The sequence below is a fragment of the Arvicola amphibius genome, chromosome 11, assembly GCF_903992535.2.
Source record: "Arvicola amphibius chromosome 11, mArvAmp1.2, whole genome shotgun sequence".
NCBI lineage: Eukaryota > Metazoa > Chordata > Mammalia > Rodentia > Cricetidae > Arvicola > Arvicola amphibius.
The window spans coordinates 87,169,608-87,313,786 of NC_052057.2; the positions used below are offsets into that span (position 1 = coordinate 87,169,608).

Here is a 144,179-nt window from a genome sequence, read left to right on the forward strand (position 1 = left end):
AAAAAGTAGAGGAAGGGAAAACCATAGTCAGGATACATTGTGAAAAAGAGAAAGAGAGAGGGAGGGAGGGAGGAAGGGAAGGAGAGAGAGAGAGAGAGAGAGAGAGAGAGAGAGAGAAAGAGAGAGAGAGACCTGTTTCAATAAAAGGAAAAATAAACCAAAAGGAACAAAAAAGAAGACTGAAGGAATCCTAACAAATAAATAATGTCATGTGAGAACAGGAAGAGGTCCTCAAAGCTCTGGTAAGAATTTCCGAGGCCAGAATGATGCTGGAGGAGTAGGAGACAGAAGAGGTAATAACCAGGGAAAGTCTGTCATGTGTCTCTTAGCATCACCTAGTCACGGTCCTATTTTATCCTCCGCCTGGTGTAAGCAGAGAGGCAGCAAGATCACACAAGACCCCAGTTGAAAACGACCATGAAGCTGAGGCTGACCTTCTCATGCCCATTCTTCCTGAAGTCTTGAGTTTGAATTTCTGAAGGAGATTTTTCTTTTTACATGGATAATGAGAAGAACAGATAACAGTTGAAGAAAGATTATTTCAAAGTTCATCAGCTAGGATAAATCAGTAGCTTGAAGCTAGTCAGAAGAAAAGAAACAAATGAAAAGCAGGACCACCCTTGGCTCTAGAGATGATGCCAGAAGGGTTAACTAGAAAAAAGCACCGCAGAATCCACTGGGATGTGGATGACGTGTATATTATGAGAGAATCTGGTATGGATACTAAATATTTGAACATATATTATGTGTAAAAATACTGGATTTTTGATAATGATATGAATTCTGCAGAATTAAGGAAAAGGTACCAATTTAGGCAAAAAAATTACACAATAAATTCATAAAAAACTAAAATGTAAGGGCAGGCACCAACCAGAGGCTGAGGCAGAACTGCATTAGCCAAGAAACTTGGAGCTAGTTCTGAGAGGCTTTTTGAAACCTCAACTTTAAATACAAATTAAGATGCTGCTGTGGGTAAATAAAGGATAGAAGAAATGGGAAGGGATGCGATAAATAGGCTCAGAGAAATGGTAATGAAAGAGTCTAGATGGACAAGGTCTGGATGTTCAAAGTGAAGAAAACTAAGTCTAATTATATTTGAAAAATTTCAAAATAAGATATTGGGGAGGAGCATTAATTTCTTAATTCTAAGTTTTGAAATCTAAAATGACCAGAATATGCTGTATCAATAGAACAATTTATACTGCATTTGAAACCAAACCGAGAACCGGAATTATGCCACAAAGTCAGCATAACTCACTACAGCAGACCCTCATACACCATACAGTTTGTTATAGTGGTTCTCTCACCTCCAGGGTCCCAGACACTCTGTAGGTTACAGTCAGCATGGAAGCGGACACAGCTAGCCACCGAATAACTATCGCACACACATCGCATTCCAAACAGCGCGTGTTCTTAGGTGTTCTTAGTCTCTCCATTCTCTCTTATATTGTTGGCCTGAGCCTCTTCTGTCCACATTCAAGTTTGGGATTCAGTATAGCAGGGAGGACCAATAGGGAGACAGCGCCTTTCTGTTCTAGCTCTGGGAAGCTCTGGTTGTAAGGGACGTGTTTCTGTTTTGGTTTCCGTTATCTCATCAGATCCCTGCAGTCACTTTCCAACTTTGGTGCTTGAAGCACAACCTACTACATAAATAGATGATGACTGATGTACCAGCCTAACCCCAGGATAGGCATCAAAAGAAGACTAGAAAGGGTCTCACTTAGGAGGCCCGAGACTGCTTCTGAAAACTCTGAAGTCAAGCCAAATATTTGTTCAACAAATATATTTGTCACTACAATGTCTTAGACATTAGGCCAGACACCAATAATTTGGTGATGAAAAATCAAATATAGTCCCTGACCTCATGGAGCTTACGATGGTGATAAAGGTGGTCAATGCACACTAAAAACCAAGCACAGACATACATAACTATTATAAACACCTTGGGAAACACAGTTCTTGAACAGAACATTAAGGAGTCCTGCTTTGGATGGGATGGATAGGAAAAACCACCCTAAAGAAGCACCATTTGAGCTGTGGCCATGCTAAGGAAAGAGGGTGAGGAGCGGGAGAAAAGCAGTCTGTACAGAAGACGTGAACACTTCCGAGTGGTACTAAAGGAATGGAAGCAGGCTGCTGCAACTAGGACAATCAGGGATGAAAGCCCCCAAGAGAGATTGTAGACAAGTAGGCATGAGTCAGATCTGATGCAACCCTGGTTGGGTCCTTAGACTTTTACATGTTAAGTACAATGAAATATCATTGAAGGGTTTTAAGTAGTAAAATTTAGCCTTCTGAGTGCCACCTGACACAGAATTTGGGTATCAAGCCTCCCACAAAATACATATACAAGAATATTAGCTCTGAGTTCTGGCTTTTTTTTTCTGTGTGACTCACGCTCTGTTGCACATGGTTGCAGGAACTCCTTATGTAGGCACTGGATGAACAGTCTATCTCCAAAGAAAAGAGTTGCCCTCTCTATGGCTGTAGAGTTAGCCAATGCTTACACTCTTCTAGCTGAGCTTTCACATAAGTATCTAAGTGCGGGTTCAAGAACATCGGGCACTGGGGCTCCACAGTGAGGAAAAGTCTAACTTTCTCACTTGTGAGTCAAGGGCCAGAAGTCCACTTCTGTGGAGAGTCTTGAGGAGAGGAGAGAGCTCTGGGTAGTACAACGTCTGTAAGACCATTAGGAGGCCTTGGCTTCCATTTGAAAGAGCAAATTGTGAAGGGGCTGTATCACTGATTTTACACGACGCTGGCAGGATATGGACAGAAGCAGCTTGGAGGGGAGAGGGATTTTGGTCCATGGTTTCAGAGGGTCTCAGGCCATCACAGTGTAAAAGGCACAGCAGAGCTCATGACAAGAGCTGGGGAGGACTCTCACACCATGGAGGACCAAAACCCAGAGAGTTCATGACAAGAGTGTGCTGGGGAGGACTCTCACACCATGGAGGACCAAAACACTAAGAGCAGTACCAGGAGGCAAACCAAAACCTTGAATGACCTCCCCTTGTGACAAACTTTCAGCAGTTAGGCCCCACCTCCTAAAGGCTCCATTGGCTCCCACAATAGTGCCACCAGCTGAGAGGAACAAGTGTTCGAAGAGTGGGTCTAGGGATGAGGGTGGAGATCTTAGAGTCATAACATAACAGGAAAGCATTGGTGGAGAAGCTAGAACTTAACGTTTCAAATGAAAGCTGGAAGCTCATTGGTTAAGATCAGTTGCCACTTTTGCAGAGAACTAGGGCTCAGTTCCCAACCCTCCTCTCCACGTGGTGGCTCACAACCATCTGTAACACTAGTTCTAGGTGGGCCAATCCCCTCTTCTAACGTCCATGAGCACTGGTCACCAAATGTGGTGCACATACATAGAGACAAACAAAACACTCGGACACATAAAATAAATAAATCCAAAATAATCTAAAACTCAGTTCAAATAAGTAGGAGTTAGAAGTGGCTCCCTGGCACCAATGGGCCCATGAGCTCAGGTTTTGGTGCTAGGATTCTGTCTCTGTCCATGTAAATTCCCTTTATGTGCTTCGTTCTGCAGCAAGCTTTCCCAAGCAGTCACAAAGATAATTATCAGGAGCCCAGACACACATTTTTCCTAGTGACCCTAGAAGGAACAAAATGCCTTTCCCCATAGTTCCAGCCAAAGCCCACTGCCCCTGGTAGGCTTGCCTTTGTTCACACTGGGTACTGGTCTTGATGGGCTTGCCTTGGTTCACACCGGGAACTGGCCTTGATGAGCTTGCCTTGGTTCACACCGGGAACTGGCCTTGATGAGCTTGCCTTGGTTCACACCGGGTACTGGCCTTGATGGACTTCCTTGGTTCACACCAGGGCATTCTTTTTTTTTTTATTTTCACAGACTCTTTTTACACAAGAAGTTTTTTATGTGAGCCCAGTTATACAAGTAAATAAAATAGCAATCCAGGTTAAAATTTTTACTGATAATAAACCATAAAGAAATTTATTTTAAAACAATTCTTTGATATACACAAAATTTTGTCATTTATTAAAAATGAGTTTTTATTTTTACACAAAGAATTAAATTTTGTCTGAATATCTGACATCTCTGAGTCATCACTCCCACTCCCAAAGGATTTTTTTTCAAAGAATACACTATTTAAACCCAACATTTCGCCGGGCGGTGGTGGCGCACGCCTTTAATCCCAGCACTCGGGAGGCAGAGGCAGGCGGATCTCTGTGAGTTCGAGACCAGCCTGGTCTACAAGAGCTAGTTCCAGGACAGGCTCCAAAGCCACAGAGAAACCCTGTCTCGAAAAACCAAAAAAAAAAAAAAAAAAAAAAAAAAAAAAAAAAAAAAAAAATAAACCCAACATTTCAACATTTATCACAAATGCTTGGTCAATGTGGAGAACACTACTCTGCAGAAACACATCGTACGCATAGCAGAAGTATCTTAAGGGCCATTTCAACAGCTGTTGGAAATTTTGTTCTAATCTCTTCCAAGACTCTGTTCTAATTCCTGTCTTTAGGTTCCTACCTTGACTTGCCAGCATAATAGATTTATAAGTTGTAAATAGAGATAAATCTTTTCCTCTTCAAGTTATATTCTGGTTATGACGTTTTATCACAGCAGTAGAAACCTAATCAAGACAGCTGGAAATATGTGGCAAGAACATATTTTTCTTATTTTTGCAAGAGTATCATATAAATATATCTGGGTACAGCAAAGTCAGTTCAAATTTAAATGTGCACAAAGCAGAGAGTTTAAGACTAAGCAACTATTAGTCTTTGTCACTGTTGGGTGTCTAAAGGCTACTATAGTGCTTGGCACCTTACGGCCACTTGGTAAGTTTTGCTCAAATAAGAATGGTACACATACATCACTTTACCCAGTTATCATTGAGTCAGTTTGCTGCGTAAGTCACACTGCAGGCGCTTCTGCAGCTCTGGTTGGCCTTCAGCTCTCAATCCTGCTTCAGCTCCCCGATTGCCAGGAATAGACATGTGTACCACCACACCCAATATTTCAACTATCTAAACTGATAGTTTGGGGGATGTCTGGTGATTTCAAAGTAAAATCAACCCAACAAACACAAAATTCCCAAGAATGTAAACTGTGTGCATATGACTTTGATATACCGAACACCTATTTACAAACAATCTGAAATCTAATATATTTATTCATGCAGTAAGGTATACAAGTTTCCAGACCTGAAAGAGAAACAACATTCCTACCCACCACCCACATTTAGTAGACCTGTGCTGATACAACCAAACCTCCACCTGGATTATTTGTATAATACGAAATTCCTAGATGTTTTTCCTAGAAACAATCACTGAGACAAGGAATGCAGAAACATAAAGATAGCAAGTTCAGAGAGAATTGTTAAGTCAACTACTCTAGGAGACATGAAGACACTATCAAATTATTCTTGTAAAGGGAGTGAAGATCTTGGAAATTCTTTAGAACTTCTATTCCATGGGTCACTGGGTTAAGGGCCCATCACCTGGGGAACACGAATGTCCATGCCCTGCATATGTTATGTGGACAAAGTGGATTTGGGTAACACAAAGGCAGCACCCCAACAAATATGTAGTTGCTGGTTGTCTTAGTTAGGGTCTCTACTGCTGTGGTGAAACACTATGACCAAGACAACTTAGTGAGGAAAGGGTTTGCTTCAGTTCACACTTTCAGATGACAGTCCGTCACTGATGGGAGTCAGAACACGAACTCCAACAGGGCAGGATCGTGGAGGCAGGAGATGATGCAGAGGACAAGGAGGAGTGCTGCTTAGTGGCTTGCTCCCCATGGCTGTCTAAGCCTGCTTTGTTATAGAAGCCAGGACCACCAGCCCAGAGATGGCATCACTCACAATGGGCAGGACCCTCCCCATCAATGACTAACAAAGAAAATGCTCTACAGACTGACTCACAGCCCAATCTTATGAAGGCATCTTTTCAGTTGAGGTTCCCTCCTCTCAGATGACTATAGTTTGTGTCATGTTGGTAGAAATCTAGCCAGCACATTGGTCTACAAAGTCAAACCAGCATGTAGAAATAAGAAGAGAATCTGTGAAGATAATAGTTAAACACTTGGTTGTCTCCTAGAACAGACAAGTAATGATAATTATCATGTCATTATGTCAAGGAAAGATGCCTCACAGTAAAATGAGAAAACCTGAGAACAAAACACAACTGTTCATTTATTTTTGCCCCAGGATAAACAGCTTGTACTTAAGGAGACTACTGTACGGTAGCTACTACTATGTGCACACACTGAATGATGCTTGTCAGAAGAATGAATTCATGACTATGGACTGAGCTATCCAAAAACAGACACACCACATCAGCCACGGCAGCCTCCTGGAGCTCTGCACAAGAATTTTATTTCTTAAAGTTCATTTTGGGGAACTAGCTTTGATGCAGAACTTTTCTCTGGAAGAGACAGTCACAAACTGCATTTTTAGCCATAAAGAACTAAGAATAAAAATAATAGCTTAACCTTAAGAGTTTTCTTTAATGTGAAGACATATAGCCAATTAAAATGTAAAGTAGAAAAAATCTTAAAGATATAGAGCAGAGCCATCATTCCCTTGTCTGCTGAATCCTTCACATTCTTAGAATGAATGGCATCTCAAGGCTAAGGTGTCCATGCTGATTCCACATCCTATTATATCCCTGCAGCTAAATTGTGCTGCTTTCAGAAATCTTTCTTAGGCCAGTCAATATGTTTCAGTGAAGGAAAATTCTCAATTCTGATAGTATCTATTTCTCTACAAATTAAGTTGGAGACCTAGGATATAATATATTCTTTGTTTTCCAAAAAGGATCAATCCCTGGCTTATTAAAGTTGATAATGAGTCCTTTAGAAAAAGGCAGAAATCAATTCCATGCAGCAGATTTAGTTAAGCAACCTCATTAAGACCAAAGACAACTCTATTTTTGTTAGTTTAATAAAGATCATATGTCAATTAAAATATGCTACTGTTTTCTTTTAATGAAGATGGCTTATATCGATTGATAAACTTTTGAATTTTGAATGTACTAGATGTAGAACTTATTGAGATTGATCAAGCACTGCTTAATTTTATCTCAAAATTAAATTTTCCTTTAGGCTGTAAACATCACCTAATTTTGATTAAGATAATAACATACTAACCTTAAGCAGCTGCCATTTATCAAGAACCCAGAAAGGTGAATTCATATAGTCAAGAAGTGGAAAGATTCAAAATTCTAACATAAAATGAATGATAGCACTTAAATACTCTATCCTCCCCAAGTTACCTATGCCTACAGTTAATATTACATTTGATCTGCTCATTACTCCTAAACATTTCTGAGATTCAACTCTTTCACATATTTCAGGATGCTTCAATTTCAACTTTGACTCTTTCTCTCCCAAACCAAAGCTTTCCTCACTTGAATCAACAAGTTCTGAGAATACTTGGTTGAATAGATAGTAAATGATCAGATGAGAAAACATACCAGAGTAACTCAAAGCATAGTTGTCCCCTAGAATAAGTCAATATTAAAGTCTCCTGTTTTTCCTAGGGAAGAATCATACTCAGCATTCTTCAAACTAAAAATGACAACCCACCAATCAATCATTTATCTTGTTTTTGGGTTTTTGTTTTTTGTTTTTTTGTTTTTTATTTTTTTATTTTTTTTTTTGGTTTTTCGAGACAGGGTTTCTCTGTGGCTTTAGAGCCTGTCCTGGAACTAGCTCTTGTAGACCAGGCTGGTCTCAAACTCACAGAGATCCGCCTGCCTCTGCCTCCCGAGTGCTAGGATTAAAGGCGTGCGCCACCATCGCCCGGTTTCAATCATTTATCTTAAGGGAACCCAATATACCCTGCCCCACGCCAAATGCTACCTGATCGCTCGGTTGAAGACTAGAACTGTAGATCTAACTCTCCTTCTTTTTTAGAAAAGTAGGTTTGGAGACAGGAGAACCATCTAGAGAGGAGAAAACAAGATCCATTCCTATGCATATCAAGGTAGTTGATGTCTTTCAGTGATCTGATCAACTCGATTCAATACTTCTCTAGGACAGTGAGTTCACCTAACCTGTGCCAGCATCTTGGTGTGTACAGCTTATGTCAAGCCATCTTTTGTTCATCAGCCCAATTCTATAACTCTCCCCAGATTACTGGGGATTCCTTCCTCCAGCTCCTCTCTCAAGACTAGCAAACAACAGGGGCTAGGATGATAGTTCAGTGAGTAGAGCTGACCACCAAGCCTAACGATCTAAATTTGATGCTCAGCCCCATAGGATGGATGGAAAGAATCAACTTGCAAGTTGTCCTTTGGCTACTATTCCTGCACTGAGTGCATGTGCACACACACACACACACACACACACACACACACACACACAAATAAATAATTTAAAAATTTCAAGAAGCCGGGCGGTGGTGGCACACGCCTTTAATCCCACCACTAGGGAGGCAGAGGCAGGTGGATCTCTGTGAGTTCGAGACCAGCCTGGTCTACAAGAGCTAGTTCCAGGACAGGCTCCAAAGCTACAGAGAAACCCTGTCTCGAAAAACCAAAATAAATAAATAAATAAATAAATAAATAAATAAATAAATAAAGTAAAAAAATAAAAATAAAAATTTCAAGAAAAAACCCAGTAAATTGTATTGACTCTTTACTTCATATGGTCAGTAGTAGGATGGGCAAGAAAGAATTAAAAGCAATCATTTTTTGAACGAATAAATAAAACTAAATTACTAAAATTACAAAACAAAAGACTGCAGCCAAGATAGGCTATCCAGATTACAGTCTTATGGAGCCTACTGGAAACAAATCTTAAACTTAATAAAAAAGAAACATATTACAAATTAAAACAAAGTTGCTAACGCCAGCTTTCTTCTTTAAGGGAAAAGAAAACTGAGCCTAAGATCAAAATGTAATCAGCAAAGTTTTGTTCTTCAAAATGATAGTCAAATTACTTAATAAACGTTATGGCTACAGCTACTGCTAGGTGATCTCAAGGGTGAGCTCTAATTGGACTGTAAAATCCAAACAAAGCTGCCTGAGACTTACTGGATGAGAATCTGTAAGTATACTAACTCAATGATAGGGTGTGACCAGCGTTTCTGTTGAATAGTGTCTCCTGTTTCTTTTTCTATACAGCACAGCATGTTAAGATTTTTGAAGGCCATATAAACTTCTGAAGGAATGTACTAATTTCACATACCACTTTTTTTACATTAAAGGCTATAGAGATAGATATTTAATACTCATGACGATGTCTATAGCTCCCACTCAGTCCTATAATTACTACAAAGAAAACATTTTAATAGTGATGGGATAAGCACAGCTTCTGTAGCGTGATATTTACAGTTACCATGGTTACTCTGGTTACATATATGAAACGTTTTTCTGATTTTCATTTATACGTTCAAATTAAAACTGCGTGGTTTTAATCATCCACACTGAGATTGTCTTCTGCACTTTAGGTTAGCAATCCTGTTGAGGAATAGATGCCATAATTCCATTGCCTGAATTTCCTCTTCCACTTCTAATTCTTTCTTAAGCATCCGGATACTAGTATTTCTTCCCCAAACCCATCAAGTGTGAGAGAAGAGAATATTGAGGATCGAAATAAGATACTGTTTAGGGCTGGCTCTCCCATTAGATTATTTCCCTTAACTACTTGGATGCCTCTGGGCATAATTAAAAGACTCTGCTACTTTCTCTTTATTGTGTGAAATGTGTTACATAATTGAGTTGATTAACAGGCCACAGTTCTCTCTCAGAGCACTTTGAGCTCCCAGAGATTACTTTCAAATGGGAATCTCTTCCTCAGTGGAGCCTCTCAGCACAGACAGCAGCTCTGTGGGGTTCTGGGGAAGCAGAGGATGGTGGGAAATGGACCACTTATGAGCAAAAATGCAAAGTGGATCTCTCTGCCTTGCAGGTCTCAGGCCTTCCAATCCCATACCCTGACTGTGTTTTTGGCTAGGGTGGGGAGTGTTGTTTGTTGAAATAATGAAGAGTAGGTGGCATCATTAAAGTAGAAAGTTTCAATTTGTGAATCCCTGGGGCTGTGTGAGATGAAACACCCTTACTTATCCCTGAAAATGAAGCCAAATTGCTTCCAGAATTTCCTCTGAGAAAGATCATCTAAAGCAGCTATTGACATTTTAGCCCGGGAAATAAGACATTTAATTAATGTGTTTTAAACAGAGAGTACTATTTCCATGAGGATTGTTCCTTTTAAAGCGTGTTTTCACCTGTGTGGCATTCTACCTGTAAAAAAGATGGTGTTGAGCTACAGGATGACGCTTCAGCTAATCTGGGAAGCTTAGAAACTAAACCAGTTAGTTAAAAATACCACTAAGGTCAGAGTTAATAGTGTTATTAATCTTAGACAGCAACCTATGGAAAAAACCTAAATAGTATTAGTGTTTGGAGAGAAGACCTGGTTTAACTTCGGAAACTCTAGGAAGAGAGAGTCTCTTAAACTGACTACTAACATAGCAGAGCTACCTGCTAGGAAAGAAAGCATTTTTAAAACTCTCAAACGTTTTAAAAGCAAACTTTCATTACAAACTGGTACGCTAGCTACTTATCAATTTCATCTACTTATTAAGTCTTCTCCAATGATGTTATAAAAAATTGGTTAACTCAGCCTCTGTATGTAAAATAAATTAACATGGTATTGATAAGGAACTATGCTCATTCACTTTCTATAAAGTGTCTACTGAACCTGAGGTAGTGCTCTAAATCCTGCTCAACAGGTGTTCTAGTGTTTCCTTTTGTTGTTGTGATAAAACACTTTGATCAAAAGCAATTTAGGGGAGGAAAGAGTTTAAATGGCCTATACTTCCAGGTCACAATGCACCACTGAGGAATACATTGTGGGAAGGGAAGTCAGGGCGAGAATCCAGAGATAAGAACCAAAGACAGGTGCTTTTTCTGGTAAGCTCTGCTCTCTGGCTCATACTTAGCTAGCTCTCTTGTGCAGTTCAGGAACACCTGCCCAGGAAGTGGCACTACTCACAGTGGGCTGGGCTCTCCTACATTAATCAAGACAATCCCTCACAGACCAATTTATAAAGGCAATTGCTCAATGCAGAAATTTTTTAGGGGAGTCTAGGCTGTGTCAATTAGACAGTTAATGCTAACTAGAACAATAAGGTTAAGAAGATTGGGACAGAAAACAAACCAGGAACAAAATTAAAAATGTTAGATTGCTAACTATGTAGAAATAAACAGTAATGGATAGAAAGTGAACGGTTGGGAGCTGAAGAAAATATGACATCATTATCTCTGAAGTAGTAATTGGGCTGATACCCAAATGATAAGACAGACATTCCTGGTAATTTAGGAAATCGGAAACCCAAGTTATGAATACCTGACCTATAGCCAGTCAGCACATGGTAACTGAAATAAAACACAAACAAACAACAACAACAACAAAAAGAGATTTAACATTTGTGGGGACCAGAGCAAGAGTACAAGAAGAGGCCGACATACTAAATGTCTGAAAATTATACTTTCCAAATCAAAGATAACATACTAGTTAAAGAAACATGTTCTATCCTCCTACCTTAATAAAATCCTCTTCCCCAGAATATGGTAGTCTAAGCAAAGCTATCCTCTAATCCCTGTGCCCTTCCTCGGGCTTCAAACTACACCACAAGGGACTTGACACATCCCAGATGTGGGAACCCCAAACTGTTCATCCAAACTCACACATACACATTCTTCTCCAGCCACTTATCAGCCTAAGCCAGACTCCACTGTCAAGTGTAAGCCGGTCAGCAGTTAAGCTACCCCATGATAACAGATTCTCCGGATCACCAGGACTTAGTGTCTGTGACCGACAACGGTTCCCACCATTATCACACCCCAAGGAAAGAAAATATGAAACTAATAATTATTGCAGGATTAATTAATTTTATGTATCAGCCACTCTTCTAATTTTTCATAATCCATTGAGGTTAATATTACATAGGCATATTAAGGTTGAAAGTTTAATTTATTCAAGATATGTGGTAGAACTGGGATAAGAGATACTAGAACCTGTGCTTTAAGCTAAAAGACATGCATCCTAAGAGCAACTAATTAGCACTTTTCTTCAAAACATAGGAAAACTAAAAATATTCCAGAGAAAGTAAAATTACTAACAAACCAAAATAGCTTTTCCCTCAACAATTCCTTAACATTAGACTTAAGCACATGATGTTCATTTCAGTAATGTTTATAACTAGAAAAGACAGCAGATAATTGGATAACGATCCATGAATACCCTGCCTTCTTAGTTTCCACATTTCTCAGTTCCAAAGACCCACTGTTGTGGAATATTAGCTTAAGATGTGTTACATTCGTTTATGCTGTGGAACATTTAATGATGCAAAGATGTGTTGCATTCTTTTATGTTGCATTTGTTTAACTCTGTAAAACTATTTTATTTTGCCTGTCTAAAACACTTGGTTGGTCTAAAAAAGAGCTGAACGGCCAATAGCTAGGCAGGAGAGGGATAGTCTCCATTAGTAAATTAGGATTTAGCATCCTCTGGAGTTCATCCTTGGGCACTAAATCTAACTCCAGTGTTCCTGCTGGTTTTGGATCAAATCAACTAAAATTAAACACCTAGCTTAAACTAAAAATTTTGCTGGTCACACAACATGGATAATATTATCCATAGGGTACTCCAATCTAACTTGTGAGACTCAAACTTGAATTGCAAAGCTACTGATGAGTATTTTATGAAACATATAGTAGCATTAAGGCAGGAAAAGGTTAAACTATGGGGACATAAAGCAAAGGAGCCCCTCACTCAGAAATTGAAGCTTGCCACCGGGCTAAAGAAAATCAAGAACTCCAGTAGAACTAACACTTGCTATAAAGATTGTCAACATAAAGGCAACATTCCATTATATAAAGATATTTTATGAGTTAGCAGTGAACCTTGCTTAGGTTCAAGCCTCTATACCCTTCAAGGAAGGCCTTCGTCCTTTCATAGATATTTTCTGGGAATCTCACAAAACAAAGAGTGTTAACTTCGTTTCCAGTGAAGCCACCCTAACTCAAGCAACCCTGGAATCTGAAATTTTGCCTGCATCAATGGTAATCTTGTTAGGTCCTCTTCACAAACACCTTGTGAGCTTACTTAAACTCCTTACAGGCCTTCAAAGGTCATCAAAATCCTGTTCATAAACATTGTAAGGACAGCGAAGTATGAATCTTCCAGCTTTGCTTCACACTGGCTTCTCTTAGAATTTTTTTTTCCTTGTTGTGTCTAAGGGTCCAGCTTTGCACGAGGGGGAAGTCACTCAAACTCTTGGGGCTGTTGTGGGCCACAGTCTCAGTAGCTGAACAAAGTTAAACAATTTTAATTGCCTTACGACTTGTGTGAAATTTTGTCTGTCTGACACCACAATGTTAACTTCAATCAGTGAGCACTCCTACTCCACGGTGTTACTCAGGATGCTCGCACTAACTGCTTTTTCTTCGAATCCCTCACAGGCTTAGGAGTTAGAGCAAAGGAACAGGCACAGTGCCGCAAAAGCCCACAGCGCGGAAACATTTTGGCCAAGCTTGAAAGTTTCTTCAACAGCTGACGAGCGAAACTGAAAATCAAGAGGCGCCCAAAGAACACGACGCGAACGCCACCCTGCCTGTCTGCAGACCGCTCAGAACAGAGGCGGGGAAGGCACGACGCAGCTCCAAAAAATAAGCCAAAAGCTACAGAGTTTATCTTTCCCGCTGCTTCCTGCGGGACCAACCGGACGGGATTCTGCCTCGCTCCGCGCCAGTTCCGTGCGCGCACTTTCATTGCGTCACCGCGCCAGGTATCGCGGTACCACCCCGCCGCCGAGGCCCTTGCACAAAAGTCTCGCGAAACTTGTCCCACGGGCCCACGGCTCCACGCTCGCCCTCGCCCACTCCGCCCCGAAGCCCGCGCTGCTCTCTCGGTCCAAGTCACAAAACTCCCCCCGTCCGCTTCCTCCAGCGTCGCCTCCTTCCACCCAGTTCCGAGTCCAAACCGGAACTGGAAGTCTGGTGGGCGGGGCCCGCCGACGGAAAGCGCTGAGGAGCCGGAGCCGGGACTCGGCTGTGGCCCCGGTCGGTCCCGCGCCACGGAGCGCCCGGCGGCGGGGCGGCGCGGCTCGGGGCTGAAGGGCGGCGGGCGGGCCGGTGGGCGGGCGCGGCCCCCCGGGCGCCGCGGGGCATCATGTCGACAGCCTCCGCCGCCTCGTCCTCCTCCTCGTCTTCTGCCAGTGAGATGATCGAAGCGCCATCGCAGGTCCTCAACTTCGAAGAGATCGACTACAAGGAGATCGAGGTGGAAGAGGTGAGCGAGGCCGGGCCCTGCAGCCCCCGCGCCGCTGTGCGGGGTCGGGGAACGGGAGGCGGCGGCTTCGGGATGGGCTTCACGTTTGTCTTTGGATCTGTGACTCTAGACCTGCTTACATACGTGGTTCGATTATCCGTAAATAGGTCGCGCGAAGTTTGGCGGCTGCAGAGTTTCGGTTCCCTGGTCGTGGTGTTAAAGGCCAAGATTGCGTGTGTGTGACTTCTGGTGTGGTGTGTGAGACCAAAGGATGCTCGGGACAGGCTGGTAAAGAGACCGTCTCCCGGCGCTTTCCGCGCTCCGGGATTCTTCTCTCTCGGATACCATAGAGTAGTTGTGTCCCTTGTTGTGGTAATGTAGATGAATTCCATTCTTCAGTGACATGAGGCTGTTATGAAGAGACGTTTGAAATGAGCTACGAAAGTGGCACATTCTGAAGAGGCAAGTAATGATTATGGTGACTGCCAGACTCTAACACTACACCAGAAGTCGCTGTTGAAAAACCGAATAAGTGGAATCTTCAGTTGGAATTTCAGAACAGACGTTTCCGAGTGTCTTCAGCACCTCACCTATTTTCAGTTCCACAGTGGTGTCAGTTTTAAGAATCTTCATATTTAGAAAAGAAAAACTGTGTGTGTGTATTTAAAATGCAGCTTAGAACTCTTTAAAACTTTGGTTAGAAATACCTTTGTGCATTTCCTATGACTTTTTCCTATTTGTAAGCACTTTGTGTTTTCTACAACATACTGTGTGATTTATGAGAATCCAGACTGAGTTGCCTTTAAGTTTGTTTTTTTTTAACCAGTGTAGTAAGGAGTTAAAAGTTTCAAGCTAATTAACACTCAACAAACACATTTTTACCTTAGATGATTGCTAAGTCCTTTCTCTTTAGCACGAAGAGTAACTTTAGAGATCCCGTGTTCATTGAGACTATGGCAATCTTACAAGTGTGGTAGGAAGGGCAAGGTTTAAGACAAGAAGGTTCAGTGTGTAGGAGAGGCCACTGTGTGACTTGGTTTCCCTCTGCTCCCTGAATGTTGGTTTCCTTTGCTGTAAGATGGGAGTAATCGCTATTCTATCAGCGTGACAAACCCAGCTAAGCAGTGGGAGCAGAAAACCCAGCATAGTATCTGACATATTGTTAGGAAATAAGGTTCCTGAGAAGGGTGACCTGCTTTAAGGTCACGTGCTAAAAGAAGGCCTGTTTGGGAAGAGGAAAACATTCTGTATGTGGGCTTTTCCCCCCTTGTGAAGCTAAGTTAAATTCCTTTTTTCAGAAGCGGGTAGTTGATCCAGCTTTCATGGATAACATTCTTTTTTAAGACTAAAAACTTCAGTGAGTCATTATGCAAGAATTGCAGTTTTTAAATAAGCATTTACATGTACCCAGGCGAATTGCTGTGCTTGTAGACTACAAATTGTTATGTAATAATAACTCGTACTTCGTGGTCCACCACTTGTTTCCACACACTTACTGGGCGTGCTTCTTTATTGCACGGTACTCCTTAAAGCTCTCATATTCTTGCTTCATTGAGGCCTGCAAGTTGCTGAGGGAGACAGTAATCAGTTTGATGTTCTCAACCCAAAGCTGGTATAGTTTTGAAATTTGTTTCATTTTAGTGCCTAGTTTATTTTCATATTCTTGATTTAATTCAGGCCTTTCTGATGTCAAAAGCATTACATAATTTCGATTATAGTCCTCATTTGAGCATATTGTATAGTCAGTGGTGCACCTTGGGCACTCGGTAGCTGTTTTTCAATTTACATTCCACCTCTAGTTTAAATCATAAATAGAAAAAGAGAAAGATGACCCAATGCAGAAACAATCTTACATTGCTTTCAGTGTTTTATATGGACAACTATATCACCTTTTAAATTAAGAAAATAGTGGCTTGGGGTGTAACTCAGAATTCTTGCCCACCATGCTTGAGGTTCTGGCTTCAGTCCCAGCACACAAACAGCAAGATAAGAGATCCACATAATTAATATCTCAATAATAGTACAATGGAGTCAGCATTACACAAATATAATTAGAAGCTGTGGTTTAAGAAAACAATCTAGCTATAGACCAGATGTGGACTCATTTAGTAGATACGCATTTCTGAGACAACAGATGCTTTTCATCATTGCATTCTTAGTAATATGGCTCTTTCAAAATTTAACTGCTGCCAAATTATATCAGTTCTGTGCCTCCAAAATCTACGTGGGTACTTAATTTTTTTAAAAAAAGTCAGTTTTTAACCTTGTACTTGAGCAAAAAGAATTAACTGTAGACTGCATTGAGGGTGGGATGGTTAAAAAATGTGGCTTGGTGAAAAATATATTGAGTATATAGAAAATTAGGTGCTGTATTGATTATGCCAGACTATATTTAGGCAGGTCATTCATTTTGGAATCCTGTAATTTGTCTCTTAAATACTGACAGATTGGATGAGATCATTAGATGTCTATTCCAACTGTAAAATAAAATACATGTGTTCTCTTGTTCTCTACAGTACATTTAGAAGTTCTTTTTTTAGTATTTTTATGGTTTATTTAACTATTTTATGTGCTTTGGTGTGAATGTGTCGGATCCCCTGCAACTGGATCTTCAGAGAGTTGTGAGCTGCCATGTGGGTGCTAGGAATTGAACCCGGGTCCTCTGGAAGAGCAGTCAGTGCTCTTAACCACTGAGCCATATCTCTAGCCCCCATTTAGAAGTTCTTAGACAGTCATAATCGTCCTAAGAAATGGAGTTGGGTAGACAGACCTCATTTCATAGATACTGACTCATGGTTATAAGTTTGGTTTGCCAAAAGCTGCATCTCTAAGTCAGTGGCAGAGCTAGGAATTTGAAGTTTCTCAGTCGTGAGTCCTTTGTTCTTTCCTCTAGATTTAGAATGTCACTGCAGTACTCCATAGTGGAACTCTATTCTAGGAATGAAGATACAAAATACTGATTTCCTTCATAGGAGTTGGTCCTCTGCAGCCAACATTTTCTTCTCTGTGCAGTGTGCTGAGGCTCAATGGAAGAATCCTAGAGTTAGTTACATTTCCGGAATCATGTCAGAGTTGGAGATGTGATATAGCTCAAGCATATAAGCTATAACTTGACAGTTGGCAAATCACAGCATCTCCAGTAAGTGGAGACAGAATTGAAACTAGGTGCAATATAAATTCACATTCGTTGGTTCAAAATATCACTAGTGAATAATTGTCTTTGCACTTATTCCTCTGCCTTTGAGCTCTTCCTCCAAAGCATCACATGACTGGTTTCTTCTCACCATTCAAGTCCCACCTCAAATGTTTCTTCCCTAGAGAAGCTTTTGCCAAGCAGCTTGGGACTTTGTTATTTTTGTTCTCCTTTGTGACACTTACCTGTAATTGAATGACATTTCTAATCCTAGCACATAGTACCTAAAGGTTCTCTAAGTATTTGTTGAACCAGTAAATGAAATTATCACAGCAAATTATGAGAATTAAATGCACATCTGATTTTCTTATATTTAGTAAACCAAGGGTTAATTTACATAATTTGCCTAAGGTAGCACTTATACAGGCAATGAGATCTGACTCTTCCCAGTCTTGATGCCCTTCTTCCCCATTATAAGTAGCAAATATTTAGCAGGGGTATAAGACCCTATGAAGAGCCAAGTGCTGTGAGTGAGTCAGTCATTGGTGAACTTCACTTAAGTAGACTGACTGTATTTATAGGGTTACTCTGTCAAGGTTTCCCAGAGTGGTGAGTACAGTTAAGGATATTGGACATGTAAATCACTCTTTATGTGTGTCCTTAAGTTTTATTGGAGAGACACAGAAAAGGTTTTGCTTTTAAAGCTAAAATATACTGGGATAAGTCTGTGTATCAAGAACTTTAGCAGTGGCTATAAACTATTAGGCAACTGATTCAGGAGGAGAGCCTAAAATTATAGGGCTTGAATAAACTGAGTCTTTGGTTGTTAGTGGGTGGTTATGGAAATCCAAAGATAATCAGTACGTTCTTGTGTGTGAAACTGGTGGCCACTGGGTGCAATAGAAATCCGGAATGGCTAAAATAATAATGTTGGGTGCTGACATTATTTACGTGTCATACACATGTAGCTGAACAAATAATCCGAGCATATCATTTAAAGGAAAGGCTCATTAAGTGGGTCAGGTGTGGTATTCGCAGCTTTTACATTGCTGTGATAAAATATCACGACCAAAAACAACTTGAAGAGGGGTTGATTCTGGCTTACAGTTCTAGAGAGTTAGATGTGACAGGGGAGACATTCTGTGGCAGGCTTTAAAAGACTGGAAGAGCAGAACAAGCAAAGCTCCACTTTTCTGTTATCAAGCCCGTCTTGTCAGCAGCTCTGCTCCGTGACAGTTTATTAATAGATAGTGAGGCTCCGAAGAGTTGGAGACGCCACGTCCTAACTAATGAACTTAGGATCTACACTTGTTCTGTCTTGTTCCCGATTTCTTGTCAGAACGATAGCACCATAGTGGGGGCTCCATTCACTCAGTGCATAGGACAGAGCCAGGCCAAACTAAATAAAATGGAGACAATGAACATGAGTCATCTCACGTTAAGAGCAGAAGAGTGTACAACCCTTTCCATTAGTTTAGTTTAGGCATCTAGTGGTTGGTTTTTAATCTTATTTGGATGAAGGAAAGGCGTAATGTCTAATACTTGAGGAATTGGACTGTCTGTGTGCATGTTCACATCTTTGTAGGTGCACCTGTATACACGTTTGTAGGATCCAGAAGACAGACAACACAGGTCTTCCTCCAGTGCCAACAACCCTCCTTTAAGACATGATCTCCTGCTGTCCTGAAACTTACTGAGTGACTAGCCTGGCTGGCCAGTGAACCCCGGGGACCTGCCCATTTTTGCCTCCCCAGTGCTGGAATTATGCATTTCACTATACCAGATGTATTAAATTTAGATTCTAGGTCTGATCTTGGGCCCTTATACTTGTGGAGTAAATGCTTTACCAACTGAGCTATTTCCCCAGCCAAAGAAATTAATATTTTAATTGTTTTTTTTTATTTTCTTTAGTAGTAATTACATGGTGATATTGTATATATCATCTCTCATTGACTTACTAAGAATTAAATTTGAACTTGCTTTTTGAAGCTAAATTAATAGTTTGAAAACCAAAAGAGCTAAACCACAGGGGGGAAAAATGCATACAAGAGAATCTAAAACATTTTAATTTAGAAAGAAATGCTTTTAAAATCAATGTCTTTATATTTTTCTATTCTGGTTTTACAAAGAAGAGATTATGAAATATACCTGAAATTTATTTGCAGGCTCATCATTTTTAATAAACATGTATGGTGGCATAGGTATTTGCAGCTTTGACATGTTCTCTTTTCTATATTGTTAAGAAAATTGTTTTTTGTAGAAAATGTGTTCATGCCGGGCGGTGGTGGCGCACGCCTTTAATCCCAGCACTCGGGAGGCAGAGGCAGGTGGATCTCTGTGAGTTCGAGACCAGCCTGGTCTACAAGAGCTAGTTCCAGGACAGGCTCCAAAGCCACAGAGAAACCCTGTCTCGAAAAACAAAACAAAACAAAACAAAACAAAAAAAAAAAAGTGTTCATGATAGTATAGAAATTAAAATTGATTTTAATTTTAATTAAATTGCTATGTTATTCAGTTATGAATACAGCCTGCATAGGTTCCCCTTATTTGTGAACTTGAACTAGAAGTGAGGTAGCACATAAAGTATGACTTACTGTTGTCTGTCTCCCTCAGTTTATCACGGTATCTCAAGGGTTACCTGTGTTCCACTCTGTGAGTTGCTAGCTGCAATTTGTAACATTGACTTGCCCTTCTAACAGTGGAAATAATGTTCTTTTATGTTTGGGGTTTGCTTTTTCATAGTCTAGGCAGGCAAGTTTCTCGCATAAAGATCTGACATTTTATATTCTCGATTAATACAAAAATAAAATTTGCTACCAATAAACTTATTTTTTAATTCTTCCAGTTGTAAAAATTTCCTCCAACAGCAAAGTGGGTTTTTTTGTTTCATTTTTATTTATGTATTTATTTATTTATTTTTGCATTATCGGTCTGAGAGAGACAGAGTGGACTTCCTTTTATCATTTTACATTTACTTTTATGTGTAGAATTCTTCCTGCATATATGTCTGTGTACCAGATAGGTGCCTGGTGCCCACGGCAGTGAGAAGGGGGCATCAGTTCCCCTAAGACTGGAGTTATAGACGGTTGTGAGCCTCCATGTGGGTTCTGGAAATGAAGCCTAAGCCCTTCTGTTAGCCATCTCTCCATCCCTGGAAGTACACTGTCTTAACTAAGGAGTCCTGTAATGGGAATAGTCTACATGTTGTTTTGATCATTTCCTGGTGATAAGACAAAACTTGTTCTGCTTTGGTATGTTGTAGGATGTGTGGCCCATTATAGAACATGTGAAGATAGTGTGTTAATTCAATGAAAGAGTCAGTGACTTTAACTTGTAGTTTTTTACTAACATCTGATTAAGATGCAAGTTGTAATAAACTCTTTCCAAATAAAACTCTAGAATGTGAGGATTGGATTAGAGTAGATAACACAGTCTTTAAATCATCTTAAGGTCAACGGAAGTGTGATATGCTGGAAGTAAGGGACAGATAATGGAGTCAGTATTTAAATATTTTTTTTGTCCACAAGTGCACACATGCACACCACAGAACACATGTAGAGATTAAAAAAAAACAACTTTCAGGAGTTCATTCTTGCCTTTCATTTTGTTTGAGACTGTCTTTTTTTCTTCTACTGCTGTGCTGCATAGTTCTAGACAATTCTTTTCCTTCTGCTTCCCATCTCCCTCTAGGAGTGCTGGGATTGCATTATTATTTATGCCAATGCATCTAGCTTTTTGTGTGGCTTCCAAGCTTGAACTTGAGTTGGCCAAAAAGATGTCTCATTGGGTAAAAGCACTAGCCATGCAAGCCTCAAGTTGATACTTGACACGCTAGATCTTTGTAGTCCCTGTAGTACTGTCTTAGTTACTTTTCTAAACTTAGAAGAATGTATTGGAGACATTGCTTACAGTTTCAAAGTGTGAGTCCATGACCATTATGGCAGGAAACAGTGGCAAGCAAACAGGCAGGCATGGTACTGGAGAAGAAGCTGAGGGATTACATCTTTATGGACAAGTTGAAGAGAAACTTTTGAAACCTCAACCCCACCCCACCCCACTCCAAATGACACACTTTCTCCAACAAGGCCACACCCTCTCTAAAGAGTTCCACCAACTAGGGACCAAGTCTTCAAATTTATGAGCCTATGGAAGCCATTCTCATGCAAACCACCACATTCCAACCTCTGGTCCCCACAGACTTGTAGGCATATCATAATGCAAAATGCATTTAATCCAACTTCAAAAGTCCCAATGGTCTTTCACAGTCTCAACACTTAAACCATTTTAAAGCCCAACCCAATGTCACCTCTGATAGTCCAGGCAATCTCTTAACTATAAACCCCTGTTCAAAAGCAGATTACCTATTTCCAACATACAGTGGCATGGAATATAACCATTGCAAAAGAGAGGAAAAGGGACATAGTGAGGAAATTCTGGAACAAAACATGACTAAAACCCAGCAGGGCAAACTTTGTGTTTGATGTCAAAGGGCTTCTTAGGTGGCTCTTCCAACCTCCTACTCTTTCTTGGACTGTCTCCGCTCCGTTTCCATTTTTCTCCTCAGCAGCCATCACACAGCTCTGGCATCTCTGACATCCTAGGGTCTCCATCACAATAGAGGCTACACTTTTCACAGCTTTGTGCAGAAGCCTCTCTAGGCCTCCATGCAGGGACTCCCCTGCCACACACCTGTTGTTAGTGGCTTTCCAGAGGATGATTCTACAACCTCTTGACAGCTGTCAGGTTTTGCTCCAGACTTGGGCTAGAACCTGGCCCCCTCCAGATTTGCATACACTTTGATTTGTTGATGTTTTTCTTTGTTGATTATCATTTTCTTAGCTTTAGAAGATGTCTTAGGCATTTAATTTTTGGTAGTCACAGAATTAGCTGAGTAGGGCCTTACCTACTCAGTAGGACACCACTCTATTTCATTCCTAATCAGACCTCTCCTTATCTCTTTCATTACAAACCACGCCTCCAACATTGTATTTCCTGGTACTCTTTTTTTTTTTCTAGTCAAACTATGCATTTTGTATTTCTTTTTGCCCGGCTTGCTCTTTTTCATTGTGAATCTGATTAAGAGAGGTCACTAGTAACTACACAGCTGAGTCAATACTAGACAGTCTTCAATTTAACCTCAAGCAGATTCTTAGAATAAAGGCTAGCCAGCCGCATGCTTTGCCAGAATATCACAAGAATGGCCGTTTATAAAAGAATGAGTTTATTGGATGATGGCTTAGTTTTAGAGGGTGAGTCCATCGTGGCAGGAAACTTGACAGCAGGCAAGTGTAGCTCTGGAGCAGTAGCTCAACACCTATAGCTTAGCCACAAGTTTGAGGCAGAGACAGAGACTGAGACTGAGACTGGGCCTGGCTGGGGCTTTGGAAACCTCAAAGCCTACCCCTGTGATGACACAACTCCTCCAACAAGGCCACACCTCCTAATCCTTCCAGACAGTTCCACCAACTAAGGACTAAGGACCAAGCATTCAAATATAGGAACTTAAAGGTCTAGGCTGTTCTCATTTAAACCACCGCAAGTGTCTACACTTGTGAAGGCAGTTGACAGTATATTCTGAGCTTGGGCAAACACCTGGGTGGGAAGATGATTTGGGGATATAGTCATGAGATTAGAGCACAAATGGAGGGGACAGTGTAGGCAGCAAAGACAAAGCCTGAGAAGTAGTAGGATCTAAGAGTGGACGCGGGAAAGAGCTGGGGAGGAGACTAGGATGGCATTGTTCTCAATTGGTTTCTAATGATTAACATTTCGGTTTCTAATTTTTGGTTATTATAGACAAACAAATGCCTTTCATACCTGGCAGATTGTTTGAATTTATTCCAGAAGTTAAAATGCTGTGTCAAAATGATCACGCTTGTTTACATGTTCCTTGGTCCATATTACTGTCATCTGGACAGATCATCTAAGGTGATTTATTCATGCCTGGCAGAGTAGTGCCCCTGACTGCTGGGACCTCAGTTGGACTCTCAGCAAATGCCCAGCCATTCTCCATGTGGCCTTTCTGTATCTAGTGGGCATTTATCTCATGATGTTGGGTTCTAAGAGGAAGGAAATGGAAGCTGCTAAAGCTTCTTGAGCCCTGGTTCTAAAGATTCCTGAGCATCCATTATACTGCTGATAAAAGCCATTCTTGCCAGACTTAACTCAAGGGAAGAAGCTGTGAACTTTTCAGTAGGGAACTGGTGACATACAAGGACAGTGAAGACTGAAGCAGCCATCTAGGGAGACTCCTCCCCTTTATGTGCAAACTTCTGTTATCCCAATCACTTTGTTTATGAAAGGGTGGAGTCCTTTTAAAAATCGCTTCTCCGCAGTTAACCTGTTGAATATGACACTTCAAAAAAACATATGATTGCTAGTTGTGGCATGTTTTCTACTTCTGACAGGCTTCTTCCAGTTTGATGTTGTCAATTTAGCTAAACGACATTCAGTTCTCCCATTTCTGCTGTAAAAAAAAAAAAACAAAAACAAAAAATAGCATCTGTTTTTCTGATATACTAGGTACTCAAGAAATGTTCTGGAAGTAAAATGCAGTTTGCAGTTTTACCACTAAAGAAAGACCTTTCTTCCTGCTTGCTGACTCGGTCTTCCCTTGACTGCTATCCTTCCTCAGAAATTCAGCTGCAGGTTGCATTGTTTGTGATCAGCTGTCATTCCGTTTCAGGTCTCAGCACTCCCTCAGTAGCCTCTTCCTTGTGGTCAGACTTTAATTTCACTTATCCTGCTCCTTTTGCAAGACTTTCTGAGTCATTTCCATGTTCAACTGGGACCAGAGAAACCTGGGGAAGGGCCTGTATATGTCATCCTTGCCCCTGTTGTTCTGCCTTTGTAGCTGCCCATGGTTATGGAGCACGTTCCATGAGGCTGTCTGCCCCAGTAATCTAAGGGAGGAGTGTGGATGGAGAAGGTTTGCACTGCTTCTTCCCGTTGAATCTCCAAATCTCTAAGCCTGTCGTGGAAAGGGGGGTTGGTGAGGTCTGTAGAATCTATTGTTAGTGCTTGCCTTTGGCATTCTTAAGTGCTAGAAAAAAAATCTAAGTGCTATTATTATGTAGCCTTGGATTTCTTTCCCACCTTGCTTTTCATCTCACAAAAAGTCAGTTCTTACATAGTTTCTTCTTTTTAATCCTGATGTCTAATTTTTACTCCTAATAATGCCATATGAGAAAATGAAATAAAATGATTTTTTAAGTGCTGGCTCCACACTTGTAAACCGACTCCTGTGAAATCACGAAGTTACTTCTACCAGCTGTTTCAGTTACCGCACACAACTCTGACACGTTACCTTTCTCTATTATTTAGGAACTGTTACTTAACTGTGCATGAGAGGTAATTTATGACTCAAATGAGGATGGAGATTTCTTGAGGCCATGGGTTCTCATATGAATGTGACTGTTTCAGATTGCTTTGTAAAATTGATTTCTCAAAGCTTAAGAGAGTTTGTTATGTATCCATTTGCTCACACTTGGTTCCCATGGTTTTAAGTTGACAGCACAGTCATTTTATCACTAGGTGGCACTTGTGGATCACAGTCATACATACTCAACACAATTATGACAAGTATATAATCCACAAATACAGGTAACATTTGGGATCTGACATCCTTTAGAATACTAAATACTAGTCTGTTTGGTTCATCTGTGGGTATATGGTTGGAATGTATTAAATTGCTTTATAATCATTCATTCATGGCTAATGTCAATAGGTAGGCTGATCTGTGTGTATCATCTTAGTTTATTATGATCGTGAAGTTGAAACCTTGTAGGACCTGTTTGCTGCTAATTTTCTATGAGAAATATGAGTACTTCAGTCCCTTACACTAATACACACCCAACTCTGAGCACTTGATGTTTATGGAAGTGCCTGATTCTATGACCTCTATAGATAACTTAACTTAGGAATTCCGTAGATAATCACTAAGGAAAATAGAAGCATCTCCACTTTACTGCCAAGAAAAAATGTATCTTGCAGTCAGGTACCTAGCCGTAAGAGTGAGTGCATGGGCAGACACATTCACACTCGAGCTAATTCCCCAGTCTTGTTAAAGTAACTGGATTGTGAGTATAAATCACCAGTGTTGTTTTCTTTTCTTGTTGAGGCTTGGAGAACAAGACAGTGGGTTCTCAGTGCCCAGGACAAGGGAATGAAAAAAAGTCCAAATGAGTCTGGCTTACTTGGGACTTTGCCTAGAGGCTGCCTGGTTACCTTTAAGCTGAGTATAGCTCATACATGCTGTAGGTTTCAGATCCTACCTCTGAATACTTTCTTACTGTGTGCTATGGGTAAATTGTAATCCTGTGACTGCTTACCTTAAAATGGAACAGGATTCGATGTGCTAATGCATGAAAAATACACCAAACTGCACCTATCTTATGAACATTGAGTATGAGAAATATTCACATTGCTTTATATAACTTAGGGAATAGAATTGGAGCCGTGGCTAGATTGTCCATGCGCCCCAGGTTACAGCTTTGGCCCTAGTGTAGTTCCCCTTATTTCCTCTGTGAAGTGATCCCATGTAAATTTTTAAAAACAACCATTTGATCATTCTAGCTTCAGTCAGCTTTCTTGTTGAGGAGTTTTACATAAATTTGTCTAAAATGAAGTGCTCACCAAGGGACCATGTAACTGATTTCTGGTGTTGGAACCACTGTCATTCTATTGGGCTGGGATGCCTGTCATTCATTAACTGTGCTTTACTGTTTGTTTCCAGTGTAGACTTGAGAGAGTAAGTTTGCTTGTTTAAAGCTACATGTTTTATGTGTAACACGAGGAAAACATTAGCACCTCCTCTTGAGTCTATGTTAAGAGGGATGTGGACAAAGCAGTCTCCCAGTGCCCACTAGTAGAAACTATATAAACATGTATTATGAGTGGAGATGGAGTTTTGCCTAAGACAAGGACTTTGCCCCACACTTAGATACATAGAAGGGAGATTGGTGATGATGGTGCTTAACTGGCACCCTTCATAGTAACAGTCTAAACGTTTTGATCAGACAGATATCAAACTAATTTTTAGTTTTGTTTTCTTTTGTTTTTAAAAATACTTGAAAAAAATCCAAGTACAGCTTGACAGCAATGTGCTCACATAATAGCCATTAGTTTTAGCAATAATAATGGCATATGGTTGATCTTTATTTCAGAACATTTTTAAAAGTAATGTTATTTACCTGTCATAAAATTCACCCGTGTGAAGTATGATTTAATGATTTTTGCAAATTTACCCAGTTGTCAGCCCTCACAGTTAACTTTCAAACATGTCATCACCTTGGCAGGATGCCCAATACCCATTTACATTAATTCCAGTTTTCATCCTTATCCCCAGGCAGCCACTGCTCCTCACTCTCTCTAGATTTTCTCATAGGTATTTTATAAATGAACCTTGAAATATGTAGTATCAAGGGTCAAGGGTTTTTTTTACTTAGCATAATATTTTTGAAGTTCATCCATGTTGTTGCATATAACCATATTTGTTTTTTTCCTTCCTAACAATATTTCGTGTACAGATAATAACACATTGTGTGGGCACTTCATAGTGATGCTTTTATCTATATATCTTTAGTCTTTCTCCCTCTGTTCCCTACCCATATTTGGTATTTGAAAGCTGCCTTAATTTCTTAAAATGTCATATGTCCTTTGTTATCTTTCCTTTTGTGAGCCACTTCTCTACTCACTCATCTTGCCTTTAATTTTCTACCATGATTACAGAACTCCTTTACGTCTTCTTGTATTTTTTGGTTTTGCTTGAGAATGAAGAGGTTTATTTCTGAGATTAAAACAGCATTTCATCCTCAGTTTTATGAAAATCCAGATAGTGATGGTTTCTAAACCTTTGATGAGGCTAAAAAATTGCCTGTCTCATACTGAACTGGGCCTGCTTCTGATTTTGGGGCTTTTGTTTGTTTGTTTACTAAGGTGGTCGGAAGAGGAGCCTTTGGAGTAGTTTGCAAAGCTAAGTGGAGAGCAAAAGATGTTGCTATTAAACAGATAGAAAGTGAATCTGAGAGGAAGGCTTTCATTGTGGAGGTAAGCTGCGATGTCCTTTCTGTCCAGTCATTCTGCACCAGAGATACTCTCGTCTTAAGGTGATAAAAGACATTGTGTCTCAGTCTTCATGGTTCTGTGTACGTGAACCTCAGCAATTTGATTGAACTGAAGGTAGTACCATATATGGATGGAATATGTTTTCCATCCACGCACTCCAAATCTGTTTCAAGGTATTGTATTTTAATTTTGAAATGGTATTCTTTCCCATTACCTAAAATGAAGACTCTTAGAATGTTGTAGGAATAACACACCTTTCTAGTGAGAGACTACTGCCACTTCAGGAGTAATAGAGGAAAAGGTCTTTACTGACACCCGAAGAGGAGCTGGCGTCAAATGGAAGGCTTTGACTATCTTATACACACAGTAGGTTTTCACGTTTCACACATGCTATCACCCTTAAAGGTCCAGCCCCAGGTTATATTTTGAACTATTTAAACAAAGACAGGGGACTGCAAGTCTGGCCACTTATGTAGATGGCAGATTTATACAGAACCAGAATTATTTTAAGTACACTAGTGTTTTTCTTTTCAAATAGTTGTTGTCAGGGTCTTCTTGCCCATCTGGCAGAATTATGTTTTCTCAAGAAGAGATCTGATGGCTTTATGGCAGCCCACGACTAACATTGGTTGTTACCCTGAGCTGCCCCCTGAACTGCCTGTTTGAGGCATGTTTTTTGTGGATGAGCCTAACGGCTGGTGAATCCTGGTCAACAAACGTTTACATCCAGCATTGTAAATTTTATCTCCAGCAGGCTGGTTAACATACTATTTATCTTCGGGGTATTTTGGAGGCAGTGATCCTTTAGCTAAATTCTACTTTGTGTGATTCCTGTCTCCTAAGCAAGTCTGTTGGTAAACCCTTTATGCGTTTCTTCTGCATAACAGACTTTTGTGAAGTAAATATATTGTTCTCTTGTTTTCATTGCTTCTTTATGATTTGGCTCTAGTCTGCTGGGTCAGTTGTTACTAGTCTCTAGCTTGTCAGCTTCCAAAATTGTATCCTGTTATCTCATTTCAGGATAAATTCATCATCCTTCTGAGTTTATGCCTTTTTATTGTTTAACAACAATATTATTGTTTAACCTACTTTATAACATTCAGAGAAAACAGGAATAAATGCTTGAATAATGTGCTTTATGAAGTTCAATGTTGAGTTTTGCCGAGATGGAATCTATTTATGTGCATAAATGCATAATAGTTTCTATTATGACAAAAATTCATGACTATCAGCTGTAAAGAAAACTGTCCAGTGTCATATGATAGGAAGGTTAAGAGACTTAGTGAGCCTTGCCTGAGCTAGTAGCATGTGACTTAGCTCCAGCAAAGAGGACAAGGGAGGGAGGAAAAGCAAGACGCTGTTTTGTGAGAAAGGTACATTGTAGAGATTTGCATTGTGGGACGGGGAAATTACTTCAGCCTCAGTGTAATTACTGGCTCAGGGAAGATTAAAACCAGAAGTTGGAATGTCAGTCTTTCCCAGAAAGGCCCCTCCCTCATTTGTGCTAGAGTTTGACTTGGGCTTTACTCTGAATTGAAACTAGAGCCTAAGGCATGCTAGCAAATATTGTACAGCTGAGTGATAACACCCCTTCCCCAACTGTCTGCAGTAACTCTAAGAGAGAAAAAGGAATTGGGGGCCGCTATTCAGAAAGAGTGTGTATTTCGTGTTAGATAAACTGAAGTTCCAATCCTGACTGTGGAATCTTTAACAGCTGTTTTATTCTCTCTGGAACTTAACTTCGAGGTGTCAGACTTAAAATGGAAGTAATAGTACCTAGCTTTCAGAGTCAAGAAATCCAGGAGCACATACAGAGTAGGTAAATCCGTCACCTGTATCTCTAATGAAAGTAACACAGCTTCTGGTGTGGGTAATGTGGTCAGTGCCATATCAGGGATAATGCTCTGACCTTTGGCAGCTAGTTTCCTCTCTGTTTATCCTGACTTGTTCTTCACTCCCATTATAGCGCTTTGTGCATGCTTTAATGATTTCTCTCTTAATATATTTGACAATGTCTGTGTTCCCACTTGAACTGTAGGACAGGGATTCCAGGCAGGCACTGGGGATTTCCATAGTGCTTGCACCTGCTAAACAGGAGTTACTGTAAACAGATGTTCTGTATGACAATAAGATTTGAACAGCATGGTAAAATAAGTACTCACAAATTAACACTTTTTAAGAACCTGTAATTTGTTACAGCTCCGGCAGTTGTCAAGAGTGAACCATCCTAATATTGTAAAGTTGTATGGAGCCTGCTTGAATCCAGTAAGTGTCTCTCCTGTTATTATCTGTAATCCTACAGGAAACAATGTGGCAAGTATGGACAGTTTATATACTATATGGAGCTGTTCCCTTCTGCTCTATCTTAGCTTTATTTCTGAAAATGTCACACTTCCTGCATTTCATTTGCTTCTAGTCTTCTAACACAGCAGTATTTTGACAGAGTTGTGTCAGGTACCTGTTAGTCTTGGGGACACCATTTTATAAAGCTCCTTCATCTTGAGTAAATAACAACAGTCCTCAAAACTAATTTAGTTTCCAGAACTAAAGTACTTTGTTTCTAAATTCTTTCCTTCCCCTACTATGGACCCCAGTAATTGCTGGCCAAGAGAGATCACCTGACATTCCTCATGTTACCACTCATCTATGTCCTTAGCTAACCTGACCGTGGCCAGTGAGGGACCACAGAAGGAAACTTTTCAGTCCCCCCCCCCTTTCCTTTTTTCTGCCCTGTGACTCCCACAGCCTGTAAGCAAGCCCTGGGCTCTTCCCATACTAGATCCCATGTGAATAAAAGCCTCTTCCGTCACGGACTAGTGTGTACCTCTCTCTGTTCTCCTCTACGAACTGCATTGTCAGTAACTCACCTTATTATTAGACACTATGCCCTAGAACATGTCTTTATTGGCACTGGAGAAGGTCCTCGAAAGGTCTTGTGATTCTATTTTGGTCCCCAAAGTCCTGTGATCCACTTTGACATGTTCTCTACTCTTAACAGGCACCTAGAAGACAAGTTCTTAGATCACATGTATCTGTTCCTTCTGTTGGTGTAATTCTCATAGTAGTGGCCAGAGGAATCATTTTCAGAGTAGTGAGACAGTTGAACAAAGTTATGTGCAGGGAGGGCCCAACGTTGTCACTCCAGGTAATTCTGGCATGTGTCCTTTAGGTGTGTCTTGTGATGGAGTATGCTGAAGGAGGCTCTTTGTACAATGGTGAGTAGCAGCCACACCTGCTTTTAGCTAGTAGATTGAAACAACTGGAGAGCTTTTAATAAAAACTAATTTACCTATTTCTCACAATTTGCCATCAGAGTTCACAGAGTTAATTTTGTTGTTTGGGCTAAGTACTTAGGGCCAGAAAGATACTATAACATTTATATACATTTTTTCGAGTTAACAATATTTTTGTTATGTCCAAAGCCTAAAGTAACAGTTGCTTTTTTAAAGATTTTAAAATATGTTCAGACATTTTTTCTATCCTTTTAGTTTTGAGCCTTCATTTTAGAACTCTAACTATACATCATTTCACCGTGATTTGTTTTGTGTTCTTTTCAAAACATAAAATGATGGAAACTCACTTCAAAGAACATTTTAAATTGTTACTTTCTATTATTATAATGTCTTAGTTACTTTCCTATTATAACCATGACCAAGGCAACTTATTAAAGAAAGTGTTTAACTGGGCTTGAGTTCCAAAGGGTGTGGCATTGTGACAGCAAGCATGTTTTCTGGGGCAACTGAGAACTCCCATCTTTATCTGAAAGCAGGAGGCAGAGAGCACACTGGGCATGGCTGAGTCTTGAGATCTCAAAGCCTGCCTCCATCGGCATGCTTCCTCCTCCTAATCCTTCCCAAACAGTTCCATGATATAGAGGCCAAAGTTCTGTGCTGGCTCTTCTCATTCAAACCCACACAGTTGCCATGAAAGAGAACTTTTGTGCTGGTATTACCTTTGTGGAACAGAGCTCTCGTCCTAAAAGTACCAATCTCATATATTCATGAGCTGTCCCTGTAAGCTTTCTAAAATTGACAGCATTTGCTTTTAAGTTACCATTATTTTACACAAACATTTAGTTCCGTTCACTAAGTGTGTTCTTCATTGTTAATTTGTGTAGGTACTATTATCTAATTTTATTTGAGAGAGCTGTTAGTTTTTAGCTACAATGCACAGTGCAGTTGTGAGCGTCTGGCACAGCCGTCCTATTTCACTGTTCCTCTAGTCCTCATAATGATAGGACTGCTCATCATGTATGCGATTGTGTGACAGATACTCAATTTTAAAAAGTATAGTAGTGCTTATTAATTTTATTCGAGCAACTATATGGGAGTTAACCACTAAAATGTCTTAAATATGCTGTTGTTCTTTTTATCTAGAAAAGGCTTAGAAGCAGGACTAAAATATTGTAAGAGAATATTCACTTGTGTGTTCTGATGATACTTATGGTGCTTGCATTTATATTGTTTCATGTTATGTGCAATAAAGTTCCTTTTAGTTTGTTGTGCCTTTCTCTTGCAGTGCTGCATGGTGCCGAACCATTGCCTTATTACACTGCTGCCCATGCCATGAGTTGGTGTTTACAGTGTTCCCAAGGAGTGGCTTATCTGCACAGCATGCAGCCCAAAGCTCTAATTCACCGGGACCTCAAGCCTCCAAAGTAAGTTTTAATGGTGTGACACTGGCTTCTCCCTGTAGTGTGAATTCTAATTGCTCTAATTTCCCAGAGATATTAGGGGGCAAAAGCTGAAAGATTGGAGTAGCCAGCTACTAGTTCTTACCTCCACAAAATCCTCAGACCTAATGGGATTTCCTGTCTCTACAAGTCCTTAGACTGAGTTCCTGTCTCTTCCGGCCTTATATTTCTCTCTCCGCCCAGCCATATCCCTTCCCATCTCCACCTCCCTAGTGCTAGGATTAAAGGTGTGAGCCACCACCGCCTGGCTGTTTCTCTTTTAGACTGGATCCATTTCATGTAGCTCAGGCTAGCCTTGAACTCAACAGGGATCCATCTGCCTCTGTCTCCCAATTTCTGGGATTAAAGGTGTGTGCCACTACTGTCTGACCTCTGTGGCTAACTAGTGACTAGCTCCGCACTCTGATCATCAGGCAAGCTTTATTTGTTGGATCACAAACAAAATATTACATCTCCCTTCTTGCCACCCCCAATTCAAGGTAATTGTCATTCTTGACTTTTCCTTTTTATTTACATGATTGTTTTTTACTTAAAGTTTATCATCTAGCTGTTTATCTAAACTTATACGTTAGAATGCTGTCTGTGGGGGATGTTTTTATTAACTCCAATTTTACATTATAATAATTAAAATCTGTTAGCCTGGAAGTCCCATTTTGTACTTGCAGTATATAAAATAGCTCCTGCATAGTTTTCTGAGAGGAGAGACAAGTCTGACTTACTGTTCTGCTGCATTCCTAACAGGAGCAGGGTCTGCGCATGGTAGACACTGCAGGACTGTGCAGTGATGTTCTTGTTCTTAGAGAGGGAGCGGAAGCATTTCTGAATCTGGGTAGAGACACAGATAGCCCAGATTTCTCCATAGTGAGTGAGACTCCTGACACTTAAAGAGCCTTTAAAAGATAGAATGAGAATCTAAACAAGCATAGTAAGACAGAAATTTTGTTAATTACATACGTACAAAAGTTGAAATATAACAAAATTGTTTGGTAGTATAGCATTGTGAATAATGACTTATCTGCTTATTATAATCACATCGAATACAAGAGAATTTCTTAGATCTCTAGTTAAAGTAGAATATTGCATATAAGAAGTTAATAAGGTGTATAATTAGAAGTTTTCATTTGCTTTCTGTTGAATAGTTACTACAGTGTGATTATGCACATTTTATGACATATCTCTTTCTTTTTTAATTTCATTTTACATTCCAACCACAGTTTTCCTTCCCACTTCTCCTCCTGACCCCCCTTGCCTCCCCCAGCCTACCCCCCCCACTCCTCCCAAAGGGTAAGGCCTCCCATGGAGAATCAACAAAGCCTGGCACCTTAAGTTGAGGCAGGACTAAGTTCTTACACCCTGCATCAAGGCTGAGTGAATGGGCTCCAAAAACCAGCGCATGCACCAGAAATAGATCCTGGTCCCACTGTCAAGGGCCCCTCAGATTGACCAAGCTACACATCTCTATTTCTGTTTGTTATCAAAAGTAAAATTTTTAGGTAAAAGGATACTCTCTGGTAGTTGTATTTGAATTTTGAGTCATAGCACTTTAGACAGCTGAAGTTCTGAAACATACAAGATTCATTCCCCATGCCCACCCATACACATTCTAAATTCAGAAATGGTTTTGAGATTAAACATTGAGAAATATCTTCAAAATAAACACATAAAATAAGAACCATTGGCCCATAATCATAACTCAGTGATAGAACATTTATCTGGCATACACAGCTCCATGGTTCAACTTCTTATACTGCAAAAGCAAATAAACTATTGGTTTCCTTCTGTATTGATCTATTTTACTTTATCTCCAGTTAGATTATTTGTTTTATTGTGTGCTGCTGTTCTTTCAGGATAAATGTTTGTGATTAAACTTCCACTCCAGGACACCTAAGTGCCTCACTATAGAAAGGTTTTCAACCTGTGTCTAACTTAGCCAAAGGGACACTTGGTCAGGAAATGTCACGGAACTAAAGATAAGACATCAAAATTTGAATATGATGGTCTCCCTGAATTCTCTACATTAATTTTTTCTGATATTCCTCTAAACTCTACACTGTTAGGCCATTACAGTGTCCAAGTAACATTTTATAGAAGTTTACTGATAGCGTTCGTCTAACTTAGCTTTTTTCTAGTTCTATGTTTATCTCTTCTTTACTCTAAAATCAAATACTGACTTTGTGATTTTTGAATTTTTTTACAATAGCTTGCTGCTGGTTGCAGGAGGGACAGTTCTGAAAATCTGCGATTTTGGTACAGCTTGTGATATCCAGACACACATGACCAATAATAAAGGGAGCGCTGCTTGGATGGCTCCTGAAGTATTTGAAGGTACAGCCACAGAGCAAGATACAGCCGACTATCTGCCTTGATTCCTGTAAATCCAGGATGCATTTTAACATATATATAGTGTACTTCTGAATAGTACATAAGAGGGTCTTAAGAGAATAGAGCCTTAGATCCCAGATTTTATGGAAGAATTTAAATTGGCGTTTTCTGTGCAGATTGACACGTGTACAACCAGTCCTCACTGTTCACAGGTTGCATAATGGGGAAGTTGTCTATGTGCCAATCTTTAGTGAGATGCTTTCACAGCTGTCCAGACATAAGATCCTCATAACAACAGAACACATTTTGAGTCATGCCCAGCACTCTCCAAGGTTGTTTACCTGATAAGGTAAATAAGGGACCCCTTTGCAGTTTATTCAGATCCATGTTCTCCCTTTTGTTGGTGGTCATGGTGGTTTTACTGTTTACACTATCCCCAGGAGTAGAGCTGCCTAAGCACAAGAAGGCTTTGAATATGTGAGGTACATACAAACACATATTAGGGGTGTTCTCTCGGACATGCTCTAGAGTGACAGAGTCTGACACTAGTTACCTGTGGAGGGTTAGGTGAATACACACATAAGACAAGGTCTTATATTGGTTAACTGACAAAATTGTCGTGAACAAAGACACATAGTCCTATAGAGAGCAGTGTTCAATTATTATGGAGACTTCTTAATAGACTGTATATGCCCCAAATAAGGAGAATCAGCTGTGCCTTTGCACTGATTTGCTGTCAGTTAACAATGGAGAGTGCTGAGGTTTAAACGGGCATGCCTTAAAAAGACTGCAAGTGACTGGGTGCTGATGTGGTACCGCGATCTACTGGTAGAGGGTAAGCCAGCATTTGCTTTCCTTCACATCTCCATAGCTCCCTCGGAAGTCCTAAGGTTAGTTCACATATGTAAGTTTCTGTACGAAAACATCAAGTCCTCTTTTAAATGAGAAACATTGAGCTAAAGAAATGGGCTTCTGTCAATCTCGGTTTGCATGAATGCTGCAGTACTCAAAACACATTCAAGAATCAGACTCTGCTTATGCACTTTGCCTTTTGTTTGCTTGTTTGTTTTTCATTCTTTGTGTCTGCCTGGCTGTCCAGTTACTCGCTCTGTAGACCAGGCTGGCCTCACTCAGAGATCTGCCTGCCTCTGTTCAGCGCCAGGATTAAAGGTGTGGCACCACCACCACCAGATAGAACTTTGCCTTTTTTCTTTTTCTCTGTTTTTCTTTCTCCCCCTGCATCAAGCAGAGGGGTTTGTGATGCAGAGTGAGCATCATTCCTCTTTTGAGGGCAACAAAGCCCAGACTATTAGGTTATATAAATTTCTAAATTTCTGAAAGGTGTCATCAGGCAGCAGCTGTAGCCTAAATTATATTGCTATCTGATGGCAGTTCTGTGCTATTGTGTGCTTCTTTGCATACAGATCTAACATTATAATAATTGGGGTATGGAATTTTTGGGGTATATGTATTATGTTGGTGTATCCGCCATCTTTGTAGTACAGTTTTGTTCATAATCTGCTTAGTTTTCATTTGTCATTCATAATTTTAATCACTTAAATTTTCTTTGTGATTTTTAAATCAAGAATTTTGGCTATATATATTACAGAGGAAGCCACTAAATCAAAACAGTGCTTTACTCTGATAGCAAAGAATGCTGTTTGTCACAGAGCAGGAAAAGTATTAAGGCAACAAATTACAGGAGCTGGGGATATAGTTCAGTCATAGAACATATGCTTTGTATGAAAAAAAAAAAAAAAAAAAAAACCTGGCTTCTGTCTCCAAATGAGCATTCTTAAAAGAAACTGAGGGGTTAGAGCAGTGACTCCGTAGGAAGGAGTACCTGCTATTCTTGCAGAGAACCCAGGTTCAATCCCTAGCACCCATTGAAGGCTCATGAAGGTCTGTAACTCCAGATGCAGGGTGCTTGGTGACTTCTGACCTCCATGGTCACATGCCACACATACTACATAGACATACATACAAGCAAAACATCATTTATGCACATAAAATAAAAATAAGCCTTTTTCTGAAAAAGAAGTTAAAAACTTACAGAAAGAAATATAAAGGTGTTTCAAACTATGTCTGTAAAGGAGATCAGTCTACACAGAGAAGAAAGCCAGTGCATCCTGTTGAAAAAGTAGAAAATACTGACTTTCTTGTGTGAATTTTGAGTATATTGTCTATACTTAATTCATTAGACTGTAGTTTGAAAATATTTAAGAAAGTAATTGCTCAACTCTGAGTGTGACAATCTCTTGTCTTTAGAATTTATGAGACTAGTGGTTTCTGTGATTCCTAAGGAAGAGGTCTCAAGATCCGCTTGCCTTTTCTCATAGGTAGCAATTACAGTGAAAAGTGTGATGTCTTCAGCTGGGGCATTATCCTCTGGGAAGTGATAACACGCCGGAAACCCTTTGATGAGATCGGGGGCCCAGCTTTCCGAATCATGTGGGCTGTTCATAATGGTTTGTCAAAAGAATTTTTCTTTTAATATGTTTTGTATATTTCATATCTAGAAAACTATTCTTCCCCAGTGACCGTGTATATCTAACATTAAAATAGAGTTATTTGTTAGCAGACCACCTTCCTTTAGCACTCTCCATTTCTTTGTCTCTGGTTCTGGTGGGGAGAATGGAAACTTGAGCATAGGGCTGAAGCTGCCAACTGCACTGATTAGGGAAGGACCGTTAGAACTTAGCCAGTACTTTTAGTCTCTCTCGGGGATAGAAAAGCATTTTGAAAATGTAGATAAATGAAATATCTCATATTGTTAAGACAGTTGGGAAGCTAGATCCCTTTTCTCCTGGGAAAGCAAGTCTCTCATCAAGGAGAAAGAGCAAATAGCAAATCTGCTGGTAATAAATGTTACTTAAGCTCAGAAGGGCATGGCATTCAGTGCTGCACACATGTTTTAGTTGTATATTCTCAACCATACTTACATGTACTAACACCACAAGCAGTACGTGATGGTGCTAGGAGCCACAGGCAGGTCCTTCTGATTCAAGTGCTCCCACTTTTCATCAGTGACTTAATGGGCACAGTGTTATGTCTCACTGGCCTCCAGTGATGCTTGTCTACAGATGTGGTAGACATCTTCCTCACTAATAGGTCCTTCACACTGGCTTTGATAAAGAAACTCTTATGAAGGAACTACAGCATCACTGGTCCCTCCTCTGCCCTAATCACCCCAGTGAGTGCTTGTTTGTATCCTAGCTCACAGGTGAGCAAAGAACAGACACCTGTCTGGCTCTTTAGAGCACGTGTAGACTGGCCAAGCAAAACCTTCCGAGTAATCTTAGCTGTTTGTCAGTTTCCTTTCCCACTTTGTTATGTCCTGTAGTGTCGTAGAAAATGCAGGAGTCTGTCTGTTTTCAGCAAATGATGGTCAATGAGGGACACAGTAAAAGAACTAACTTGTTGATTGATTAACCTACAAAGACCGTACTGTATCTGAAGTCACTCTTGAGTGGGAGAAGCTTAGTAATACCATTGCAGGCTTAGTAAATTCATCCTGTAAACAGTACAGCAGAGGAAAGTTGGTAGGCATAGCATTGCATAGGAAGCAGCATGGTGAAGGGATGTCAGGGTGTCTAATACTGCTTGACAGAAGGAAGTTAAGTTACGCCATAGTTGAGGAAGTCATTGAGTTGAAAATGAAAACTATGGTTGAGGGAAGTGTGACACCATAGTTGAGGAAAAACAGTGAGTGTGGTACCATGGTTGAGGAAGTCACTGAGTGGTTGATCGCTTTCTATAAATGGAAGAATTTTTTTCAAATACATTTGAAGTTTTGTAGTCTAAAAATTCATCTTGTCTCAAGTCAGCTACTTGTTTTTCTTAATGCACTTGGCCTTGGTTGTTTGTTGAAAGAATGCTTTACAGTTTGGTTTAGGTTTTGAGACAGTCTTACCCTGCAGCCCTGGCTGAACTAGAATCCATGATTTCTGCCATCCTCTGCCTCACAAGTGCTGATTAAAGGTGTAGTTTTCCTTAGTTATGATAAAAGATAAATTAGTTATGAAACTTTAGACTCACAAAGATAAAATAGATGATAGAATATTTTCTTTAATTTTACCAGATACAAATAGACTAAATACTGTAGCTATAATTCTTGCTTGATACCTGTTTTGTTATATGTAATTTTACTATGTTAAAATTAAAACCTTTTTTATTTAGATAGATAGGGGAGATGATGTAGGATTTCCCCTATATATGCTATGAATATGTTTTATTACCATTGGTTAATAAAGAAGCTGCTTTGGCCTACAGCAGGGCAGATTATAGGTAGGTGGGGAAACTAAAGTGACTGCAGGGAGAAAGAAGGTGGAGTCGGGCAGACATCATGTAGCTGCCCAAGAAGCAAGATGTGAGGCAACAAACCACAAGCCTCAGGTAAAATATAAAATAATAGAAATGGGTTAATTTAAGATGTAAGAGATAGCTAGGATTACATCTAAGCCATTGGCCAAACAGTGTTGTAATTAATATAGTTTCTATGTGATTATTTGGGTCTGGGCAGTTAGGAAACAAAAGCCAGTCTCCGCTTACATCCAGGTGAAGTATTCTTAGTTCTCACTGTAATTACCACCATGTGTTACAATTTTTAATGAAACTTTTGATATAGTTTGCCCTTTGTGAAAATATGTATAGATACAATAAATGGTAAACTAAAAGACAAAAAATGTTAATTCAGATATTGTTGGAAATAAACTATAAAAATCTTGCACTGCTCTTTGGGTAGGTAATTCTTTTATTCCTCTAATTTTTAATTATAGGTACTCGACCACCATTGATCAAAAATTTACCTAAGCCCATTGAGAGTCTGATGACCCGCTGTTGGTCTAAGGACCCCTCTCAGCGCCCTTCAATGGAGGAGATTGTGAAAATAATGACTCACTTGATGCGGGTATAATCCTTCTTTTGAGGGGCTTTGGGTTTGGGGGACTATAACATAACTATAACTAAAACCGAGTTTTAAAGGGCTTTTAAAATGAAGGAATGGAAATTGTTTCTGCACTATACTTTCCTTTGTTTTTAAAGTTAGAATAGGCGTTTGTTACTTGTACTATCAGAAGAAAAACATTGCTTTAGGAACATGTCACTTTCTCTGTAATGACAAGTTGGGTAGGTGAGGTTTCTGGGATTGCTGTCCTGTACTAATGTTTATAGATAAATGTTTTGTTCCTGGGTACTGGAGTGTATGAGAGGTGCATAGGGCATCTAAAGCTTTTCAGTGCCTACATGTATAATATCAGTTAACATGCTGAACTAAACTAACTTCATCAGCTTTCCATCAAAATGCAGTCATTTATATAGTGTGCTGGAGATCTATTTTAAGAGGTATATATTTGAGTAATTTTAATATTTCCTATTTTGGCTTTTGACTGCATGTTTTCAGATGCCAATAAAAACTAAACTTTTTTTCTATGCCTGATGGAATCTTTTAATTTAAAAGAATCCATTTTAAAAGATAATCAAATTCCCTACTCTACAAATCTTGATACTTTAGGGTTATTTCAAATGTTTTGGGGCGTTTTTTTCTTTTATTGGAAATAGATTATTTTCAATAAAATAATTAAGAAGTAACTGTGACTAAAGTTTGTACACCTAAACTTTAAGATGTATAAGTCAAATTATAACTGGTCACCTATGTTTTGTCTAATTTGAAAAAAATCTCCCCTTAAATTTTACTTGCATTGTTCAGTAAATAATTTCAGTATTATGCCCGCAGTTCATAAGAGGGCTTCCGTAAAGTATGTTCTTAATGCTTAAATACTGGCTCTAAAGGTGATTGACTACTGCGCACTGCCCGTAGTCAGACTAACAGTCCTTGCAACAATTTTTAATATATGTCCCTGTTCCAAGTCACATATACTTCTGAGCAGTTAGCCCTGTATTCTGTGTACTCCTCCAGAGAGCTTCCCGTCCTGTCTTCTGTGCTTATGTCAGAACACGGCATTGTCCACAGCTCACTTTCCAGAAGGAGCACTGCCACGTGTTTGTTTGGTCCGAAACAGAAGTCATTCCATGTCGGGACACGCTGGAGGGAAGGCAGAGCTGTGGCCCTCTGGTGCACCTTAGACTAAGGCAGTGATGCACATGTGCTCTTGAGATCATGTAACGGGGTTCACCTGTACTAAAGGCATTTTAAATTGTGACTTGCTTTTACTATAGTACTTCCCAGGAGCGGACGAGCCTCTACAGTATCCTTGCCAGTACTCTGATGAAGGGCAGAGCAACTCAGCCACCAGCACAGGTAAACAAACACACAGCGTCAGCAGCCTCAGCATTTCCCCTCTGTCCTGTGAAGTTTGTCATGAGAAAAGGGGTGAAATCCATGTTTGCGTTTGACGTCTTCATTTCTCTGGATTCACTGCAGGTCGTTGCTGGTGCCTCGCTCTTCATGAAGGCCCTGAGGTTAATGAGCTACTGAAGACCTTCCATGTCTAGAGTTACTTCTTAGTTAGGGCTGAAGGATTGAATATTATGTTGCTGTGAATGCTAGTCTTACATTGATTCTTAGTTTCATCTTTTTTGGGAAAAAGTCTCACTTTGAATCCAGGCTAGCCCAGAACTCACTGTATGATTCAGGCTAACTTCAAATTCATGATCCTACCTCAAAAACCTCAATTCTCAGACGAGATGCATGCCACCATACCCAACCATTTCTCTGTGAATACTGCTAGGTCAAACAGTGCTGAAGATTATTGTGAACATTGGAATTCTTTACCAACTCTGTTCTGCTTTTTGTTTCTAAAGAGACTTATGCAAGAAATTGCTTCAGTTAGGAGTTTGGTTTTCTGAAATATACAGTAGAAGTACCAAGTGGTAGTTTGAGATTATCAAAAATAGTAGAACTACTACTCTAACTTAGAGAATTTGCACTTTGCAAAATATGTCGCATTTTGTTATTTAATTTCGCGTAGAGATATACTTGTACATGTCAATATGTATGTACCCAACACTTTAAAATTTCACTTTTTGCCAACAAATATTTTTATTATTCTTTTTCCTCCCACTTTGAGATGGCTTGTTTTGAAGTTTTTGTTAGCTAGTCATTACTAAAAACCTTTGAGTTGCCTTGAAATTCTACAGGGAACTTTTCCTGTCTTGTCCCTCTTTGTCATCTTCCGACTTTCAGCTGTTGTGATGATACCCCTTTCACCGACCCTCAGTTCCCAGAGGCTCTTTTTTTCCTCATCCCTCCACTTGATTCTGGTCAATGATGATCCATCAAGAGTCATACTCAGTGGTGGATTTCCTCTCTCCCACTTGCTGAGTTAAGATACAGACCTAATTGGCTCCCGGCTTCCTCCTTATCCAAATGTGGCTGAGGATGGCACACACTGACTGTCCTCAGATGAGTGCTTAGTGCCACTATGCATCTCCTCTCCTAGATAACTTGTCTTAGATGTCAGCCTCTCCTAAAATTTAACTCTTTCCAGTCCATGCTGTAGGCTGACCTTGTTTTCTGTTTAAGAATGTTGGAGTCATCAGAAGACAGGTCCTTCAAGTTCTCTGTGTCTTTGTGGCTACTTGGATCAGTGCCTACCTTCTCTGTTCTCTGTTTTTTACAACTGACTGCCCATGTTTCTAGTCTAAGGCAAGACTCTCTGTCTGCACGTTATACCCTCTACCTTTCCCAGCAGATAGATAACTTTCTCCTCTCAGGACCTTTCACCTTTCTACTGAGACCATTTCAAGAGCTATAGTATGCATTCAGATGAACTGACTTCTAGCATCAACTTCACTTAGATTGCTCTTACACTACTACTGCAGAATTATTCTTGTGGAGGTCACCAGTTATCTCTGTATAACTATGGCAAATGAGTGGAATTTTATATTCACAGTTGATGCTAATGAATGTTTTGCATTCATCACTCTCTCCTTACACTCTCTAAAGTTGTTGTGCAGGACCCAATACTAATCTGAATTTCACATTACATTTCTGGTCATTTAGAGTTTTTTTGTGGTTATTGTTTTGGTATTATTTTGTTTTGCAAAACAAGTGGAATCCAAGACTTTGTGAATGCTAAATAAATACTATTGTCTCTGAGACCATCCCTAGCTTATTCTTGACTTTCTTTGCTTGTGTTCCTCATTTCGTCAGCTTTAAGTGCTAGAGTACCAAGGGCTCAGCCATTGGCTTATTCACTTAGCCATTCATCTCCATCTCCTTAGTTACCTCTTCCAATACCAAGACTTTGACAACCCCTCCACCCCCAGCAGATCATGCCTCCATTTTTATTTGTAAAAGCAGCACAGGGCACTGACCATCTGTAAATAGGGTGTAGGTGTGTTACACCAGTCCCTTGTCTTATAGTAGCTGATAGAAGCCTTTTCTGTGACACCTCTGGGAGCCTGAGCTGGAATTGGAGCCTCAGGCTTGGTTTAAACCTTAAAACTTTTCTGGCGACAACCCTTAGCCGTGTAGCTTCAAATCTGCTTCCCAAGCTTGGGTGAGTGATGAAAGCTGGAAGGCTGAGCTTGTGGTTGGGGCTGTGGCTCCTTGGGCTTCACGCGATCCTTAGTGTCCTCTGCAGGTGCATTCCTCTTTGCATAGTTTCTTCAGGCCTTTCTTGTTGTGCTTCTTGGCAAAGCGCATGTTCCTCAGGAACCTGGAGTCAGCCTCTTAAGACATTAGTATCTTTGTTACTGGGTTTCTTGATGCTGTCCTGTGCCATTTTGGGGATTTCTTTTTTGTTGTGCAACTCTTGGACTTGGCCATGTCTGCACGGTAACCTGTTGCTCCAGAAGAGAAAGAGCATTTGTTTTCATCTTATACCTGAGCTCCACACTCATACATCCAGAACAAGAGTCCTAGTAGGGACTCCAACAGTGCTCTCCAAACTGACTTCTAGATATGTCCTTCAAACTCACTCATCCTCTGGTCTGCTCATCTCAGCTTAACCCCTCAATTCTACTTCAGGGTTAAACCCTTACGTTAGTCTCATCTGTTTAGAAAACTGACTGGTTCTTTATTGTGCTGTCTGTAACCTTCATGTAAAATGGGCTTGTTTAGGGTGTCTTAATTGGTGTGGAAGCCTTGCTGTTTTTATTTACGTCTTCTCAGGTATTGAATGAGACAGTCATATCATTCTCAACCTGAAGTTGTAAACGTTTCTGCTTTCCTAGGCTCATTCATGGACATCGCTTCTACAAATACCAGTAATAAAAGTGACACGAATCTGGAGCAAGTTCCTGCCACAAATGATACTATTAAACGCCTAGAGTCAAAACTGCTAAAAAATCAGGCAAAGCAACAGGTTTGTTATTAAAGTAAAATTGCATGGTTTCTTACTAGTAGTTATAACATTACATTAAATAGGTCGCTAGTTCGTCACATATGTAACAATCTTAAACTTTCCTTCCTGTACCAGACCAATGAGCTTATGGTGAGAGACATGAAATTTTGCTGCCATTTGTTAAATAAGTTGTTTGCCTTTCTGCTGGTTGTTGCTATTGCCAACACCTGCCCCTTCCTCCGTGTGATCCACCCTAACTAAGGGTCCTATGCAGTGTGAAATACATTTTGTTCTATGGACCAGTTAAGGAATTCTCATAAGACTATCATTTCATCCTGTTTGGGTTGCTTGTATTGTGGCCATTGTTGGTTAGATTACTCTGAGTGGCATGTCTCTGAGCTTGCTCTCCTTTTTTTAGCTCCCTCCCAGTATAAAATTCCGTCTTTCAGAACAGTACCATAGTTATAAAATCTACTTATCACCTTCCTTTTTGCCTCCCTGGATCTCTACATAAAAAGAACTGCAGTAATTGAGACTGGCCTATAATTTTAACAGAGTGAATGTGGACGGCTGAGCTTGGGAGCCTCTCGCGGGAGCAGTGTGGAGAGCTTGCCCCCGGCCTCTGAGGGCAAGAGGATGAGTGCAGACATGTCTGAGACCGAGGCCAGGACCGTGGCGACCGCAGGTAGAGAAAATGACTGTGCTTTTACATGATGCCCACAATTGTTTCCAGTGCAGCTACCAGGGCATTTCTGTCTTCTATGTACTTCTGTGAACAGATGGCAGGGTTACAGTATGCTTTCTAAACTTCCAGCGTAAATTTGTATATTTGGCTCAAATTTTAAATAAGAGAAAACTGACTTAAAAATTATTTGGATTATAAAATACATCTTTCTAATTACAGATTTTATCAAACACAATTGTCTCCTCAAACATAAACTAGCTGTAAGAAATTGAAATTCTACCAATACCAGAACAGTGCAGTGACAGAGTAATTTACCATTGTTTGTGTGCTAAGTCCAAGAAGAAAAAAAAAAAATCATTGCAGAAAGTTGTGCTCCAGGGCTATGTTGTCGTCCTGCCGATGGCCAGAATAGCCGAGCTAGTAGTAGTTTGTTTATTTGACGGCAGAATGAGATAGTAGTAGTTTCATCAGACATTGATTTTGCTAGTGTTTAAATTTCATTTTATAAGCTCTTAAAACATTGCAGTAGACAGAGTGGTCGGAATGAAGAGGAATGGTGTTTGGTCACCTGATCAACTGGCACGTTTTTTCCTTTTTTTTAAAAATGAAAGCAGATTTCATTTTAGTGTTGCCAATTTGTTGGGTCTTACTTTGTTATTTCTGATTCTTCCAAGGTTAGAAAAGAATGGATTATAAAAATGAGCATTGTATTGGAGAATGTGGAAATGTAAACAAACAACAAAGCTTACAAATTCTCCTCAGAGGATATTTTGGTCATCTGCATATCATTTAATTATAGATACAGACTTTTTATTTTTTTAAACTTAGTTGTTTTCTAAGTAAAATATTCTGATTGTGTGTATTGTTTTGTTGAAAGTGGCATCCAGATGAACTATACTGTATTTGTCTAAACTAATCACAGTTCCTGAGTTTATCAACCTCACTAAAGCCTTTAGCTAGGAAAGAATCTGGAAATAACAGTGTCTAAACACATAAGCTGTGATCACACATAGACAAGTCTAGATATGCCTGTGGTCACTAGGCAGCTGGTTTTCTGTGTCCCTGTGTGTCACACTCTCTATTTAACTTCTGTCCTCAAGGTTACCTTGTGCTTTAAAATGGCTGATACAGTTCACCCCGTCACTTCCACAGTTGAGGGAGCAGGAAAGAAGTGGTAACCGAAGAAAGCTTCGAAGACCTTTTCTACAACTTGTACATACACGCCATTAGCCAGAGTGACACGGTCAAGTGGCCTGTACTTATCTCTAGTAGAAGGGATCTGCATCCATATCTGACATTGCTGCTCTAGTACAGTTAGAGTCCGTTGTTAAGGAAAAGGAAAGACCAGAGACTAGCAGGGAACTAGCTGTCTCTGCCCCTGGTAAATCCTCAGAAAGTGTCAAGCTGAGTAGAGGTCAGTGGCCTTCTACTGGCCTCCATGACACACAGTTGTCTCTGGACAGAGTCACACCCCCAACACTTTGGGGGACCATTTCACTTCACAAGTGTCATTCAGAATAGACACATCATACTGATTTCTGACCTAAAAGGGAAAGTCATGTTATGATAATAGTTGATTATTTTGTTGAGTCTAATTTTTCTAATCAGTTACAGGTTTGTAATTACATATTATAGGAATGACTTTTTTCTAGTTCAAGGATAATCATATACAAATAAATTACTTTGTCCTCTCTATCTAAATGTAGGACAATGCATCCTTTGAATTTTTTAATGAATTGTCTTACTTTAAAGATTCATACTCCAGCTTTTAACAGCCTTCATGTTTAACAACTAAATACCCTAAACTTTGAAAGCTATAATTAGTGTTCAGTTTATTAGAAATAATATAGAAATACTTATGGAAACATACATTTTTATGCTTTGATTTGATAAATATTGTTTAATCATGGGATTTTAATTTATAGCACATTCCAAGAAGCACCTAACTTAAAGAGCTATCTGATCCTGTTTGTGTCATCAGCACAAATCTGGCAGCTTACCTTACTAACTCCACTCTTCCTCCTCCCATCTGTCCATTCCCTACCCTCACCTCATATCACTGATTTTACTTAGGTAGGATATTTCTAAGAACACATTGGAATTTAGCTTCTCCGTGTCCTGCAGTTTTGTCTGTCTTTGTTGTTGAGTGCTTTTTTTTTTTTTTTTTTTTTTTTTTTTTTTTTTTTTTTTTTTTGGTCCTGCTAATTAAAACCAGTGTGTAAAACGTCTTAGACTGTTTGGTTTTTGCTCTTTAACAGCACCTTCCTAAGCATGGATGAAAAGTTAGATAGTTCTGCATGCCATTCTGCATGAGATGTAATTAACATGACTATTTCAGAACTCTTCTGTTTTGCAGTCATTTCCTGTGTTACTGTTTGTGGTTGTTTGCATGTATACTGTACATGTGTGTTTTTTCAGCCTATTCCAAGCCTAAACGGGGCCACCGTAAAACCGCTTCATTTGGCAACATTCTGGATGTCCCTGAGATCGTCATATCAGGTATCATAGACCACCTGTGTTGGTGCAACAGCTGTGGAACTGGATTAATGATCCTGGTACTTTTAAATGCTTCTTGCTCCAATTTTCATATGATCTGAACATAGATAGCTCGCATACAGTACCCAGGGAGACAGGTAGAAAACTTTATATTGCACACTGAAACCAACCTGCAATCGTAAGTTCACATCTCCAGTGATAGAAATCAAGTGAAAAGAAATTAACACTCTTCACATAATGGAAAACACCATCCCTCCTCATGTTTACATGGTCTTCTGTCGAAAGTGAGAGAGTAAGCTGTGCCTAGGTCTGTTTTGCACCTAGCAGAAAAAGGATACAACTGCTTGAAACGTGTGCTGTCCTTGTCTTCTTCCTTCCCTGCCCAGCCTGTGTCTGGGGAGCAGTGGGCCTGCAGCTGGAAGAAGAGGGCTGCTGCACTACACTGTCGTAACCTGGAGGGCAGAGTGGAAACCAGGCAAGACCAGCCTGCCATTTGTAGGGTGCCTTGTAGAAACAAAACTGCCAGGACAGCTGCTTAGTCTGCTGCTAGTGTGTTAATACCAAATGTGTTTCACACCTGACTCACACATGATGCTTCAGTGCGTCAGTTGGTAAATGCTTTTATACCTTATGTGGTCCTTTCATAGATGAATAAAAGCCACCATTTTTTAATAAAATCTTAAATGGCATAATAACCTTCAATATATTTCGTACAATGATTATTTGGGCCAATGAGGTGACTTAGCAGGTAAAGGCGCTTCTTGATCAGCTTAATGACCTAATTCCTAGGACCCATGTGGTGGGAAAACGAACAGGCTCCCAAAAGTTGTTCTTTGTTCTCCACATACACACAGGGGGACAAGATAAATAAAAATAATGATTTTTTTTTAGAAAAATGCCATTTATCCCTATTTTAAAAAAAAATAAGTTTTCCTTCCTCTCTTGACTCTATTATAGAGATGGTATTTTTCACATGTGTGATTGGATGGATTCTTTGGCATTCTTTACTTTTGCCTATGAAAGCACTTACTTAGCACTGTGTTTAAACTGTAGTTGAATACCTAATTTTTTCTAGCTAAACTTAAAACTAAGAGATAAGGACTAAGGACTATATATTTGTAGTAACTGTCTCCATAGTACTTACCACGCTGAACATACTGTTTAATAAATAGGTATATTAAATGAGTACATCATTGAGTATCTCTAATAGCTAGAAACTAGGACACAAGAAATATAAATTATAGTTTTGTGGGCCATTTTATCTAAATAAAGGTAATTTGTACTAATTTTCTTTAATATTCAAAGTGAAGTTTTTAAATTGTTACCACTGTTAAGTCATTTCTTACGTAGTAATTTTTATTTATTGATGGCTTCTTTTTATATTAACTATTTGTGATTATTTAATTTTCCTACTTATAGATAAAATATACTACCTAAAAATGGCAACATTTATATTTACATAGATCTGTATTAACCTTAAATACATTACAGCATCAGAAAATTTACACAAGTAGCAATTAAATCTTAAGTCTATAAGTCTAAAGGGCAGACAAAATAATGGGGAAGTGTTGAAGGGAGCTGGCCCCTTGCTCTGTCCTGCCCGGCTAGCTTACACCTGAAATAATCACAGAAATTGTATTAATTAAATTACTGCCTGGCCCATTATTTCTAGCCTCTTATTGGCTAACTCTCCCATATTAGTTTAACCCATTTCTAATAATCTGTATATCACCACGAGGTTGTGGCTTACCAGGAAAGATTCTAACCAGCGTCTGTCTCAGGCAGGAGAATCATGGAGTCTGTCTATCTGTCCTTCTTCCCAGCATCCAGTTCTGTCTACTCTGCCTTCTTAAGTCTGTCCTATTAAAAGGCCAAGGCAGTCTCTTTATTCAACCAATGAAAGCAACACATAAACAGAAGAACCTCCTACACCAAGGAAGAAATAAGAAACATAGTAATAGCCTAGTGGGGTGAGAGCTAGTACTGTGTAATGGCCAGAGGTCCGGTGCTCTTAACCTGTATAGCTCTATACAGCCTGCCTGAAAGAGCTAGTCTGAAAAGTTAGCAGTGCTGAAGCCGGGAAGTCCTGGAAAGATGCTGTTTTATTTTTTTATTTTATTAAAATGTATTTATTTATGCATATGAGTGCTCTGTTTGAATGTATGGCCTCATGACAGACAGAAAAGAGCATCAGATCCCATTATAGGTGGTTGTGAGCCATGATACAGTAGCTGGGAATTGAACTTAGGTCCTCTGGGAGAGTAACCAGTGCTCTTAACCACTGAGCCATCTCTTCAGCCCTGACAAGATGCTTTTTTAAAGCTAGATAGAGGTCATCTTAAATTGAAAGTGTACCCGTATCCTAGATACAGGATTAAAATATGCTTCTGAGTGGTTCTTCCCAGAGCCCACAGGCTACACTCAGCTCTTCTGACTCAGTTCACATTGTGTTTTTTACTCTTCCATTGAAGTCACATAATGTAGAACATGCCACCCTTCCTTATTGCTTTTGTAGTGGAGAGCACTTCACTTAGGGAGACTAGGACTTTGGGTCCTTTTGAAATAAGCACACCGTAATTCTGCTGTTACTTTCTAGGGTAGCAGTGCTTTTTCAGTGAAAGTATTAGTAATAAATAGTTTTAAATGTTCTTGTTAGGTCTTCCTTTTCAGATATCTAAACACTAATCAATTTTCCCTTCTTTAATAAAAAAATATAGGCTCTAGAACTGCAACTGATAGTCATAAAAGCCAAACACTAATGTATCTCTAACTTATATTTTTAAATTAAACTCAGTAATAAAGCCAACCCTTTGGGAATATCTCATTTTCTGTTAGTATTTTAATTAGAAGATGGCATTTATTTTCCCAAATTTCCTAACACTAACAGAATTTCTTTTCCACCAAGTGGATTTCTGACAAATGCTTTGGTCTAGATACTTGTTTTTATGTCTAAACTCCCATTTACCAGCACTGGAACTCAGTTCTAAATATTTTTTGCATAACTGTTTCACTTATCACAAATAAACAGTCCCAGTAATCCTTTGCTTTGGGTGAGTGCTGTGCACTGAGTCCAGTGTACTGGTTGACGTGAGCTCCCTCTCCCGGCAGCAGCACTCCATCAAGCTCATGCAGACTTGACATGAACATACTTTTCTTTCTTTGGCATTTCTCTTTGTACATATTGAAAATTTGTTCCTGTTCACCCCATCCCATCATCTTCCTCCTGCTCATGCTCTTCGGACGAATCCCCTTCCTGCTTTGATTTGTCACACATGCTTCCATCATGGTGGAAGTAGGAAAGTGCCTGGCACTGGCCCAGGCAAAGAGAGAAATCCTGATTTCCCTCACTAATCTTTGCTTTTCAAAAGCATTATATTTTATTTGCATCATTCATGTAAGAAAGAAAGCTACTTGGCTACCATCGTTTCCAGTCCTTAGGTCATACAGGAATTGGCTTTTAATATAATACTAAGGGACTCATTGACTCTGAGATTGTACAAGTTTCATACTTCATCTCATTACTGGGGCTGGTAGGCTGGCAGACTTTGGCATAGTAATGCTTCCTTCAGTTCCCACCGTCCCCCCCCCGCCCCCTGCAAGGGATGCTGTAGCTGAGGCTTGTTCTTATACCAAGCAGGACATCATTAAGAGCTGCTCATCAGTTGAGTACAGGTGACATTGTACTGCTTACACATCAGTGCCAGGTGCTGTCAGCTCTCCCGAGGTAGGTCGGTACAGATGAGAAGGTTCTCGCCCATGGTTAGGACATTCATACAATAACTGCTCAATACATTTGCTTGTTACATTATGCACTGATAAATGGCTCTGAGAAGAAGAGATGGGCTTTTCTTAAGTGCCTTCCCTTGACATTTGAGTTTTGAAAGCATGATCCTTTCTCCTTCTTCTCCCCCGCCCCCTTTGGTTTGGTATGGTATGGTATGGTATGGTATGGTTGTTTGGTTTGGGTTGGGTTTGGTTTGGTTTGGTTTGGTTTGATACAGTTCCTCTGTGTAACTCTGGCTGCTGTGGAACTTGCTCAATAGACCAGGCTGGCCTCAAACTCAGAGATTAGCCTGCCTCTGTCTTTGGATTGCTGGGAAGTGTGCATCACCACTGTCCAGCTTTCAGTAACCTGTAATAGATTCTTTTGTTTCAAGAAGCAGAAATGGGTGAGGTATTATTGGATTGCTTTAAGTTTTCTGATTATTTTCCTTCTATTTTAGTAAAGAAGTTAAGATAGATCTTGAACTTTACTTTGCCCTCAAGTTTTTAGTTTTTTCTTCAAGGTCTAATAATTTATTTGTTACTCTTAAAGACGTACTTTTTGACTGCACTCACACTTAGAAGCTCTCAGCAGGGACAGCCTGTGTCTCTTGGCAATCTGTTTCTGGTGTTTTCTGCTGTTTTCTTTACCTTCCTTCATTCTCTGAGCCAAAAGTTTAGCATATTCTGCAACCTCCTCCTTGTGGTTTTTAGCACACTGTTTCTTCAGAGCAGTGCACCAAGGCAAATAGAGTAACAAGTAATAAGTAGCAAAGTTGAAAACACTCAGATTGGCATCCACAAGGCGTCCATGAGCAGACTCTCCAGTCCTCCTTGCTCTATAATAAGAACACAACTTGCTCAACAGCGGGCATACTCTGACACTTTGCTTTGTCAGGGAGAATTTTGTGATTCCCACCACTAATTCAGACCACATAGCCCTTCCACTCTTCACCCAGAGCATCAGCACCCACTTCTGTGGCCATGCACGTCTCCTAGAAAGTAAGAAGCTTGCATTCATTGTCCACTTCAGTGAGTTTCTGAGGGCCAGTACTTACAAAGGAGATCTTTGCTTCATCTTGACATGGCTGCTACCCCAAGTTTTGATCTGATTCTTTCCTCCCTTTTCCTCATCTCATGTTCATATGGGATTATATTTGCAAAACTATCCTGGCAGTGGGAGGTCATCTCTTTCAGCTGGTGTTAACTTTCACGTTTCTTCAAAAGCAACATCTGTTGAAGATGAATAGGTAAAATGCCTTTTTGTCCCTTCAAACCCTCCTATATATCCCCTCCTTTCAAATGCTGGTGTCGGTGGTGGTAGTGTTATGTTAGGTGTTTGTTCCTGAATTTATAAATACAACTTACTCAGTCTGTAGATACTTGTGGTATTGGGTAGTCAGTTGGTCTGCTCTTCCCTGGGGAAGCCTGTTTCTCCAGCCTGGACATTCCTTAGTTGCCTGTAGTTTTTGTCTAGGGTTGAGACCTTATGAGCTTTCCCTTTGTGATGTCACTGTTGCTATCCTAGGTCATGTTTAGGCTGTCATGCTGGTGAGACTTCATGCGTTTAAGCTTCCTGCATTTCTAGGAGAGCGTCTCACAGCAGATTCCCTTCTTCCCTATCCTCTGAGCCTTAGGGTGGAAGTTGTGTTGTAGATGTATCATTTAGGACTGGACTCTACAGTTATGCATTTGATCAGTTGTGGTTTTCTGTAGCGGGCTTCATCCATTGCATAGAGACATTTCCTTGATAAGAGGTAATAACCACACCTATCTGTGGGCATAAGGACAAATATTTAGAATATAGAGGTGCTGTGATTTAGCAAAGTGGTGGTTGTAGGGTTTTCTCCAAGATCCATGACTTTACTACCTCTGGGTAGTAGCCAAGGTTTCCAGTACCAAGCATGGTGTTCCTCTTGTTGAGCAGGTCTTACATCCAAGTAGAAATCTGTTTTGAGCATATTTGTCAAATATTATATAGTAGTCATCTGTACTCATGTTTGGGTCTCCTGTTCTGTTCTGACTGTGTGTCTGTCTACTTTTGTGCCAGTACCATACTGTTTTTATTACTTTGGCTCTGTGATGTATCTTGAAGTCTGGAATGGTTTGTGCTTTCATTGGTCTTTTGTTGTTCTTTATTTGTCCTTGGTCTATTGTGGTTCTTTATTTGTAATTCTAAAATCAATAGTCAGGGAAGAACACTTGTGCCCTAAAGTCATTTTGTGAGTGACTGGAGCACTCAGGGACACCAGGTATGATTATAATGTTTCAAAGTCGACGGGAAAAAAAATCACAGACACACATACCCACCCACACATCCCTGTGAACAAGCGGCATAATTGAAACAATCTGCTGCATTTTCTCTCACACTAGTATAAAAATGTTATAGTTTATACCAGCTTGATTGCTACTATAAAATGAAACAAATACTCAAAATGTGACTTACAAAGTCACCTTATAAATACTGATATTACCGTCATTATATGTACATATCTTGAGAAAACAAGCTAAACTGAAAATGTAATAGAGTATTAGTCTTAATTATGATGCTTGATTCCACTTTAAGGCACTTAAATAGCCTCTGGATATGCATTAAATCCACTCTAGATATTCATTACCTTAAAACACTACCATAGAGGGCATGAACAATGCGGTTTTACTGTATCTTTGTGATTTCTAAGTCTGTGATAATATGGCCTGGTATGAAGACAGACAGAATGCCTTCACCAAAAATGATATTTCATCTTAGATATTTCTTTACATAATAATATTTTTGAGCCATTAAATGATGTATGTAAAATATTTTGTACAATTTTCTGAAGACCCTGAGTTATCTGTGTTACTGTTTATATAGTACATTCTTGAAGCTAGAAACAAGCCTTAAGTCTCCATGTTTTAGATCTCTTAGCCATATTTTGGTCTATTAACTGTCAAAAATAAATAAATACTCATTTTCACTTTTATAAGACATTAGCTGTGCTGTATATTTTTATAGCAAGAGTATAATGCAAAGATAGGTGGAATAGGAGGACATTAACTGAGTTTCTCGCCCTCCTTCATCTTGGGTATTGACAAACCTACTGGCCAATAGGAGGGCTTTGTAGAGCATCACACCTTGGAGGCAGAGGCAGTCTTGAGAGATGTTCATTGTTTTGCTTTCTTCACTGGCATAAGAATAACGTTTTTCTCATGCTGTGTTTGAGCCAAGAACTAGTAGATACTAATATTTGTAAATATTCTTCAACTAGAATTATATAAATTATTACATATTTCCCAAATGAAATGACAATACAGCAGGAGGATTTGAGCTTTTCTACAGTTGAAAAGTCCCTGCCTATCACAGGTGTTCTCATTAACAATTGTAAGCCTTTAATTAGGGACTATGTTAAGACATTCCTGTTCACTTCCTATAGAATTTGATATTTGTGACTAGTTAAATAGAAAAGTTATTTAACTTTACAGTAAATATTCAGTGACCACCAAATTTTTTATTACCAGGATCACATTTTATAATCTGAAAATTAACATTTAGGTACATTGGCACCTGTCTTTAGTCCCAGCAGTCAGGAGACAGATGCCTGTGAATCTCTCAGAGTTCAAAGCCAGCCAGGGGGCTCTATAGTGAAACTCTGTCTAAAAGAAATAAAATTTAATTAAAAAGAAAAGAAAACAGGGGTGGACCTCAAATTCTAATCTAATAAAACTAATTCCAAAGCAATACTCATCTGTCATTAATAATTGCTTTGAAAAACCTATCTGGTGTCCTTCTAAAAAAAGAGTCATAATTTGTTGAAATTAGTAAGAGATTGTGGCAATGTAAATGAGCACTTTTTAAGTTATACTATCAGTTTACTACTAAGCAGTAATTCAAAACTTACATATATAATTCTATACAATGTTTTCGATCCTATTTTATGCATGAGAACAATTTTTATTTAGAACTCAGATTTTCCAATAATTTGGGCAAAAGAAGTCTCCAGGATAATAGTTTGCTTTTAAGTGAAGAGTCTGCATGTGCTTTGAAAGTTTCCGGCATCGGGAGTGAATGCTGTGGACTGGTCTAGACCATATGAAAACGCACAGGGGTAGATTGTGTGAGAACTCGGGCAGTAGTCTCTGGACCTATTCTGAAATGACTTAACCACTTGCTTAGGAACTCAACCGTAACTAAAAGAGCTGCTTTTTGTGAGGAGTTAGTTTGTGTCTATGATACACTTAAGAAGTGAGCTGTGACTTTCCTTATGGGGCCGGATGTTCTTGCCTTTCCGTATGGGGCCTGGGGAGGGTGTGTAGCATGAGCTGGCAGTGAGATCTTAGACAAACCACTCTTAAAACTTTCATTTTTCTCTTACAAATCATAAACGTTCCGGAATTTTTTTTTTTTTCTTTTTTAAGACAAGGTCTACAGAGTCCTGGCTGTCCTGAAAACTCCCTACGTGGACTAGGCTGGCCTTGAACTCACAGAGATCCACCTGCGTCTGCCTCCTGAGTACTGGGATTAAAGGTGTGCACCACCACCGCCTGGCAGAAGGTCAGGACTTTTTACGCTGACAATTTCGGGGCGGTATGTGTAGGCTGCTGGTTACTACTCACATCATGCTGCCCTCGGGCTTTCTTCCCCTTTGTTTGCTAGAGCGTGTGTAATGCAGGTGTGCACATATCAGATAACTTTAAAACATGGAGAATGAGGGCCAGTGAGATGGCTCAGCAGGTGAGGGAACTCCGTTCCAGAACTAACAGTGTGAGTGTGATCCCTGGAACTAACAAGCAGGAGAGACCTGCTTCTCACAAATTGTCTTCCGACCTCTACACCCATGCTGTAGCAAGAGTACACACACACACACACACACACACACAAAGTAAGACATATTTTATGTGTAAAATGAGTACATTTCTAGATGAGTATTCAGTGAAAAAAATTGAGAATTCAAATTTTCTAAGAAGACATCCAGTGATTTTCATTTGAAGTCCTAGGAGCTTGAGTTATTTCACATTCATATTTCTAAATTATGGCTTTTAAACATAATATTGGAGCAACAAGTATTTGCTGATTGCAATCCTCTTTTGCTTTGAGCTGTTTGCCAGGTGGTTTCTGACATGGTTGTGCTCATTAAAATGAATTGCCTAATACTGCTTGCTTCCACTCATGCTATAGCATGAAACTCATTTTATGGCATTTGTTAACTGTCAGCTCTTCTTTACCCTGTTTCCTAAAAATTTTTCTCCCCCTTTCTTTCTGTCCCTCGGCTAAACTTGAACTCATACTTGGTGAAATTGCGGTGGCGATGTCATGGTTTGCAGACACATACGCTGGTGGTTCCTCAGATTCATAAATGTTGCTGACCTGAAAAAAAGAGTTCCAGATACTTTTATAGTCTGTCTCAACTGTGCTAATTTTAGGATGAGAGTGTTGAATGAAATGGGCCTAAAATCGCTCACTAGTCAGAGTAGTGCCCTTTTTTGTTTTGGGGAAACAGAAACAAAGTATTTATGAATGTGTCTGATTCAATAAGTAGAGTTTGTTGTTTTACTTTGTAACCGAAAGTTGAGACATTTCAGAATAAGCTGAAACTTGATGTAAGTTTGAATTCAGAGTATACAAAGAATTTTAAAACATTCTAAAATAGGAAGCATTATGAACTATATCTTCAAGAGTGACTATACATTTGAGTTTTATATTCACTACTTGTATTATTTCATTAAACATTCTTAATTCTATTCAAAGTCCATTTGGTTTATACATATAGCAATAATGAGATCACAGGGGTTAAGATGCTAAAGGATACTGATTGGTTTTAGATACAATTTTTTATGTCCAAGATCATGGAGAGTGAAAAATACAAATGATTTATCTGCTCAACAGAAGAGAACTGTTGGAGCGTGAGTCTTAGTGCTGCCTGCTAGTTGGAGAATTATATGGTAGAGTTTTCGGGGTCAGAGGCATTGTGAATATTGTACCAGCTGTTTCTTGTAGTATTTCAGTGTTTCCTTTTTAACAGCTGATCTCTCGTGTTAAAAGATACTGAATAAACAATCCTACTCCCAAGTAAAGGTGCTGAATGAAGTTGTTGTTTAAGTCAATCTGTTCTGCTAAAGACTTGTTTGTGGAATTCTTTTTTTTAATCGAGTTAAAAATATAATATAGACATCTCTAAAGTAGAATGTTCATGGTTTCATGGTTCATGATAGCCCATCTCCACAAGCTGTATATATTTATTTGAGCATAGAATGAACATTGTTCATCTCCCAGAGGAAACTGAGCTGTTACTAACTAATGATGAATTACTGCATTCTGACAAAGACTAATGGGATTAAATGTGACTCGGGTCAATAATTTAAGCCTAAGCATCCTCTTTGGCACTGCTGCCAGCTAAAGCCAGACAAGTCTTACAACCTGCTAGCTGCCTTACTGTGAAAACTGTAACGTAAGGCCCTTGAAATAGATGCCGTCATCAGCCCCAGCCCCCAGGCATTCATCTGTTTAAACACATGACAGAAGATGGTGGAAGACAGTCAGCTGCTGTTTGTGCAGTAGGAATGCCATTGCATTAGGGTATACTCTGCTGTGGGCCAGTACTTTTAGAGTTAATACACTACAGTTCTCTCTCTGTCTCTCTCTTTCTCAGTTTTTGGGTTGCTTTGTTTTTACAATGAAATTACTCATTCTTTTTCCTTTAAACGTGTTCCGTAGAGCCCTGGAGCAGCAGATTGCACTTCCTCTGCAGCAGTTACACCCTGATCCCTTGCGTGGGTAAACTGCAGTTTTACTTTGTTGTTGTTCTTGTTTTGTTTTAAGGCAACGGGCAACCAAGACGTAGATCCATCCAAGACTTGACTGTCACTGGGACAGAACCTGGTCAGGTAAGACTTAACATTCAAATTATCTGTCTGTAGAAAACTATGGTAGATAGAGTTCAAGAATGAACCATAATGTTCTCTATAAAAGTAGTTGACCTGAAAACGTAATTAGGAAGTTTATTGCCATGAACTTCAGTCCATAAGAAAGATGAAAAAGCACGAATGTTCCTAATTCAATTTGAACTGTATGAGAAGGCGTGTTGTTGAGCAGTGTTCCATGTGTTTCTGGTATGTTTGCAGAAAGCGCTCTTTTCTGGAACTGAATAATGTACCTTTATCATTGTCCTCTTTTTCTAATAAGAGGAGTAAATACCTGCCTAATATTGCTACTCCTGGGGCTACCTGGAGAATTTTAACATCTTTTAATTTGATGTATCCACTGGTATCATATTTTTCTTAAATATCCTTTGAATATAAATACTAAACAGATGGCTAAACTCAAGGAAGCTTCTGTTCTAATCGTTACAGATTTTATTGCTTTTTTTTTTCAATGCTCTTCTGAACTCCCCTATCTCTTTATTATAACTTCATTGTAAGTAGCCCAGATAATGCTATAATTTAAGCCATATTGACTCTACTATAGAGTTCTAATTAATCAGGTATAAAGTTAGCTAAGTAATTCAGGTTTTTTCTGTTTTTCTGTTATTCAAACAATTACACTTTACATGCATTTTTATCATGTTTTCTAAAATGAATGAGTACTAAGTATGAGGTATTTTGTTTTCATGTGAATATAGTATTCATATGAAGTAATAAAATTATTGCATAATGGTTCATGTATACATGGAAAGTATCAGAAATGGAGATTAATACTTTTATTATTTCAGTTTTACAAGAATTAATACTTTTTGTGTTTCTATTAAAAGTTAGAGTGTTTTCTAGCTCTCTGTTTAACTTAAAAATATCTTGATAGTCCAGGCATTGTGTTACACACCTTTAATCCCAGTACCTGAGAGGCAGAGGAAGATGAATGTCTATGCATTGAAGCTACCATGGTCTATATAGTGAGTTCCAGGACAGTCAATACTACAAAGAGCAACCCTGTCTCAAAATTAAAAGAAAAAAAATCTTAAAATCTAGAAATACATATGCATTATTATTTATTTAGAGTCATTATTAATTTAAACCTTTTCTTGCTCATTCAGTAGTGATTTTTTTCCCAGTGTATTGGTTCTTATGATACCCCAGAACTTTTGATTTCCCTCACTGATATTTAAAGGCTTTAGTCAGCCTGATTAACATCTGGTGTTTGCTTTGAGTCCATAGTCTTGATGAGCACAAGCGTTTTAGTTGTGTTGACTATTACCATCAATATTCCAGTTATTTGAACCCAGAGTCGCTGAACTTTCCCAATACCAAGTCTTGCTAATCTCTCCCCTGCTCATACTTAGCTTAGACCTGTCAAGTAGTAAAACCTAGGGACTGGGGCAGACTGTGGCCAAGGGACACTCCAGAAGATACGGGAGAAGAGAGCATTTGATTTGTCAGTATTACTGCTCTAAAATAGTTTGTATAACCAGTGTTTCAAATTCATCCTCTTTATAAATTACCAAAGTATTATAACCTTACAGTGCCTTGTATTCATTTTTCAACAAGAGTGGTGGAGAATAATCATACTGTACTATGAATGCATTTCACCAGGAAAGTGTCTACATGACCATTGGGTTGAAACCGTGTAATTACTCATGAAAACAGCATTCATTATGTGGGAGGGAGCATGCCCACAGCTTGAAGTTCCATAATTTGACAGTGTGCTTCTTTTCAAATCCATTGAAGTGATTGGCAGATGGTGCGGGTGGGGGGTGGGGGGTGCTTCTGCTTTTATTTTTATTTTGAGGTTTGTTTCTGAACATTGAAATTGGTAAAGAGCCTGGTTTAGTACAGGCCCATGTAGTACGATTGTCATGAAAGGAAGAGTTTGCTGGTGAAGCTTAGCATTGCATCTCACAGGAAAAAGTGAACCACTCAGTTGTGTGTACTTGGGCTTGTGACTTGAAAAATTATCTCACTGAAATTACTTTTCACCTATAAATTAAAATGTAGGACTTGGTGGGGGTGCTTCCATTCCTACTTGCAATGTACATGGTTTACAGTTAACTTGGGAAGCTTAGGAAGCACTCAAAAGGTACCTGGCCTTCTAGTGTCTTTGGGAAAGAAAAAAGCAACCCTTTACTAGCTGTATCAAAAAAAAAAAAAATGTTGTTCTCAGATCCTGGGAAAATAAGACAAAGCAAATCCACTTCAATGTATGAGGGTCACTGCCACCCTAAACACAAAAAAGCATTGTCCTTCCATACAAATGAGAATGGCTACAGCTGCTTTACCAAGTGCAGCTCTCTCCTGTCTGTCTGCCTCTCTGTAGAACTGGCAGCAGCCAAATGAGAGAGAACCTCTCTTGTCCTCTCCCAAATCAACCAACCACAAAGTCTCAGTTCTATGAATTTCTTTCTAGAGCATTCTTAAAGAGATATTCTCTGGTGTCCCATAGAGAACCTTCATCACCACAATAATATAAACTCAACTTTCTTCTGCCAGTGTGTTCCTGGCAGTGATTGGCTGGAGACTGATGGTACCAATAATGCCCAGTCTTGGTGGAGCCTTTTCTGCCCCCAGACTTGCAGACAAGGTCTAATATATCCCTGACTGGCTTCAAACCATGGGGCAAAGGATGGCTTTGACCTCCTGATCCTCCTGCCTCTACCTCCCAAGTGCTTAGCTTATGGATGTCAACTACTACCTCCTGTCTATGTGGTATTGGGAATCAAACCCAGGACCTTCTGTGTACTAGGCAAACACTACCGACTGAGCTACCTCTCCGGCCCCCTCAAGGACTTTTTAAAGCAGACTATACTTACCTGATGAATTTTCTTACAGTTGGAGAGCCACTGCTGATAATAGCCGCCATTTGTTATGCACTGACTTTAATACCAGGCAGACCCTTAAGAGACTCTACCTATATCTTAGCCCTAGATAGTGGATACTTTTTTTGCAAGTCGGTCACCTGAGAATTAGAGAAAACAAACCTCTATCTTCCTTCACATTTTCAGCACCCTGTTAAGAAATAATTTGTGCTGCGGTAATCCTGGTGAATGCTAAGTGTTGTGGCTTGTCATTATCTGTAACTTCATTATTTAAGTAGTTTTTCCATAATGATGAGCTTTAACTACCATATCATTGAACAAGAATAACCCATAATAAATACCACAACAGTACATCTAGACAGGTAACTAGACACATTTACTTTTTAAACATTTAGATGAACCTTCCTGTTTTACTAAAATTATGTACTGTAAATTAGATCTACATATTCTTTTGGGGGCGCAATCCAGTATACACCTACCATTCCACAATAATGCAGTTGCCATTATCTCGAGAATTAGACACAATATGAACCCAGCATGCTCCTTAGTTGTCCTGAGCTTCAGCAGTCTTGTGCCACTAGACACTGTCACACCATTGCCTGGGCTTCCTATGGAATGTACGAGTGCAGACACAGTGGACGCTGGTCTGTGTCACAGGCCTTCCTCCATGCAGAGCTCTTGGTAGTACTGTTTTGTCCTCCTCTTAGTATTCTTGCTATCCAGCTATGAAATGAAAATTAGCACTGGGAAATCAATTGAATCTTGCATTCTATTCTTTCTGTGTCAAGGGAAAAGGGGTCGGGGCAGTGGATAAAAGCTTCTGATGTCCTTGTGAGTTCAAGGCTACTGTGTACTATGTGGAGATGCTGTCTCACTAAACAAAAGGCTGTAAATGGCGCAAGCTGCTGACTGAAATTGTATGCATTTGGATTTGAGAGCATATCAGTGATTGTTCTGAGTCCCTGGGACTGCCCTAGAGGGAGGAAGTGCCTATCTAGTGCACACTGACACATCTGTGCTTTAGAGTCATGACACATGCAGCACTGGGCCTCTGTTTGTGATTCTATGACTGCGGGGTTCTAAAAGGTATGAGGACTTTCTGATGAGTCTGATAGCATCAAACATGGAAGTGCTTGACTTAATGGAATTATGTTCTTGTCTACCTGATGCGACCTAAAAGCTTAAGATTTGTTTTTATCTATAGAATGCCATTTCATAAATAGATAAGATTCTGGTCACAGGAAGGCAGCTATGGTCCATGTCTCATGCTGGCAGTTCACCCGTGGAGTGCACATTTGGCTTACATTCTTTTGCTGCCCCACGTTGCCATATGGCGTTTCTGTCCATTGTTGCCCTGCATCTCTGACTTCAGTTCATGTGAGAAGAGGGTAAACTGGGCTTGTCTCAGGAAGAAGCAACCTGAGTGAGCTGCAGTAGGTGGAGAGCAATCGGGGCCATCAGATTGGACCAGCAAGCTTTAAAGAGCAGATTCTGAAATACAGTGTTTTCCATGATTATGAGCTGTAATGTAGGTTAGCCACAGAATAATTTTGTATTGTCAAATGATACCTAATATTCTTATTTATGCCTTGTATGTTTTTCAGATACTCTAAAAAGTTCAATTAATGTTTTTTGAGGACTTGAGATTTTCTATACTATTTTTTTCTTCTGTCCTTGAAGTTAAGTTGTTGAGGTATCTTTGGTAATAACATAAAGCAAAGTTTATGTAGAACTGACTATAAATATAACCAAAATTCTAATTCTAATATTAGCTCCTAATCAATTAGATGCCTTATAGACATGGTTTTGAACTAGGAAGGGTTTGTTAGTGCTGTGCACTGCTGTGTGGTCTCATCCTGTGTTTCCTACCTGTTCACAGGCCCCACTTGATGAGCATTGTTCTTTTGTCAAGACCCTTAATGTACCCTCATTTGACTGTTGTGTACTGGAACCTATTTAAAGCTGTGGTACTAATGGCATAGCAGAAGCTCAAACTCTGAGTGGACAGAGACACAGGTCCAACACTGCCACCCTCAGCTTCTGAAGAATTAATTTCTCTAGGCTTTAGGGGACATCAGCTTGGGGGCAAACTGGGATTTGTAGTTTTGATGCTGGAAACATTGTAGGACTAGCAAATGTAATAGTGTTGGAGATTTTAAGATGTCTTTAATTTAGTCTTAAGCATAGGGTTAAGAGAATGAGAAGCTCTCAGAAGAAAGATAGCCTGAGTACATCTCAAATTCCAGAGTAAGACATTGTCTGGTGTGGACATTGGTTTCTCCAGGGAGAGGCACAATTGTCTTGGCATTAACCCTGTATACCTTTTGATTACTCTTAAGTCACATCAGGTTGCTAAGAATCCTCTGTTTTTCCTTTTCTCTTTGGATAAGATTATAGGGTAGATATAGAGGTGCCACAGATGAGATTAGAATCTTTGTTTGGTTTCGGTTTTTACCTTTTTTTAAATATTTATTTATTATGTATACATATTCTGTCTGCGTGTATACCTGCAGGCCAGAAGAGGGCACCAGACCTCATTACAGATGGTTGTGAGCCACCATGTGGTTGCTGGGAATTGAACTCAGGACCTTTGGAAGAGCAGGCAATGCTCTTAACCGCTGAGCCATCTCTCCAGCCCCTCGGTTTTTACTTTTTGTTGGTTGGTTAGTTGGTTGGTTGGTTGGTTTTTTTGAGACAGGGTTTCTCTGTAGTTCTGGAACCTATCCTGGAACTCACTCTGTAGACCAGGCTAGGAAATAAGAATCTTAAAACATGAACCCCAAGCCCCTGGTGTGTAGATTGATTACTTGTCTTTTTACTGGGGTTTCAGGTGAACTTCCTAGGAAATTGCAAATTTGTGGCAGGGTAGAGAGAAGGGCCTTACATTGCTAGTTGTGTCTGAATGTTTGTTTCTCTGCTGGTGAGAGGCTATGGCTGGATTTCAGGATAAGGGATTATTCTCCGTTCTTAGGTCCCCAAGATTTTCTCTGCTTTAGAACACTTTACATTATTGCTTCTTCTTAATTTGTTTGTTTAGACCAAAAATATATTCTCTAATATTAATATAGATACTTTATTTTGAGTGCTTCTTGTCTGGTTTGTCTTTTCTATATAACTTAGTATTTTTCTGATTTTTCACATTTTTTATTTTCATTAGTTTTTGAGGGGAAGAATGAATGTACTGAGAATGCAGGTGCCTGAAGAGGCAAGAGGTGTGGGATGTCCTGAGCTGGAGCTCTAGGCACGAGTGAGCCCTCTGGTGTAGGTGCTGGGTACTCAGAAGAGCAGTAAGTTCTCTTGACCACTGAGTCAGCCTTCCAGGAAATTAGATTTGTCTCTTAAGAATCACATTTCATTCATCCTGACAATTTGATTGGGGCTTTATTTTTTTCCTCACTTAGGCGTGTGTCTGTATATGTGTGCATACAAATGCATGCTACATGTATGGGTCCCCAAAAAGACCGCAGTAGGACATCAGATCACCTGGGGTGGAGTTTGTGGCCTCTGTAGGGCCTCTGATCCCAACTCTGAAAGTAGTCCTCTAGAAGAAGGCACATTTAACTTCAGTCTTTCCAGCCCTGTGTTTAGGGTGTGTTTTGTTGATATTCTGAGCTTTACTGTTGTAGTTTGTATTTGTTATTTTTTACTGGTAAGTTTGGTCCATTCTACTTGAGACTCCTGTCTTGTCTTCTTGCTGTGTTTGAACTTGAATGGGTGCATTCCTCGTTTCTTCTCACATCTGTCCTTCTGGGTGAAGACAGATATTACTAGTTGTACTGAGTACCTTTGAGATCCTAACATGCATACCCAGCCTGCTGAATACACCTGCTCTTTCTGAACAGCACAGACGTTTTAACAGCAAGGCTCTTGCTTATCTGGGTTTTATTATTTTGTAGATTATTTTGCTATATTGTTTGGTACTTCAGTAAATTAATTACTTTTTCCTTCACCTAAGTTTTCAATTATATGCACTAGCAAGCACCCTTTTCTATCAGAATTTCCTTCAAATTAATTGCACCCTGGCCCTTTTGTCAAGGAAAAACTTTTTGTTAAGTAGAGTTCCTACTTAGAAATTCCTGTCATGAGAGTCTGGATGGTAGATTCAGTTTTTATCATCTGCAGGTGCTGTTCTGATCACATTCTTCATTTACTCTGAGCTGTTAGTTTTCTGCCAGCACTCTATAGCTAGAAATCCGCTTCTGTGGCTTCCTTTGTGGCTGTAGCTCATATTTTGTGAATGTGTTTTGAATATTTCTTCTGAAATGCATGAAACCAGTTGTGTTTCCAATTGGGAGTTTTCAGATTTTGAAGTACTTGGATATATCTGATGGGACTTCTTGGTAATGAGGCCCGGGTCTGAATTTGTCATCCCTTTGTCTTCCCTGTACAATATGCATAGAGAGCCTGCAGATCTTTTCATATAATGGTTTCAGTGTAGCTGTGTTTGGATGGTAGCCTGTCACGTGAGCTGTTGGTTAGGTGCAGTTTTTCTACTGTGGCATCTTGTGAGCACTCAGTTACAGGTTTCAAAGCATTTCTAATTTCAGGTCTGTGGAGTTAGGGAAGCTGCTAGTGAGGAAATAGCTGCCCTCTGCCTCTGGAGGCCACTTCTATTTTCCGTTTGTGTGTCCTCTGGAATTTGACTGTATGTGACATTGTTGAACTTGGTGTATGGGTTTGTCTCCTTCTCGTAGCTGCTTGAGTCCTTCCTCCATTGATTCTGGACATGGTTTCTTGATGGACAGTGGGCACTCCTCTTCCCTTCATGTGGAGTCACTGAAGAAGGGATTTTCATGATCCTCCTGCCTCTGCCTTCAAGTGCTGATCACAGGTGTCCACCACCATGCTAGGCGCTTTTGTCAGGGGATTTTTTATTTTTTGCTAGTTTTCTCTTTCCCAGAGAACAAAGCATTCCCTGGGCGTCAGCTTCAAGCAGGGCTTTCTCCAGGCCCTCTTGTCCTACAAGGACTTCTAGTTCCTTACTAGGCCTCATCACTAGTTGCTCTCAACACAGCAGACAATCCGGGGCTCTAGGTTGCAGTCCTCACAGTGGCAGCCTGAGCACTCCCCAGTTCCGTGTTGCTCTGCGGGCTTCATTTCTCTATTTATCTCATCTAAGCTTATAAGTTTTGAAGAGATGTCTTGTACGAATTCAACATACACTGATTTGAAAATTTGAAATGTATTAATTATATACTTAGAATTCTGTTTTCAAGAATCTCAGGGCCTCTACTAGTTAAAATGGAAATCTTTTGCATTTTACTAGAAATAAAAATGTGTCTTGTCAATTCTTAAAAAAAAAAAAAATGACACTTCCCCCATCTCCATTCCTTCCTGCAGGTGAGCAGTAGGTCATCCAGCCCTAGTGTCAGAATGATCACTACCTCAGGACCAACCTCAGAGAAGCCAGCTCGCAGTCATCCATGGACCCCTGATGATTCCACAGGTGACCAGTTTAGCTTCTCATTGAGTGGACTTAGAGGCACTATTCTTTACTAAGACAAGCATGATGTAATTATTTAGATTTTCATGTTTATAAAAACTATTTGGTAGCAATATTTAAAATGCCCTTTGCAGTATTGTGCAGAGGCTGACTGTCTTACCCTGTGTATATTTTTCTCCCAAATGCAAAACATATATGTTGAAAATTGATTTTTCCAGTTGGAAACATCGTGTGTTCTTGTACTTCACTCTATGATTTTTATATCATGACCTTTCCTACTGGATCTTTTCAGTAATTAAAATCCCGAGAATGGTAAAAATAACCATCGTCATTTTCATCTTCGTGTCTACTTTTTAGTATATATTATTTGGTATTTTATATAGGAATACAATGTATTATCCACCTCTTACTCAGCTCCTCCCAAACTCTATCTCAGTTTTTGTGTTTAATTTCCATTGTGTATATTCCTTGTACATGGTCTGTGTTGTATGAGGGCATTTTCACTTAAGTATATGAACATACTTCTGTAGTCCATCCCGTCTTTTTCACCCATCCTCCTTCCTGCTAGTTGTCTTTGTTCCCCTGGACAGTTTCTCGTCGACTTCCATGTCATATACAGACACAAAGGAGAAAACAGGAAATGCTTTTCTAAGACTAGTTTAATTTGTTTCCAGTTGCCCTCCTTTTCCTACAAAGGACATATTGAAAACTCTATTGTGTATACATACCACATTTTCTTTCTCCTACACGGAGTGTAAGTATTGCCAGAATGTATTGAACTGAAGTCCTTTGGGTAAATTCCCAGGACTGTATGTATATCTGCGTCATGTGGTAGATCTGCTTTTAGTGCTTTGAGGAACCTCTGTGTTGATTTTATGGCGGCTGGACAAGTTTACATTTCGTCCAGCAGTGTATATAAGGATACCATTCTGCCAGATGAGATTGCACTTAAGTTCTAATTTGCTTTTTTCCTCCAGTGGCTAGCGAGATTGAACCATTTTCAGTGCCCCCCCCCATGGGAATATCTTTTATTCTTTGATAGTTCCATTCATGTACACAATGTATCTTGAACATACTCACCCCCAGTATCATCCTACTTCCCAACGTGTTCCCCTTCCACCTTCGTGTCTTCTTTTTGATGACCCAAAGAATCCAATTAATGCTTCCCAAATACCTATAGGTTTGGGTCATCCACCAAGCATGGGCAACCTACCAACAGCCACACCCCTCCAAGAAAAAAATGCTTGTGACTCTCCTTCCCCCAGCAGCCAGCAGTTGCTTAGCTAAGGGTGGGGCGTCATGAGCCTTCTCCCCATCCTGCTGGTTCGTTGGCTGGCTTGATCCTATGTAGGTAGCCACAGCTGCTTTGGGTTCATGAGTGTAATATCCATGTCCTGCCCACCAGACAGAATTTCTCAGCACTCCTTCAAGTCCTCTGGTTCTTAGATTCTTTACTCCTCTTCTGGGATGTTCCCTGAGCCTTGGGGCCAGTTGATACAGCTGTCCCACTGAGGACTGAGCACTCACGGTCACTGACTCTAGTACTTGAACCAGTAATGCATCTCTGGCCGAGGTTGAAAGCAACATTAATCTGTAGGTGTAAACATAAATATTTGGAAGGCTGGTTGACAGCATGTTAATTTAGCAAGATAATGTTAGGGTCCCCTCTAGGACCTATGACCTAATCAGCCCTGGGCTTTGACCAGGCCATTTTCTCATGTGTTTATTAGCCATTTGTGTTACATCTTTTGAGAAGCCTCTACTTATTAGCTTATGTACTGATTTCATTGGTTGGTTGCTTGGTTTCTTAGTGTTTTTTTTTTCTTTTGTATATTCTAAATATTAATCTATCTGTCATACATGCAACCATCAAAGAAAGATTTTTCTTACACTCTATAGACTATGTTCACTTAACTGGTTGGTTGTTGGTTGTTTTGTGGGAGGGGCAAGATCTCACAGTTTGTCATCCTCAAAACTTGCTACATAGACCTGGCTGGCTTCAAACTCACAGAGATTCGCCTCCTCTGCCTCACAAGGGCTGGGATTAAAGGCCACTTCACCCCGATTAGCTTTTTCTTTTATTTTTCTGTGAAGAAGCCTTGTAATTTTTTGAGATCCTTTTTGTCAATACCTCTTGTTGGTGTTGTTTCCTAAATGTCAGCCTCTGGGGGGCTTTTGGGGGGGTTCTTTTATAATTTATTTAACTATTTTGTGTGTAGGGGTATGAAAGTGTCAAAATCCCTGGAAATGGAGTTTTAGGCCGTTGCAAGCTGCCATGTGGGTGCTGAGAATTGAATCTAGATCCTCTGGAAGAACAGCTAGTGCTTTTCACTGCTGAACCATCTCTCCAGCCCTGTTTTTTTTTTTTTTTTAAATTTAGTTTCTTTATTGATTATTTGGAAGTTTCACATTGTGCATCCCAATTCTGCTCACCTCCCAACACCCCCATATTCTCCCCTCAACTCTGCAGCACCGCCCACAAAAGAAAATTTTTAAAAATATCAAATCAAAGCAAGCAAGCAAACAAAAGGAAAAACAAACAAAAATCTCTTTGCTCCTCCAGAACCTCTGCATTTGTCCTGGAGGCATTGGGAGCCTCGGTGTGTCATATTACCCTCTGTCCAATCAGCTTTACTAGCAGATGTTTATTGCATGAGTTATCTGGTTCAAGGCCTCCGGTTTCTGGCACACCATCATGACTGGATCCTCACTGGAACTCCTCTGGAATATCCTGGTGCCACTCTGAATCATAGCCCTAGATTGGGTATATGTTAGGGTGGGTCAACCCAAGGCCCAGCTGTGAACCTGGGTAGTAACTGTGGTCACCCACCTCAAGCGAGTGGGCGGAGTCAGCTCCCCTTTGCCCAGGCCTTCAGGGTTGGTTCACTCACCTGTGGTGAGGAGTGGGGCCATCGCTCCCATGAGAGTCAGGACCAGCTCTCTTGCTACAGTGTCCAGCGAGAGTCCAGGCCAGTTTTCCCTGGGCCAGCAAGGGGTTACATGGTTCCTATGTGCCCTTGAGGTGACACAGGCCACAGACTTCAACAGACACCAGCTGCTGCTGGCCCACGAAGCCATGGTTCTCAGACATAGTGCTCGACAGCAGCTTGGGCCCAGATGATATCCTATCCTAGCTTTTGGTGGAAGCACTGGCCACTCAGTTCGGAATAGTTCTGGTGGTGGCATGGTCCCCAGATACCACCAGGGCCTCAGGTTACAACTCCAACCCTGGTGATGTCCATTGTCCATACCTTTTCACACTCTTCAGTCACATTCCAGAAAGACAAAGAAAGCATCCACAAGAAGTATGTCTTAGCTACTTTCCTACTGCTGTGATATAGAAGCCTTGAGCAAGACATCCTATAGGATGCTTACAGTTTCAGAGTTTAGAGCCATGACCAGCAATCATGGCAGACAGCATGCTGGAGCAGCTGAGAACTCACATCATGACCCACAAATAGAAGGCCGAGAGAAACACTGGCTATGACACAAGTCTAACACAATTCTTTTGAAACCTCATAGTCCACCCTCAGTGACACACTTCCTCCAACAAAGCCACATCTCTTAACTCTTCCCAAACAGTTCCAGCTGGGCAGCAACTTCTCAGATATATGAGCCATATATAGTCAAACCCCCACTGAGGGGTGTGCCTGTAGAGAAGGACAACGCTAGCATCTGCTGTGTTAAAAACACAGGGGGAAATGCCGTACTTACAAAAAAAGTGTATGTTTTAATATTTCATAAGAAGAGGTCATGTTTGATTACTAAGTGTAAATAAGCTTTCATCGAGTAATAACCATGCTGTCTTGTGACCCATTGTTAGTATCAGAAACTAGAAGCTGGCATTCCAACTTCAGCGCAGGTACACATGAGAAAGTGAAATGCCACTTCTTGGTTTTAGAGAACAAAGATGAAATCCAATAAAGGACCTTAATTTTTTCTTCATGGAAAGGCTTGAGTTGTTTGAACCAGCCCAGTGCTTCTGAATACCTGTGAATTCTGCTTGAAGTGCCTATCAGAGACTGCCTGCTGGTGCAGTGTGGTGTAGAGGTTCCACGATGAGGAGAGAGCCATGGGAGCAAAGTGTTTAATTGAGGAGACTTTTCAAGATGGTGCATTCTTCTTCCTAGTCAGGAGGCTGTTATTTTCATCCCATTCAAATTTTGTGGAAAGCAGTGTCTTGAGTGGGTCATCTCATTTCCTCAGCTTTTCCTTGGATCCCATACAGTGTCTCCACTGCCATCATGCATGACCTGTCTTTAATCCATGCCAGTCTTTGAAGTTGGAGGGCAGTTTTACCTCCTTTGAAACAAACAAGACCCATATTTGAGTACTTTGATAAGACTGACTAATGGTTTAAAGTCACTGATATAACTGTTTGGAACATGGTGTTGAACCAGAGTTCTAAAGCCTTTTTTACATGTCTGTACATGTTATATATCCTCACTGCTAGTGTCTCATTAGGGGCAGGCTGGGGTGTTCACAGCAGCATCTGTGTCAACTGGAAAGAACATCTGGAGAACCCAGAACACTTGTACTTTCCTTCCTTGTGTACACTGGTGCTGACAGTTGATCCAGCCTCCTGGTGACCAGAACCTGAGGAAAACAATGTGGACTTGAATTGCATAGCATCAGTTAGGACTGGGTTAAGCTTCAAAGTATAAAGACTATGTTTTGTGTCTTTGTTTTTAATTAAACAAGGGCCTGTCATCTTGACTATATAGTATCATATTCAGTTTAGATCCAACTTAAATTGTAGAATATGCTTGTATTTTAATAGCTGTGACCACGCGCCTCCCCTTTTTCCTTTAGTGTTCAGAACCAGACCCTGTTCGTTACCAATAACAGTAACTTTATTTAATAATATTTGGAGGGGATAACATCTCATACCCTTTTCTTACTTGTTTATTGTTATAACAAATGAGTAATTACATTCATGAGTTAATAAATAAAATGCATGCTTGGCTTCCAGATACCAATGGCTCAGATAACTCCATCCCAATGGCGTATCTTACACTGGATCACCAGCTACAGGTAAAGGAACACGCTTGGCTTTTCCTTCTAGAGGAGTACGTGGTATTCACAATGTGTTCCTGTCCATTTCTTTATGCTTTGAAGCCAACTTCAAAATCAAAGTAGAATAAATGGCTTTGCCAGGCATGGTGCTCATACCTCTAATGCCAGCACATGAGATGCAAGAGTAAGAGGGTCAGGGATTCAAGGTCTACTACAGCTGCAAAATAAGTTTGGGGTCAGCCTGAACCACAAGAGAGCCTGTCTTAAAAATCTTTCTTATTTTCTTTTAGTTTTTTTTTTTAACGTTCCTTAGGTTTAGTATTGACATATTTTATGTTCTCATCTTGACAATCATCTTAAAATAGCTCTATGTCTCTGTTGTCAAACTGCCAACTATAGCATTTTTACTCCCTGTTTTTTTAGTGTATTAAGACATAAAACTCATGGGCTCATTTCCATTTCAAACATTTTGTGATGCATCCTTCCTTAGGTTCCTAGCGACCAAAAGTGTAAGTGTGTCAGTGCTTCATTGTGAGTGTGAGAATTATCAACATCTCGGGAGCCCAGCGTGTGCCTTTAGTTCCAGCTACATGGAGGGCAGATAGAACTGAAAATTGCAGGTCTGCCTGGGCAGCACAGCCCTGTCCCTTTAAAAGAAGGACCTTATTAGTATGTTCAGTTCTGTAGCAGGAAATGCCGTCCAGAGCTTCATCTGGTCTCATCACAGGCATTCTAAGTTGGCTGACAATGGACTACCAAGTTTACCAGGACACAGCTTAACACTTAAAAAACAGCCTTCAATAAATTTGTTGTTGGGCAGTTCCTAAATGCATGAAGTGCATTCTGGTGACCCTGATTCATTCAGCTCTAGTTACACTCCTATGTCTTCTCCCTGTCACATCCTTTCTCACGTCCATATGTTTCGTTTCATTTTGTTTACTGAGTCTAACCCAGCTCACCTCTGTGGCCGAGGGTTCAGCACTGTCCTTTGGAACCTGGTGGGCCCCTCAGCGCCCTTACTTTTGCTTACATTGTTTTAGTGCTGTAAAAATATGTCACTCTCTGTCTCTGTCTTAGCCATCATCTTTGGCAGACACTTAGTTTTATGTTTTAACATTTCTGCTTTCTTTCCAGCCTCTAGCACCATGCCCAAATTCCAAAGAATCCATGGCAGTGTTTGAACAGCATTGTAAAATGGCACAGGAATATATGAAAGTTCAAACTGAAATCGCATTGTTACTACAGAGAAAGTAAGTCCTTTTTTTTTCACAAAAGTTAAAAAGCATATTAGTATTTTGAATTTAAAATATATTGAGGTACCAGCATTATTTTAAAAGACTTTTAAGAAATTTTTGTCTTAAGAATCCTGAAATTAGTCATTAAACCTATTTCCAGAACTAGAGAGATGGCTGCAGAAGCATGCACATTGCTCTTGCAGAGGACACAAGCTCATTTCACACCACAGTGACCAGCTCAGCCAGCTGGAACTGCTGCTCCCGGGCATCCAGTGCCTTCTCCCAGCCTCTGAGGACACTGCACTCATCGTGCGCTTACCCACAGACACAGATACAGATGCATAATTAAAAATAAACCTTTAGGCTGGTGTGGTGACCCGGGCCTTTAATTTCAGCACTCAGGAAGTGGGTGCAAGCAAATCTTTGTGAGTTCAAGGCCATCCTGTGGTACACAGTGAAACCTTTTTCAAAAATAAAGTTAACGAATAATTACAATTCTTTATAAAGATACTTCCATCTAGATTTACGTTAAACTATTAGCACCCTTTAGCTAGTTTCGTGCAGAAAACTCACCGTTTTGATAGCATCATTTAGCGCTGAGGAAGATAAACTGGTTGCTTACCCAAGTTTATGTTATCAGAGTCAAAGCAGAAGGCTATTTAGAGTTATCACTACAGAAGCTTATTGGTTCTTGCCCAAAGGTAAAGTAATGGCGTTTTCCTAGCATTTGGTCAGATTTGGTCTCGGAGGCATTTTGTCTGCAGTCTTGTCAGGTGTATATAGTGATATTTTATTTGTGTTTTAATTACCTGAAGATCTGAGTGCAAAACTAGCCACACTAATCAGTCATACAGGCCAGGCAGTGGTGGCACACAGCTTTAATCCCAGCAGCCACACTAGTTAGCCATAGAGGCCGGGTGGTGGTGGTACACGCCTTTAACCCCAGCCCTAGAGAGGAATATAAGGCAGGATGAGACAGGAGCTTGCTCTCTTTTCAGTCTGGAGATTTCGTAGAGGTAAGAGCTCTCTAGTGGCTTGGCTGATTTGCTTCTCTGATGTTCAGGTTGAACCCTAATATCTGTCTCTGGGTTTTTATTATTCATGCCGTGGGTGTATTTGTAATACTGCAAGGTTACATGTGACAGTAGAATCTATTTTCTATTTGTGAGTATTTTAGAGGTAATTTTATAGCCGCCTATGTTTTTCTAGAGCAATAGAAACTGCCTCCCTTCTGTTTTTAAAGACTCCTGTCTTATTTCCACACAGGTGGTTTGGTTTGGTTTGGTTTGGTTAGGAGATTGGTAGTCACTTTTCTCAAGCATGAACCTTGTGAAATTTTACTTGTGAAGAATGACTAAAATGTTGTAGGAAAAAAAAGTGACAAATAAACGTGTATATGGAAATTGAATTCTTCCAGTAATTTGCATTGAAGTAAGAATTCTTATTTTCTGAGTAATTTGTGAGTTACAATCTGTACTTGCTTCAGAAAGGGAGAATAGGGCCAGTGAGGTGGCTCAGTGGGCAGAGGCACTTGCAGCCAAGCCTGACAACTTGAATTCCATCTTCAGAACCCACTTGATGAAAGGAGAGAACCATCTCCCCCAATTTGTCTTCTAACCTGCACACACACGCGCACACACGATAATGTAAATGTAATAGTAAAAGAATAAGTTTTACAAAAAGGAAAATAGTATAATAATTAAATGAAACTAGGTTAGTATACTAAAGATACCATAAATAGGAAATAGAATAATATGGTCTAGAAGCTGTAGACGTAGCTGTGGAACTTCTGGCATTTTGTGTTTTGAATGAGGCCTGCATTTATTTCTGTATAAATTGCCTTGTCATATGTGAAAGAAGAATTCTCTGTTAACAAAATACAAATGTTGGGGAGCTGGTGGCTCAGTGGTTAAGAGCACTGACTGATCTTCTAGAGAACCTGGGTTCAGTTCCCAGCACCCACATGAAGAATCACAACTATCTGTAATTCCATTTCCAGGGGACCTGACACCAATGTACATAAAATAAAAATAAATTAATTAAGTAAACAAAAATAAATGTTGGGTATAGGTGAGTGTGAAAACTATGACCCTTAATCAAAACTTTTGCTTTAACACTTTAATTAGTTTATTATGTAGGGAGTGGGTGTGCACATGTCATGACATGTATGTCGGTACCAGTCACAGGTGGGAGTTGTTCTCTTCTTCCACCATGTGAGTTCTTGAGCATCAGGTTTGATGACATGCTTTTTTACCCCGTGGTCATCTCACCAGCCTGAATACTTACTTTAAATGATAAATGTCATACCAGGAAGCTACTTTAATTAATAAGAGCTCATTATTCATTCAGTCTCTTGCTTCAGGGCTAATTCTTCATGTCCTCAGAAGAGAGGGACTCGAAGCTCAGCTGCCTTTAAAACGAGGATCTCCTGAAAATGTTTGCAGACACTCTCCCTGCTGTTGTAGACTAGAAAAGAACTTTAAGTGGCATAGTGTCTCTCACTGCCACTGGAGCTGTAGTTAAATAGGACTATGACTTCCGAATAGAGATGCATTGAAGTATATTGGCCTATAAAAGTGGAGCAGGGACTATGACTCAGTTCTGTCTTCCTGGAACTGGATAGAGCCTTTTTTGCTCCTTCCTACCAAACAATATCCACCATATAAATCTACTTCCTACCAAACAGTATCCTCCATATGAATGGTGGTTTCTCTGCTTCACTGACTGCCTTCAGAACATAATGGAAGGACTGTGGTTCCAGTGTGCTTAGCGCGGTGGTCATTTCCATTCTGGCCTGGGATCACATTGGACTAGTACACTTATCCTGCAGAGTGATAGGTAGCAAAGGTTCTCACTAGCTAAGTTTCCTTCATCAGAAGTGTGGGTCTTCTCATCATGTGTAATGCTGTTGTGTAATTTGTTTTTAGGCAAGAATTAGTTGCAGAATTGGACCAGGATGAAAAGGACCAGCAAAACACATCTCGTCTGGTACAGGAACATAAAAAGCTCTTAGATGAAAACAAAAGCCTTTCTACTTATTACCAGCAATGCAAAAAACAACTAGAGGTCATCAGAAGCCAACAGCAGAAACGACAAGGCACTTCATGACTCTCTGGGACCGTTCAATTTTAAAATATGCAAAGACTTTTTTTTTTTTTTAAAGAAAAGACAAACCATTATGACAGTTCATGAGTGTTAGCTTTTTGGCATGTTCTGAATGCCAGATGCCAATATTTGCTTATTTGTTATGTCGTTTATCTTCTTAATGGTGGACCTACAATCCACTGTCTTGTTGTGGCTTGGAAAGGCCAGCGTTCTCAGCTCAGAGCACGTGCAGTGAACTTGGCTGTTTGTGCATGCTCCTGGTGTGAGCTAACTGACAGGTGGGGTATCACACTCGCTACTGTGTGCCAGCATCGTCCTTCTCTATAGTAAAGGATGGAACCTCAAGGATTTTCTTCTTAGAGCTCATCTCAAAAGTCTGCTACTTTTTTCCAAAAGATGGTATGCACCAACATAAAGACAGGGTATTATAAATAACTGGTGGTACATTACACAAGTACAGGGCATTTAAGCTGAGTTCAAAGACAGGATTTTGTGCCAACACATCCTGGATCAGTACTAAATGTAGTTCCATCTGTTGCTATTAAAGGTAAGTGGTGGCAGCTGTGTTTAATGAAAGCAGGTTTAGTGATTTTCATTAGGCTGAACATCGTTTATGAGATACTGAATGTGTGCTCTTTTTATGCCCTAAGGATTTTCAGTTCTGTGTAGAAACAAGCTTTTCTGACTTTTAATATTAGTATCAGATGAAATTGAAAGAACATGGTCTATCGTAAATGATCCTTCTTACAACAATTATTGAATTGTGTTATAATATATCTGGAGAAAAATTGAAAAATAATGGAAATGGAAGTGATTGGCCCGGCTAAAAAGACATGTCTGTTTATGATAGCGAATAAGCAGACCAATCAGGAGACCTGAGGAAGGAAGATGAAGTGAAAAGAACCCATTTTCTGTAGATATTTGGAGGACTGATTTCTCTGAAGTCCGATCTGGAATGACTGCTGCCTTCCCACACTTTTAAGAGAATTTCAACCCTTAAAAAGAAAATATTTATATTGTTAACAATAAGTTTACTACCAGCCTTCAAAATAACTTAAAGGTAAATAATAAAATGCCATTGAAAAAACAGTTCCCAAAGCGCTATTTTTTCAGTCCATGTTAGCACATTTTGATAGCTGTACAGAAGACTGCCATCAGTCTTGCTTCTAAGTGTTCATGTTTGTAAAGAGAACAGTTTGGAAGAAGAGCACGGTTGCTGGGTCCTCAGATGTCCATCATATTCCTATTTGTCATCATATTTGTCATCTAAAACAAAAAGGAAATGTTACCATCTGCATCATCATAGGCAGCCGCTTCATAGAAGTATTCAAGCAGGTAAGTGGAAGAAAGTGCTGCATTACCCGTGGTACCCGTGGCAAAGGACTGCTAAGCAGTTGCTTGGTGTGGTCAGTTCCTTCAGGCTTCCACGACTGTAGCGGTCCTGCATGGCCTTGACCAAGTACATAGCCACACGCAGATGTTTGCCAAGTTCCAACTGTCCCTGAAGATGAAAACAACACCATGCTTACTTGAAATCCTTACCATTTTACTCAATGCCTCTACTGATAAAACCGTCAAATAACCAAGAGTCAGATGTGTCATTAGTTCTTGCTCTACAAGTTATTCAAACCTAACTTGTGGGGGAAAGTAGCAAACAGGCAGACAGGCTTGCTAAAATGATGCCCAAGAATCAGACAGTTCCTGCACAGATTCTGTTGGCACTCTGTTCTTGTTTCCAGGGAAGGAAGCAAAGTTTATGTAATGTAGAGGGAAATCCTCTTCAGCAGTAGAACTATTCTGGGTTGAGTAAAAATTAGTTTAAGAATGTCACCCTACATACTGAAAAGATCTGCTTAAAGTTACTCACAAATGGCCGACTGTTTTTTGTTGAAGTATTTTTTAAAGTAGCGATACTCCTTTTCCTTCAAATTTCTGTCATGCTCCTAGTTCCGTCTCCTGCTGCAGCCAGAGATTACAGTTGGACTTATTTCCTCGTGAGTGTGTGTGTGTGTGCAGCCTTCCACATCCAGCTCCTCTCTCTACATACCAGGAAGTTCTACTTGTACTCCTGTCTTCAGAGATTTCTTGTAAAATGATGTGATACAGAAACTCTTGTGCATATTATGTAACTGAAGAAGGCTTTTTGAGTTTATTTTTGTTTCTAATAAAATTCAGACTGTTAATTCAGGCTAGTATGTAGAAATGGCAGTTGTCTTCTCTCAACAGCTGAGCTGTGGGGTTTGCTCCAGACTAATACCTGAAACACCAGTTTCTCAGGATGCTCAGCGTTGCTGCTCCATAATCATGGAGAGGCTGAGCCACTGGACTGGAGAGAGGGCTAAGCAGTTAAAAGCATTTATTGCTCCCAGTTTCCAGCACCCACATAGAGGCTTACATCCCTCTGTAACTCCAGTTCCAGCGTATCTGACTCCTTGTGTCTGAGAGTTCTTGCACACAAATGGTGCACATACACTGTGGCACACACAAAATATTAAGTAAGAAAAAGTCCTCTTTACTTTTTCATGTGTTGTAATGAGGAGGAGCGGCGGGCTGCTTGTCATTCTGGCCGCCCAGCTAGCTTATGCCCAAAATAATTACACGGAAATTGTATTTAAATACTGCCTTGCCCGTTAGTTCTAGCCTCTTATTGGCTAACTCTCACATCTTAATTCAACCCATTTCTAATAATCTGTATCGCCACTTAACTGTGGCTTCCCTTCATGAGTCTAACCAGTGTCCATCTCAGAGAGGAGAGCCATGGCGTCTGCCACACTTCCCTAGTCCCCAACATTCTGTTCTGTCTACTCCGCCTATCTAAGCTGCTGCCCTATCAAAAGATCAAGGCAGTCTCTTTATTTAACCAATGAAAGCAACACATAAAAGATCCTCCTACACCATTCATGGACCTTCTTTTTTGAAGTACAGCATATAAGTGACTGTTCTCATTACAAACTCCCTTAATGTTTTTTCTAAGCTACAGTAAGCATTTTACTCTTTTATCAAGTAACATGCCAGCTTATAGATAAGTGCACATATTTTTAATATTATTTTCCTTGTTTTTTCAGTATTTATTGACAAGGTAAGTTACTGTTATTAATGCTAAGCTCCATGTTCATATCAGCCCTACAACAGAAGCATCCTATGTAAGATGCTGAGGGGTGGGCTCCTCAAGGTGAGCATTTGTCCCTGGATCTACTCTTCTGCCTTCTCCGTCTCTTTAGGTGGAGTCATGTATCTGGAGACTGGTCACTGATCAGCAGAGGAAACATGTCCACACCTCCTCAACCCAAATATCTGTTCTCAATGACTGCTATACTATAAAGCTCCCCCATAATTTGGGGGTGCATCAGTGCTGACATTCACTCACTTGGAATTTCTTCATTCACCTGAGAGACAAAGTGCCCAAAATGGGAGTACAAATAAAAGGTAACTGGGCTGATGGAAAGAAGACCTGCCCAGCATACAGACAGTGAGCCGCCATGGCCTGTGCTTTATCATTCTGTGGTGGTGGTGGTTGTGGTTTCGTTTCTGCCTAGTAGGAAGTCCTGTATTTAATTAAGACATACATAATCTATATACAATAAACTACATCCTTTTTAAGTGTACAGTTTACTGAGTTTTGACAGATGCACACACTTGGGAAACCACTCCAGCCATCAGCATCCTGAAATGTCTACCACACATATAAGCTCCCCAGTGCCCTTCACGATCAGTTGCCCCCTTCAAGACTCCACCTCTAGATGACCAGTGGTCTAACTGTAAAGAAGAATTTGCACTATCTGCAGTCTCACTTAAATGAAATCCTGCTCTGTGCACTTCATTTTTAAGCTTTCGCCTTGTCTGGATTCTTAATTCCCTTGGAGGACTTTGTGATTAAGCCATTTCTGATAATACTTGAAACTAGATGTTGGCCTTTGAGGAGAACCTGGATTTGAGGAAATGTAGATGTGCTTGGTGTGTCCTGTTTCACTGTGCAGTGCCATAGCTAGAAACATTGTAAATGATCTTATTTTTACTTTTTTATTTAATTTTTTTTCACTTGTGTTTTGCCATGGGTATTGTGTCTCCTGGAACTGGAGTTACAGACAGTTGGGAGCTGCCGTGTAGGTGCTGGGAATTGAACCTGGGTCCTCTGGAAGAGCAGTCAGTGCTCTTAACCTCTGAGCTATCTCTCCAGCTCCAGTCATCTTATTTTTATGTTTTTACAGAATTTTAATCCTTTGCTCACAAAAATTCTCTGTATGTTAAAGTATGTATTTGTAACTGTATACAGTCATGGAAAGTAGCATGTTGGTAGATCCGTGTTACATTTTTAGTATATAGTTCTGGTTAGTATAACTTAAAAATGTCTTCTTCTCTTTCTTGTTGGACTATAGGTAACTCCTGCTTGCTCAAAAACCTAAGAGAGATGGCTCAGTGGTTACGTGCACTTAGTGCTTTCACTGAGGACCTAGGTTAAATCCCAGCATCAACATGGTGGCTCACAACTCCATAACTCTAGTTCCATGGGGATCTGACACCCTCTTCTGACCTCCAAGGGCACCAGGCATGTACATGGTGCATATACATATATGCAGACAAAAAATATTTTTTTCTTCATCTATGTAAGATTACATCACTGAACAATATACAGAATGGTTCAGTGCCTGTGGAAAGAGTCCTAGAGTATTTGACTTAGATCTCCCACGGTGCCATCTGTAATTCGTGAGTGGCACATGATTCAGAGTGATTTCTTTGCTGGCTCTGGCTGGCCCCATGCCTAGCCTGTGCTGTTTCTCATCCTGCTGTGTGCTGTCAGAACTGAGTTTCTGTTCAAGGCGCCTGCCATTCGTATCGGTTATTGTAGTTTCATGACATCATCTGAATCTTCCAAAATCCGTAAGGCCGCTTTCCAGTGAAGCTTTTCTGAGGAATGAGTAGATGTTTCCCAATGATTCTAAATTTTCAAGTGAGGAACTGAATTCTTTGTCCAAACTCAGTGACCAGTGAAAACTTCACATATGCCAGAGAGCAGCCCTATTACCTTAAAGGCACACGAAATTAATGTGTAAATGCTAAACATTTACCTTCTGAAAAAAAGTAATTGTTTAAAGTTATTTAATTTTAGATGTATATGTATGCACCTCATCTTCAGTTACTACTATAAATTCCAACACAATTCTTCACAGGAATTGAAAAAGTAATCTTCAACTTTAATGCTCCTGGTCAAACTCGTTAGCTGCATGTAGAAGAATGCTTATAGATCCATATCTATCATCCTGCACAAAACTCAATCCCAAATGGATTAAGGACCTTAATTAACATAAGACTAGATACCCTGAATCTGGTCAAGGAAAATAGGAAATTGAACTTACTATCATAGGAAAGAAATTTCTGAGCAAGGCACAGATAATACAGGCACTACGACCAACAATAAACGGGACCTCATGAAGCTAGTAAGTTTCTATACAGCAAAAGACACCATCATGTGAGTGAATGGGGGGGAGGAAATTGTACCAATTATATATGCATCTGACGGAGGGTTAGTATCTAGAATATATAAAATAATAAGAAAAGTAACCAATGACCCAACTTAAATGCAAGGTATAGAACTGAATAGTTTTTAGAAGATGAAACAAATACCTGATAAACAGAATTATTGAGCATCCTTCACCATCAGGAAAATGCAAATTAGAACTTGTACTTAAGGTAAATTGCGTTTTTCAGGCTGTATTCGGGTTGCTGGCTTCTGGGGTGCATATTGCTTTGGTTGTTTATGTTTGTGATTTTTTTGTTGGGATCTAGGCATCTGGCATTTTAAATGTTTGTTGGTGTAGTTGTCTGGTTCCATCCTTGTTGGATATGTGTTCCTTTTGGAGTTGTTGATGCCTACTCTTGGTCTTAGCCAAATATTGTCTGTGGTAGAGAGTATTGGTGGGTGGACATGTGTCAGAAGAATTGAGATGAGCTTTAAGGAAGGGCCAAAAGGAGCAGTAGTGGGAAAAACTAGGGCCTCCCTAGTTTCGTACCAAGAGGCAGAGTTCCTAGGAGATGGTAGTGCACTGGGAAGAGAGACTCCTGTGGGTAGATGCAGCAGGACTAATGGTAATGGAGTAACTAGGTGGAGGACTGGAAAGTGGACTTTCTATTTTATGATGTGGGTTTAGTGTGACTCATTACCTCCACCTCTTGCTACTGTGAATTCCCTGTCACATCACCTGGAACTGTGAAGCCAAAATAAAGACTCCCTTCTTGTGTAGGAGGTCCTTCTGTTTATGTGTTGCTTTCATTGGTTAATGAATAAAGAAACTGCCTTGGCCTTTTGATAGGGCAGAACTTAGGTAGGCGGGGAAGACAGAACTAAATGGTGGGAGGAAGAAAAACAGTCAGATGCCATGTTTCCATAGATGCCGGTTGAATCTTTGCTGGTAAGCCACTGCCACATGGCACTATACAAATTAACAGAAATGGATTAAACTAATATGTAAGAGTTAGCTAATAAGAAGTTAGAGCTAATGGGCCAAGCAGTGACTTAATACAATGTCTGTGTGGTTATTTCGGGGCTAAGCTAGCCAGGTAGCTGGGATGAACCAGCAGGCCCTCCTCCTACAGCCTTCCCCAAATTGCTTTGTCAGAGCTACAGAAAGAGACTGATAGCATTCAGTGCTAAGTGTTTGGACGTGCCTACAATCTCGGTACTCAGGAAACTAACACAGGACAGTTACCATGAGTTTGGGACCATCTTCAGCTATATGGTGAGGCCTTGTCTCAAGCCAGTCAATAAAGATTAGGTGTATATATACTACTCCTTCGCATATATCCAAAGATCGTAGTATCCTACTACAGAGATGCCTGCTCAACCAGGTTCATTGCCTCGCTATTCACAGGTAATAGATGAAACAACCTAAATTGTATTCAATTGATGGATGAATGCATAATGAAAATGTATATACACAGTGTAATACTGTAACAAGATGAAATAATGAGTTTTGCAGACAAATGAATGGAACTGAGTGAGGTGACCCAGATACACAAATGCCACATGTTCTTATTTGTGGATCCTAGCTCCAAATCGTGAGGTGTGAGCTTATAACAAAAAATAATCTCAGAAGCCAGGAAAGTAAAAGGGGACCACGAGGAGGAAGGAGCTCCAGGAAGGTGCTGTGAAGGAAGAAATTAGAAAAATGGAGCAGTTAGAAGCAGCAAAGGCGGAAGAGGTAACACTAAGGATGTTTGGAAAAGCTATAAGGAAACACATGAGCTTACTTAGAGTACATATATGTAGTTCAAGTGAAGGTTTTTGTCACAGGGAATGATAATGCTTCCTCCAAGAGATGAAAGACTAGTAATAAATAAGTAAATAAATAAATATTTTTAAAAGCCCTGTTCCAGGCATGATAACTTTCCTTCGAGTTGGTCAAGGGAACTCAAGAAACTCCCAAAACAATATAGGCTATTTCTATTGCCCTTTGTTACCTCCCAGAACTTAAAAAGTAAGAGCGTATTGCTGAAGACACTGGATTTGGAAGAATTGAGTTGGAAATGACCTGGAAATCTCAGAGGAAAGTGATATGGAAGCTGCCAAGGGAGAAATGCAATCAATAGCCACACCCAGTTATAAAGCCTACGGAACATAATGACCAGCACAGCAAGATTTCCCCCAGGGTGCAATAGTGGCACTTACATCGTGGGGTAACCAATGTCTGTCTAACTGAACTTAAAGCCTGCTTAATAGGTGAGAATCCATGCCTGGCAATATAAACAGCCAAGTACTCTTGGCTGGAGAGGCCAAAGACCCTAGAGGAGAACCTACTATTTGTCACTTTACTAAACAAATGCAATTTCTAACTGCACTCTAAGTACTTACCCCACAGATACGTGTGGCTCTCATCCCTCATCAAAGAAGCTTCTTTTTGCAGCAGCTGGAGACTTTTTCAGAGATCCATGCTAGTCAAAATGCGTAGAGTAAGTGACCATGTGGAACCTAACACCAGTTAATTGACAAAGCAAGCCCTACACCTAAGTCTCAGGGAGAAGAATGTAAGAACTGGAAGAGTATAAAAGCCAGAAGAACAAAACACCTGCTAAGAGATAGGGGAGCTGCGCCCATGAAATCTCAACAATGTAGCCGCCTAAGCAAAATTACATGAATTTTGTAGCATCAACTGCATGCTAATGTAGAGGGAGAAATTCTGCCAGGTTCCAACCTGTAATGAAATCTATAGGTAATCAATGGCTGATGAGAGGGAAAATACTTTTTCTCCACGGATGAGTCTCCTAATTGGTTATCTAATACCAAGTAATCAGTCCTAAACAAATGTCCAAACAAGCAACACTAAGTAAACTCAGTAAATTGTATATATAATTACATATATGTGAATACGTATGTGTAACAAGAGGTCATGAATTTGGACATGTGAGGAACTGTGAAGCCGGGGGGGGGGGGGGGGGGGCTTGGAAATACAGTACTCATGAAAGTATCAAAAAAAATGAAGACTTTTTAAAAATGCTTACTCTTAATCAGGGACTTGCATGGTAGTTAGTGGCTAAGAGTAATTCCTGTTCTTGCAAAAAGCTCAGTCAGGTTCAGTTCTCAGAGCCCATGTGGAGGCTCACAACCATCTCTAACTCCAGTTCCAGGAGAAGATCCAACACTCTCTTCTGGTCTCTGCTGGCACTGCACATATGCCATTCACATACACACACACACACACACATAACACTCATACATAAAAATAAGTCATTTTTGTAAGTTTTAACTGACAATGAAATTATAAGAAAAATCATTTAACAGGAACCAGGAAAGGGTAAAGAAAGTGATAGTTGGGGCTGGAGAGGTGGCTCATTGGTTAAGAGCACTGGCTGTTCTTCCAGAGCACCTGAGTTCAATTCGCAGCAACCACATGGTGGCTCACAACTATCTGTAGTGAGATCTGGTGCCTTCTTCTGGTGTGCAGCCCACATGTAGGCAGAACAGTATATACATAATAAATAAATAAATATAAAAAAAGAGTCATAGTCATATGAATAACATTTTCCTAAATAAAACAGCATCAAAATTTTTATCTACATGCATGTACATATTAATTTTTTAATTTAAGCTGAGAAATATGGCATTGAGAGTGGATTTTATATAATTTTATATTTTATATAGTTTATATATAACTTTAAAATATAATCTTAAAGTTGGGAAATTATTTACATACAGAAGTTTTTAAAGTATACAATTCAGTAAGTATACATATCAAATATGAAATATGATGCAATTTTCTCAGTCCCAGAGTTTCCTGGGGCTTACTTGGAATCCATTGCTTTTCTACTTTCATGTTTAGAGCTTAATGCTGCAAGATGTCAACAGTGCACTGCTTTACTCAGCATGGGTTTGCCATTTGTGCTGTTGCATGTTGTTGCATGTATTAATAGTTTGTTCCTGTGTTATAAATTTAGGGGCAAGATCCCATTTGTTTATATATAAACTTTGTTGATCCCTTGCTGGTAAACATTTGGAGCTGCTTCTAGTTTAGGGCTGCTATAAACATACTTATATGTCTTATATGTGTGTGTGTATGAAACTGCATATATATTTACATGGAAATAAATACACATACGTGGGGAGGCAGACAGACCTAAGATTTCTCAGAAGCCCTGAAGAAAGAACAAAGGGAATTTTAGTTCTGTGTCCTTGTCCAGGAAAGCACTTGGCAGAGCTGGAAACAGTGCAAAATGTAGATTAATGTAAATGGGTTATTTTAAGTTGTAAGAGTTAGCTAGTAATTAGGCAAAGCATTTATAATTAAAATTAAGCCTCTTTGTGGTTATTTGAAAGTGGTTGCCAAGACACAGAAACTCTGCCTACATATGGTGTTCCAAATAACACCTAACAAAGCTATAAGCACCTTTCTTCAGGAAGGCTCAATGCTAGCAGCAAACAGAGGTACAGCTCCTTTAAGAGGCAGTTTGTTAGTGGCAAACACAGGTGCCTCTCTTTTAAGAGGCCCTGCTACCAAACAACTAAATTGGGTTTATGATCAGTGGTGGTGTACTACTTGGTGGCAGCATGAACCCAACAACTTTCCCAGAGCTGTGGTGGTAAATGTGGCTCCTGCTGGTGCCTCCACCATAAAACTAGGCTATCAGGGAATGAAGAGGGAAGGAGCTAGGTGCCAACTGCCATGCACTGGTGCCATTCATTAAGCTGAGCAATGCCTGTAACTAACATGGCAGCTTAAGATTCATCTCATATGATCAAAAAAAAAAAAAATACAAATGCTCAGTAAAGATCCAGACCAAAAACAAAAACAAACTCTAAACAGGTTACAGAGTGTTTAAAAATATACATAGGCTTGGGAAAGAAAAGAGAAAGGTTAGAGTCACTTAAAAATGATTAAGAATAATAAAGTCCTTAAAAGGAATAAAGTAAAAAAAATAATAAACCATGCAAAATGGGAAATTCAGAGTCTAGATTCTCTATGTTATTGTGTTGTCTTTAAATTTTTTGATTGCTAATGAAGAAACAACAGGTGCTAAGGCACATTGGATTTTTTAAAATGCTGGATTAAACCATTCTATATATTTTGTAAATGTCTTAACTTCAAAATGGAAATCAAAAGATGTATTATTTTGGGGAAGAGATTATGATTTTATATCCACAGGAAATGAGAGGCTATGGATTCATTCCAGATTGATATGGATCAGATTTGCTTGGGGAAGGCAACCTAAAGTTCTGACTACCAACATAAAGAAATAAACCTTAAAAAAAACTAAAAAACACATAATGTAAATTTTATCTGCTCAAATATAAAACAAAAAATCATCTTTAACTGACTTATGCACACCACATATTCCAGACTTTTTATGTATGTTACTTTTAAGAGCTTATATATTTTCATAACAAGGAGACAAGACACCAATAAAAACGGATGGCCCAGGTGATCCAGCATCTCTATTACAATTTCCTCAGAATTCTGCATCCAAAACAGCTTCAAAGCTGCTGGCTGAAGTGACCCAGCCTCACAAACTACTCCAACCAAGACTTAACCATTATCCTGATTTTCTCAGGGTTCCCATAAAGGTGCCAGTGCCCCTAGACAACAGGAAGCAGTCTAGGGAAAACAACACTCACATTTCCAAAGGTTGGATTATGTATGTTTGTCATTGTTTAGGGAGGGTTGTTGGTTATAAGTTATTATTGGTCATAGTCAAAAATAATTTAAACAAAAAGGTTAAATTCAAGGATCTCTTTCTAGAGGAAAAATAAGGGGATATAATAAAGGAATGATAGGGGAAAGGGTAGACTATAGAATCTACTTTAATCCAAAAAACAACTATTAATATTTTACATTAATATGTCTTTTGGTTCATTTAAAATTTAAAGTTAATTTTATTATACTGTATGTATGGTTCTACTCTTGTTTGGGGTACCATTTTATGCACCTCATTTAAAATGTAATATATAATTAAGAAATACAGATTAATAGTCATCTATTATAGTCAAACTTATCATCATGTTAGGTTTGTTTTCAAGATACACATATATTTAAATAGATAGATAGATAAATAGATAGATAGATAGATAGATAGATAGATAGATAGATAGATAGATAGATGAGTTTCAAACACTTAAAAGACCTATAGAATATGGTATTTAATATGTTTAATAACTTAAAGCTTTTCATGACACTGAGACATGTCTATTGCTGACAGCACCAATTTACTTCAAAAGAGGATAATGGGCATCTCTGTATGGAGTTTGTTTTCTTTATGCTAAAAGCTAGCTATTTGGTCAAAGAAACTGCCCTTGCCTCAACTGCTGACAAACTAGACCAGCAGGACACAAAAGAAAGCAACTGTCAAACTTTGCCAAGACGGTAGGAAAGTCCTTTAAAATTCCCTGCTTCTCAGAAAAGTCTGTCAGATATACTAGGCCTGAAGGCCAAAGATGGATGTTGCAGTGTTATAGAAGAACTTGGGTGACTGTCCAGGCAATCAGATATTCTTGTCATTAGGTAACATTTCACCGTTCTGGGATCTTTGATGGAGATAAAGACTAAATAAATAGACTTAAAGTTTTCCTTAGTCATGAAAATTATGTAAAACTTTAGACTCACAAAGATAAATAGTGTTTTCTCTAAAATTGTCCAATACAAATAGACTGGATATTGTAGCTGTAATTCTTATAATAGTAGCAGTTCCACACTTGGAGCTGTGACTTTGAGGCATTGGTTAACCAGACTTATAATACCAGGCATGAACCCCCTCCCGTGGAACAGGCCTGAATCCAATCAAGGGGCAGTTGCTTTATTACAAAACAACTGCTACAGCACAGGTAAGAACATATTGTTCCATAATTTGATTTTTTTTTTATTGGCTGAGAAAGACCACTGATGCCCTTTCTACGCAGTAGCCATCACATGAACATTCCAGCACTTTGAAAGCTAGCCAACATGGAGAAATTTAATCACTCAGCACCAGCTTGGCGTCTCTATATCTTTGCAACCAAGGAATATGTGGGGCTTTATCCTCCAGTTCTCTGGTCAACCAAAAGGACTGACAAGATCCTGTATTATTACCGGGGGGGGGGGGGGAGCTGTCCTCTGGGGTGTCCTTGACCACCTTCTGCAGAGGTGTCCCACACCTGGGACCAGAATGTGTTCTCTTCCCTGGGCCAGGCCAAGGGACCCAATGGGAGGCAATGCAGAGGTCTGAAGATAAAATGGATTGCCAGTTTATCCACTTTTAAATTTCTATGTGTTCTGTGTGTGTCAGGGTACAGTGCTAAATTATTTCTCTGGACCATGGGATTAAAGACACAAGGCTTTTTTGGGAGGGAGATTCTCAGTGATCCCTCATGAAATTCTGAAAATTCTTCCATGTTTATTCTCCAAACAGCCTTATATACCAAAACATAAACTGAGGGGGAAATTTATTAGCATTCTGTTTCCTAAGTAACCAGGTAAATGACTGTGGTCACATCCACACATTTACCTATGCCTGTTCTGTCACGTCTTTCTATCTTCCTGCTCTGTATGCCAGCTCTGTCACATAGGCCAAATTAGCATCTCTATTCCAGGCATCCTCCAAATTACAAAGAAATAAAACAGAACATTAGAATATCCTGACCCTGGTGACAGCCTGTCTGTAAATGCTAGGTGACCACCTTCTGTGACCTGGGATTCTGGTCACTATACCATGTAGGAATATGGGCCTACATGTGTGCTGTTTAAAAAGTATGTGCCTACCTATGTTGTAGTTGATACTCTAGTTGCTATCCAGTATGCTATTTTCCTATCCTGTACTCAATAAACTTTTAATATATATATATAAACATATATATATATACATATACATATACATACAAAAAAAATTCCCTAACCCAAGATACCAAAGAATTCCCCACTCTCTTTTCTGAGAAATTAGCAAGCATGGCTTTTAAATTTAGGTGTGTATTCTAAGTTATCATCATGTTTGTGGTGAAGCAAGAATCGATGTTTTCGTTTGTTTGTTTGCTTGCTTTTCCCTCAACACCTATGGAGTTGTATTCCAGCACTGCCTGCTGAATGACCTGCATCTGTAGCCCCTTTGCAGATGCTATTGCTCAGGTGTGAGTCTACAAAGGATGAGTCTAGGGATGGATTCAATATTTTCCCTTAAACTGGGCTGAATGTGGATTTTATGGTTTTAAAGGAAGATATGGAATCCATTGTAGACTCACACATGATGAAAGGACTTCTACAAAGATGACTTATAATCTCTCCATATCCCCAGAACAGTTTTGATCACTGGAGCATACAAGGAATATCTTCGGGAATGATGTGGAATATTCCTTTACACTGTGTAAATATGTGTCACTGTGATTGGTTTAATAAAGATGCTGACTGGCCTATAGCTAGGCGGGATAAGGTTAGGCAGAAGAACCAGACTAAGAGAATGCTGGGAAGAAGAAACAAAAAGAGTCTCAGGAGACGCCATGAGGCGCTGAGCAAGTAGAATGGGAAGTACAATCATGAAGTAAACAAGCTTCAGGGCAGCACATAGATTAATAGAAATGGGTTAATTTAAGTTAAGCTAGCTGTAAACAAGCCTACGCTATTAACTGAGCAATAATAATTAATATTAAGTTTCTGTGTGGTTATTCGGGGAGTGGCTGGTGGGACAGAGCTGATTGACAGTCTAGATGGGAAACTCCACCTACAGCTGTATTGTCTTCTGAAGGAAATAAATGGAGGGACAGTTAGTCTCTGAGGGATGAATCCTAGTGTCTTCTTCACTTGAGACACAAAGCTGACAGATGTGTGCACAGAGTCAACCAATTGGATACATGCATGCACTACCGATTCATGCAGCCAAATGCACTCTGCATGGGCTGAAATGTCAGAACTGGATGTCACAGAGGGAAACTCCTTCAAGGTCACCTTTCTCTGCCTTCAGCTTTGCTCGCTGCTTGCTTAAGGAGATGACGAGAGGCTGGCCAAGAGTTCATGCCAAAGACTGAGATGCTCACAGAAGGTCAGGTTAGGTTTGAAGCTGGCTTTGCTCATTCCCACATTTACGGGACATTGGTGAGTCTATTTTTCCCAACACATGTCTGTCAGCTTGCAATTCAAGCTGCTATGCTGTCTTTGTGACTTCAGACCAACACACCACATGCTCTTTGGGAAGGTCTGTAAAGCAAGACACATGTTTCTTCTTCTTGCCTAAGAAAACCAGCACCTGAGGCAATATGGCTGCCTGAAATATATTGTTGCTGCCATTTTTCCCTAGAGCTACATCTAGAATTTGAGCAGTGTGCCTCTCTATAAATAACAACTCGTCACAGTGACAAGTGCGGAGGTAGCTGGTCCGAAAACCTAAGGAGTCAGGCAGGCTGTGTTTTACAGACTTCCATGCATGAGCAAGAGTCAGATTTCATCAAAATGAAGCTGCCACAGCTTAGACACAATGCTGTGCTTGTTTGAAGGTGTGAGGGATATTTATTTTAATATTTTTAAGGCCTGATGTAATCTAGAAAGAGTAAATATTTGTTAGCTAAAAAATGTATCACCTTTGTCTCAATTTCTCTTTTTTTGCAGGCTGTTAGAATCATCATCCATTGAAGTGTGGCATCTCTTCTCTCAAGAGTGTCCTCCTCAAGCAGCCTTTGTAGGCACATAGATGCTCTTTTTTTTTTCTCTCTGTATAACCGTAATTTGTCTTGTTACTGATCTGTGAGTATGTGTCTAGAAATAGTGAGAAGGGAAAGAAGTGGAGCCATAGGGTCAAGATGCCAGAGCCTCAGAGTTCACAACTGGTACTCAGAGAGGTTTGCTGCCCAGCACGCTGCTCTGCCTTCTGTCAACAGTTGTGAAACTGATCCAGGATGCCTGGTAGCACCTGGTCCTCAGATAATAATTGACCACAAAGGGTTAACAGGTGGAAACCTGCTTGTACTGGTCCTAGTGGGCTACCTCACCTCATGGTCTGATCTTCTCATAAACCCAGCTCAATTTCCTCCTTAGAAAACTAAGCAAAAGGGATGGTTTGGATCAGATGGTGCTGTCTATGGTATGTGAGAGGATGGAACTCAGTTGGTAGCGTGCGTGGCAAGATTTGAGTCCTTGGGTTTCCATCCTCATCATGCATAAACCAGGCATTCTGGTGCAAGGACTCTAATCCCAGCATTCAGGGGGAAGGAGCCTGGAGGACCGAAAATTCAGGGTCATCCTCATCTACATAATGAGTTTAGGGCCAGCCTGAGTTGTATAAGATCCCATCAAAAATAAAATAACAACAGTAAAACCTCACCAACTATAAAGTCTCTAGTCCCTCAATATTGCTTGTATTAGCTTCACCCTTTGCTAGGCTCTGTCCCTTGCAAGTCAAGTCTTGATTTAAAAAAAAAAATCTCACTGAAATGGGGGAGAAGAATTAGTGTGGGTTTGGTGATTCCTCCTTTCAGAACAAGCTAAAGCCTCTCACGGACAGGATTACGTCAGTGTCGATGTTGCAGGGTCCTTTGGAAAATCCTGTCTTGACTGAGAACCACTAATTTCCTTTCATGCAACCAAAAGGCAAGCATCCAGAAGCCTGACCAAGGAAGCTACATCACTGCTTCTGTGGGCCAGGCTGACAGGCACCATGGAAACCTACACTCACGGCAGCCCCCATCAAACCTCTGGGGGCACTGTTCCGAAGCCTATCGGGAGCTGACTGTGGCGCTCCATGACCACACATTGTCATTCACTGTGTGAAACTGTATCTGCACACTACTTTACAAAATGCCCTCCCCGTTGTCTCGCGTGAGTCCTTGTCCCCAGCATTCCGATGAACACCAATCATGGTGCACAAAGTTCTCTTGTGAGCCTACGTTTTGTATGTATATATGGTAATTTCCCTATGGCTGCCAGGGAGGGCTGATCACCACCCTGTTGGCAGTCTGGCATGTTGCAATAGGGACAGGTTTTCATCACTTCCTCACCCCTCCCCTTTCTTGCTTCTCAACTCCTGAGAACTTGGCTGTGTTTAACCAGAGGGCGGAACAAGTCAGCAAATCCTGCCTGCCAGTTTAGGTGTTTGGGGTAAGATGGAGACACTACCAAATGGCCACAGCTTCCTCTTCCTTCCTGCAGGGGTGTGACCCTGACCACCTTTCCCAGCCAACTCTCATTCAGCCTTTAGGTCTGACCTTGAATATCACTTCCTCAGAGTCAACTTCCCTACTGTCCAATCTGAACTAATCCTCCTTGCTATGTTTTTTCTTTACTTAAAGCAAAGGTCACTAAATTGAAAATTAGCTATCTTAATATGTGCTGTTGAGTAGCACTTTGTGCATTCATAGGCTTGAGCAACCACCAGCACGATCTAATTCCAAAACATTTTATCCCCTAAGAGAACATTTTCCTCCCACTAAGCTCTCACCTGTCCTCTCCAGCCCGAGCAGCCACTGCTCTCTCTGTGCCTATCGGCTCCTTACTCAGGATATTTCTCATTAAAGAACTCTTCTTTTGGGTCTAGCTCCTTTCACTTAGCACAATGTTCTCAGATATAAATTCACCCATCTGCTTGCATGCACTGCTTCCCTGCTTCTTTAGCACCACGCTGTTGAAAAAAGATGTAAAAAAAAGATGAAATGCATTTTGTCTTCTGTTTTTTTGTAAATGAAGCTACCCTGAATAGGCACATGAAGGGGTAACATGTTTGTTTCAGCTGCTTTACATGGGAACTTAGGAGTGGAACTGACCACTCATTAGGTAATTCTGTACTTAGCTTTTTGAGAAATCATTCAAAAATTAAAAGGAAACTTCTCTATAGTAAATGTATGCCTTTCTCCCCCAGTCCTGTGCCTCTCCCTGTTTCTTCCTTATCTTGCAAACTATGTGAAATTTTTGTCTGATTTATTCTCCACTGTATCTCCCAAAGGTAGGCACTCCAAAACAGTTATTCAGTTGGGCATGGTGGCACACATCTTTAACTCAGTAAGGCAGAGGCTGATGGATCTCTGTGTTCCAGGCCAGCCTGGTCTACATAGAGAGTTTCAGGCTAGCCAGAGCTTCATTTGTATAGGACATTCTGGATGCAATTTATGTATTTGAGGGTCAGATGGGACAGAGACCAGAAAGGCTGCAAAAGCAGGCATATATATATATATTATTGAAATTTGTGTATTTTGGGAATGGACACACACAGGACACAAGGCTTATATAATCCACGCCTGTAAGTCAAAATAGAGACCCACCCAAATTTCACCACTCTCTTGCTCCCGAACCCATAAAAGGGAACTCCAGACTGTACGCACAGCCCTTGCTTACTCTTGCTCACCACGCGTCTTCCTATCAGTCTTGATGGTGCATTCCTTGCTAATCTGTGCCATTACTTAGCTTTGAGTAAAAATTATTGCTTCTCTTGCAGTTTTTTTTGGGGGGGGTGGCTTTATTTCAATTCCTTGAATAAGTGGCCAAGAACCTGGCAACATCCCGCTCAGACCCTGACCCTGAGTCTGACCACCAGTGCGAGCTACAGATGCAGACATGTATGCATTTTCACACGGAAAATTCTGAGTGTTTCTCCATTGCAGGAAAATACATAAAATATGCAACTGGCCTGCTTTGACATGTTTTTCTAACTTGTTAAAGATTGATTTATAATTATTTCATGCAGGGCTTTTGCATGCATATATGTGTATGTTCCTGCCGAAGTCAAAAGAGGGCATCAGATCCCTCAGAACTGAGGTTACAGAGGCTTGTGGGCTGCCATGCTGGTGCTGAGAATTAAACCTGGCCCCTCCTGAAGAGCAGCCAGTGCTCTTAACAGCCAAGCCATCTCTTCAGCTCCCGGTGGCATTTTGAAGTACATTGTTCAGGATCACTAGGGATCGCCAGCACCCAGCTGAATATTTCAGTCACCCCCAAGACTGTTTTTGAATATTGGTATTTCACCTAGGAACTGTTGGGAAGTCGAGGTAAGGAGATGATAGGTGATTGTCTATTACAAAAAGGAGGAAAGCCAGAAAAAAAAAAAAAGTCTGTTTGCAATATGATTGGGTGATGTTGCTCTCAAGAGGAACAGGGCAGCTGAATTTCCCGAGCTTCTGAGAAATCCCCTGTGATTCAAGCTGGAATTGAAATGTGTTTTAGGAGAATGTGAAAATCACAGTGATGTCATACATTTTTATCTCATTGCTCCACCAAAGATGCCCAAACCTTCTGCCCAGTCGTCAATAGCAGGGAAGCTTTAAAAGCTGCTACCAGAAAACTGTAAGGCCTCACTTGAGGTAACTCTGTTACTTGCTTTATTTGTTCGTGTTTGGATGAGGTTGCTTCCCCAGCCGGATGAAATCCATTACCAGAGGAGTCGCTTCTGAGAGCAGCGGGTTTCTGCCCCACCCCCAGCTGACCCCACCGTGCATCTCCAGCCACCCAGTTCTGAGCACAGCTCACAGGGTCACACAGAAAGCACACTACAGGGCTTCACTTGCATAAACAGCTTCACATTGTTTTATTTCACTCCCTACATTGGACAAGAGCAAAACTATCAAACCCAAAAGATGACCAGGTGGCACGGGTGGATGAAGCCAACAGCTGAAGTCTAACCCCATTTCAGAAGCAGCTGAGTGCCTGGCTGGTCCTTTAATAGAATTTCCTGATTTACACTGAAGATGAAGGCCAGTTACCATGGAAACAGTCTCTTTAAAAGGAGACAGGCCCCTCCCTTAGCCTGAGTTCTTTCCAGAAGGGCAGAGGGTGATGCAGGAAAAGGAAGCCAAGCTCGGGGGAGGGAACAATGAAGTTTTCTCACCAACATTCAAATTTTGCCAGAGAAGTCTGTGCTCGCCTCAGAAGGAGGGCACTTGGAGCTGTCCAAATGTCAAAGTAGTTATTTTATGGTACTTGAGCAAAATGCTATTTTATTGATTTTTTTTCTTTATTTAATTAGTGACATGTGAGACCCTCTAGTATAGCAACATTAATTCAAAGAAGAATCTGGTCTTTCACCCTGAATGGGTTTATAAGTAGGTGGCCTCTTCCAGATGTCAAACACACAGGACTTCCTGTGTGAGGTGGCATATCCCTTTAAGTCCGGCACCATGACGTGGAGGCAGGAAGATGAGTTCAAAATCCTCCTCTGTCCCATAATGGTTTCAAAGCCATCCAGGACTACATGAGACCCTGCCTGGGTGGGGGCGGGGCAAGAAACAAGAAAAGGGAAACATCAATAGGAAAGTGCAATGAAACCCCGGTAAACAAACATTTTCTAGGTCCCCTAACTACAGCCGGAATGCCTTCAAAAAGTTAAAGATGTGGTGTATAGTGATGAGTATCCCTGCCTGTCACGCAGGAGACCAGGGTTCAATTCCCTGACGGGGAGCCAGCTACTGGATGGTTCAATTAGTCGTTCGTCCCTATACCCAGGTCGGACAACAAATTTGCACATCAGGACCTCTAAGGACCGCCACCAGAGATTCCTCTGGCTTCGCAGGACTGAGGCATAGTTCACCATCTTTCGGGTCCTAACCCGTGTGCTCATGCTCCACCTCCCCGTGCGGCCGGTGAGACCTGTCTGGGTGTGCCCTCGGCTGACTGAAGAGGCCTTGGGATCCCACCTCGGGTCCCCGGATGGGGCATTCACCTTCATTGTGACATCGCAGCTTTCAGAACCCCTGACTCGCGCACGGGTTAGACTCTTTGGTCAGTGTTTCAAGAGAGGTCGGGTGGGTGATGAGCGACAGCATTTTTGGGCACCTTAACCCAGCGTTCAGTCATTCCTCAGAGACAATAATTGTATAACCCAGAATTCCACTTCTGGATATAGAACCAAGAGAAGGAAAACAGATTCAAATAACGATCTGTATACCCATATTCATAGCGGCGAGAAGGCATCAGCCCACGGATGGAAGGCCGGATGAAAAGCAGATGGTACTTGCCATCCTGTAGTAGGTAAACCTGCAACATACCTGGAAGTCTAAGTAAGGCATGAGGGTCACAAGACGACAATGTGACATAAACGTTCAGAATTGAGACTTCATCTTAATGGATTTTTTCCTGTGGTAAATATGAAATGTCCTTCTCTATTTCTTGATTAATTTTAGTTTGAAGTTTATTTTGTTAGATATTAGGATAGCCACACCAGCTTGTTTCTTAGACCCATTTGATTGGAAAGTCTTTTCTCAACCCTTAACTCTGAAGTAATAATGTCTGTCTTTGAAACTGAGCACTGACAGTGGGACCAGGATTTATTTCTAGCACATGAACTGGTTTTTTGGAGCCCATTCCCTATGCTCGGCCTAGCTGGGATGGTTGTGGGGGGGTGGTCTGGCCTCAACTTGGTATGCCAGACTTTGTTGACTCCCCATGGGAGGCCTTACCCTTTCTGAGGAGTGGAAGGGGCTTTACAGGGGTGGAGCAGAGGGGACTGAGGGCTCAGATCAGGACCTGTGAGACCTTCTGGAAAGACTCAGGCCAGAGGTGACTGAAGTAGTGGGTCTCCTTAAAATGCCAGGAGCTGAAGTCCTCTATCCCATTTCTCTCTCACACTTCCTTTCCTTTCCTTCCTCCCTCTCTCCTTCCTTCTCTTCCCAACTCTCTATCCCTTCTCTTCTTCTTCTTTGTACCTACACACACACACACACACACATACAATAGTGTTAAGTTTTGTTCAGACCAACTAACCTCTCCACTGACGCAGTAATCCAAATCAAACCAAATCAGACCAAATTAGAAGAAGCCCAGGTTTAATGGATGCCAACGCTCCCAGGTGGCTTCCCAAGAAAACACGGAGAGGGGAAAAGAGAACCAGAGACCATGTGTTCATTGGGGGTGGGGGGATTTTAATAGCCTGTGGGAGTGGTCTTGACCCTCCCTGGAGAGGGGTCACCGTTTGGAGGACTTTCTCGGAGATGGAGTTTGGACTGAGGCAACTCCCAGGGGAGGGAGTTTGAAATGGAACTTTCCACCAAACATTCCAAAATGGATGTCCCAGGGGGTTGGGGTGGAGCCCCCAACCAAACATTCCAGACTCTTTGGATAAAGTGGTGCCAGGGAGCTGAGGTGATGCTTTTAACCAGATAGATAGATAGATAGATAGATAGATAGATAGATAGATAGATAGATAGATAGATAGGTAGGTAGGTAGGTAGGTAGATAGATAGATAGATAGATAGATAGATAGATAGATAGATAGATAGATAGATAGATAGATAGATAGATAAAATTCACTCTTTCCTGGTTTCTCAAAAGGTGAGATTTTCAGATTTTGAATTTGGTTGGTGTTTGGAACTTGGCCTGGCAGGGCTGTAAGGCTGATTTCTCAGCAAGTCCTATCCCCACCATCAGGGGCACCAATGTGTGTATGCTGTGAAGGAAGACCAGAGAACACTGCCAGGGGCCATCACAGGTGAGGTTAACTAACTTTCCTATGACAAGCCAGGCTTGGAGATCTTAACAGAATACCTAACATAGGTCTAATTAAGTAAGCCAGGTATGGTGGCGCACACCTTTAAGACCTGCACCCAGGAGACAGAGACAGGTGGATCTCTGTGACTTCAAGGTCAGCCTAGCCTACATAGTAAGACCGTGTTTCTACACTAACTAAATAAACTTTAACTCTTTAGCCATCTTAAATGCATCTATCTAGCAGGCAAAGCTTGTTAAATAAGGGTCATTAATGTGAGATATTCCCATGCACAGACTCAAACTGGTTTTCATCAGTCTCCAGTGAAGTGAGAAAAAATTACAGTAGGACAGGAATTTCATAAATTGAAGTGTATTCTATTTTTAAAACCTACATTTCAGGACCAGAAAGAAGGTTCAGCAGCGAAGATCACTTGTTGCTCTTACAGAGGCCTGGGGTTCATTCCCAGCACTCACATGATGGCTCCCAACCATCCCTAACTCCAGAGATCCAATGCACTCTACTCTTTGATCTTTGGGGGCACCAGACACACACATGGTGCACAGACATACATACAAGTAAAAACATACACATTAAATAAATCTTTATTTTAAAAAGGTCTGTAAATACCTAGGTTTTTAGCTAGGAGTATCATGTCTAGTCCCAGCATTTGGAAGGCAGAAAAGTGACCTACCTGGGCTGTGAAGTAATAACTCATCTCAAAAAAGAATAACCCGAAACAGTCAAACAACAAACAAAATCCAAACTGAGACAATTTCTTACTTTTGGTGTAAGATGTTTGTGTGCTATGGCATAATTCTGATCATAAATTTTCAATTTTATTAGTCTTGATATTTTAGCGAAATAAACAGATTAATTTTCCCCATGGGAAGGCTCACATGGATAGAACCCAGCAAACCTCTCACCAGCAAATCCTGATCATGATGTGGGCCTTCACTCCTGCAGGGCCAGGAGGGGAGAGAGGCCACACATTAGCAAGCAGAGTGCTAAGCTTTCTTGGTCCCGCCTTCACAAAGGCTTCTCAGTGGGGCCTGTGATAGCTGGAGGGAAAATGGGAGGAGAGGCACTCTAATGTCTCAAGTATTTCCCTGGGAGTTCCTCAGAATATCCTCGAATTAAAATGCTGCTACATCTCACACACACACACACACACTGCTATCTAATTTCCCAAATTTCCCATTGATCTGTTTTTTCCACTTTGGTTGTAGGATTTTACAGATTTTCCTCAAATGCTTTGAATCTGCAGTGATTTTACTTGCTTCTAATTAAACTTCACTGGACGAAGGGACACGAAGGGACAGCCCTCGCACCAGGCTTCACTTGTTTTGTCTTGTGCAATAATCATTTTGGGGACATTCATGGATTGCCTGAAATTTGGTGTCAGAGACAGAAAGATGTGCCTTCCATGTTAGCAAGCGTACAGATAATACACCAAACTTTGTGATGCCATGCAGGGTAGAAATGTCATCACAAAGCCATTTTCCTTAGAATTTGTGGGACCAAGATGGAGGCTTTGGCTGGATTGATTGCATCTGTAGGTAAACAACACTGAATGAGCAGGGCAAGGATAGCGCTCAGAAGAGAGTCCTAAGCCTCAGAGTGGAACAGCAGGATACATGGGCTCCTGGAGGGGAGATCTGGGCAGGGGCTGGGAACCCCTTGCATTTAGCCAGCTCTGGCCATGCTTCCCATTTCCACGTGCGCAGGGCTTACCTGTGCACCTGTGGACATGCAGACTCTGAGTTCTCAGCTCAACTGTATTTCTAACAAGTTCTAAGGTGAATCCATGCTGCTGGCCACACTGTGAGGATCCAGGTTTTACCCACTTTTTACTCTCACTATCTCCTCCTGTGCTCATGTATTCACACACACACACACACACACACACACACACACACACACGCACACACACCTCAAGAGAAACCACCAGGAACTTACTGCTTTAGTGCTGGGGCTGTTAGTGGACAACACCCTGAACCTCCCAGCATTTGAAATGCAAGGTCCTATCTATGGAGTCTAGGCAGATGCTCAGGCCAGCAGGAAGGATGCTAATTCCTGATTGGGAGAGGAGAGGTAGAAGATCTAAAAATTGTGGAATGGGCTAGTACTCAGAAAATGGGCCTAACCTTCTCCAGCACAAGTTAAGTACAATCCAATCTAAGGGGCAAGAAAAGGAGGACATTCAAGTCAGGGCATAAAATGTTGACTGTGTGCTAAAGACTGCATCCCTGCTTCACCTAGAGGATATAGTCAGACTTCCTTTGGACCACCAACTCCCAAATAATAACACAAAGACTTCTTAATAATGAAAGCTTGTCCTTAGCATAGGCTTGTTTCCAACTAGCTATTAAATATTAAATTAACCTATTTATATTAATATACATTCTGCCATGTGGCTCATTACTCTATCTCCTCAGTACAGTACACATGACTTCCTCTATGTCTGACTGGTGAATATTCACATGCCTCAGATTCTTCCCAGAGTTCCTATCTCTGCCCATAAGTCCCATCTTTCCTCTCCTATCTAGCTATTATACATTCAGCTCTTTATTAAACTAATCAGAAGATGCCTTAGCAGAGATACATCTTCATGGTATATAAAAAAACTATCCCACAACATTTCCCCCCTTTTGTCTAAATAAAAAGGAAAGGTTTTAACTCTTACATGGTAAGATTATACACAATAAGAACCTTTATCAGGTAAGAATTACAATCACAATGTCCAGTCCACTTGTATTTGGCAACTTTGGAGAAAGTACCCTATTATCTACCCTATCTTGGTGAGTCCAAAGTTTTATACCTAAATCACTTTCTATTATAACTTGTGTTACCAACCTAAAAATATCTTTTTAGACATTAAGACATTTTCTTAGATTAAAAAAAACTTAAGTTCTTATGTCTCTCAGCCTTTATAAACTTTACATCTCCTTTATGAGTTTCTTTTCTGAATTTAGTAACAAGGAAAACTGTAAGACTTTAACTAATTTATTTTTTACCTCCATCAGAGACCTGAGAAGGATATAATATTGTCTGAGTAAACAAGAAGTGCAGAACAAACAACTTCCAAAGCTATAGAAACGACAGAGACAGTTGGCTGCCTGTACAGTAACCCGAGTTTCCTCTGCTATGCTGGAGCATCCATAGTCAGTTTACAGGCCTAAAAAATGACAGAGTTTTCTGCGAAGCAGGAATTTTGAAGGAATGTCCTACCTTGTCTTGGCAACATTCAGCAATTAATTTCCTTTGTTTCCTGCTTGTCCGATTTGGGAAGCATACAGACAGCAGTTGAGGCAAGGACAATTTCTTGCCCAATGGCTAACTTTGCCACATTGACAGCAAACTCCATATTGAGGTATTTTGATGCCCATCATCTTCCCTGAAGTGATGTGAGATTACCCTCTGTATGTTATAACTATGTTTTATTACCATTGGTTAATAAAGAAGCTGTTTCAGCCAATGGTTTAGTAGAGTAAAGCTAGGTGGGAAATCTGAACAGATAGCGAGAGTTGATGAAGTCAGAGAGACTCTATATAGTTGCCAAAAGGGACAGATGCCATATTCTTACCAGTAAGCAACAGCTTACTGTAATTTATGATATATAAATTAATAGAAATGGGCTAATCTAAAATGTAAAAGTTACTTAATAAGATTGCTGAGCTAATAGGCCAAACAGTGTTGTAATTAACATAGTTCCTGTGTGATTATTTGGGTCTGAGCATCTGGGAAACAAATAGCCTCTGCCAGGATATTATATAACAACATGGGGCCACTACATCCACATAAAAACTAAGAGAGCTTTGGAAGGAATTCTAGACACAAAAGAACAGAGTTAAGCATATTTTCTTGTTAACCACATGTTTTCAGATAGACTGTGTTTGCTGGTGGCAAGTAGAGGCATGACTCCTTTGAGAGAAATCTTCCTGACTCATTGTTAGCAGCAAAAATATTGCATGGCTTCTTTAAGATCTGGCTTCCTGGCTTGTGCTGGCAGAATGAATTCTGTCTCTCTTCGAGGTCCTGCACTTAAATGGAGTCTCTGAGGAGTGCGTTACAAATTGCTTAATGGTGTGATATAGATCTGCTGAGTCCCCAAAGCTGGGCCAGTATGCATGACTCACAGAGGCTGTGAACATGCCTCCACCATATTGGACTGGGTCGACAAACAAGCAGGGCCAGAGAGTTGGTCCTAGCTGTGCCGCTTAGCATTTAAAAAAAAAGGTCCTGGTCAGAAAATGATTACAGATAGTCATTAAAGATACTATATAGAGATGAATACTTTGCATTGGTATGGATCTTGGTTTATTGATAAAAATTTAAGGTTAATCTTATATATATATATATATGTCTACTCTTGCTTAAGGTATTAAGTTTATACAGCTCATTTTAAAATGTAATGTATAATTAAAATTACAGATTAATAGTCGTCTATAGTAGTCAAACTTGTAGTTATGTTAGTTAGGTTTTCTAGATATATAGAGATGTATTTCAGTTAGATAATCTTCACACTTTTCATAGACCTATTCTGTTTGAAGAACTTAGACTTTTCTCTACAATGAGACATGTCTGCTTCTGGCAGCACCAATCTACTTCAAGAGGCTGATGGGTATCGAAGAGGTTCCTTATAGAGTTTGTTAGCCATTTGGGCAAGAAACTGCTCTTGTCTGGACTGCTTAATGGTATGCTATATGAACTGGACATGCAGGACCCACAGAAAAGTGACTGCTGAACTTTCCAAAAGATGGGATGGTCCCTCAGGGCTCCTGCTTCACAGAAGAAACTGCCAGATATTCTTCAGGACACAGAGGAAAGCAACTGATGAACGTTGCCAGTATAAGACAGAAAAAAAATCTTCAAATTTCATGCTTCATGGAAAAGTGTGCTGGATACTATGGGCCTGTAGGCTGAAGGTGGATACCCCCAAAATTACATAAGAACCTTGGATGACTGCCCAGGCAGCAAGATATCTCTGTCAATTCTAAAACTTTGGAAGTAGAGGCAAAGCAACAAGAATTCTTGTAAGAGGAAATAATCAGTCTGCAGTCATTACCCAGACACAGAGGAGGCCAGACACAGAGCAAGCAAGATTTGACTGCCTTGCTGAAAAAGGTACCTAGCCATGTGGTTAACACAGACAAGTATTACGGGCCAATATAAGTTGTAAGAGTTAATAAGAAGCCTGAGCTCTAGGCCAATCAGTTTATGATTAATGTAGATTTCTGTGTGATTTCTTTGGGACTTAATGACTGTGCGAACCAGGTAGGACAGAAACCCCAGTCAATGATTAATACCCATTTTTTTAAATTTTCTTTGTTCAGTTTCTTTTTTAAAAGATTTTATTTATTTTTTATGTATACACTGTTCTGACTCCGTGTATGCCTGCAGGCCCGAAGAGGGCACCAGATCTCATTGCAGATGGTTGTGAGCCACCATGTGGTTGCTGGGAATTGAACTCGGGACCTCTGGAAGAGCAGTCAGTGCTCTTAACCGCTGAGCCATCTCTCCAGCCCCTTTGTTCAGTTTCTAAGCACATTTTCAAGCATACTGTACCTGTTCAGAGGTTTTTGTTGTTGTTGTTGTTGTTGTTGTTGTGTGTGTGTGTGTGTGGTCTGGACCTGGATTTCTGCATGCCTGTTCTGTTCTCTGACCATGTGAGCCAAACCTTAAATGGCCACGCCACCCACTACACAGCTTCACTCGGCACATGTTGCTTTCACTGACACTGGCTCTATCTCCCTTGGGTACATGAGAACCAAGCTTTACATCTGCAGGTTCTGTCCGGAGGCTGCGTTTACCCATCCAGCTCTGGGAAGTTGGTGGGCCTGCACTACAGCAGGCGTTTCTACCCAGTGCCCAATAGCATACTAGCTCTCAAATGTTTGGCTGCAGAGCAGGGCCCTTAAAGAAGGCACACCTCTGTACACTGCACGCACCACAACTACCTGGAGACCAAGGTCACCAGGAAGCCACACCTAACTGCATCCAGAAGCCCCCTCAGCTCTCTCAGGCCCTATGTTCAGATATACATGCCACTCATTGGGCATCAAATGTAATCAGACGCCTTTAGATCACCAGCTCCCGAATAATGACACAAAGACTTTTTACTAAGTATGAAAGCTTGACCTTAGCATAGGCTTGTTCCCAACTAGTGTTTAAAACTTAAACTGACTCATTTTTATTAATTTACATTCTGTAGCATGGCTTATTACCTCAGTACAGGACATCCAGTTTCTTCTCTGTCTGGCTGTTCGATGTTGTGCATTCTTCCCAGAATTCTTATCTCAGACCTGAAGTTCCGCCTATTCTGTCCTGCCTAGTTATAGGCCATTCAGTTCTTTATTAAACCGATCCGAAGGTGCCATGTCAGAGACACATCTTCAGTGCACAAGAAGATTGTCCCACTACAAAAGGCCACATGTACTAATTAGCCAAGATTCTCTAGAGCAACAGAATCACCCGGATGGATATATGTGGAGATATATCACATATACGTACGTATATACGTGAATTTATTAAGCCAGGGTAATGATATAGTGACAACAGCTGAATCCCACCAGGGTTGGACAACCTAGGAGTGGCTTGTCCTCGAGGCCAGAGGCCTCAACAGTCTCAATCTCAATCTGGCATTGAGATATCTGCAAGTTTTCTTGAGAGCAATTGGTAGAAGCCTAGAGACGCTGGTTCTGCTGTCACTGAAGCAAGCAGCAGCCAGCAACAGGACAGGCAGATGGCAAGAGGGAAGACACCCTTTTTAGGTGGCCTGATACTGGAGAGCGCTGCCCTCACCTGGAGTGGGTCTTCGGCATCAATCAAGGCAATCAATTTGGGACAGCTCTTCAGTCAGGGTTTCCTACTTAGGTGATCCTAGCTGTGGCAAACCAACATTAAAACCAACCGTAGTATCGTACATCACGACTGAAGTCCCTACCAACAAACTTTAGTTCTCGCTAGCAGGGAAGGAGCTTAAAGTGCAGAGCCTTTCCGTAGCAACCTGATCTCCCAGAAGGCACGGGGTGGAGCCACACTTCACGCGCATATCTGCAGGCTCTGAGATCCTCATCCTTCAGGTATGACCATTGTCAGGTAGCCCTTCTAAGAATTTATGGACCTCCACACCAGATGACAGTGATCTCAGGCAGGAAGTGCTAGTTCCAGATAGTAGTGTCTGAAGGAAACTGGGGTATCTGAAGTTGGACTCCCCTTGTACAAATAGCCTGACCCTCCCGGGTCAGGTGGGGATCTGCCTCTGCGTAGGATTACCAGAGGCACAGAATCTTCTCAACAGTTGGTATGCGCAGAGGTAAGTGAACTGTGTGGCGGGCACCTTCAAGGCATCTTGGAGAGAAATGTTTTCAGAAATGGGATCTTTACCTGAGAAGAAATAGTTCCCTCCCCATCCAAGCACATTCACAAAGTGTGCTTCTCACAGCCAGAAGGCTCTCTACAGTGAGACCTGTCTTAGGGTTTCCGCTGCCATGATAAAACACCACAACCAAAAGTCACTTGAGGAGAAAAGGGTTTATCTCTCTTATACTTCCACACCCCAGTTCATCGATGAAGGAAGTCAAAGTAGGAACTCAAGGCAGGAACTAAGCAGAAGCCATGGAGAAATACTGCTATCTGCCTTGCTCTCCGTGGTTGGCTTATTCTGCTTTCTTATATAACTCAGAACCACCTTCCCAGGGGTGGCGCCATCCACAATGGGCAGGGCCCACGCACATCAATCAGCAGTCAAGAAAATGCTCCACAGTCATGTCCACAGGTTTCTCTTCTCAGAGGATCCTAGCTCGAGTAAAGTTGACCAAAAAGCATCCAGGTAAGAAACCAAGGCTAGCTGAAAATCCCACTGCTTTCAGTAACACTCTCTACAAGACACTGAGGAAAGCCTGAATGGATGTGTATTGTCTAACATGGGCACAGCCCTGCCAAAGATGAAGGCCTCAGATCCACGGAAAATCGGCAAAGCCTTCCTGCGGTCTGAGTGTGAACAGTGGCAGTGTGTGCAAGGACTAATGTTTATGATCTACAGATGTGTGCAAAAACTAACAATAGCCTTCCTCCTCCTGTGTACAGCCTGAGACTGCTCCCCGGAAGAAACCTCCTATCGGGAGAAGCGAACCCCTCCTCTTGAATTATTTTTTGAGACAGGGTCTAACATAGCCCAGGCTGGCCTTGAACTCACTATATAGCTGAGGATGACCTTGAACTTCTGAACCTCCCCAGTGCTGGGATTACATGTAGGTGTTACCACAAGCAGTGTTCTGTGGTGCTGGGGCCTGAGCCCAAGGTACTGTGCTTGTCAGATAAGTGTCTACCAGCTAAGCTCTATTTCCAGCCAAGAAACTAATTTTTTGATTAAATTTTTGTTAGCCTACCTCCCATGTTTCTTTTAAACTGCCTCTACTTGTATGAGGAAACATCTAGAATTTTCTGATATTGATAATGCAGAAAACTACATAGAACCCAAAAGCAAAATTGCACATATATGGTATTACAGGGAAAGAGAGAGAGACAGAGAGTCAGAAAAGACAGAGAGACACACAGAGAGAGAATACGTATCTCTGGACTAAACTCAGAGGACTATGTGTTAAAGCAGGTGAGACTTTTGCAGCATCATTTTTAAAGATTTATTTAAAAACAGAGACATCCCTGGAGCAGAGGACTGTCAATCATTCCCCACAGTAGCTCAAATGGAAGCAGTCATTCATTTCTTGGAAATTTAGACATCCTTCTAGCAATTTAGCACACACACACACACACACACACACAGAGAGAGAGAGAGAGAGAGAGAGAGAGAGAGAGAGAGAGAGAGAGAGAGAATGGGCCTGCTCAATCTGCCGTTCACATTTTTGTAATTTAAAAGGACAGAGCAGATTTTTTATTTTAATGATAATTGCAAACTCATGCAGAAAATGTAAATGCACATTTCATGATTAGCTTGCAGCATAAACTATGGCTTCTATTAATGTATTCCAATTTGTAATTCTTTTCACAGTATGAGATTTGAAAGCTGTGATTAAAATTAATTAGGTTAAGTAAAGTTTATCCCCCCTGAGCACTGCTATTGGGAAGAAGCAATAAGAAAATGCAGACTACATCTGGCTCTGCAGGAAGCTGTGTCTTCACAAGAAGTCACTAACCCTTTTCTCCCACAGAGGCTACACGCTGCTTATTTGGCATATCTCAAGCACCGCGTCTCTCCTCAAGGAGCTAATTGAACCATTAAACTGTTCTTTGCTGGCTCCCAAAGCCACAGAGGCTGCGACTATACCATCTTCAAACAGGGATATTAGGTGGATCCATCAAGTATTTAAACACCACAGACCTGAGGCAGGGCACAATCTTCTGACAAAACTCTGTTAATGGGAATCCTGTTTCTCAGATAAGAATACTGATTTTAAGTGGGACACCCAGGATCAAAGACACTAGTGGTTACACCAGGGTCCCTTGGCTACTGCTCCATCTACAGCCCAACAGCCAACTGAAACAAATGAATCTTTTAAAGATTTTACTATTTATTTATTTATTTATTATTTATTTATTTATTATGTATATAGTATTCTGCTTGCATGTCTGCCTGCAGGCCAGAAGAGGACACCAGATTTCATTATAGATGATTGTAAGTCCCCATAGGGTTGCTGGGAATTGAACTCAGGGCCTCTGGAAGAGGAGTCAGCGCTCTTAACCACTGAGCCATCTCTCCAGCTCACAAGATGAAAGTTTTAACCCATGTTGCACATTAGTTTGAAGCTCTAATATGGAGGGAACTGTCCAGGTTAGGCTTTGGTTGCTGTGAGAAAATATATTAACCAAAAGAAACTTGAAAAGAAGAGAAGGAGAAGGAGGAGAAGGATGAGGAGGAGGAGTAGGAGGAGGGGGGAGAGGGGGAGGGAGAGGGGTAGGGGGAGGGGGAGGAGGAGGAGGAGGACGACGACGACGAGAAGGAGGAAGAGGAAGAGGAGGACAAGGAGGACAAGGACAAGGCGAAATTTATTTTAGCTTGTACGTCACAGTCCTCCGTTGAAGAACTAAGGCAGTCACCAAAGCAGAGTCCATGGGGGAGCACTGATTACTGGCTTACTCCCCACAGCTTGTTCAGCCTGCTTTGGATCATCTGCCCAGGGATCACCCCACCCACAGTGACCTGGGCACTCCCACATCAATCATCAGTCAAAAAACAAAAACAAAAACAAACAAAAAAAAAAAACCAACGCCCCACAGCCTTGTCTACAGTCCAGTCTGCTGGCCGTATTTCTCAATTGTGGTTCACGCTTTCCAGATGACTTTAGCTTGTGTCAGGTTGACAAAAAGAAAAAAGAAAAAAAAAAAAAAAACCCTAACGAATATAGCAACTAAAACAAGTTTGACATCTTCAGAAATAGACAGAAACAGACCTCCTACTGAAGGGTTTCTAGTAGATGTGCTGGTCCATTTCTTGACGCCCAGCAGCTTGTGCGATTGCTGCTCTGCTCATTTCCTCTGGTGAGGTAGAGTTTCAACACCATCTGATCCAGACTGGGACCATGGACGCGAGGGTGAAACACAGCCCTCCTGGGCTCACCTGGTCCATATGCTGGATAATGGTGGGCCCTGCCCTCTGTCACTCGTTCTCCTGGCTCTCCACACTGTGTGACCTGGTTCCGTGGGTCCCAGCTAATAATGTGTGGTGCCCAGAAGCCTGCCCCGGGGCGTTTGAAATGGCGTGTCTTCCAGAGCAGTGCAGGCGGCGAAAGTTTCAAGCTCGGAGGGCAGGGCTTGGTTTGTACTGATGTTTCAGACACTAGGCGAAGCAGCAAGCTCTTCCTTGCGTTTCAAACTCTGCAGTGCCTGCGTTCCCGCCCCGCCTGAGTCCTGCCCTGACTTCCCTCAGTGACGGACTGTGATCCGGAAAAGGAAGAGGAAACTTTCCTCCCAAGTTACTTTAAGTCATAGCGTTTATCACAGCTATAGAAAGCAAGCTGGTGCATTTCCACACTGTGATGATTCTCATACACAGACTTAGGAAAGATCCCAGGCTCCAGGAGACCAAACTCATTCTAAATCCTCACTTGGGGCATGGCCTATGTGCACGTGCTTTTGTGCCTTTCGAGGCCAGAGATCAAACTAGGCGCCATTCCCCAGAGACTGTTGACTTTGGTTTTTACTTTGTCTTAGTGTATGTGAGAGAGTAGGTGTGTTCTCCTGCCTCTCCCCATGTGAAGCCCAAAGGCCGTCCTTCACTGCTCTCCACCAAAGCTCTTCATGAACTCCGACCTTGTCCTTTCAGCTTGACTGACAGGCAGCTCTGAGGGCTGAGGGTCCGAGCACAGGCCCTCATTCTTGAGCAGCAAAGACTTTATCCACTGAGCCACCTCCCCAGCTCTACCTAGGTTTTTGAGACAAGGTCTTCTGAAGAAACCTGGAATTCATCAACTCAGGCTGACTGGCCAGCAAGTCCTGAGGCACCTCACATGTCTGTCTTCTTCGCAATGGGACCGCAATGAGATACAGCTACACTTGGCTTTTAAAAATAGTTGTGTGTTAGCCGGGTAGTGGCACACACCTTTAATCCCAGCACTCAGGAGGCAGAGGCAGGTGGATCTCTGTGAGTTCGAGACCATACTGGTCTACAAAAGATAGTTCCATGATAGGCTCCAAAGCTACAGAGAAACCCTGTCGAAGAAGAAGAAGAAGAAGAAGAAAAGGAAGAAGAAGAAGAAGAAGAAGAAGAAGAAGAAGAAGAAGAAGAAGAAGAAGAAGGGGAGGGGGAGGGGGAGGAGATGGGGAAGGATTTTGAATTTGTCACTCTGGTTCAGCTCCCAAAGTCTGTCTCTGAAGCGCTGGACCTTCGTGGAGCCTGATTCTGGTGTGGTTGTGGCCATGTGAGGGGGAAGGCAGCCCGTGGTAACGCACTGGTTTATGGTCTTAGGGATCCAGAGTCTCCACAATTTCGAAATATTTCCCTGAAATTCTGAAAGAAAATGAAAGATTTTTACAATGTGATCGTGAAAGCTCACAGGGAAGCAAGGAACATTTATTTAGAAGTTAAAGAACACAGGGTTGACGTTACATGGGGGATAACGAGGGGCTTCACCTTCAGACCTCCAACCCGCTCTCCTTCTCACTGTTGTTTCTGAAAGATCATTAACTTATGCTTGCTCTACGAGAAAACAGGCTTTTGCCACTTCCCCAAAGACACCCTGCTCGCTAGGGCCACATGCGTGACTCTAACACTGACTCTCTCTCAGAAACTTGCCATTGATTTGGGAACGTTGAGAGACAAAAACAGAAAACAATCATTCAAAGCTTCCGATAACGTGTCTATCATAAATTTTTCAAGAGAAAGATGGTTCCCTTTGAAGGGGCTTCGACAGCCGGGACGCTACAGGCTCCAGCCTTGCCTTCTCTGGCCACTAGATGGCAGTACAAGCATAGACTTCTAAAGGGCTTTTGCTGACAGGGTGGTGACAGCCCGCTTTGCTAACGAGGCTGGCTTTGTTTTTTGTTTCTTTTTTGTTTTCCATAACTTCAGATTATTGGTGTCCGAGTCTATTTTTTTTTGGCCTCCTGGAGTTTCCTCTGTACTTCCAGCCTCTCCAGAGGCCTCATGGTTTTGCTGGGCAGACAACACCGTGGGAAATGGAATATAGAGACTTGGGAGAAAAGCTGGCCCTCTGGAAAGACGGCTCCATCTACAATACAAGCTCCATCCAGGTCACCGGCATCCTAGCCACTTACCCGTTGTAACCAGTTGTTCAAAGGAAATCCGAGATTCAGAAGCAGGGAATCTTCCTTGGATCAACTTTTAAAATGTATGTGTTTCTATGTCACGTGGGCGTGGGTGTCCACGGATGTTTAAAAAAAAAGAGGATGTTAGCTCTCCTAGAGCTGGAGTGACGGGAGTTTTGAGCAGCAGAGCATGGGTGAAAACCAAACTAAAATCCTCTGGAGGAAAAGGTTTCCCCCGCGTTCCTCAGCTATGCGCCATCTCTCTCTAGGAGCATAAATGTCCCCCAACAAAACCTTTGGAGTTCTCATTCTAGAGAGGAGCATCTCTGGGGGACAACTGAGCCTGCCTTGCTCTGGGAAGGTACACCCTGGTCAGAGTTCTCACAGTACTGGTTAGTCCGTACTAGATGAACAGTAAGGTGCTGTGCCGAACTCGTGGAGATGCCTCATTAGCTCAATAGCGACAAAAGGTCATTCCAGGTCCTAGAATTCGAAACCAGGTCTGCCTGATTGGAAACGGCTGTGTGTCTCCGTGTATACACATTTAAAACACCCTGTAACTGAGTTCTGCCCCTTGTGCCTGTCTGTAAGTTCTAGCTTAGAATACTATGGTGAAGTTCAAATGCAGGCAAGCCTAGCCACAGCCATCAGGATGGGGCCTTCTAGAAGCTCCAGTGCCCTGGTCTAGGAGAAGTTTGACCAGGTGGGTCTCTGCACTCAGTTCTGCCAACTCTGGGTCTCACCAGGAGTGGCCCTCCTTTGCTTGGTGCCTCTGGATTGAGCCCTGCACTCAGTTTGGTCTTAGAATGGTCTAGGAGCTCAGATAGCATAAGCCTGCCGATGTTAATCCTTCTCCTGGAAACAAACCTCAGAATTACAAATCTTCCTCTAGGTTTGGTTCCCAAGAGCGCGGTCACAACTTGCTTTCTATATCACATTGTCTCTACCACAATGGGAAGAGAGAAATGTGGTGTTTAGAGGAACACCCTTTCCTTAAAGAGTCTGTCTTTCCCCGGTTAGATACTTCTCTGGGGTACTTGCAAGCTTATTTATGGCTAATGTAATTCTCTGGAAAAGCACAAGCTTGGCAAGTGTAGGGTGATCGTCCCCCTCCTTTCTAATCCCTCCCCAGCTCCTGATCCCCTTGCCTCTTCCTCCTTAGTGCTGGGTTACAGTTACCACCTGGTTTATACGGTCCTGGGTATCAAACCAGGGCTCAGATCCTGCTATGCAAGTCCTGCACCAAGCGAGCTACATTCCCGGCCCTCCTCTCTTGTCTTTTTTCTTTTCTTTTTCCTTTCCTTTCTATCTTTTCTGGCTTTCTTTGTCCTTTTCTACTTTTAAAGACTTTTTTTTTTTTTTTTAAATGAGGAAATCTTACCCCTGGCTTGTCTCTGAACGGTCTTCAGGTCAGCCTCCTTGTGAGAGGTTTGTCGAGCGCCATCTAGTGGTCATCAGAGCTCACGGCCACTGACTTTTTGAGACAACAAATTGTGGGACTTTGTGTGTGTGTGTGTGTGCGCGCGCGCACGCGTTTGAGCTGTTTGCGTGTGAATGCATGTGGAGGGATGTGTGTGTACATGTGTAAAGGTGAGTGTACGGGTGTGCATCAGAGTGTATGTGTGTGTGTATGTTCATGCACGTGTGTGTACACTTTAAGGTATATGTGTGTATACTCAGCTCTCAGCTGTCAACAGCAGAAATGTGTCATCATTAAAAGATTCAGGTTTGGAAAACTTTCTAGAAATATTTGGAGTGAACGAACCTGTTCTAAGCCCCTGTGGGCTGAAAGGAAAGCCAGTGTGTGGATTTGGCGGCTAGCTTTTCCACTACCCTCCACCGAAAGGGCAGAGCACAGGCTCAGTGCTCAGGATGTGGATGTTGCTGGTTAGTCAAGCTCGAGGATCTGGAAAGGCAAAGTCTTCGACTGCACTAGAACCCACGTACTCATCAGTCCGGAACAGAAGACATCCCTGTCCAGGATGTCCTGGCGCCCTTCAAGGGCTGGGGAGTTTGCCAGAACCTGTTGTCTTTAAAGGGAGTTTTGCACATCTTAGACACACTTTGTCTTTTCAAATAGCCTTTTTGTAGACATGGCGTGTTGCCTAGCATCTTAAACCCCTCCCTGACCTCCCTCTGTGGCTGCTTCAGTTCTGAGCTCTTAGTATGGCAGGTTCTAAGCAGTCTGAAGGCTTTGTCTTTACAAATGCTTAACTGAACGGCAGCATGCTGAGCATACTGAGCATGGTGAGTCTGTGCTCTGGAAAAACTAGGAGCCCAGTCCACACACTTGTTTTCAGCCCGTGGAAGTTGGAGAAGCAAACCTTCTCCCCGCTGTTTCCAGAAGGAACACACTCCCTTATATCTTGGAGTTGTCCAGGATGGCTGTCTCAGACTTCTAACTTCCCAAGCTCTAAGATAATGTGTGTGTTTAGAGTCACAGTTAGAACTCGTTACAGCAGTGATAGGAAATGAACCCAATCCATGTAGAGATGTGGTTTGTTGAATGTTTGGTACATGTCTAATAGGTGTTTTAAAAGTAACCTCCATGAAATTCCATACAGGACAGGGAAAGACTGTGACCAGCACAGTCACGGAATGACTTCCTGGCTCCCTGCCTGTCTGAGGCCACACCTTTCTGGTGGCAGTCTACTCTGTAGCTTGTAGGTTTAGGTCCCGACAAACAGTCAAACCTATGGGGTCAGAGAGCCTCCTGCCATTTCAAAAATTGAAACATGGCAAGACTTTGACAATTGGATGAGTTTATTTTGGAACTCATTTAACCTTAAAAATCAAAGCTTTGCTTCAAGTGTGTGAGCACAAGAATCAAAATAAAAACATTTCATCAGCTCTCTGTAGAAGTAAACACAGGCTTCAGATGACAGACTACTCAGCTCCAAGTTCGTGACTCTTTTGAACCATTTCAAACAAGAATGAAAGAAAACCAGTTTGTGTGGGAGGTGGAACACAGGATGGGCATGAGTGTATGGGGGCTAGCTTGATTGCTTCTCCCCTCTCCAACCATCAGGATGTCTTAAAATACCACTGTGGTCACCTACATTGGGGATATTCTCCAGTGTGGTCAGAAGCAGCTGAACTAGCAGGATTCAGGTTTGCTCTAGGACTCTGGGCTGCCACACGCCTGATAAGCCCGGGAGTGTGTCAGGGTGCTTGGCCTGGCCTGGTGGCACTTTTGCATGAGCCTGTGTGTCACTGTGTTCAGTGACACGCTGAGAAGCGTGTTAACACTGGAAACTAACATCTTGCTGTAACAGGGATCACTGTGGCTTTTACATCTCATTATATAGCTCTGACTATCCTGGAACCACTGTATAGACCAGGATGGTCCAAAGTGACAGTGATCTTCCTGCCTCTGCCTCTGCCTCTGGAGCAAGAATTCCAGCTGTGTGCCAGCTGTGTGCCATCACACCTAGCTTTGCTTTTTCTATTTATCCCACATCAGCTCCGCACTTGGGAGAAGGGGGAGTTAGTTCTCTTGAAAGCCCTGCAAGCGTGTCTCTGGAATCATCTGAGCCCTAAGCCTGACGTCCCTTTAAAAGATAGCTTTCAAGTTCCTCTCTAAGCGCAGAGGGCTCTAGACACACCCATTTGAATAGCTAAGCAGTGTTGTATTTTCACTGTTGTAGCTACTGTTGACCCAACTGCCCCCCCCCCCGTGCTTTATAAAAGCAGGGATTTGCTTCAAACTGAGCGCCTCCCCCTTGTCTACTGACCAGACTCCTGTGTCACCCCATAACCGAATGCTGGACCACTTCTCTTATGTGGATAACCATCAGGAGCAAGGCTATGAAGGCAGTGGTAGCAACTTTGTTCCTTTAGCAGAATGTCTTTCCAAGTCTGGCCCTTTGGATGGAATCAACAATGGGTCCTATATTGGTCAACTTTTTGCACCATAACCAAATGCCCAAGAGGTGCTCACTTCGGAAGCACGTAGGTCAAATGCCCAAGACCTATACAGTGGAGGCTCTTTGTGTTGTCACACTGGACGCTGAAGTCCAAGCTGCATGGTGCAGACTCGGGTAAGTACCTCTTTCAGCCCCTACCACAGAACACATCTCAAACCCAGAAACTAAAGTGCTGGATGTGGCCAGGTTCTCGTCTTTAAATTCAACACTCCCAACTTTGCCTAACTTTTGTTATTCTTGTGGTCCTTGCGGTTGACAACAAAGCCTAGATACATGCTCAGCATGGGCTCTGCCATTGGGCAACATCCTAGGCCTAGATAATAACCATCTAAACATTGCTGGTGACCTGCTTTTTTTTTAACCTGGTCTGAGGGCGCACATCAGAGATCTTAGGATTTTCCACTAGGACCGCGCAACTAAAAAGTCCCCACGGCTCCCACCATTACACTGGAAACACAAGCTTCCAGTACACAGGATGAACACAACAGGCAAACTCCAATAGTCTGCAGACTGCCATGCAAAGGGAGAACTCGCAGAATGAGTAAGAAGAGTCAGACAGGAAGCTTGTAGTTCAAGAAAGAAAGTTGTCAACTCAAAACTCTTAGAATTTTGGAAATCACACAGCTGTTTATACTAAGGAATAATCACATACAACTTTCAGAAATTGTCAAAAATATTTATTAGACACACAGATATATATTAACACACACACATATATATACTATATATATTACATATATATATATATATATATATATATATATATATATTAATGAAAGATAGAAAACCCCACTCTAACTAGACAATAGGATTTTGGTCTATAACCATATGTTTGCTACACTCAATAGCCAGAATTATTAAATACCCCCCTTTTCTGTGCACTATTAGTACATTTCATCCTTAAAGGCTAGGAAGCTAAACTCAGGGAGCATAGCGGACCTTGAGAAGTAAGGACCCTCCCACAAACACTACAGTAGGGTGAGCAGCAACACCGCCCCCAAGATTCATGCCCACCCTGAACTTCAGGACACAGCCTTCTCTGGAAGGAAAGTCTCTGTAAGCGTGATCACTTGAAGGCCTTGAGATGCTGCTGTCCTCGATTTAGAACGAACCCTAATCCAATGCTGTGATCTGGGGCTCAGTACGGCTGTGAAGCTGGAGGCAGATATTGGAGTCAGCATTCGAAAACCTCAGTCATCCCTGGAAGGCCCGGGAGGAGCAGGGGGCGGATTCTCGCGGAGGGTCATCAGAAGCTACGGCCTGCCGGCACTGTGGTATCAGACTCCCGGCTCAAGAACTAGGAAAGAAAAAAACGTTGCCGTGCCCATCTACCTTGCTCCCAGGAGGAAAACGCAGTCCACCTGGATCTGTACCCAGCAGGTCTCCCACCATCTAGTCTGCCTCTCACAGCTTGGCTCAGAACCGCATGGCTCAGAACTGCATGCAAAGGAGCGCATTTGTGTTTTAAGGAAAGGAATACACGCATAGAGCAGAGCTGGAAGACTATGCAGCCGCATGCGTATTTCTGGGTGGTGAGATCCCAGATGGAATTTAATTACCTTCTCTCTTTCCTTATCTGTGTTTTCTCTCTTCAGCACTGAAGAACAATTCTTTGAGAGTGAGATTACACCCTGAAATATGTTAGGGTGAAGGAGAACCATGCTGCACATTACTCAGAAACAGCTTAGACAAAAGTACACACCACACACACACACACCCCGAAAAGGAAATGATAGAGTAAATGTGGGGGAATAATGACCATCGGAGAATCTGAATAAAGAATCTATAACAACTATTTTTACTATTCTTTCAGATTATCAGTAACTCTAAAATTATAAAATTTAAAATTTCTAAAACATAAAACTCTCATAAAACATAAGATTCTCAATATGGAAGATGTACAACATCGAAGCAGAAGGGAGGAGGACATACACAGCTGGCTTGGTGGGACTGCACTTTCCTAGCACACAGAAGGCCCTGCGTTCGACCCCAGCATCATAAGAAAATGAGAGACAAAGGTGAAGGAGAATCAGCTTTATAAATATAAATGCCAATAATCAGCAGAACCAGTGACATTTACTTGAAGGATAAATGAAAGTGGGTATCTGTGTTACAGGAAAGATGGCTCTCAATAGTTGAGAAAGTAGGAGCAGAAGAAAGGCAAGGAAGGGCCATGCAGCCTTGGGTGAAGAGGGGAGGACAGGGGAGAGCAGGGGAGAGAAGGGCAAGGGAGGGGAGAGAACTTACATGCTAGACCAGACCAGACTGCCACCCTCAGCTCTTAAATGCCAGCTTCTGCATGCACAGTGACTGAATTACCGGCGGCGACAAGAAGTGAGTCAGGAGCTGGGGGCTGCCTGCCCGGCAGAGAAAGGTGAGAGCAGGTAACCTCCACAGCCTTTCTGCCCTCTGAGGCACCGTTATGCCACTGGCTGGTAGGTGTCAGCAAGGGACATACAGAGTCCATGCTCTTGATAGCATAGAGAGACACAAGTGTACATCAAAGCATATTCGTTTGGAAATGTAGCTCTATTAGAAGATCACCTGATATTTTTGTTAGAGGGACAGAGATTGTGATTATGTCACAATTTTAAAGCTCACTTCCAACCAGCAAGTCTAGTTTCTCATCTGAGTAAATAAACGGAATGTCCACAATTTGAATTTATCAAAAAAAGGGAGAGAGAAAGTGGCCAGGAGATGGTGGCACACGTTTTTAATCCCAGCCCTTGGGAGGCAGAGGCAGGTGGGTCTCTGTGTTTGACACCAGCCTGGTCTACCGAATGAGTTCTAGCCGAGCCAGTTGGGGGTGGGGAGAGAAGGTCACTTTACTAAATGGCGTTATTTCAGAAGTCCCATTTCTGTCATTAGTTTCTACAAAAACCTATGGTCATTGTAAAAACTATCTGGGATGTGACCGGTATATGATGTGACTTGCCGTCCAGTCTGGGATGGGAAAGGCTGCCTTCAGACGGATGGCTCATTCATCTCACAGTTGCTGAGGACCACAGCTGTGCTAATGAATCCAACCCTAGCTCTCAGTTGTACACAGAGATACACAGTTTGGCTAACGCGAACTGAATGTGTTCTGGGCACTTAATTACAGAGCGTAGCAGGGCCAGTTTCCTCCGTTCTCAAGTTGCTTCATGTCCAGCATCCTTTCGTCTTAAGGTCTGCTGATTGCTCCAGTTTGCAGTGCCAAGTAATTTGTGCCTAGTAATTCCGTAAATGTTTGTAGTCCTGGGCTCTGCCAAAGCAATTCTACTTCACAATGCCTCTCAGTAGCCTCGTGTAGGGAAGCAAGCCCACAAGCAGCGTGGGTGGAGTCAGTATTCTGTTCCCTTGTCAGGCAAGTGTATCTTTCTCCTGGAGTAATAGTGAGATGCAATGACGGATGGCTGCAGAGATGCCACCCACAGACCTTTCCCGAAGAAGTGCCAGCCAGAGGAGTCTGTCTAGATGGGGGGGGGGAGGGGGGACTTGGTGTGTGTGTGTATGTGTGTGTGCGCAAGTGTGTGAATATATGTGTGCATCTGTGTGTATGTGTGTGCATGTGTGAGTGTGTGTGCGTGCGTGTGTGTGTTTGCGTGTGTGCGCGTGTGGTGTCCTAATGTATTTAATCTGAAGTGCACGCAGGAAGATTGCCTGATTTCCCTGGGAAGAGAATTGATTTCTTAGTAAGATTCTCGGTTGTCATCAACCGCCACTCTAAGTTCCTTTGAACATTTTTCTACCAGTTTTCTTCTCATTTTGCGGTGGAGCAGAAACCGTGGTGGTTAAATGTTAAGTCCTTTCAAAGTGAACCGTCCTCCCAAGAACTAGAGTAGCCTTGACAATTTGAATTTTCTTCTTTGGGGGAGGGGGCAAGCAACGGTACTTCTAAATGTGTGAAGAGCATTAGTCACTAACTTAAAGAGCTGCTGATTTTATGTGTCTGAGTGTTTCATTTGCTAAACTTTCAACTTCCAAAATTGTCCTCTGACCTTCACACACACACACACACACACACAAACACACACACACACACACCATGGCCCATGATCATGCACATACACATATACACTAAATGGTAGCTAAAGGTAAAAAAAAAAAACCAAACCTGTCTACTTAAAAATGATCAGTCCACATAAATGAAAAAGGCACAGATGAAAGTCCAAATACACAACTGAAAACAGATTATGAATGTATTGAAACAGCTCAAAGAGGAAACGACTGTATTCCAAGAGAATACAAAAAACTGGAAGGTAAGTAAGTCAATTCAGGATTCAAAAGTAGAATTCCGTAAAGAGAAGGAAAAGCAAACGGAAATGATGCTGGAAACGAAATTTTCTGGGGAATGAATGGGGCCAGAAAATATGGTACTGAGGTAGCTCAGGGCCCGAGAGAAAAACACACACGTGCTCTCCAGTGTGTGATCTTAGCCTCAGACTTTGAGATTTGCGTATTTAGATTGTCTATAGAGGACAAGAAGCTCTCTTGGGCAAATGATCCAAGGAGGAGAAAGGGATTTAAGGATGGAAGGGACAGTGGGCCACATGTAATATGAGCATAAGGGGAGGAATGCGGGAGCTAAAAGCTTCTGTATGAATGAGAATAGGTAAATGGAGGAGAAAATGAAGTGGATGGTGGATCAGGTAAATTAAAACCATATGAAAAAGCCTCATGGGAGCCAGGACATTTGAATGGAAGTGTCCTGCCTCGGGTAGACAATGCTCCCCTCAGAAAACATGGATTATTCGATGAAATTTGCATGACTCGTATGTGATATCTCTGTGTAAATTACAGGCCAGAGAAGCCTCACGGGTCCACAAAAAATCACAGGATATTGATTTGCTCTTAGTTGTCCATCAAAACAAGACTACCGAAGATACCACACACTTTGGTTGAGAACATCGAGATATCAAGTTGCAACTGATCTGGAAAATTCCTCCCTGCTGACTCTTTTTGTTTTTTGGGTTTTTTTTTATTGTTTTTATTGAGCTAGACATTTTTCTCAATTCTGCTCCCTTCCTCCCCTCTCCCTTTCTACTCTCTCACGTGACCCTCATGCTCCCAATTTACTCAAGAGATCGTATCTTTTTCACCTTCCTATGTAGATTCATGTATGTCACTCTTAGGGTCCTCTTTGCTGTTTAGTTTCTCTGGGGTTGTGACCTGTAGGCTGGCTTATTTTTGTTTTATGTCTAAAAGCCACTTATGAGTGAATACATATTATATTTGTCTTTCTGGGTTTGGGTTACCTCACACAATATATTTTTTTTCTAGATCCATCCATTTGCCCACAAATTTCAAGATGTCATTATTTTTTACCACTGTGTTGTGTGAATATGCCACATTTTCTTTATCCATTCTTCAGTTGATGGGCATCTAGGTTGTTTCCAGGTTCTGGCTATGACAAATAATGTTGCTATGAACATAGTTGAGCACATTTCCTTGTGGTAGAAATGAGCTTCCTTTGGGTATACACCCAAAAGTGGTATTGCTATATCTTGAGGTAGATTGATTCCTAATTTTCTGAGAAATCGTCATAGTGATTTCCAAAGTGGTTGTACCAGTTTACACTCCCACCAGCACTGGAAGAGCGTTTCCCTTACCCCAAATCCTCTCATAATAAATAATGTCATCAGTGTTTTTGTATAACCCCAGTACCACAGATACTGAGAACAACAATTAATAAAATGGACCAGTCAACAAGACAAAATGGCAGCCTACAGAATGGGAAAAGATCTTCACCAACCCCACGTTAGACCGAGGACTGCTCTTCAAAATAAACAAAGAACTCAAGAAACTTGACATCAAAAGAACAATCCAATAAAAAAATGGGGTACAGACCTAAACAGAGAACTCTCAACAGATGAATCTCAAAAGAACTGAAAGACGCTTTAGGAAATACTCAACATCCTTAGCTGTCAGAGAAATGCAAATCGAAACAACTCTGAGATTCCATCTTACACCTGTCAGAACGGCCAAGATCGAAAAACCCTGCTGACTTTCATAAGGCGGTTCAGGCTGCTGGTGAAGGAAGTCAATGAAATCAGTGTCAGACTGAGTGTTCCAACAGAGATCTGTTGGGCACAAGCGTCCATGGGCGCGATCGCGGCATAGCTGTTACAGAGGTAAACTACTGCTTTCTGATTGGATTTGAGACCTGCTCCACGGGAGGGAATTCATGTCTGGTACTGTAAACCTGGCCAAAAGCCCACAGCTAGGGCGCCCTGGCTCTACAGGGGAACCTATTACTAAAGCTTTGCTAAACGGACGTGCGGTTAAACTGCCTTCTAAATATTTATGACGAGCGCTACTCTCAACCACACTCAGAAAAGTTGCTTTTCTCTGTGTGCAGCAGTTAACGCTGGGACTCAGAACCATCCATAGTGATGAGAATAACTGAGTGTTGAGTGCCAGGCCCTGAACAGGGACATTTATGTCGGTTGCAGCAAGGCGGAAGGGGCGTGGTGGAAGAGAAGGTAGGAAGAATGCAGTTCTAGAGGATGAGGAGGAACACTGTGAGGTGCTGTCTTCCGGACGGGATGTGGTCACATGACCTCACAGCAGCTGTGGTTACCTGCAGAAGATCCGCAGAAGACCCAGTATGCCAATAATTCCTACATAAGTAGGGAGGGGCTCCTGAGACTCCAGCCCTACCTAAGAAGCTATAGGCAATTGGTGGCTACTGGGATCCAGACAGTCCTCTTTCTTGGGTGGGTGTAGTCACTGATAGGTTGTCCATGTTCACACAGCATTAATTAGGCTCATTGAGTAATTTAAAAACGAAGAGAACGTGGGAGGGAGGTGCAATGGTTGGGGGGAGTTCAAAGAGAGTCTGGGGGGCTGGGGGAGTAGATGTGAACAAGACACATTGTATGTATGCATGAATTTGTCAAAGAATAAATAAAAATATTTTAAAATCTAAATAAAATAAAAAGTAGCGAAAACAAATCTACAGGGTGGATGGGGAGAAACTGGGGACCTCTAAGTTTTTTATTACATTTATTTATTTTCTCTGTGTGTGCATGTGACTGCATACACACACACACAAACATACATACACACACGAGTGTGTTATAAACATGTACATACACAGGACTTGTGTGGAGGCCAGAGAACAACTTACATGATTAGACTCTCTGTTTCCACCGCATGGGTTCTGAACATGGAACCCAGTTATCAGGCTTGGTGGTAAGTGTTTTGCCTGCTCAGTCCTCTGCTGGCCTTGAGAGGCTTCCTAAGAAGTTCAACATGCCTACCATGTCTCAGAAGTTCTAATCCTGGGTACACACTCCCAAGGAATGAAAAGCTTCCTATCCAAAGATTTGTACACAAGCAGTAACAGAGGCATCTTTCCTAATCCTCCTAAACCAGAAAACATCAACTTCAGCAAAAATGTCCTCCTCTGGGGAACATATAGTGTCATGTATTGGTTCAATAGAATATTATTCCATCTACAATGAATGAGCTGAGACGTGGTACAATATGGCTAGGTCTCAAACATGGGACAAGATAAGTAATCCCGACACAAAAGACCGCATGCTCTATGATGTCTTTCGGGAGAAGTGTCTACGAAAGGTTAATGAGCAAGTTCCAAAGCTGGCTGGTCTTCGCCTAGGCTGGGAGGAAGGAGGGGCTAAATGAGCAAAAGGGGACTTTCTGTTGAGGTGGACATGTTCTAAAATTAGGTGAGAAGAATAATTAAGGGACTCTGGAAGTTATCCTCAATACACTATTATATAGTTGTAATGAGTTTTAAGGTGTTCAAATTATACCTCCAAATAAAAGGTGATTAAAAACCAATAGGCTCTCTCCCAAATGGCTAGGAAATAAGTGAGTGATTCAATAAATTAAGAAATGTTTCAAAGTATTTAGGATGTGATCATGTAGCACCTTCTGTGTTTGACACTATGGGACCTATGGCCAGCCATCACACAGCTGTCACACTCAATTTCCCTTAGTTCCCCAGCTGCTTTGGAGTCTCTGAATTTAATATATATTATTATATATTATATGCGTACATATACACATTATATATGTACGTATATAATATATGTGTATAATTTTATGTCTATGAATGTTTTGCCTGCATGTATGTAGGTGTTCCACTGATAAGCCCAGGGCCCACAGAGGTCAGAAAAGGGCATCCAGTCCCCCAGAACTGAAGCTATAGATTGCTGTGAGTCACCATGTGGGTTCTGGAATGGACTCGGTGCACTGCAAGAGCAGTAAGTGCCCTTAATGGCTGAGCCATCTCTCCAGCCTTTGAAGCGTTTTAACCATCAGTGGACCGTTGCTCTTTGGGCTGAGGCTGTTTTGCCATCATCTTTCTTAGCCACCAGACAGGGCCGTCCACCACCCCTCTGACTCATCTGCTTTCTTTTCCACGTGGCAGGAGAAGAAAAGAGTTTTCAGTCCCATCACATGTCTCTGTGTCAGCAATTCAATTGTTCCCTTAGCAACCACCGCTTTTCCTGCTGGCTCTCTGAGATACGCTGCTCTCTCAAAGAGCTTAGATCACAAAACAGCTTGGTCTGTACCAGAAGCTGCTTCCTAAAAAGGCCAGTATCTTTTCAGGAGCAAATTATTTTTAAACAATATTCCAACAGAACATAGCATCATCTTTAGGCAAAGGTGACAAGGGGGACGGCACGGAGGAAAGATGCCTCTGAGGTGCGCCTGGCTTCACTAAGACACGCTGCATAGCGACATTCATTGCTCCCCTCCCTTCCTGTGGACGTTATGGGTCACAGGGGAAATCAGGGGAAGAGGGGAGGGGGAACAGCATAATGCAAAGCCGGCAGTTCTTCTGCACATAGAGGGGCCGGGCCATTATCTGTGCACATGAAGCATACAGATTAACCCTTTCCTCATCTGATTGTTCACAGGAGCCTTCTGCCCTTCACAGAACAGCCACCCCTCCATACTCCACGGAGAATTGATCCTGGGAGTCCCTTCTCCCAGATTTCAAGATGTGCGAATGCTAAATCCTTTTCTTAAAATAGCACAGTTTACAGGGAGTCCGGGCAAATCTCCCGTCTCACTGAAATCAGCTGTAGAGATTGCACGCAGTGCCACAGACAATGTAAGTGTGCCGCAAAGATGCCCTCTCCCATATTGTTTAGGGAATACCAAAAAGAAAAAAGCCCATCCTATAATCAGCACATTCACATCTTTTAAAACCTCCAAATATTTCCGCTCTGCAGCTGGTTGGATGTGAACGTGCAGAACCCGCAGATGTGGGGGTCAGCTATCCTTTTATATCCGTCGAAGCACAGTTTCCTTTATTGTTCCGCAGTGGTATTCTTCCAAGAGGATTTATCACTCTTTTCTTTAGACAAAAGACATAGATTTTCATGTTCCCCACTATCTGAGAAGCCAGGACATCTCCCAGTTTGGGAACCGTGCGAAAGCTCCCAGCAAAACGTTTCTAAATACGGGGAGAAAGCTTGGGTGCTTATAATAACCCCGCTTCCCTGTCCATCTCTGGGAATTAAATCTCTTAGTAACAGCTTGATAGCTGCTTTTCATAGGAAAGATGAAGCGGCCTTTTAATTATTATTTGGGGACATGGTGCTTTCAGTTTGTCCAGGCGCTCACTTCAGATGATTGAGATCCGAGGTCTGTAGAGAATCTCCGCTTAATATGAACCCTGGGTTAGAGGCTGGGGGTTGCGTACAAGACATGGATGCCTGTTTGTTTCATCAAAAGCATGTATTTAGGAGCTCTTGATTTCAACCTTTGCTTTAAATCAACTCTGTCCCTGGTTCCTTGAGATTATCATAAAATATTACATTTTGAAAAAAAAATGGTTATGCAAGCCACACACAGTGGCACACACCTTTAATCCCAACACTCAGGAAGCAGAGGCAGGTGAATTTCTGTAAATTCATGGCCAGACTGGTTTATGTAGAAAGTTCAGGACAGTCAGGGCTGGACAGAGAGAGGCCCTATCTCAAAAGAAAGAAAGAAAGAAAGAAAGAAAGAAAGAAAGAAAGAAAGAAAGAAAGAAAGAAAGAAAGGAAGGAAGGAAGGAAGGAAGGAAGGAAGGAAGGAAGGAAGGAAGGAAGAAAGGAAGGAAGAAAGGAAGGAGAAACAAAAAAGAAAAAGGTTATGCAAGAACTATTGATCGGTGGGTTTGTATTTTATAAGCTCCAAGAGAACTGGTATAAAGTATGTCCCCAGATTAACCCTTCAATGTGTTTTGGGGGACCGTGTTAAAGGTCAGCCAATCCCTTGGGTCTTCCCAGCACTGCATTAACAAGAATGAAACTCTCGAAATGAAGCCCTCTTCGTGACCTGCCCAGAGCCCAGGTGTGACCACAACCTAATTCCCCACACACAGAGGGACCGAGGAATTATACCTTGGTTCAGAAAGGGTAAAAAGGAGCCCTAACAACCTGACTTTTTCCTTAGGTAGCAACCGTATTTGCTCTTATAACAAAGGAACGGGTGTCTGCTGAACTCTTTCATTGCTAGGAGGAATCACTGCTTGTAAACAAATGCCGGTAAACTCGTGGGTCCAGATGAGCTGCTTCACAAGGGCTTTCTCTCTTTCACATCTCTGGACCCATTTCCTCATCTGCCAAGAGGTGGGATTTCCATCAACCGAGACCCTCCAAAGGCCGTCGTCTGTAATTCTGCTGTTTTCAGCTCGCTTGCCCCTGCTGCTCACATTCTCACATTTTTTTCTCTGGGAATCCAGCAGCTCTCACAGTCAAGAGCCATATCCACTGGACCTCACATCATTCTCTCTCCTCACCACTATCAAAGTCCTAGTCGGAGGCTGAGCCTGAAATTAAAAAAAAAATCTATATACTGACCCATAATCGGTAAAGAACGCATACATGAAAGCATGTGTTCTGGGAAAGACGAAAAGGTCCGAGGGGCAGACCTTCCTGAGCTAAGTCCCACCAAGGGTACTCTATCAGCAGGAAATGCCCCGGTTCACATTCGGGTGTCATGTTTCTAGCTGTGGAAGCCTTGCCCGCCACCAGCCTTACTTTCTAGCTAGCTGAGCTCCCCTTAATTTACCAGCAACTTTAATATAGAACCATAAAGCAAGTCAGCAAACTTTGAGCCCTGCCCCCATTCCAGTACCTGTACATCCCCAGTCCCACCCCCGCACGCATCGGCTCTACCTCTCAGACCACCCCAGGTAGACTCCAGGTGGGAAAGGGTTTGCAGCCTTGTTAAGGATTCAGAGAGTGGGACTGCTCGGCCTCACCTTGCCCACATTCAGGGCTGGTGACATTCCACACAAGCAGAAGGCTGGTGACAGGGGACAGATGGCAGGATGAGGTGCATCAGCAGCCCCACTGTGCAATGGTGGTGTGCTCATAGAAGACACACCTCTCTTCTGTGGAGGGTGGAGCCTCGTGCATCTGAGATGTCTGACATTACCAAGCCCCAGTGACGCCTGCTCAGAAACCCCCACTCTCCTGAATTACTGCCATCTCTCCTTACTGGGATTCAGACTTCCGCTTGCCTCCCACAAACCCAAGATGGCTCTGTAGCAGCCAAGGGGACCCTTTTAAATGTAACGGATTTCTAAGTGAAGCTTCTCAACTCTGCCGTGGTTTTCTGTATCAGTCCAGGTGAAAGGCATAGACTGATGGGCACCACCTCCTCACCTGTTCCCCGTGCTGACTGCTTTTCTCCCCTCGCTCCCAGGCCTTCATTAAATTGTATCCACTAGGATGTAAGTTCTCGAAAGTCTGGGCTGATTTCTGCTAGCTTAGCGGAACAAGGTCCTGGAGGTAGCTTACTCTGAGAACTCACAATCTCTATGTTCAGAACAGCAGCCTGGAGTCCATATGGACCAAGCCCGGAGAGCTCTCGCTAGGTAGAACTCTGATTTCTCTCCCTCTGCATCCTGGCTTTCCTGCTTCTCTAGATGAGGAGACATTTTCTGATCACACAACAGTTTGAATTCACTTAGTCAATCATGATTTTTTCCTGTGTAGAAAGCAGCAGGCAATTGTTTAGGCATTTGGGCTGCACCTGCGGACAAAGAGGAGCGACCCAGCTTCCTGGAGCTGGAACAGAGAGAGCCTGTGAACCTCGTGAGTAAAGCACCCATGGAATCTAGATGGCTAGGGTTTTGGAGAAACTGGGGTAGGAGAAATGGAGATTGGAAACCTGGGGACAGGGGAGTGCCATGGTAAACAAAGGCCAGCGTTGACCCTAGTGAGGAGAAATCTAAGATGTCCAGTTGCCACAGGCATCAACTCAATTCAGCACCCTGCTTCTAAAGCCACACAGGAGAAATCTGATGGGGCCAGGATGTCACAGGTGTCTTACCTCAGGCCAGTCACTTGTTAGTAGTGCAGACTTGGGACGTAGATAATTAGCATGCCCGCTCCAAGCCAAGCCCTCAAGTGGGCTGGGAAGCCCAAGGCCAGTCCCAGAGAAGAGGCTGGAAATACCCGACCAAGACTGTTTTGGGCACTAGTGCCTGCGAAGGTTGATAATTGGCTTTGTTTTATTTATAAGTCATATTCCAAATAGTCGGTCCTCACCCAGGACCCCTAGAAACACACACACACACACACACACACACACACACACATAAGGTCAGGTTCAAGGGAAGGTGTGCTGCTAATTCCATCTGAATTGCCGAAGAGAGAAAGAAGGCAGCACCGGTCGTATCAGGAAGAAACTTGCCGAACACGAATTGACTCAGAATAACTGAAAACGATGCCCTATATTCCAACTCAGGCTTGTTCCTGCCTCGGGCACAAACATCCCAGTCCATACTTTGCTCTTGTCTCTGGGGGCACATGCCAGTCCACAGCTTGTTCCTGTCTCCAGAGGACCACAAGCTGACCAACAGACTTGCTTCCACCCCTGGAAGACCGCAACCACACCCGCAGGCTTGCCCTGCCTCTGGAAGATGAACTGCCCTTTGTAGAGCAAGCGGACTCACTTATCATCTCTGCCTGAAGGGTTTTATGGAAAGAACAAAACATCGCAGAGAATGAAGGGATCGCGAGAGGATACTGCACTAGGTGGGAGAGATAATACAAACGGCAGAAGCCAGGGCGTTGAGTTTCTTTCTTTCTGGGGGAAACAAAAATAGAAATGTGGGCCAGCAAAATAGTTTGGGTCACCAAGCATGACAACTTGAGCTAGATCCCCAGAATCCAGCACAGAGAAGAGAGAGTACAGATTCCGCAGGTTGTCCTCCAACCTAAATACATACACTATGTACTGGGACTTGAACATGCCAACATCGACACACATAGACACACACACACACAAACACACAAATTTTAAAAGGTATTTTTATTAACTTTTTTGAGAATTTTGTACAATGTTTTGATCATACTCATACCCCCCCCTCAAGCTCCTGCCAGACCAGCCCCTACCTTCCTAACCATCTAACTTCACTTCCTTGGATTTTTGTTTTGTTTTGTTTTGTTTTTAAACCTATCGAGTCCAATTTGTGATAAAAAAAAAATGGGAAATTTGACAAACATGGAGTCCTCTGCTGTATAGCAAAGGAAGCTTGGATTCTAAGCTCTTCTGACTAGTACAAAGCCCTGTAGACAGCCTATGCCCACACAACCTTGCTGGATTGCTAATGTTTAAAAAGGAGATTTTTATAAATACAATAGTATTTATAAATGTGTGTAGCTTTAGAAATACTGACACGCTCAGAGCTGGCCCCTGCACTCGGAAGAGAGGGCCCCAGCCCTCATCACAGGTGAGGATGAACCTACCCTGAGGGCATTTATGTATGGAAGCTGACTCAGGACAGTGGCTCCATCTGACCTGCCTGGCTAAGCCAGGCCCACAACTGGGCCTTGGGCTGTTCCATCCTTGCTGGCATCTACTCAGTCTGGGTTCTGCTGGAGCTCATGAAGGGACTGGCCCTGCGGAACCCTCAAGATCTCCAAAGCTTGGTGTGACCACAGGATATCCCAGAGGAGGTATGGTGAGGTTTCAGTGAGGATGAGGAACCAAAAACCAGAGGCCTTGAACCAGACTGATGACTGGCAATGAATAGTTGCCAGTCAAGCTGTTGGGACAAAAGGGTATACTATGTGACACACTGAAGCCTCCAATGCCACCAGGACGAAAGAAGAGGTGATGGAGAGGGAGGAGAGAAGGAAAAACAGAGGTTTTTCTGTCCCTGATGTCATTTTTGTTCTGGGTTGGTTTATTGGGGGTGTTGTTTGTGCTTTTGTTTGCTTACTTTGTTTTGTTTTCTTCTGGGGGCACAATAGGAATGAGGAGGGATATGGACCTGGAGGTGAACAAAATTGGGGTGCATGGTGTGAAACCCCCAAAGATTCAATAAATAAGTTAAAAAGAAATAAAACAATAAAATTCATGAAGAAGGGAACATAAGCCCTACCTTGCATACCGCTATTCTAACCTTGTGTCTGTAACACTGCCTGTCACACAGTAATAAATCAATAAAAACTTGAGTTTAATTTACAAGTCGCTGACCCTGTGATGAGGACAGCAATGAAAGAATGTTCTAGACTTTCAGGTAGTTTCTCTAGAACTAGGCTGGAGAGATGGCTCAGAGGTTAAGAGCACTGACTGCTCTTCCAAAGGTCCTGAGTTCAATTCCCAGCAACCATGGTGACTCACAACCATCTGTAAGGAGATCTGGTGCCTTCTTTTGGCCTGCAGGCATACATGCAGGCAGAACACTGTATAGATTATAAATAAATCTGAAGAAGAAGGAGGAGGAGGAGGAGGAGAAGATCACAATGAGCTCTAGGCCGACCTTTGAGTTTAGGAATTTGCCTACTACGCACTGGGTGAGTTCTGGGACTGGAAGGGACAGAGAGAAGCGCTGGTGAGGAGAGATCCTGCTGAGCGTGTCATGCAGAGAAACAAGGGAGACACAGGAACGACAGCTGCAATGGCTGTGGTCAAGAGAAGAACTTGGGGCTCTCAGTTCCTGGGGTCTTTTGACGGGGACTGTCAAAGCCATCCGAGTCTGGTGAATGAACAAATAGACTCTCAGAAGCAGAGTCGCAGTCTTGCCTGCACCAGCATAAAGGACCCAGAGGCTGTAGGGCTCTTCTGGGTAGACAGGAGAGGCCTTGTCCCCTAGGTCACCTTTGATCATTGGCCTTCTCTTGCAAGCAATTAATGCATAATCGCCAGCAAACCCGAGTGTCTGTGAGAGTCAAAACTGGGAAAATATTTTCTGATTTGCCTTTGAGTCTCAGGAGAATTCCAGCGCCAACTAGCCTGCAGATCTTGCTATAATTACCTGCGTTCCTCTTTCATGGTTTGCAATAGATCCTTCAGAGACTGCCTCGCCCACGCTCGCCCCTGACTATGAGGACCACACAGCAGGGACCTCAAAAGCATCCTGGAGAATCCCGAGGCCATGAGAGGCTGGTCTGTAAAGGCAGACGATCTCGGTTTTGTAAACACAGTAGAAAAATATCCCTGTGGGTTTTCTGGAGTGGGGGTGGGGAAGCCTCACAGAGTCCACCTAAGGTGGTTCTCAACGTGTGGGTCATCACACCTGGCTCTTGGAGGGGTGGGGTTGTGTATCAATATTTACCCACATGTCAGATATTTACGATTCATAACAATAGTAAAATTACAGTTATAAAGCAGCAAGGAAATAATGTTATGGTTGGGGTCACCACAACATGAGGGACTGTATTAAAGGGTTGCAGCATTCAGAAGGTTGAGAACCACTGTTCTAGAGGGTCTTCCTTGACACATATCCCAAGGTCCTGACATCGACAAGCTTATGGCAGGTCCAGTCCCTGGGCCTGCCCATAACAGGCCAAAAGGTTACTGCAGGGTTATATGTTACATTCCTTCATCATGTATTTTAAAATTTCTGTTGCTTTATTGAGCAAAGTTTTGCCTCTGTCCCAAGTCTGCCTCGATGTGAAATGAAGCTCTAATCTTTGGTGTCTCTTAATAATCCCAGTAACATTTTAATTCTTCTCTAATTTCATTTTTTAAAAAGAATTTGATTTTTTTTTTTTTTTTTGGTTTTTCGAGACAGGGTTTCTCTGTGGCTTTGGAGCCTGTCCTGGAACTAGCTCTTGTAGACCAGGCTGGTCTTGAACTCACAGAGATCCGCCTGCCTCTGCTTCCCGAGTGCTGGGATTAAAGGCGTGCGCCACCACCGCCCGGCAAGAATTTGATTTTTTGATTTATTTTATTATACTGTGTGTGCACTCATGCATGTGTGGAGGGCAGGGGACATGAGTGGCTTCCCTCCTTCTACGTTGTTGATTCTGAGGATTGAACTCAGGTGCGCAGGCTTGGCAGCGTGTGCTTCTACTGAGCCATCCCACTGAGCCCGATCATTTGTAAAGCGCACCTTTGCCGGGTTTGGGCCTCCTCCTGGGATTTGGGTTTAACTTTACCATTGTAAAAATCCATTTCTATCAAAGAGGTGAACCAACCACAGCCCTTTATTTATTTTATAAACTGCCTTTTTGTTACTCTTTGTGTCTTTCACATCATGCATCTCCATCCCATTCATTTCCCCATCTCTTCCTATCTACCCTCTGCCCTTGCAGACCCCCCCCCCAAAAAAAAAATAAAATTTAAGAGGGGGGAAAAAGAAAAATGAACAATTTTATCATGGAAGCTGCCGTGTGACTCAGAGAGCCATGCAGAGAACCCTTTTGCCCATATATCTTTACTTGCGAGTAAGTGTTCATTGCAGAGTCTGGTCTGGTTCGAGGCCTCTGGTTTCTCACTATTAACACTGGGCCCTCACTGGGACTCTTGCTGGCTAGCCTGCAAGAGTCCCCTGTGTTGTGGAGACCCTGTAGCTTAGGGTCTGCAGGACCGGCCCCCTCACATGCTCCCATACAGATCATAGATGTTGGGTGGGCCACCATACTCAGGTTCTGGGCCTGGGTAGTTGCAGGGTTGGTCAGCCTGCCAGTTCTCTCCTGTCCTCACTACAAGGGTGAGCGCTCCAGCATTGCCCAAGCTAGTGCACCCCTTGCAGTGATGAGCAAGGGGTGGGGCCGGTTTTCCAGCTTTCAGGCCCTCAGGGTCGGCTGTCCTGCACCTGCACCATCAGCATCAGCTCTACTGGGATGCCCAGGCAAGATGCAAGGGCCACTCTCTCAAGTGCTGCAGCTGGCGAGGGGCAGGGACAGCTCTCCCACTCTTACCACTGCAAGCCAGGCAATCCCATCTGCCTCAGGCATAGAGGAGAGAGAGCGTCTCTCCCATCCACGCCACCATAAGGCAGATGAGTAGTAAGAGCAGATCTCACTCACACCCCGTCAACAGGGTCAGCTCTGCTGTGCTGCTCGAAGGAGGTGCAGCTGGGAAGGGGGAAGGTCAACTCCCTTGCCGGTTGGAGATGGTAGGGATGAATGGGGAGGGCATCTTTCCCTTGCTCCCACCACCACACCTTAGATGAGAGAGGCGGTATCAGCTATGACCCTTCAGGGCTGGCTCACAAACATCCCTGTCTACAGGGTCAACTCTACTATGCTGCCCAGGCAAGGTGCAGGGCCTGTTCTCCCGAGTGCTGCAACCCATGAGGGGTTGGGTCAGGTCGCTCACCTGCTGCAGGGGTGAGAGGAGGAGGGCATCTTTCCCTCACCCCTGCCATCACAACCTGTTCTCCCATGTTCACTGCCCTCAGGCCCAGCGCCACCCATGACCCTGAGAACAGGGTCAGCTCTATTGTGCTGCTCAGGTGAGGTGTAGGACTCTCTCTCCTGAGTGCTTCAGCCAGTGAGGGGTAGGATGAGTGCTCCCTAGTGATGCAGCCCGTGAGGGGTGGGGCCAACTCTGTACAGCCCTAGCCTCTCGGTCTTGGGTGCATTGGACCCAAGACAAACCGTGGCTGCACTAGGGCTGTGAACCCAGTCAATATGGACCCCTGGCCCCGAGTGATGGTGGGTGGCTTGGGAGTGATGGTGGGTGATCAAGCCACCCACCTCAGCCAGGTCTTCACCTTTTTCAGATAGTCCTTTGTCCGCAGGGCATGATCCATTCTCTCATATCACGCCATACAGTTGCTCACCATTATAGCGTTCTATCTGGTGGGCATGGGCCGTGTTTTCTCCATGGAGTCTGGAGCAGTTGGCTCCAGGCCTGTGTGTAAGTCTCCTTGTTCTGCTCAGTCCGTCACGTCACTGGGCATGACCGTGTTTCTTCATCACAAGGAGATCATAAGAGTGCCTAACGCTGGACCTGGTCAGGGGTGGAAGTGGTGGCTCCTGGTTCCGGTGCAGATCTGTTGTTGGAATCCTCTCACCGGCCAGGGCTAGAGACCTCGGGATGCATTTAGTTGAGTCCGCCTGTCCCAGCTGCATGGTGTGGGCGGAGCTGTTGCTAGAGTCCGCTCGTGCAGCCCTTTCTTTTAGACCATGTGTCTTATGTTTCCCAGAGACCTTCCTGCTCTCCCAAGAGGACAGCAACAAGAATCCCATCAAGCAGTGCATCCATCCTGGAGCAAACATGGAGCTGGCGATACAGGGAGCCAATGCTGCCGGGCCAGAGGCAAGACCCCTGGGAACCCTGACTCCGTTCCTGACATCACTGGGGACACAGCGCCAGCACTGAAAAACATTTTTTCTCTCTCTTGAAAGACTGCAAAAGGCTGTAAGGAAGCAGCAACTGAATAGTATTTAGAGAATGTATAGGAATTATGAAAACAATATCCACTTGCTCTCTCAAGGCTATGTGACTAGTGTGTGGATGTGGATGTGTGTTTAATCACGAGTGGGCACACATGTTGATGCCCAGTGTCTCCTTAGATTGCTCCATGTTTATTGAGACAGGTTCTTTCTATGAACCTGCTTGCTGATTCTGGCTCGACTATCTCGGTAACTTTCCCTGGGTGTAGACTGTCTCTGCCTCCCAACTATTGGAATCACAGGTGACCACCACGTTTACCCATCTTTTACCTGGGTGCTGGGGGCCCAAACTCTGATCCCTGCACTTAGGCAGGAAGCACTGTCCCCACGGAGCCCTTTACCCCAGGCCCTGAGGACTATTGTACGTGTGGGTGCTGGAGAGGGTGCTGGGAAGAAACAAACTCCAGAGCCATGTAATCTCGAGTTCAAATCTCACCTCTGACACTTAACATGTAGCTGACATGTACCCCAGGCCTCAGCTTCTTTATTGACAAATAGGGACAGTGATTTTTCACCTTACCGGGAGGGTTAGTATAATTGTTTTGGATCCAGGTTAAAAAAAAAAAAATCAGCTAAAATAAAGCTTGACTTATTGTAAGAGGCCAGTAGTTACCGTATTTGTAGCTCCTGTTGATAGTGAACAAAAACACAGCTGTAAAAGCAGAATGGTTTGGAGGGGCGTATCAAGGTGCTTTCCTCCGAGCTGGAGAAGCCTGGTCATGGGATAGACAGAGATCAACAAAACATAGCCGGCAGTGTTGCCTGGCCATTCCTCTCACATTCCTTCCAGTTGTCTCCATTATGGAGATAAAAGTAAGGAGTCATTTACCAGCCTTACTGGCATCAGTGGGTTCTACAAGGTGGAGAGATGCGGGCAGGGCCCTTTCCTGATAATGATGACTCAGCCACGCTTCTTCCCTGGACCCATGTATGGGGCTGACGCAGCTGTATCATAGCCACCAAGAAATAAGCTGCTGTGGTTGGGGTGTCAGGGATGCTAACAGCATCTTAGGTTCTTACTGCACACGGAGTGACTGTGCTAGCCCCGGCTGCCTATATTCAGATTTCTCAGTTTTATAAAGAAATACCTTGCTTTTTTTTTTTTTTTTTTTTTGAGACTTAAGATGTGTTTTTAATTGTTTACTGCTGAAAAAAAAATCAGCCATCTAAGAGTGAGCTTTGGCCTAGGTTTCTAAATGCGTTGCTTGTTGAGCAGCAAAAAAGCCTAGTCGCTTTGACCACCTCTCTCAGAAGCACAAGGGTGCAGCCATTAAAGCAATCCTAAATGCTGTAATTAATGAACGAATCCCAGGAGTGCGCATGACATGCATGGAATTCACATGGTAGCTTGTGAAAGGGGGGGATTTCTTTACATGAAGCCTTGACCATTAATGTGCACGGTGACACCACAACCCCAAGGGCTCCAGCGTCAGAGACTCTGGCTTCCAGTTCTCCAGTGAGGACAACATATCACATGAGGTCAACATGTCACACACGGGTCTGTGTGAGCCACGCAGAGCCACCTGAAACCATCCTTACCAGAGACCCACACATGGCAAAGCCTGTCTTCTAGGTCACTGGCTCCTCCAAGAGACACAGACTTGAAAGGTACAAAATCTTTACGGGAAGCTTGGCCCCACTCTCCTCTTCTAATTCAACATAATCACTGCATATAACCACAACAGGTTATTCAGCCCCATAAAACGCCAAATTTATCTGTAACTCACGCTACTAGACGTTGTGCAAGCTTCTGCTTCTGCTTTGCACAGCTCGTGGCCTGGATCCACATCATTCAGTTTGCTGTAGGGAGCAGAAACATCAGCACTTTTGTGGCGCTGGTTTATTTTGCTCACTCAGTTCGTCGTGATAGAAAGATGACAAGATGATAGAAAGCCCACTGGCTAAGCCCGGCACGCTCACATGTGGGCGGGACCCGAGCTGTCATGACAACAGCACAGCTAGCTGACCCCTCAGCTGTTGAAATGCCGCTCTCATGATGTGGTAGAATAAGAACTACTCATGGGGCTGACCTAACATGTTTTCCTTTAACGTTGCATTTTGTGGTTATAACGAGAATTTTTTTTATTATCTCACAGTTCAGTGCGTGTGTGTAAAATGTATTTTGACCACGTCTTCCCACATTAACGCCTCTTATCCACTCCTCTGACCTTTAGAGACGGGTCTCTCACTAAACATGAAACAGATCAACTTGGCTAGGCTGACTGGCTAGTGAGCCTACAGCCTACTCAGTGCTGGGATATACACCACCTTGCTTAGATTTTACCCAGATGTGAGAATCCAAACTCAGGAGCTCACATTCGTATGGCAGGCATTTTACCAGCCAAGTCTTCTCCCCAGGCTCTGGATGTTTTCTAATTTTCAAATGTTTAAAAATTAAAATATAGTCATATAACTTCTCTTTTCTCTCTCCTTCCACTTACTCCTTCCATATATACCATCTCAGATTCTTTGCTTTTAATTATTACTGTTGCGCATAAAAAATAAATATGTATAAATACAATCTGCTGAGTTGCTTTAGTGTTGCCTGTATGTGTACATTTTTGTGGATGACCACTTGATATGTGATAACCAATTAAGGGGTTCATCCCTGGGGAAGACTAACTCTTCCTCTCTCAACATCATTAATTGCTTGTAGCTTTTTGTCTGAGGGTGGGGCCCTGTGACTTTCCCTCATCTGTACTGGCATGTCAACTGTTGTCATTGTTTGGGTCTTGTGTCGGCAGGTATGTTGTCGAGATTTCACGGGTGTGGTTTCCCCATCACATCCAGAAGACACAGCTTCCCAGCAGACTTCCTGTTCCTTTAGCTCGAACAATCTTTCCAGTTTCTCTACCATGGTGGTCCTTGAACCTTAGGTTGTAGGAGTTGTTTTGTGTGCATATATGTTTGTGCAACGCATGCACGTCTGGTGCCTGAGGAGGATGCTGGATCCCCTGGAACTCAAGTTAAGGGCAGTTGCAAGCTGCCATGTGGATGCTGGGACTCAAACCCAGGTCCTCTGAAGAGTGGTCAGTGATCCTAACCACTGAACCATCTCTCCATCCCCTTATTTAATTTCCTAGTATCTTCACAGTATCTGAAGTTTCTGTTAGTATTCTTTACATACTTAAATTTTCACTACAGCTACTAAATGAGATATTTATGCTCATAAACTGAGTGTTCATAAATAGCCAAAGGATTTTCATTTTCTTTGCTCGCTTTAGGCCTTATGAGCAATGTTGTATGAGCAAATATATTGGTTTATCATTCATGCTTCCATGCCAGCAGTGCTAAACAATAGAAAGCTGAGCTATTTGTCATTGCTAAGCTATAGTCTCAGGTGTGTCCTTGCAGTACTGAGTTAATACTTTTACCAACTCACATTTGTAAAAATAAAGCTAGACGTTGCACTATGAACCCACACTAGTTTATGGTAATGTGACCCCACACTGAAACTTTAGGTTTTTCTAGGGACTGTAAATGATGTCTTTAAATGCTCCTAAGTCTACTGTAGAAATGCTAATACCATGGCTTTAAAAAGTTTTTCAGATTATAAATTCAACATTCATTTCTTCCTTTTTTCCCTCTCCAGACCTACCCATATATCCCTGTAGTAGGAGCCCTGAAATAATCACACAGAAACCATATTTCTGGCTGCAGGATTTGGTTGCTGTTCTCCATTCCAGCAGAAGATTGTGATCCATGAGTCTACTCCTAAATAAATAACCTTTTATTACACTCAATTCTGATCTAATGTGGGATCTCCTTTTTAGCATCCTTCTTCAAAATATAATAAACAAAACCCTTTACATTTGAATATAAACAGTTATGAAATATCAGACAAAGTAAAATGTAGGACCATTCTGCAAAATAATTGGTCTATGTTCTCTTAAAAAAAAAAAATCAAGATCAGGAAAGACAAAGAAAAAAGCAGAAAATCATTGTAAACTGAAAGAGACTAAAAGACATGTGATGTTTGATCCTGGATCCTAGTAGCCTGGGAATACAAGTTGCTGTAGAGGACATTGCTGGGATATTGATGAACTTAAATATGGAGTATAAATTACAAACCAACACAGATATAATAAAGTATATATATTGACTTCTTGATTTTATTAGATTATTCAAAGTATATAAGACTGTCTTTACTGTCTTAGGTGTGATGGTAAACACTTTCAATTCCAGAGCGTAGGAGGCAAAAGCAGATCAGAGTTTGATCTAGCCTAGTCTACAGAGTTAGCTCCAGGCCAGTAAGGGCTAAATAGCAAGATCACATCCAAGATTCCATCTCAAATAAATAATGAATTTGTTGTTATAAAAATACATGTTTGAAGCATTTAGTATCAAAGAAGCATAATTTGTTTGTTTGTTGTGTGTGTGTGTGTGTAAGAGAGAGAGAGAGAGAGAGAGAGAGAGAGAGAGAGAGAGAGAGAGAGAGAGAGGTCAAGGACAACAAAGTAGGAGAACAATCAGCACTTGGTAATCTAGAAGTTCCTTCACTGTTCTTGCAACTTTGGTGAAAATTGGAAATCAGGGACAACGAGAGCTTCCTGCAGCACTGTATGCATCTGTTCCTGTCGTTTTATCCTTTTGTGCCCCCCCCCCCAGTTGCTGACATACCTGCCCTTCTGTGTCGTCAACAGCCAGTAGTACCTGCTGCCCAGGCCTCAGGCTCTCTTGCTTACTTGCTTGACTCAGCAAGAGGTTTTCTGAGGCTGAGTCACACAGCACTCACTAGAGACATTAAGGGTAGGTCCCCACCAATAACATTCTTTTCTTCACTCTGCCCAGCATGCTTGGCTATTCCCTAATGTTCAGCTATCCATTTAACGCTAGCCTTCACACTAGGCCACTTCCTGTCCCTTTCCCCATCTGACCCCCTCATCCTTCTAGCAGAACACAGAGCACTGTTCTCCTTGTTATCTGCTTTTATATCGTATGTGTCTTCTTGAGTACAAGCCCATGACAGTGTGTAGTTAGTCAGACACAGAGTCTTCCCTCCTGGAACATCACAGGCCCCTAGAACACACTTCATAATTGTGGTGGTTTAAAAGACAGTGCCCCCCCCAAAGAAGTAACTTATTAGGACATGTGGCCTTGTTGGAGGAAGTGCGTCACTGTTGGGGCAGGCTTTGAGGGCTCCTTTGCTCAAGCTTCTCTCAGTGTGACAGTTAATTGACTTCCTGTTGCTCACAAGATGTAGGACTCTCAGATATTCCAGCTTGCAACACCACCGTGCTCCCTGGCATGATGGTAATAGACTAAAACCTCTGAACTGTAAACCACCACGATTGAATGTTTTCTTTGTAAGAGTTGCCGTGGTCATGGTGTCTTTTCTCAGCGATAGGAAACCTAATTAAGGCAGCAGGATTTGCTGAATGAAATAGTGCTTTGTCATGTGTTTTGATAATGCTGTAAGTTCTTTCCATCTTGAAATAAGTCTCCGGTGTTGGAGACTTCCCTAGTCATGCCGCTCAGTCCTGGGTGGCTGCAAGGTTCTCAGTTCTGGAGACCATCCTGGCTGTGTTAAGAACAATAGATATTTTGTTTTTGTTCCTTTTCTAGGAAGCCAAAACTCATTAAGGCGCTCTCTCATTTGGGCACTTGGGGAGTAAGGCAATTAGTAAGAAGACAGTGGTCATTGTGGGATTCTGAACTTCCCAGAAAGCAGCAAGCAGCCGTAATTTTTACACTCAGTGTCTTGAAAGCATTGATGAAATAGCCTCCTATGGCAGTTCCTCAGATCCACACAGCAGCTGTAGCCATCATAAGCTAGGGATCAGAGGGGAGTTTGATGTCACTGTCCCCTGCCAAGTCCAAGTGTGATCTTGGGCCATTTGTGTTCTCTGTGGCAGTTGTGTTCCTTTGAATTTTGGAGTGGTTCTTTCAACTCTGTGAACGAAGCATGGGGCCTTCAGTGCCCTTTCCCCTGGTATCCTCTCTCCACAGCTCTCTGTGTTCATCACATGTACTGAAGAAGCTCTGGCCTGTGGTCTGTGAAGGAGCCTCTTGAGTTGATTCATCACATGGATGCCTGTGGTCATTTCATTTACTCCAGAAGGCCTGTCAGTAACATCCCTTCAACATCATTCCCAAATGCTCAGGAATAATGTCTCTTCTTGTTAACCCACATCAATGGAGAACTGGAGAATGTGTGCTGATGTAAACACGAGTCTATCCCATAGCCTGTGAGTCCTAAGAGGTTGGTCCTGTTTACCACAGCTTGTGAGGTACTGTTACCCCACAATAAGGGATGCAGCTCAGAGGTGCATCTGGGCAGAAGGACCAATCATATCCACTGACACAAAGCAATGATTCGCTGTGACCTGAAGGAAGAAAGGATCAAGGCAGGAAGAAGATAAATGCACTTGGACACATGCACACTCGGATGGATGCCGTCGTGAAAGACTGAGAGTGTCCAGGCAAGAAGATGCTTGTGTTCTGTTCATTCATGACCCCAGCCCCACTGTCCTGCATTGATGGCCACAGCGTCTGCTGTGTGGAGGCAGCATGACCAGCAGCCTCCCGCTGCCTCATCCATCAGAAACAACCATGAATTGAACAAACCCACACTGAGGGGCTGGGTAGAAAGGGGCGGCTGAGAACTTGCAGCATAATGCTACCTTGCTTGCTACAGTTACCAACTAGGTGAGCTGGAGAAACTTCATTGCTTTCCTCAGCCCCAGCTTATTTATATCATCAGAAAATCAGACGTAATAATAATACATCTGTGGCCTGTTCCCTGTGACCAATGCAATGGCTACATGTTAATGAATTTTCTAAGTACTCCTAGCAATGGGGAAGACTTTGAAGATGCAGTAAACACATACGGTACCATTACCACTTCCATTTAACAATCTAACACCTAAATAGCTTCAATTGCACCCTGCTGCTTCAGTAAAAGGCCAGCCCTCTTTGTGGTCTGCATAGCTCCATGTGATCTGGTCCCTCCCTATCAATCCCTAATCCTTCATCCCTATCATTCTTGCCTACCTTGCTTGGACCTTGCTAGACATCTTCCTGAGCCTAAAACACACCAGTCTTTAGGCCCTTCCCATTGCTTAGAAGAGAGTTGTAAACAGACCCATGTGCCACATTCATCTACCCTGCAAGGAGATTGTAACGCAGATAATGAAGCTGAGATTCCTAAGAACATACTCATGAAAAGAAATAAAGATGCTTAGAAAAAAAAAAAAAAAAAAAAAAACGCTGCAGAGACAGAGCCAGTGAGTGGGCATAGATTTTATAAAATTAGAATGATGCTTAAGATCCTTTGGGTTTAAAGAAAACTACATTTAGACACTATCCGATTGGTTTTGCCAACTTGACACAAACCCAGGCATATCCAGGAAGAGGGAATCTTAATTGAGAAAATGACTCCATAAGACTGGCCTATAGGCAAATTTACTGGACATTTTCTTGAGTAAAAGTCGATGTGGGAGGGCCCAGCCCACTGTTGGTGAAACCCAACCCTCTGCATGTGGTCCTGAGTTCTAAAAACAAACAAACAAACAAACAAAAAACAAAATAACGAGGGCTGAACAAACCATGAGGAGCAAGCCGGTACAGAGTACCCCTCTGCGGCTTCTGCTCCGGTTTCTGCCCCCATGTTCCTGCCTTGAGTTTTTCTACCTCGACTTTCCTCTATGACAGACTACAGCTGTAGCTAAGATAAATCATTTTCCTCCCCCGAATGTCTTTTGGTTGTGATGTTTGATTGCAGCAATAAAAACCCTAATTAAGACAGATACCCACCTGACAAGTCCTATTTGGCCAGAGTGAAGCCTGATTTAGAGATGGTGACCTTGCTGGAAACGGGTTGTGAAGGGAGCCTTGAAGCTAGACGGACCCAACCTCTTTGCTTAATTACTACCATGCTTAATTTTGTCCGGCTCAGAAGCCCACTGGCGAGTAGAATAATCTACACTGAAGGAAAGTTAAAGATTTTGTTGAATTAGCATTTCAAGGAAGATCAAATGTATCTTCCTTGAATTTACTAGTTTCTTAGCCTGGAGTTCTTATATTATTTAGAATAATACTAGTACAGGTATCAATAGTATTGGTCAATTAGGCCACATAAGAGTTTTATTAATAACATATAGATATTAAGAGCCACATGTTATCACCATGCTTACCTTCAAACTCAAAAAAAGCCCAAGCCAGCCACAAGCTGGTTAAATCTAAATCCCAGTAACAGTTCACAGGACAGGACCACTGTCCACCACATACACACAGTGACCGTCCACCACATACCCACAGTTACCGTCCACCAGACCACTGTCCACCACACATACAACAGTGACAGTCCACCAGACCACTGTCACCACATACACACAGTGACAAACAGTCTGCTAGGCAGACCACTGTCAGTCCCACACACATAGCAACAATTCACCAGGCACTGTCCTTAACTTCACATATACACAGCGAGTAACAGCCTATCAGGCAGACCATTGTCCTACAAACACACACAGTGAGTAGCAGCCAACCAGGCATTGACCTTCACCTCCTTTACATCCATACGAATAACAGTTTACCAGGCAGAAAACTGCCACACACACTCACCCCACATAGAATAACTGTCCACCAAACAGACCCGCAGCGAAGCTGATCCCTGCTCCCTTACAGTGATATGAAACTTGAGTTCACCCTAAGTTTTACTGTAGAAAGAACTTTGGACACATGCAACCACATAGAGATTTCCCTACAGTTACTATAGCAAAGGGATGGTCACAAGATAAGGCTGAGTACCCCTTCCCCATCCCTAGAACCAGCTGTCCCTATACAAAAGGACTGGGTGCTTTAGGGAGGTGACAATGGGCAGGAGGGCTCACTCTTACTTTGTAATCTGCAGAGATTGCTTTAAGAAGAAACCAGAGGGGCTAGAGAGGTGACTCTGAAGTTGGTGACATTTGATGCTCTCCCTGAGTTCAGTTCCTAGCACCGACATGAATTGCTTACAACCAGAAGACAGTCTGATGACTTTCTCACATATAAATAAGATGAATCTGAGTAAGAGAAAAGAAAAACAGGAAAATAAGCACAAGTTCAGAGAGGTGGGAGATTAGTGGACTTTCCTGTCAAGTCTGAGGTCAAGATAGATGATGTCAATTATGCGTTATACAAACACAAGCAAACTCACTAAAACTTTTCTTGCAAAGGTACTTGACACCTTCTTCCTCTGCCCCCGCATGTGTCTCCACTTGCATTTCTCTCTTTCCTCACATAAAAAGCGATAGAAAAATGAACATGGCCTCTGATATTCTAAAAGAAAAAAATGAAATGCTTATTTCACTCTCCCTGGGAATTGTGAACCTTAGTAAACCTTCTGTGGAAAAAATGTACTCTGAGATCAGTAGTAAACTAGACCAATTCACCAACAGGCAGCCATTTCTTTCCAGAAAATGAAGTGATTAATTTAAAAGATATATAGAAACATTTCTCTAGCTCCTGCTTCCTGGTTTCCCTTCTTCTTTTGTGCTTAATTTTCTCAAAGTACTTTTTGGAGGTGAAGAACTTATTTTGGATCCTTCTCTCTTGCCCTGTAACAACCAACCCTTTAGGGAGTTCTCTATTTTAATCCTGCCTCTTTAGAACTAATTTTCTTTGGTTCCGTCTTCTGAGAGCCCACTGAGCATCTCACATTTATGTTAATATAGGGCAGTATTAATTTATATTAAATTGTTTAATTCTGCCAACTTGAATAAAACATAGTGTTGTTTTTTAGTTTCTGTGATATGTGAATCACGATGAAAAACCTTACACCTTATTGTTCGTCAAGAAGGGAAGTCAGGATGGAACTCAAGGCAAGAACGGAAGCAGAGATTTTGGAGGAGTGCTGCTCATTGGCCCCACCCACCCCATGGCCTGATCAGCCTGCCTTTCTTTTCTTTCTTTTTCTCTTTCTTTTTCTCTTTCCTTTCTTCTCTTTCTTTCTTTCTTTCTTTCTTTCTCTTTCTTCTTTCTTTCTTGTCTCTTTCTTCTTTCTTTCTTTCTTTCTTCTTTCTTTTCAAGATAGTGTTTCTCTGTAGCTTTGGAGCTTGTCCTGGAACTAGCTTTTGTGACCAGGCTGGCCTTAAACTTACAGAGATCCGTCTGCCTTTGCCTCCTGAGTGCTGGGATTAAAGGGGTGCGCTACCACTGCTCAGCTTCAGCATGCTTTCTTGAACAACCCATGGACCACCTACCCAGGAGTGGCACCGCCCACTGTGGGCTGGGTCTTTGCACAGTAATCATTAATCAAGAAAATGCCCTACAAGTCATGCCCTACACGGAATTGGATGGGACCTTTTCTCAACTGAGGTTTCTCTTCCCAGTTAACCTAGCTTGTATCAGATGACAAAAAAAAAAAATCAATTAGAACACATTCTTACCAACTAATGTTTCAGGTGGCCACTTACCTGTAATTTAGCATTAAAACATGCTCTATGTTTTGGGAATCCTATTCTCTTTGGATAGATACCTTGCTCAGCCTAGATATAGTAGGGAGGGCCTTGGAGTTTTCACAAAGCAGTGTGCCTTACCCTCTCTGAGGAGTGGATAGGGGGTGGGATGGGGGTGTAAGTGGAAGGAATGGGAGGAGGCGGTGGGAGTGGGATCTTGGATTGGTATGTATAAAGAAACAAGATAGTTTGTTTTCTTTTTTACAAAAAATACATAAAACATGAGCTATAAGATAAAACTAAATGGATTTTATGGAGAGAAGATGCACTTATTTATAGTAGTTTGCCCTGTTTCTTAGTCCTTGATTCTCCTCCTCTTATCTGCACTGCCCACACAGCCAGGCCCTTAACTCTAAATGGCTGAGGAAAAGATGTAGTTGTCATTTTTGTAACTACATGAGCCACACAATGCAATTACACAGCGTTTACAAGGAGACCTCCCACCACGTGCCAATCAGCCGTAGCTCTGCTGTGTAGAAACCAGCAGCAGATGTGATAGTTCCCATGAGCCTCTGTTAACACAGCATCAAGGGACCAAAGAGAAAATCATTCGACTTAAAAAACTTAACTGTTTCCAGCCACCAATTTCACACTGGTCCAGCATTAAAGAAAGGACAGGAATTGCTCAGGAAGCTGGCTAACAACAACGGTCCTGTTTGAGACTGACCCAAGTTTCCCCCACTTGCTTTTAAGCCCTGCCAGTATCATGAAAATCCTCAAAGCAGTCTACACAGTGGTCTGAGCTCTTGTTTTGTTTTGTCTTTTTTTAAATTTATTTTACATCCTGACCTCAATTTCCCCTCCTTCTCTTCTCCCAGTCCCTCCCCTCACCCTTTCTGTTCCTACCTCCAAATCCACTCCTCCTCTTTCTGTTCAGGAATGGGTAAGGTCTCCTATGGGTATCAACAAGACATGGCATATCAAGTTGCAGTAAGAATAAGCCCCTCCCCGTGTGCTGAGGCAGGGCAGGGTGATCCGGGTATGAGGAGTATGGTCCCCAGATGCTACTAAAAGAGTCAGAGAACAGCCCTGCTCCCACTGTTAGGAATCCCCCAAGAGGACCAACTACACAACTGTAACATGCGTGCAGAGTGCCTAGGTCAGTCCCATGCAGGCTCCCTGGTTGTGGGTTCAGGCTCTGTGAGTCTCTACTAATTTAGGTTAATTGATTCTGTGGGTTTTCTTGTGGTGTCCTTGATCCCTCTGGTTCCTAGTATCCTTCCTCCCTATTTTCAGCAGGATTCCCCGAACTCTGCCTAACATCTGGCTGAGGGTCTGCATGTGTTTCTATCAGTTTCTGGATGAGGCCTCTCTGACGACACTTGGGCTTGGCACTTGTTTGGTCAAAGGAGATAGCCAGTTCAGGCTCCGTATCTGCTATTGTTAGGAGTCTTACCTGGGTCATCCTTGTAGATTCCTGGAGATTTCCTAGCACCAGGTTTTTACATGACTCTGAAATGA

At 41.8% G+C, this 144,179-nt stretch overlaps 1 protein-coding gene across 2 annotated transcripts; it reads left to right on the forward strand.

Annotated features, from left to right (window-relative positions):
• Window positions 1-14,103: 14,103 nt before the first annotated feature.
• Window positions 14,104-76,277, forward strand: Map3k7 (mitogen-activated protein kinase kinase kinase 7). 2 transcript variants are annotated; one of them, XM_038347606.2, is made up of 17 exons: window positions 14,105-14,287; window positions 27,336-27,446; window positions 29,664-29,729; window positions 30,634-30,679; window positions 31,983-32,121; window positions 34,358-34,482; window positions 36,819-36,947; window positions 39,258-39,388; window positions 40,657-40,738; window positions 43,618-43,748; window positions 44,283-44,412; window positions 46,831-46,911; window positions 57,467-57,531; window positions 65,730-65,835; window positions 70,805-70,866; window positions 71,983-72,098; window positions 75,011-76,277. In XM_038347606.2, the coding sequence occupies exons 1-17, from the start codon at window positions 14,168-14,170 to the stop codon at window positions 75,189-75,191; spliced, it is 1,821 nt and encodes a 606-aa protein (XP_038203534.1). In that variant the 5' UTR covers window positions 14,105-14,167; the 3' UTR covers window positions 75,192-76,277. The 2 variants fall into 2 exon arrangements, with proteins under 2 accessions (XP_038203535.1, XP_038203534.1); XM_038347607.2 differs by lacking the exon at window positions 46,831-46,911 and having other exon boundaries at window positions 14,104-14,287.
• Window positions 76,278-144,179: the final 67,902 nt, after the last annotated feature.

Excerpts from the sequence above, each read along its gene's own strand:
- Map3k7 (XM_038347606.2), top strand. The coding sequence starts at position 14,168 with ATGTCGACAGCCTCCGCCGCCTCGTCCTCCTCCTCGTCTTCTGCCAGT. Across the intron at positions 29,730-30,633 it reads ATGGAGCCTGCTTGAATCCA|GTGTGTCTTGTGATGGAGTA; the intron begins GTAAGTGTCTCT and ends TGTGTCCTTTAG. Across the intron at positions 57,532-65,729 it reads CTGGGACAGAACCTGGTCAG|GTGAGCAGTAGGTCATCCAG; the intron begins GTAAGACTTAAC and ends TCCTTCCTGCAG.